This window comes from Serinus canaria, chromosome 20, assembly GCF_022539315.1.
Source record: "Serinus canaria isolate serCan28SL12 chromosome 20, serCan2020, whole genome shotgun sequence".
Lineage (NCBI taxonomy): Eukaryota > Metazoa > Chordata > Aves > Passeriformes > Fringillidae > Serinus > Serinus canaria.
The window spans coordinates 379,670-523,522 of record NC_066333.1 but is presented as its reverse complement, the minus strand read 5'-3'; the positions used below and the strand labels follow the sequence as shown (position 1 = coordinate 523,522).

General features: G+C 43.9%; 3 protein-coding genes across 8 annotated transcripts in view; 2 read left to right on the top strand and 1 right to left on the bottom strand.

Moving 5' to 3' along the window:
* RALGAPB (Ral GTPase activating protein non-catalytic subunit beta) overlaps positions 1 to 51,187 on the bottom strand; it is a 63,159-nt gene extending 11,972 nt beyond the window's left edge. Inside the window, exons 1-24 of one of the 4 annotated variants that reach the window (XM_050982047.1) lie at positions 51,022 to 51,187; positions 44,201 to 44,413; positions 43,318 to 43,520; positions 39,175 to 39,338; positions 38,360 to 38,546; positions 33,850 to 33,981; positions 32,500 to 32,678; positions 30,260 to 30,408; positions 29,933 to 30,149; positions 23,660 to 23,861; positions 22,096 to 22,263; positions 21,209 to 21,326; positions 20,828 to 20,975; positions 18,274 to 18,338; positions 17,979 to 18,111; positions 15,819 to 15,952; positions 13,787 to 13,969; positions 11,619 to 11,770; positions 9,811 to 9,998; positions 6,948 to 7,054; positions 5,213 to 5,365; positions 4,389 to 4,598; positions 3,286 to 3,444; positions 1,162 to 1,327 (exon numbers count right to left, since the gene is read on the bottom strand). In XM_050982047.1, the coding sequence (XP_050838004.1) occupies positions 1,162 to 1,327; positions 3,286 to 3,444; positions 4,389 to 4,598; positions 5,213 to 5,365; positions 6,948 to 7,054; positions 9,811 to 9,998; positions 11,619 to 11,770; positions 13,787 to 13,969; positions 15,819 to 15,952; positions 17,979 to 18,111; positions 18,274 to 18,338; positions 20,828 to 20,975; positions 21,209 to 21,326; positions 22,096 to 22,263; positions 23,660 to 23,861; positions 29,933 to 30,149; positions 30,260 to 30,408; positions 32,500 to 32,678; positions 33,850 to 33,981; positions 38,360 to 38,546; positions 39,175 to 39,338; positions 43,318 to 43,520; positions 44,201 to 44,383 (3,700 nt within the window). In that variant the 5' untranslated portion in view covers positions 44,384 to 44,413; positions 51,022 to 51,187. The remainder of the gene's footprint in view (positions 1 to 1,161; positions 1,328 to 3,285; positions 3,445 to 4,388; positions 4,599 to 5,212; positions 5,366 to 6,947; positions 7,055 to 9,810; positions 9,999 to 11,618; positions 11,771 to 13,786; positions 13,970 to 15,818; positions 15,953 to 17,978; positions 18,112 to 18,273; positions 18,339 to 20,827; positions 20,976 to 21,208; positions 21,327 to 22,095; positions 22,264 to 23,659; positions 23,862 to 29,932; positions 30,150 to 30,259; positions 30,409 to 32,499; positions 32,679 to 33,849; positions 33,982 to 38,359; positions 38,547 to 39,174; positions 39,339 to 43,317; positions 43,521 to 44,200; positions 44,414 to 51,021) is intronic. The other 3 variants (XM_050982048.1, XM_009098780.4, XM_009098781.4) reach the window with 3 other exon arrangements.
* A 21,825-nt stretch (positions 51,188 to 73,012) lies between these two features.
* On the top strand, positions 73,013 to 141,317 carry NDRG3 (NDRG family member 3). Of its 3 annotated transcripts, XM_009098782.4 has the most exons (16): positions 73,013 to 73,149; positions 106,432 to 106,536; positions 113,906 to 113,941; positions 128,887 to 128,992; positions 129,666 to 129,786; positions 130,271 to 130,333; positions 130,657 to 130,717; positions 132,304 to 132,390; positions 132,927 to 132,983; positions 134,154 to 134,257; positions 134,646 to 134,711; positions 135,172 to 135,223; positions 136,546 to 136,593; positions 137,247 to 137,282; positions 137,373 to 137,424; positions 139,785 to 141,317. In XM_009098782.4, the coding sequence occupies exons 2-16, from the start codon at positions 106,480 to 106,482 to the stop codon at positions 139,961 to 139,963; spliced, it is 1,125 nt and encodes a 374-aa protein (XP_009097030.1). In that variant the 5' UTR covers positions 73,013 to 73,149; positions 106,432 to 106,479; the 3' UTR covers positions 139,964 to 141,317. The 3 variants fall into 3 exon arrangements, with proteins under 3 accessions (XP_009097030.1, XP_009097031.1, XP_018779376.1); XM_009098783.4 differs by lacking the exon at positions 113,906 to 113,941; XM_018923831.3 differs by lacking the exon at positions 137,247 to 137,282.
* On the top strand, positions 141,216 to 143,003 carry SLA2 (Src like adaptor 2). Its single transcript, XM_050982290.1, is given in 5 exon segments — positions 141,216 to 141,240; positions 141,977 to 142,177; positions 142,344 to 142,391; positions 142,394 to 142,463; positions 142,558 to 143,003. Coding segments are annotated over 5 exon segments (489 nt in total). The 3' UTR covers positions 142,703 to 143,003.
* Positions 143,004 to 143,853: the final 850 nt, after the last annotated feature.

Below are 143,853 nucleotides of genomic sequence, written 5' to 3'. Positions count from 1 at the left end.
GCCTCTGCCTCTGAGAAAGTACAGCCCGACCCTGTCCTTAAAGCAAAATTAAATCCAGACCTGGCCATTCTGTAATCCATCCTGACTTGCTCAGAGAAAGCAATGCCTCTGTACTCTAAACTCTCCTGAACACTTCCAGCCTTCTGTGGTTTGTACTTTTATTCCATAACTTAAGGGAGAAGCCTCCAGCTGGCTGCAGATACAGATGAAGAGCACTCCTAAGACACAGTGAATGGACAGCAGAGCAAGTGCTACTTAAGCACCTGCAGCTGTAATAGTGTCACACCTGATGCCAACATCAGGTCAAGGATGATCAACAAACTACAGCAGTCTTGCCACTGCCTTTGGGTGGCCCACCAGATGCTGTGGCTCTGGAGATCACCCAGAACAGGTCTGGGCTTGGAGCAGTGACACTGAAACCAGCCCAGATACTACCAATTCCCAGAGGATGGTACCAAGGGAGAAGCTAACCCAAACCCCAATTTCCCATCCTGGGATAGCAGCTCACATTCCTGAAGATCATTTTGGGTGACAGAATGGGTAGAGGGTGGTACATGACAAGCTCAGGGTAGGAGTTGCTCTAGTGGAAAAAAGGAGAGCCAATGAAGGAAAACAGAGAGCCACGTGGGGGTTCCAACACCGCCAGGACCTATAAACAGCAGCTTGAGTCAATATTTCATTTTAATCTACCTAGAGAATACTAAAAAAAAAAAAAAAAAAAAAAACCCACACTGTATTTCAAGCCTATTTGTCAATACAAAGAACAATCTGCAACAGATTTCACCTGAATATTGGTTCGTAGTAATATATTAAAGACTCTTCAAATCTTAAAAAATATTGCCCAGAGGTATTTTTTTTGCGGAGGCTACTTCCTCCCAACAACATACAGATGTTAGTTTTGCTCACTCTGACTTGAAGCTTCATTTAATATTTACATGTTTCTTTCTAGCAAGCATCATTCATCAAAAAAACATACTAAACAAAAACTCCAAAAATCAAACAACAACAAAAATCACACCAAAAAAAACCCCACCAAAACCAAACAAACCACCAAAAATAAAGCACACCAGTGTTCAGAAAGGCAGACAGGAGCAAAAAAATTGTCTTCTTAAGGAGCCTAAACATTTTAATTTACTACAAAGGACATGTACTATGTCTTACCTTGTTCAGGTCCCTCTTCATCACTGCAGCTGTTGATTGACCAGCTTGTTGAGACATGACCAGTCCACCCAGGGTGCTTCCCAACATCAACAGACCAGCCAAGAGACAACAAGAACTCCAGGAAGTGAGGCTGAACGATTCTGGAAGACTCCATGTTCTTCAGGATCTGAAACACCAGCAGCACCATGTTGGTACAGACGAAGGAAACAAGTCTCTTCCTCCCCAGCTTTTTAATTAAATTTTTCTCACCAACTTGGTTTTGCCCAAGTATAGCTAGAGAACAAGCCTGGAACCCCAGACTTTCTACATGGACATTACTCGCTACTCCTCAGCATCCCCCTACTCTTCTTGGCCTTGTCCTGTTCAATCAACTTGGCTTTCTGCCAGCATTTTCAACGCCTGTAAACCAGTGAATTAAATGGCTGGATATGATAATTCTGAGACTCAAGCACCCATCAAAAAAAAAACACTGAGTACTCAGTGCAGAACCTGCATTTACACCAAAGGTAACACAAGGGTTTTCTAGACAGTCCTCAGTATTAGACCAAGTAAAAATTTGAGGAGAAAGATAGTTTCCTCAGTACTCACCTGTACATGACACAGAGTGCTTTAAAGGGCAAGTATCACAGCACACTGAAGTATGAAACAGATTTTCCAAAACACTTTTCAGTAGCATTGAGTGTGCACTTTAATCAAACATCATACTATACTTTAATCCAAACATCACACTCAAACTTGAATTCTACTTCTGATGGAGATCTGTGATGTTTCCACATGTTAAGGCAATTTTTATCTTATTATGACCATGTGAGAGTTGAGCCCTTCATCAAACAGCACACAAGGACATGTGTGATTTGGATACCAGAACCATTGGGGTTGGTGGAACAAACAATCCATCCATCCTTTCCAGGCCATGCAGGAATTTGTTTTGTAGCAGAGGCATCAATCGTTCTGGCTTGTGCAGGGACAAAACACTGGGACACAGGTTTCAACAAAGCAGAAATTACAGGGATGGGTGCTGAAAGGAAAGCTTTCAGGCTGGAGGCTTTGTGTAGCCACACAGTCCTGACACTCCATTCTAATGCTCCCATACAGTGTTCAGCAGTGACTAGACACACTGCATTGAAATATTATTAATCTTCATTACTGAGCACGTTGAAAACAGAGCTATGCTTCAGAAAAAGTCAGGGTAAATGTGGGCTGGAAGACATAAGAGCTCCATAAGAGCATATAAACATTCTGCTAATTCAGCAAGTGCATGTCTCCACTCAAAGGCAGATCTAGCATATCTTGTTTCATAGCTGACTTTGCAGATGAAAGGATTCTGCACTGGCTACTCTGAATGACAATTTGAATACTCACAGACAGATGATACTGGTTTCAAGAATTGTGTCCCACACCAAAGTAGAAGGTGCTGCAGTGTTCTGCCAACTGTACATTCACAGTGACACAAGGAATTGGCACAATGATTTATTACAGAGCCAATGCTTCTACTCTTTACTACAAGAGTTATGAATGGAATGAGAAGGTACTAGAGAAACATCCTTTCCTAATGAGCCCATAAACCCTCTTAGAATGTTTCTAGGTCACAAATAAGTCCCGATTTAGATTTGCACAAATTAACCTGATTAACCTAATCGCCTTTGAATCTAAATATTATAGCATAAAGACTTACAATGCAGTAATACTTCCTTACTTGTGGAAAGTTTTTAATTCCTTTAATATGTGTTTAGCATTAGAATGAAACCAAACTACCTTGACATTGCTCATTGCTGGAACAAACTGCAACCTTCCCTGCAAGCTGAGCCAACAAAGCTGAAATGCCTTTCTGATCTGAATCTTTGAACTCTACAAACAAGGACAATAAGGACAGAACAGATAATAAAAATACTATTAATATTATAATATATCTCTTATCTATATTTTAAAATACAGTAATTTGATACAATAATCCTAAGTGTGAGCAACGTACTTCAACCTACAGATAAAGGGAGTATGGAGCGACTTGTAGCTCCCACTGGTTCTGACACTCCACTCTAATCACCAGCCCTGATGCTTTACTCACTTGGAAACTACTAGAAATAAGACAATATAGGCTAGTTGGCACTCTATACTTTCACTTACCTCCTGGCTAGTTTTCTGGCCTGCCTTCATGTAGAAAATGAAAACAGTGTCAAAAGGACGACAAGGTAACAAATCCAAGTAGCCAAGGTCATCAAAGAACCCAGGTAGAGCAGAGTCAAGTGCAATCAGGTGAGGAGGTAGACGACTGTTAGTAGGTTCCTGCCCAATAGACAGAGTTCAACATCTCTCTTAATGAAAGGTCTTTATGGCTTCAGTGGCAATCCATTAAAATATAAAAAGACAGTTTCCCTTCTTGAAAAGCAAAATTATACAGGGACTTCTGATGCAATATAATCTTGTCACTGTAAATGAGTAACAGCAAGCATAACAGGTTGACAATTCACTGCATTCCACTCTCATTAAATAAAAGTGGTACTTTGCCAGTGAGAGACATAAAATTTTGCTCAAGAAGAGCACACAGCAAAAACAGCAGATGCTTTCAGAATATCACAGCTATGCACACAGTTGCATGTGCAATTTCAGATTAACTTAAATACAAGTGATATGTTATATACTGAGCACTTTCAGACATCATTTTTGCAAATGCTCTACAGTCTACTTTTCTTGACAGCTTTCTGTAAGGAAAAGCAACAAATATAAGGGAGACTCCATAGGTAAGAGGCAAAATTTCAAATTAAGAATATGGATCACCTCTAAAAACAATTATTTTAATTTAAAAAAGAAACCTCTACATCTACTATGTACCAAGTGTTTATGTTTGATTAAACCACCTCAGCACAACCACCTCTGAAGCAAGACTTCTATGACATCTATATTTCAGAGTCTTCAAGAACCACCCCAAAACCTAACTCAAGTTGTGGAATGATTTTAAGCGTGAACATTTGAGTGTGATGGCTTATGCACCCACTAAAAAGAGACAGACACCTATTTAGAGCATTTTCAACTTGAAGCCCAGCCTTTCACAACCTTGCTCTGAGTCCTGGAATACTGGAATCTATCACTTGATTTGATTAGACTGCAGCTGAACAGTAGTTAGAAGTACATAGATGATCTTCCACTAACAAAACTTTTTTCTCCATTTTGTCAAGCCAGACCACATGGGAACTGGAGGAACTGCACAACACCAAGAGGTATCAGATCACCTTCAATGCCTCTAACGAGAGGAACCCGAAGTGAGAGAGGAACAGACGTGCTGTCTGGAACTCCTGTGCTGGCGGCGGGGGCTTACACTCCGTGATGGGATCAGGAAAGCTCTTCTTCCGCCACTCCTCTTCACTTCTCTGGTCTATGGAAGTCTCAAAGACAATCTGCTGAGCCATGCCATTCCTCAGCTTCTCATGGCGCTCTTCAAGCTGGAAAACATTGTGTGAACTGCTGATGTCACCAAAATCACAAAGATCCACTAAGAAAACAATTCCATCACTTAGGGAAGCTCTACAGCAGCAGCTGCAGTCCACCATCAGAATGGTTAATAAAGCACTTTCAAAAAGACCTTGCAACACTGCAAAGCGAGCACCTAAACACCCTGTTGGCATAGGAGAGCTCTGTGAATATCCAGTATCAACTATGGCTTCTCCTATTCAAGAGGACAGAAACTAAAACAAATTAGATCCTGTGAAACTTTAAAATATGAGACATGCACTCTCTTCTTCCCCCAGAAAGGTCTCAAAAAAGGCCCTTCCATTTCCCCAGAAGAAGCAACAAAGGCAAGTCAGTTTCCTACAGAAACAGGATATTAAAATCAGTAATAAAACATGTTGAGCAGTGTCTCCCAAATAACACAACCAAAGCATTGGCATCTTCCAGGAGAAGTGCATAAATTTAACTAATTTTCATAGGTTATTATTCCATTAATATGATATTGGATAAGCCAAAGAGTTAAACTATTTAGACTAAGACATAAGTGCATGACTCATGAACAGACCAAAACCACAAGAACAAAATCAAGTCAGAGACAGTTACTTACTTCCTGATTCACAATTTCATGTAAATCTGGAATGCTCAAGTCAGCTTTCACAAATGGAATCTTGTCCACTTCTTCAGGAAAAGGGCGTTGTTTCACACTGTGTTTCAACCCAACATCATTTTTAGGAGCTGGTCTAGGTTCTGGTACAAATGTCTGACAAAAAAAGGTTGTTTTTACATTCAAGGTATTGCATCAATAAGTAGTATTGTAACAGATGAAAAACATTTTCCCTCCCCACCAAAACTATGATAATCTATTAGTGAGCGGCATTATTAAAAAACATTAAATACTTTAACAGTAATAGACTTGTATTGAAAATGTGACTGCAAATTTTAAAAAGACACAACTGTGCATTCTGAAATCTATGAACCCTGCTAAGTATCTAGCCTGTAAACAGATGCAAACTCCCCCCCCACAAAAGGCAAGCTTACATAGCAACATCTTATTTTCAGCCCATTCTAACTTATTCAGAGAAAGCTGGCCAATATTTGAGAAGCTCCATTTCAACCTTCCTGACTGTGATGATCACAACAAGCCAAGGCCTCAAACAGCAGCAATGCTGTGGGTCAGGAGATGCACTGCCAGAATAGCCAAAGGACTTGCCTCATGGATCATGATGCAATAATTCTGACATTGCTACTACATTATACTGTCATTACGTAATTCCAAACTTCAAGTTACCAAAGAAAGCAACAAATGATCTAGGCGCAGGTTTAGAGGTGCATCAGCTCCAAGCAAGCAAGACCTTTATGACTTCTTCAGTGTTGTTTTCTAAGTTTACTACCAATGACATTTCAAAAGGACAAAACCATTAACAATTATGTTACAGAATGCCTGCAAGTTGGAAAAGTTCCCTTAAAACTTTGAGGAGGTGAGCAGTCAGATCATGGCTTGCCCTTTAGTGAAGCAGGTAGCACATCTGGACTGAGATTATTTAGTCAAGGGTCTCAGATCCAGAGACTGCAGAGGTCCAAACACATCCTGGATGGTCTTCCCAAAGGCTGCTTTGCAGAGACCACATTCATCTAAATGTGAACATGCCAGCTGAGACTGACATGCCCTCATTTCAGCTACATCAGTGCATTTCTTTTACTGAGGGTCATGAAAGAGTTTAAAGATTTGGAGAAATTCACAGACAGAAATTCTCATGACAAGGGTACATACTCCATTAGAAAACTGCAGTAAGAAATTTTACTGTAAAATAAGTAAAATTCCACCATTCCTCTCCAGAGCTGCTCCAGAGCTCCTCTAGATAATTTTTTTCACAGCAGATTTACAGCCATATTTGCAACAACAGGCTTTGTAGCTTGAAGACATGTTCCCTCTACAGCACCACATTCTACACCTCCAGACTTCAGTCTCTCTGCTGCAAGGCCTTTGTCTGACATCTGAAAGCTAGCCCTGCCTACACACTAAATACACTGTACCTTATCCCATCGCTTCAGAAGATGCTTTCAGAAAAAAAAGAAAAGAAAAAAAAAAAAAAAAAAAAGAGAGCTCTCTCTCCCTTAAGCAAGTCTGCAAGTCAAGAAAGCTACAGCACTTTCACAGTCTGTAGTTAATATTAATCACAAGTGGTAAAGAGTCACCAGAGATGTGGCACATTACCTACAACTAAAGGCCCCGTGGCTCAGCCTTAATGCATAATCACCAGCTCTGGGGGGCTGTCTCACATTAGTGGAATTTCTGCTGAACATCTCTAATTAAAGATTTCTTTATGGGCTTTGATAGAGACCTTTTGATTTGCTTTAGCTCCTCTTGGTAAAAGACAGAGTTGCTGGGCCCACGCAAATCTTCCAGATGTCCCACGGATCAAAACCGTGACAGAGGGGAAAGAGTCATCTGCAAAGCACATGGGTAAAGAGAATAAGACATCATCATATACTGCAAACAGTTCACTGTGTAATCATTCAACAAGAAGAAAAAGCAGGCGTGACAGTAGAGGTTTTTCTTTCATGGTTAACTCCTCCCTGACCCTGAAAAAAAATTCCTGGTGAGAATCAAGCAAAACTCTCTGCAGCAGCTAGTGCTAGTCTATGTCAATTCAATACTTGCCAGCTCAGTTTCATCATTAAAAGCAACTTTCTTCCAAATTCATGCAGATCACAATTTCTCCAAATATCTCCAAAGAAATCAAAGAAGATTGTCTAGTCACTGCCTATTTAGGTAAAACAATGAGCATATGGAGACACCATTTCCATCATGCTTCCATGACCTTCTGCAAAAGTTCCTCACAAGTAGCAGCAGTAAGGACAGTGGAAGGACAAAAGATAAAATGGTCAAACAAAGACCCAGAAGATTCTGACTCCACATCACAGAAAATTTTTCCCCACAAGGAATAGGGACATAAAGAAGTTGTCCTCTCAGGTTTGCAAGACCCACTTGAGCAACACCAGGTTGTGTTATCCTGGTCCAAATGCCTTGTCTACAGTAGGAGGTCAGACTACAGAGTCCTGAGGTGCCTTTCTAATGGCACAATGATGGTTTTAACATTGCAGGTGTGGGGTTTGCTGTTGGTCTCTGCCCCAAACGCGTAGGATGGTTCTGTTGCAGGCCAAGCTTCTAAAGACGAGTCTGGACTCTTTAGCTTTTCGATCTACAAATTGTTTATTATTTCTTATCTACAAAATTTTCTTTCTGCCTAGCTGGGATCTGACCAGCAAGGCAGCCAAAGGCACTCTGAACACCCACAGAGCGGCCACGTCTTTTTATAGTAAATACTACATATAACATATTTACCTTTTATTCCCAATACCTACCACCCTTATTGTCAAGTGCACCTTCACCACAGACCAATCCACAAGTGCCAACGTCACACAGAAGATGGATGACAAGAAGAAGAAAGAAGAACCACAAGGCAGGCCCTGATTCCTCCATCTTGTCTCTACAACCCCCCTGTACTAAAACCCTAAAATCTATATTTCACCCTGTATATATATCATTCCTGCACCATTCAAACCCGAGTGATTCTCATGTCCTCATACACAGGTAGCACATCCCTAGAAAGGTCAAAGTCAAGCCACCAAGCGCTTTTGGCAACATTCCAAGACCTCTGAGCCCCCCCAGGGTTCTCTCAGTAGCTCTGGACATCCGGAGTGATGTGCTGAATTCCCACAGCAGAGATTTCAGTCTTCCTTCAAGATTTAAAAGGCTACAAATATTAGTCACCTTAGATGAGATCATCATACTTCATCATAAGCTCTTCTTCTTAAAGGTATTTGCATTTATCTTTTGTACACATAAACCACACACAGACACCATCAGGTAACTAGCAGAACTCTATTCCTTCCGCAATATTCCCTGGGAAGTCCAGGGTGCAGCACAGCCTATGTACACCCTGTACATAAGCACACACAGAGAGAACCCAAATCAGCTCCTCAGTCACTCATTCCAGGATCTGCCTCAGAACCGGCCTGATGTACTTGTGCATTATTGCAATTAATCTTGTAATTCAAAGGGGATTTGTAAGCAAGACATACGCAGCAAGAAAAGATAATCTAACTTTTGATTCCAACAGCTTTGCAGGATTCCACAGTAACAACATTTAGCAAAGGCAGAGCGTGGACGAGAAGTGCTTAGCACGCTCTAATCCTCTCCAGTCAGGAATTCACTTGCTCCAACACAGACTGGGGGTGGACACGTGGCAATGGCTCCCAGCATTGTCACTTCCTGCAAGATCTATTGGTCAGAGCACTATGGACAACAACTCAACTTCTCAGCACTAGTTCATGCAGTTCTGTGCAATATCTGCTTTCAAGATTAGTTTTTAGGCTCCATCCTGTCTACAGATGAGGAAAGTGTATTGGGGACAGTACATCAGCTCTAACATAAGTTAGTATTTAACTGAGGTAACATGTGAAAGAATTTTCATCTGTTCTATTAGGCAACACCATGACACGTGAAGACTTAAAGGGGATCAGTTATTCTGTTCATCATTCAATACCAGATTTTTGTAATAGAAGTTCCTGATGGTGAAAGTCTATGAGCCTGAAATGAATTAGGCTCAGCTGTGAAAGGCAACACCCTGTGACAAATCTCCTTTACAGGAGGTGTCATTGACAGAAGAGGATCAGACATAGGAAAGTGTTAGCTGCTCCTAAGCAACTAAAACCACCTGAGCTGAAAGCATCCACAGAAATATGCAGTAATAGGAGGCGTAAAGCAAGCAGAAGTAATGGTGCAAGCATAAAGGAGACATACTAACCATATGTTAAGCACTTATCTCTATCAAGTTTCCTATACTCCTTAGATTTTTATTCTTGTACGAGCAAGGACGTACATAAGCATTACGTTTCAAAGCGTAATGCTATTGCTTTTGTCTATCACCCATTATTTCAACAGCAGTCTATATGATCTAACTGGTTGAAAGACTTGGACAACTGCATAAACAATTTGGGTAGGCTTGTGCACATTTGATTATCACTGGCATTAAAGTTTTTCCCAGCACTTCACCCCAGAGCAACACTCTGCTCTGTGTGCCCACCCACAGACAGGAAAGCCCCTGAAATGTGAGAGAGACACTTGAAGTACCTTTGTTACGCAGCTCTGTACAGAAAGTTTTAGCCTGAAAAAGAAAGAAATGGGAAATCTGAACTTACTCTGTTCATTCCCTAGAGGCTGCTCCAACATGGCCAGGATGACACTGTTGTCCAAAACAAAGTAACGGAAACTGTGCTTGTTTATGGTAGGGAGACGGGAGTATTTAATTAATGTGGTTTCATTCACCAAGCTGCAAGGAGAAGCAGGACCACTGGGAGAAGGAAATGCTCCAAGTAACTGCATAATGCTGCAAGCAAGAAAAAAGTTGAGAGTTATGTCAGATTAAGTGAACTGTTACATCCAAGCACAAACTTTTACTCGCATTCTTCTTATGTATCTCGACCTAGCAGTTACATTATCAGGGCCCTCACCCATTGAAAAACATGCATGAAAACCTACAAACAAGGGTACTCTGCCTATAGAATGAGCTTCTTTATAACCTGGGTTATAAAGCTATTAAGACATTCTTTAAAGCATGAAAACCTGTACCATTCCATAGCTTTAGTTCATTTTTAAAACATTATTTTCCAGCCATCCATACTTTAGCCCTTTCATATCAACAAGCAGGACAGACATGACAGTGCACTAGTTAAAACTGACTTGCCTTCTTCAAGTCCAAATTATAGTAACTTAAAAACCCTTAAAGGGGTTTTGGCACCCTGAAAGGTCCAGGACCACACAAGCACAACAATCACAAATGGTAATCTTCCCTGGAAGAAAGCCTCCAGATGGGATCCAACAGTGCCCACCTCCTTGGAGCCACAGCCTTAGGAGGCCCCTAGAAGTATCGGTTTAAATCATTTGAAGTTGCACAGGGTCTCACTAACGCTACTAGAAACTGAAAATTTCTATGGCAGGAACCAGTAATGAGAGTTGTCCAGTGTCAGACTGAAGTTCACACAATCTACGTCAGGACCTTACCACCCTTAACACCAACACCCAGAGCAAAACCAAGTCTATTGATTGCCCTCTCCACACACTTTTTGACTTAACAGTGAAAACAGTTTCATCTCTCTAAATTAAATAAAGACTTTTAGGCAACAATATGGATTTGTCCACAAGTTCCAGTGAGTAGTTGCTTTCTCTTGGAAATTACACAGCTTTTTTTACTAACAGTAATGTTTATAACAGTTGGATTCTAAAGCAGAGCAAAAAAGAAACCAGCTATTGCCTTTTGCAAAACATATTTTTCCTCCCCATCCTCAATCTGTCCTGTCTGCCACTATGCTGTTCAGCTCATAACACAGTGCTTTCCAACTTCTCTGGAGTAAATCCAAATTTTCCTCTCTGTGCTTCCCTTCCCCAACCCACACATTATCTGTTACTGCATTTCCAACAGAACCTCTCAAATTTATTAATCAAGCCAAACACTGTGGGCAAGAAGCCATCCGATCCTGCTCCAGCATACATGTGCTGCATGTGCCATTCCCTGCTGTCACACAGTGTCTACCAGCTTCCTCACCAGAGTGGGGACAGCATATGCTGTCAGGCTGAGGAGAAGAGGAAATGGGAAGACAGGATCACTGGGGTAAGTGAAAGAGAGAAGGAACTGTTGTCTGCAGAGAAGCCTGGCCAGGAACAGAGCACCACGGCTGGAGGAGGGTCTGGGTTTTGCTGTACAAGCAAGAGAGGAGGCAGGAGGGGAGAACAGTGATCAGAGGGATCTGTTCTCTGTTACAGACCTGCAAAGGGAAGGGGAGAGATCTAAGGCAGAGCACAGCCCTGGCCAAAGGACAAAGATAGGGAACTTCTGCCTAACTTCTTAAAAACTCTTGTTACATCAGGAACCACCAGCTGCAAACTCCCTATTAAACACTCTCAGACAAGGCAATACTGAACATTAAAGGTGCTCTGACAAATTACATACCATGTCAGTGTAGCTTCAGCAGCATCCTTCACTCGCATGGATGCAGGATTTGGCTCCTTATCTCCTTTGTACTTGACCTCCTGTTCACTGTTTTTGGATTTACTCCCTGAAATGCCCAGTTCCACAATCTCCAGTACCTCTTTTAAACAATCCTAAAACAAAAGAACCACCTTGAAACAAAAGCACTTGGATAAATATATCCAAAACCTCAGGGAAACAGTGATATATCATTAAGTAAAAAAAACCACTGTTTGTAATATGAGCTCTTTATTTAAAGGCAGAAGATTACTCCTACACTGTTAAAATAAGATCATGTTTGCTATAGAACTGGTATTTTTTTCTGTTTACAGATGCGTACTTATCTATTTATATCCTAATGGTAAAAAGTTCTCTGAATGGATAAATACACACAATGTATTTCACTGCATGTATACCAAATTACCAAGAGGACTATTACGAATGCAACAGAAAAATGTAAAGATACTTTAAGAAATAATAAATATATTTCTAGGACACTCTGCAGAAGTTTTAAGTTCTATTACATTAAGAATGAACTCATCTGGAAAGCTGTAAGAAATCCTTTTTCAAATTTTTCAATGGCCAACATCATTAGTAAAACACATTAGTATAATACATCACCGTATCTAATTCACCAAGAGAAAAATAGGAATATGTAAAAGTACATTGTAAAAGCTTCAACAAATCTATTACAGGAGAAGCCAACACTCAGTAGAACTACAGATATGACACACCAGTGCTGTGAAGAACAAAATCAGCTGCTGAAAATACTCAGATTGCTACAACAAAGGTTTGGATATCATGGCTTGAGCTGCAGAATAATAAAGAAAGACTTCTCCTGAATAAATAAGTGATTAAAACTGAACACAGTTGGTCAGGTTGTACCACCAGAAACCAGACAGGTTTCTATGTCTTGGCCTTTGTCCTTCCTTATATTCGTTGTTGATATAGAATAAAAGGTGAAGAGAAAAATCAAAGTTCTCTAACAGAGTAAAATTAACCAGCATTGAGCTGAAAACCCTGGCCACAAAGAATTGCAGCAGGAGTTTACAGAGCAGCAATACAGCATGTGAAATTTAAAGCAAATGTCAGAGGAAGTACCTGGAAAGCTGCATTTTTAATACTTGCAAATGTAGGGAAAGGTTCTCATCTGACTATCATGACTCAGGAATGAGCTATTCAGTGTCCAGTACATATGTGTGCAGTATCTCCTTATAGTGGTATTGAAATAAAAAAGACCATAATGAAATGGAATAAAGCATTATGCAATTGTCTAAACACAACCTGTGCCACAATGAGGGAACTATCCCATCGCAGTCACCTACTGCCATGCCAGTACTCCAAAGCACGTGCAGAAAGCATCTTTAAATGAAGTTCTGCTAGTGGGTTTTCAATCTTCTTCTTTTTTTTAAATATATATTTTATATGTTACACAATAAACAAAATATAAAGATGTGCAATGCGCTATCTAAAAAGATAAAATATTACATAATACATATATATCGATTATCTATAAGAACACAGAAAGATCACTAAATTGGCTCTGAAAGAGACTAACAACAAAAACATGCATTCAATTTTTTTCATTTTTTATTAAACAGCAGGGCAGAAGGCAATTGAAAACATGTCTCATTTCCTGCTCTTCTCAAGCTTCCCAAGAAAATTCCACCATATATTGAGCTATGCTTTGCTCAGTTTCTAGAAAATTGGTGAAACAAACTCTGATTATCAAAATATTAGCATCAAAGGAATTCTGTTAAGCCTAGAAAATGCTTTAGTCAGGTAAGAGCTGAGAAATGAGGAGAGTCATGGCTACCTGCAGCAAGTAGCTATGGGATACCCTTTTCATTTCTATATTTCTCTTTTGGTTTTTTCCAGGTTTCTTTTCTTCTCTCTTTTTCCAGTTTCACAAAGCAAGAAGAAAGACTGAGACATTCCTATAACCATAAAGGTAATTTTAAAGCCAAAAACTGTACTGGCAAATAAAGATCAGGAATTAAAGTTCAGAAGTATTTTGCACAGAAACTATTTTTGAAACTCTTAAGAAAGCTAAGCAAACCATACTATTTTAAAGTATTGAGAACAGACAGGCTGGGTACAAAAGGCATTTCAGATGCAGCACTCCAAATCTATCCATGGGAGACTCTGACCTTCTCATCCAGCATGTCGGGGTGCTCCGTGAGCCAGACGCAGAGGCACTGGAAAGCTGCCACGATCATGGAGTGCAGGTCCCGCGAGTGCAGCGGGGCCGGGCGGCTGCACTGGTACACGATGTAGCTGCACACGGAGCTGATGGCGCGCTTCCGATCCGCAGGATCCACCGCCACCTTCACCTACGGCAACGAGGGCGACAGCGTGAGAATTCCTCCACAAACATCTTAGAGGAAAAACCAGTTCTTGAAAACATTTCTAAACACAGTTTCAAGAAACAGCAATAAACTGAGCTCTTTTTGATTACAGCCTAAAATTGCAGGTAAAATTTTTCAACAGTGACGGATATTGAAAATAAAAGTAAGGAAATGCTGCACTGAGGTGTGACCACATTGCATAGCTTGGTTTCAAAGAGCAGGAGTGGTACCAGTGTGGCTTGGTAAGAAACCAAATGTAAGCTGAATTTGCAGTATTGAAATTTTTTCCCCATAAATGCCTCTTCTTCGGCTCTAGTAACTCATTCTGTCTTTCCAAGAAACCACTCACTGCTAAGTCTCCCTTCCACAGGGCTTCATTCTGCTCAAGTAACTTTCTCCTAGACATATTCTCAGCACAATAACTTTCACCATTGGTAAAACGAACAAAAAAGCCATCCCTGGACAAGCAAACTGATAAAAACCCCATAACCTCTTCCCCAAAACTCACTGCAAACACCTCTCTCTGTTTCTTTCCCAGCTCAGGGCTGTAGAGAGCAAGGCTCCAGACGAGAAGGTCAGGAAACAGAACAATGAGCCATGAGGATCTGAACTGTAAGGCTAAATAACTTTCTCTTTTATTCATGGCTTGTGACTCAGCACAGGAACAGATGGATTTTTTTACTCTGTATCGCCTGACCATGCTTATCCAAGCAGGAAGGTGGATGGACTTGCTCGTGCCAGCACTGAAGCTAGGCAGCTGTACTCCACAAATGGGAGTGACAATTCAGAGCCCCACGATTTAGCTAGGACATCCTTCAGAAGCTCATGATCTACAACAGAGTCCCCTCAACATGAGCTTATGAAAGGCAGGTTTGTGAACCAACACTCCTGCAGGAAACAAGATTTTTGACTTTTCTGAGTCCCACTAATAACTGCTGAACAGACACAAGACAGGGGAACAGCCCCTACCTGAGAATGGAGGTGACATGTCCCAAAGCCTAAGACACATGCAGAACAAGCCCCCACAGTAGTTCCGTGGGAGGAAGTGATCTATCTTTTCTCACTTTGTTGTAAAGGGGAAATATATTCCAGGGCAAGAATTACTTCAGTTGCATGAGAATTATGCAATAATACAATATAATGTTAAATACAATATTTAACATTAACCTGGAGAAACATTTGAAAAGATAATATATTTCCACATCCCCATAATCCTGGAAGAAAAAAAAACCAAGAAGACCTTGGCTTAACCACACAAGCTGCAGAAAGCCCTGGTTCTGTATGGTGCTCTATAAGACCCAAAAATACATATTAATTAATTTTAGAACACTTTCAAATACATTCTTCAGTTCACACAACTGCAGTAGTGAATAAACACCCAGTCCAGTATGCCTCAGTGCTGACTTAATGCTCTAAAAACTGCCTGAGACACATTAAAAGAGATCTGTTGCGTTCCTGAGGGATTATGACAGGAAATGCTGAATTGTCACACCAGGTTATAATGGCAGCTCTAAGTACACTTCCTATTAGCAATACACTACGTTTTATCAAGCTCTGAAAACTAGTTCTAAGATGAGAGGGAACTGGAAAAATGGTACAACAGAAGTTTCAGCTAAAACGCATTCCCAGGCCATCTGTCTTTTGAGCCACAGTGTGTTTACACTGGGAGAAAATTACCTGCAACAGCAGAACTGCTCCTTTCAATTTCCAAACAGAATAGTTGCTAACAAACTAAGCCACAGAATCTGTTTTGTGGCATGACTTTCATCCAGAGCAGCAGGACAACAACCACCCTGTGAGAAGGGGCCAGAGCACACCAAGCTGCATGTCTCACCTTTGCCAGTCCAGAGAGCAGCTCCAGGGCAGCCAGAGAGATACTCATGTCCTGCCTCCACTGGGAGTTGAGCCTTTGGGTTACCAGATGAATGCTGCGGATCAGCAATCCAGCAGCTGTATCTGTATGAAGAGCTAGGATATAACCCCAAAACCACACACCACAGGGAAGGAAAATAACTAAGCATTAGTGACAAAAAGCAAAGCAGAGGCACAAGGCAAAGCAGACACAATACAGACATAAAATAAACCCTAACCATCTTGAAATTGGTTGATGCCTTTTGCACAGGCTAACTCCCTCATGTACTCTCCAGGCATTATACAAACCCATTTGGACCAGCTAGCTCAATTTAATTTTTTTAAAGACATTTTGAATAATCCCAGAGCTCTGCTGCATTTCAGTAGCAGAACACCCAGCTTCAGGTTTTGCTATTGTACTTAAATTGTCTGTCATGTTATGTCTTTTAGTCTCTGGAATGCTTTGGTGATGTGTATTAAACATTAGTAGCTGTACTGAGGAACTAAGGAGAACATGTCATTTCGGATATCTGTGTAAGAAGTTAACCATTCTATCCACACCTAATGTTTATCAAAAGTTGCACTAGTTCAATAGACACAGATAATGAAAGAATCGGTGCTATAGAAACAATTCTTTTTAACCTTCTGTTTCCTTGAACCTTTAACTAAAAATTAAAAATGGAAAATGTTTTAAGTATCAGTTGCTATCACTTCAAACTACTACAAAACATAAATACTATCCGTATTTGTTAAAATTGAAATATGCAAATTAATGTCAGAAATAAAAAACTGGTCAATGACTAGTTATAAAGAGACATGAGAACTATGACAGATAAAGCATGTCCTTCACAAAATTTAAATTACATTATTTAACACTCAAGAACTATGTCCAGTGTCACACCAGGAGCAGATTCAAGAGTTTACTATGGCTAAACAGTAACAATAGACCATCATGTTTTCAATTTTCTCTTGTTTGGCGCATCCACTGGAAACACCAATTCTTCACATAAGCTTGTTTCCTGGGCACAGGAAATTTTAAAAATCCAATAAAATGAATACACTATAAAAATATATTTCAAGTTATATGTCATGGTATGAAGACCATGAGCACAGGAAATTTAAAAAATCCAATAAAATGAATACACTACAAAAATATATTTCAAGTTATGTCATGGTATGAAGACTGTAATTCAAATATTTAGAAGATTTAAAAAATCTTACAAATTAGTCTTTTTCCAAGCACTCGTCAATGACAACTCACATAAATTAAACACACAAGTCAAATGGTTTGCAGAAAACTAGCACTTCAATAATTTCAAACAAGCAAATCCTTGGGAAAAGGGTAACATGTTTATACGAATCCCTAGAATATACTGAAGCCTTTACTGATAGTCTTCCTCCTCTGGCTATTTACAGAACTAAGTAAAAAAACCACCATCAACTGTTTTTGGTTGGTGATGACAGAATTGTCAGTCTAGGCTACAATATAATAAAGATGATTTGTTCTTACATTTAATTGGCCAACATCAGTTAAACTGAAGAATAAAGGAGCAAATGAAATTGCAGGATCTTGACAGTCAGCCAGCTTACCACACATATATTTAGAACATGGATTTTACTACAGAGAGTCAAAAAAGGACAGTACAAGACATAGCAAACTAAAGTTAATTACTAAATTCTATTGTTACAGCGTATGACATATCACAAGCCTTCTGCTTATTTGCTCTATAAAAGTCAGTTCCAGGAATGTTCTTTAAATGTGGTTTAAAAAAGGTGCTGCAGAGGTCAGGTGAGCATTTGGAATCCTATCAAAACTAATGAAGTGTTTTATTTACACTTGGAGTACATATATCCCATTCCTGTTGACAGAAATTAACTGTCCTGAAAACGCAAAGTAGAGTTTGCAAACACCTTTTCCATAAGCTTTTACATTCTGATTTTGAAAATGTTGAGTCCTTCAATATGGTTAAGACAACCACTGGAAGGGCACATGTGAATGCAGACTTGCAGCACACAGATGGGCTATTCCCCCTGGCTTCAAACACCTGGGTACATTAATCCTTTAGTCAGAACTGTTACAGAAAAACCTAGAAAACACCAAGCTGGCATACTGTGCCAGGGTTTTCCAAAGAGCTCTCCTTACCATAATCCCTCAGGAGGGCCTGTGCTGGCCGCTCACTGTCAGGTGTCGAGGGCTCTGTGCTGCCACCGCTTGCGGTGCTAATGCCACTGTTCGTGCGACTGTGGCTTTTGAAGAGGTTGTTTTCACCACCATTCTGCAGAGTGAAAGGCAGTTTAGAGAGATGAGAAAATTCCTGAGCTCCCCATGCTCTCACATACAAAAGACCAAACCTCAAGATGCTACCTGAGCCCCTTCCAGTAGCAAGTGAGGAATGCATTCTTTCTGAAGAAGCAACTTCATAAACAAAAATACTCACTGTTTCCATCTGACAGCCAATGGCTTCTAGCAGTGCTGAATCCTGAACAATATTTAACATTGCACCTGCAGAATCAGATAGAAGAAGGTAACTATGGACTACAGAAGAATTCACTACTAAAAGTTACCAAGCAGCATGGAAGGTCTAAAACGTAGAGGTTTGCAGTCCTGTCTTATAAAAATCTCTTATTAAAACACAGGACTTGCTTTAAGCTTAGCCATTGGAAGCAGATGAAAGTTGAGACAGAGTGCTTTCAGCTATGTTAAAAATGCTTTGAACAGAATCTAAAAAAGACTGAGAGAAGATCTCATCATTACATATCAATATCTCAAGGTGGGTGTCCAGAGGATGGTGTCAGACTGTTAAGTGGTACCCAGCAACAGGACAAGGAGTAATGCACAAACTAAAATACAAGAAGTTCTACCTCAACATGAGGAAAATGTTCCCTCCATGGAGGGTGGCAAAGCACTGGAAGAGGCTGTCCAGGGAGGTCATGGAGTCTCCCTCTCTGACAGGTTGTTGTGTCACCTGCTCCTGCTGACTCTGCCTTGGCAGGCAGTTAGACTGAATGATATCCAGAGCTCTCCTCCAGTCCCAACTGCTCTGTGATAGGTCTGTCAAATTCCTCAGTTTGGAAGGATTTTGGCTTCACAGAAGGGCTGGAGCAGTTCCTTGTCTCACATCAGACTGTGCTCATTTAAAAACTCAGGTTACCTGCTTGGCAGCATCACCTCCAGATAATGAGGGAAGCAATAAGGACATGGACCTGAAACTGGCTGACACTGGCAGGCACATTTTGCGGCTTTAGTTTAAATTTTCTGCCTCCTTCCCGTCTCATCCATCAATGAACATTTAGGAAAACCACAACTTATTCTATGAAGGGAAATGACAGGGCAAGGGGGAATGTTTTCACAGTGAGAGAGGGCAAGGTGAAGTGGGATGGTGGCAACAAATTCTTCCCTGTGTGTGTAGGAAGGCCCTGACACAGGCTGCCCAGAGAAGCTGTAGCTGCCCCATCCCTGGAATGGTCCAAGGCCAGGCTGAACAGGGATTGGAGAAATTTGGTCTAGTGGAAAATGTCCCTACTCAGGGAATGGGGGTGGAATGCATGGTGGAACAGCAGGGTAGAATGACATGAGCTTTAAGGTTTTCTTCCAACCCAAACCACTCTGATTCTATGAAATGCACCACTTGTTGCCAAACATTTATTGGCAGATGGAAACAAGCCCTGCTTTTTTTGAGAAGCTGGTGGCACATGTCAGAACTTCTGGCTAAAATGGAGATTCACTAATCCCCTCCAGCTAAATACGGCAGGGAATAACTCCACATATGGGAAAAGGAGCTTAAGAGAAGGATTACAGGGCAGGTGAACTGGCAGGGACTAGCATGGGAATAATAATTCCCAGTAGAAAAGCCATTCCAGGTAGAGCACCTACTCAGCTGGCTGCAGACCAACTCAGTGTGGAGGGGCATGGGACCACAGGGGTGGGATTTAACAAAGCATCACTTTGAGGTGTCAGACATAGTACTGGAGGTGGGACAACCTCAGGTGCACCAATGCTCTCAGAGTCTCACTTGGCAACCACAGATATTCTCACCCCTTCACCAGGACTGGGTGCAAATTATTCTTTCAAATTATTCTCCTCTAGTCTCCTGCGAGAAAAGAAACTGCTTAAACTATTGCAAGATAACCTTCCAGAAGCCTTTGCAGACTTGGATTTGTTTCCCTTCCTTTAACTATGCATCATTTTCTTGCCCTCCCCTGTTAAACAGGTAAACTATCTGCCTCCCAGAACAAGGCAGACACTCCTCTCACACCACAAGACTGTTGCTTTTTAAACAGACAAAAGGAAAGTGGTAAGGGCAAGAACACCATCATGTTGAAAAAAGCATTTCTAAAAAGAGAAGAATAAGGGGGGACAAGTAAGAATAATAGGCATGTACATTTGTACTTATCTGAAAACATAATTAACTTGACAGATTATGCACTATCCAAGTTTTCATCTTCTGCTTCCTTTCTGAATATTCAGCATAATGTTAATCCACTCACGACCTTGAAGCACAGCTTGCCAAATTGTGCATAGTGCAGCTCCACACTCTATTCCAAAACTTTTGGATTTTGTCTGAGGATTTCCACTCCACTAAAAAAATGTCATCTGTATTTTTCCAATGCTGGATGACCAGTCACCAATATGTCAATACATTTCTTAGGCTTAACCATGCCAAAACCTAAGGTTTTCTCTGAAATCCATTAGTCAGGAATCCTACCTAAAATTACGACATTTTTACCTACTTCCATTTCTACTTATGACTGACTTTACTCTTGCTTCTACTTTTCAAGTACTACTCCACATAAAAAGAGAGAGATTAACAAAAATGTGAGGCTTTTTAAGATGTTTTGATAGTTTGAGGGAGATTACACATATGACAATCTGCCAGGAATTTAAACCTTCTTCTTGCAAAGCAACACATCACTAATAACCCATAATATCCCAGGACAGATTAAGACAGACATTTCTATAATACAGTTAATAAATTAAAAAGCTGAAATAACCTAGTATCATTTGAGTGTTGTTGGGATCAGTTTCTGTTTGCAAAGCTCCTATAAGGATATTCACAAGCCTCAGCTTCAAGGACAGGAATGTTACTGGTTTATCATATGCTGAGCTTTCATCATTGCTGAATTTCCCTTCCAGGACAACCTGAAGAAAAAATACGCTTATTTCAGTATCAATTAAAGATCATGTCAGCAGGGTTTCAAAAGCCAATGTTCACAGCACACATTGCTACTGACACACTGTAATATGGTCTTACTGTTTCATGTTCACTGGAAGAGTTCCAGTGCTAAAGAAAACACCCAATACAACCCACAACCCATCCAAAACCCACTCCCAGGGAAAGAAAAATGGAACACAAAACATAGTGATAAACGTACTACCTCAGACTTTATTGTTCCAAAATGATGAGGGAGAGGCAACAGAGACAGCAAGATGTTAATAGAAGCTCTTCTTAGCTCTGTGGGGTTTACATAGATTTTAAACTTTGAGAGTTCCCTGCAAATCAAAGCATCAGACAGTTAATCAACTTTTTACAAGAATCTGGAGCCGAATGCAACTAAGTTGATATCAAATATATACCCACCCAATGGTCTTAAGTAATTTGCAGTATGCAATGTAGCTGTTTCTTTCTAAGACCTATCCAAAAGAAGCAGCAGCTCAGATTTAAGCCCAGGAGATAAAGAATGCTTTTTGTCTAAATGCCTAACATCAAAATGAAACATGGTACCAAGACATAACACACACATTGAAGAAGGCATGCAGAGACTACTATTAAGTGCCTAACTTAGCAAAACATTCAGCAATCTATAAAGCTCTGATAAGAACCTACTCCAACTTCAGTGTAAATTATCAACTCTTCCATTCAATGATGCATGAGATTACTTACTTATTGAATACACTGCAACAACAGCTACTAATGAATATCTTGTGAAATTTTACTTTAAACTCAATAGGCTTTCAATATATTTTTGACATATTTCAATATATTTTCCTATCCTTAAAGGCACAGCTTTGCATCAATGAATATGCAGCTAACAACTCACATATTTCATTTAAAATAAGCACTGTTATTGCTTTAAAGAAAACTGCATTAAATAAAACTGAACATTTGAGCTCACACAGTGTTGCTATTATTACCACTGAATACACACACATACTATGAGCCCTACATTGCAGAATTCCTTTGGTGAAATTATGCAGGAATGACAAAAGACAAATACCTCTCAACATCTCTGATAATGTTTATATGGAAATGGCAATTTACCTGTCAGGTAAAATAGTCTCCAGAGCCGAAATGAAGTAGGGAACCACAACATCAATGCCTTTCAGGTCACAGCAGAACAGAGGAGGGGAGTTAAGAATAACACTGGCAAGAACTGGGTGGCAAACGAAATCTGCTATCTGCAAACCCTGAATTAAAAGCATGTAAAATCTGACAAAGAAAGATAAGATTTCATTATTTGCACATAAAATCACCAGAATCCCACATGATTCTGCAGCCACTATTTGATCTTGTCTATATAAAATAGAGTAAGTTTCAAAAACACAGCTAGGAGATGTTGATATAAATCTTCCCCTACATTACTTAAGCATAGGCAAGCACACCTGCCCAACTTAATAAACCGTCACAAATGACAGGTATTTCATATGAAAAGCTAGTGCAGCACAGTTTTACTGAAGTCTTTGACTCGTTGCAACACCCAGACTGGGAGCAGAGTAAGCACAACCAGCTGGTTATTAACAGTGGATCACCTGCTCTCCACTACTCCCTTCCCATGTAAGGGTGGGAGCAAGACCTTGATTTTAACTCCCCAATACAAGAAAAATACTGTGAAATCTTGGGGGAGGCAGTGAACAGAGCAATGGACAGGGTGTCAGGACAAGACACACTGATCAGCAATTTGGAAAAACGAGACTAATCTTAACCACCATAACCACTTCAAATGAAAAAGCAGAAGGGCAGAAACCCAGCTACCCAGTTAGCTTCTTTTGTAGGTTCTGTTTAGAGAACATGTATGCCCTCTTAATTGTTCAAAGGTCTTGAACACACAGAGGAATCCCACTGACTGGCCAAGAGAAATATGACCTATCTATACAAAAAATACTGCAACATCCATGAAATAAAATTGTTCAGTCTTCTGGGAAGTTTTAATGCCATCTGGGACAAATGTACTTGAAAAGTTTGAGAGAATAATTATTTAAAACTGATTCTCTGCCTCTAGTATTTGCTATTTTTCATAATAAAAATTTGTGAAAAAGGTATACTATACTACAGGCAATACTGCTTCCTTTTCTCTGAAATAAAACTGAACACAGAGGTAGTTCAAACACAACTGTTTCAAATAATGGGATATTACTGCATTTCAATACTCAGAGGGTGAAAAAAAAGCAACTACAAAAAACCAAACCCAGTTATGTGGTATTTGACAACACAAGAACCTTTATGGTCTAATAAAGTGCACAAAGCCTTGTGTCTGCACACTTATTTTTTCCGTATGAACATTATTGAGTGACAAACTCAACAAAAATAAAAATACAGGAGGCAAGAAAGTGCCAAAGAAAATGTTCCTTCCAGCTTGAAGCACTTTAAGGTACTCTCCTTCAAGTGAAACTTGAAGAAAACTCAGTGAAAAGCAGCGTCATGAAAATGTGAGAAGAAAACAATGCTGGGCTTAGCCAGGAATCTCACCTCCAGCCTCTGAAGGCTAGCTAAGTGTTTTTAAACTGGCAACAACAGGATGTGTTCACAGCAAGCGAATGTTATTCACTGGGAATTAGTCTGCATCATAAAGTTACACCAATAAAGCAACTGGAAGATAGGTTAGTACCGGGATAGGTAAGCTGGTAATATTTCCTCCCCAGTCTTCTTGCTACAAAATATCCTACACAGTGTCCCGCACGCCTCTGCCCTTCCTGCTTCATAGTTGTCTGGGAATTCACTTGCATCAAACATGGGGTTGGAAGCCATAGTGTCAGTGGACATTTGGGATCCTTTCCGGCGGAACTCCACACTAGCTTGCGTTGCTAAAGCTGGGAAGAGAAAAAACAGTGTTTCACTGTGCGTGATAATGTACAGAATAGGCTCATGGGATCCTGGACACAAAGATCAAGTCCAATTTAGTTAACATGAAGCTATTAGTTCACTGCATTTGAGCCAGTGCCTCTGTTTAGGAAATATTTGTGGGTGTACCTAACTTGTTTACTTCATAAGAAGTAAACAATAACTGACCTTCACATCCTAGAGACTGTCCCAACTTTCTGCTGGGAAGAGAGCGCTTATATCCAATACCAGCTTCCTACCTTCTCTCAAAGGGCAAGGATCTGCCTCATGTGGTTCTGGTCCACACAAAAATGAAATGCCACCTTCCCCTGCTTCCTTAAAACACAAAATAATTTTTGATGGTGCCATTACTATTGACCTCCAAGAAAGTGCTTTGTTTCCAGCTGGCCAAGTCATCTCATGCTGCCCCGATACCAAGTGGCTTTCATCCAGTTTCGTTGTACAAACATAATTATTGAAAAAGAATAAAAAAATTTTAACGCACTGTATGACAAAGAGAAGGTTGTGGAATCCCATTCTCCTAATTTGGTCTCTCTTCTCACATGATCACTAAAACTGCCAAATAAATAAGAAAGCCTCCATAGAGCAGCTACTGTGGGCCAGCCATCTCCTGCTCCCTTTATCCTACAAGAAGCTCTATGACCCTCTCAGAGGGTTCTGACCTGGTTCTGCCCAGCTCTGTGCTCCCTCCTTGCCGGCCAGTTCTGCCTGTCCACACCACTCCAATCTCTCCAATGTCTTTCTGGAGAGATTTCTGGTCTCCTTTTCGCACATCAGCATTGTGTGGATATGAGACCACTTGCTCTGCTGGCTACATACTTTCTTCCAGGATAGCTACCAAAACAAAATATATACTGCACTCAATGTGATTTTTTTTTTCAATTGTTTTTCCTCTTCATTGGACAGCTTTCCCTAGGATTATTAACATCTTAAAGAGTGTGTTCTTGTTTTTAGCTAAGACTAGATGGATTTCCAAAACTTTTATAAACTACAAAAGCAAACAGCAGACGATGTGTACTCCTGACATAACAACACCTATGTGTGTCTGCCAGCAAAAGAGAACTTCTCAGCTCTGGGACACTGGGGAACAGCAGCGGGTTCACAGTCACCCTTGCAAACAAAGGCATGTTAACACTTTAGCAATTGGAATACCTTATAATTTAAAGATAGGGTGCTTTTTTGTTTTGTTTTAAAGGAAATGTCTTAATGACAAGTGCCTACTCCTAATTTTTTTTCTCAAATTTATCATTTAACCTTTGTTTGCTGCATAAATTTTCATTGGTGTTAAGTAGAAAATAAGTACAAATCTTTATGCATCTTCCCATGAGCCATTTTTTGTCCTAAATAAGCTATCCAGCAATATACTGTAGTTGGAAAAAAACACTACATGCACAATGCATACAAATCAAACACTAGGTCTGTAAAATAAGCTTTAAGTAAAAAAAAACATGGTTAGTGCAAAGTCCTGAAATTCATGACATGATCACAGACTAAAGTACAGAAAAGATGGGTCTGATTCAGGCAGATTAATTTGCTTTTGCCAACAATCCTCCCCATTCAAAAACACACACAAAAAAAATTACTTGTCTTTTTCAAGTTAAAGTGCAAAAGCTACAAGAGACAATGAGAATGAATTTACAAATAAAATATGGGATTATGGAAAAAGAAAAGCATGACCGCAATTAAGGAAAAGCTACTGGTTCCTACTTACAAGATTTATAAGAAAGAAGAATTTGGATAAAAGATGCTGCAAGATAATAGAAATAAAATGGAAACAAATCAAAGGACAGCAGTAGTTATAAAATACTTTTAAGATGGTGAAATTTTAATATAAGTTAAGAAGCTTTTAGCTTTCTAAAAAATACATTAAAAGCTTTATGATACAGCAAGCTTGTTAAACACAGGAAATTAGCATACAGGTCCAAAATTATGGTATTGAAAGTATCATGCAAAACAATGAACAAAAAGTTACAAAATACTACTAAAATTTAGAGCCGTTCATATCAACATACACAGCTCTTTAACAGAAGGTATTAACCCTTCTCAGCTCACAGACCTGTCCCCATGCTGCAGTGCACTTGGAGCACACACCAGGCTATCCTAAGGCTCCTCTGAAATTAAGTATGTATCGCAGAGGGAAAATTACTTACCTGTAATCTCCTCACAGCAGCACTCCTTCCAAACCAGGAGTTCTAAACGGTAGTAAAAGCTCCTATTTCCCAAAGCCAAGTTGCTAACAACCAGAATACCTGAGCATGCCTCCCCTGACCACCAGCTTCATTAACAATCTTCCAAAGCAGAAACAAAAGGTAGAACACTCCCAAAAACATTAACATCCCAAACAACACCCAGAGAAAGAAAAGAGTAAGAACTCCAGCAGCCAGGTACTACCCACCATCTGGGGAGAGCTACTTCTTTGAACAGGTAGGGTCAGACCTGTAACCAAGCCCCTCAGCAGCACTCACTATGATCCCAGACAGGTCTGCTTAGAATTTTCTTCTAGAGCCCCAGACACATTCTGTGCAACATTAATGACAGTACGGCCAGAAGAAGTGAGGGAAATTATGTACCCAAGGCTCTACAACTGTGAACTGCCCCAGAGCAATACCAGCAAGCCCTGAGGAGTGTCCTTCAGCTGCTATAAACTGCAGAGCTGACATTCTTTAGGTAAAAGGATTGAGAATGAGCCCATCAGATTGGAAGATTCAGTTGTTGAAATGCTGGCACAAAGTGCTGGTGAGCCTCTCCCCACTCTCAGAGGCTGAGGACAGTAGGTAGCAGTAGCATGCACTGTACAGTCAAGCTTGTCTGAAATATATCCTGCCACTGAACCTGCCCTGGCACAGATACACACACCAAGCTGTCATTCTTGGGTTAACGTCATAGAGGCTCTGTAGCCAATTTCTTGTGAAGGTGTTATCTATCATAGGGATCTTTTTATCCCACACTATCAGCTACATAAATGCCACACACCCATCTAACTCTAACAACTACACCAGCAGAACCCAGCTGCTTTCAAACCACCTGCATTTTTTCCAACCAGACAGTTTTACTCTCTCACCACAACACAGTGATGTTTATCAGCTGCCCACCAAAAAGCTTCACCATTAAAGTCTGCGTGCAGAAACTAAAACCTGACAAGGACACTTGTCAAAAGCACCATGCCAATATTGGCAAGACCATTGCCCTGCTTCAGAATCCAAACAACGACATAGGACTTGAAGGACAGGGCTCAAAGAGCACAACTGGTTTCCAGGTGATAACCTCCACCACCAGCCGACTGTATACAGATGACTTCCAGCTAATCTTGAGAGAGAACAAATTTCTCTTCCCAAAGACAGACAAAACCAGAACAACCACAAATATGGAATACCTACAGTTTTCCAATCAAGACTTGGTACAAGGAGCTCACCCATGAGATGACAGAAAATTTAAAATCCATGAAGCAGCAGTTAACCTGACAGAATAAGGAGAGTTGAGGCTGAAGGGGCCTCTGGAGACAGTCAGCCCTCCCCTGCAAAGCAGGGCCAAGTACAGCAAGTTCAGTTACCCTTCTACGCATCTAGACAGTTTTTCATCTCAAGACTTACAAAAAGCTTGACATTTTTTCAACCCATCATTTTTCAATACTTCCTTTCTGAAGGTTAAAGAGTTCCAGTGGGAAAAGGTTAAGATCCTGCGACAAGGAAAAAATGGAAGGGTAGAGGGGTAGTCATTTGCATCAGCAAATATTCCAGCTAGTAGTTGAAGTGTCATAGCTACAAAGGATAGCAGATGGACCAAAACATACAGGAATAGCCAAACTGCAGCTGTAAAGCATCAGATTTATTCTGGACACGTTTCCTAAGGGTAGGGACTGCGGCAGCTAACTGTCCCTTCTCTACTGGCCCTCCTCCTCCAAGCTGCATCTACATTGGGCAGCAGGAGAAGGTGGATGGGCACAATGTGTAGATCTGATTGCTACTGATGGGTCCCACTTCTGCAATGGGGAAGCCTTAATACAGACCCCTCCTAGCCCACCTCATCAGCCAGCATAGCACCTCCTGCCTTATGCTCTGCAGGGAGGAAAAGATTTCACTTGGAGGCATCAGGCATCACAGGTCAGATTCCCAAAATAAAAACTTTATGATGTGAATTTAAACCTCATTCAAAAGACACTGGTGCTTCAGGTCAGCAGAAACTCCAGGGGCCTGGCCTACACGTCTTGCTCATTTTTCCACCTTAAGCAGAGGCTGAGCAAAATAGTAAATCAGGCAATCAGAGTTTGGGGCCTCTCTACAGCATTTCAGAAATAGGGGTCCATACTTAGTTCTCTCTTCTTCAGACAGCCCATCTTGGCACTACTGTGACCAGTGACCTTACCTAGCAGTAACAACACCCTGCAAGGGCAGCAGACACTTGACTAAATTCCCGTAAGATAATTCTGTCTTCTGCATTGCTAAAAAAGCAGGACATGACACAGCTAGGTTCCTGGTAGTCCACCAACATCATTGTGTCAGAACCACTGCTGCTAATACAAAGGAGATCATGCGATTTGCAAAGACTGGTCTCACTACAGACAGCTTAGAAGAGCACAGAAGAGGAACAGAATTAACTCAGTTCCAAACAGCTGTCTCCAGTTTTCAGAAAGCTGGTAAATATCCCTGTAAGACTAGTAATACAACAGCCTTCTGATTGCTGCCAGGTGATTTAAGACATTGTATATATGAACAGAAGGGCCTCGTAACCCCTTCAAGGAAATTAAGCCTTTGGATTCCAGATGACTGTGTACTTCTGCCAGCATAACAACACCTCTGTTTACAGCTGACACTTTTGCATAAGCACCATCTAAAGCTGACATCCTTCTTTACAGGTTAAGCATTTCATTAAAATCACTCAAAAATCAGGTTATGTCAAATTTAAAACGCTCTAATCAATCTGAAAAGCACTTAAATGTAGTAATACATAAAATGCATCTGCAACCGAACACAGCCTCAAAGGATGCCTTGCTCCCTCCTAAGCTCAGCTGTTTCCCCAGTCATGAGTTATAGGCGTTTTACAAAGAGATTCTGAACTCCTACCACTGACACCCACAAAGAACACTTTCAAAAAATTATGTGCTAATACCTAAACACACCTTCAGAACATCCAAAATCCTAAGCTTTCACACAGGAATTTGACACAATAAACAAGAAAGACCACCAGTTTAACTGCTGCTGTCAAGTCCCACTATACATCCAACTTGCTATAGCAAATGTTTTTCCCTTATTTTCCTTAGGCCAGTGAGTTACTGACAGATTGATTAATAGATCTTTCGGAAAAGTTAGCAGACATTCAAAATACACAAGGAACAGGAAAACTGCAGGGAGTGAGAAAGATTATTCTTTTCTGAAAATTATCACCAAAAGTAAGATGAGAGCTAAAAAGTCTCTCTGAGCAGAGCACTAATTCTGTTATGATAGCTCAAAACACCTAACCTCTGCAGCTGAGCAAAGCACAGGAGACAAAATAAGTTTGTCAGTTAAGGGTTGAAGACAACAAAGATATGAAGTCATTAAGGGAAACACACAGCAATCACAACTGATAGGCAGCAAGTTCACTAGCTATTTTAAGGACTCCTGTTTCCATAACACTCTACAAAACCAAGAAGTACCGCTTTGTGCACTATGTGGAGCAATGTAGGACAATTTTTCCAATATTAAAGAGTTGATATAAATAGTTGCTATTAATCATAGATAGTCAAGCAGATTTCAAACTAAGAAGTGGACTCCTACCATACTATTTCCTTCACTTAATAGCATTTTCCCCAGCATCATAACTGGAAGTGCCATGCTTGTTAGAGCAAAGGAGTATTTAATCATAAAAGAGTGGACTGTTTTTAAACTTTGAAATCCCCAAACAGCTACTCAGCTAATAGCAGATGCTGGCTCAGCTCAAGGGATTAATTACAACAGAGCACTTCACATTTTACTTTTTTGGATTATGCATGTATTAATCTTGCAGGTAGGAAATGCCGAGAAAACAAGGAAAAAAGTGTACATATATTTTTGGTAATATTTACCAGTCATGCTGCTGTCTCTGTTTATTCCATTATGAAGTTTACAGTGAACAAATGCTGCATCAAATAACCATGATCCAAAGAGGTTCAAGATGCTGTTAACCTTTGGCCTGCGTGGAGCTGGAAGTGGCCGAGGCTCAGAGCTTGTCTGGTTTGGGCTAGAGAGTGGAGAAGTAGAAGAGGGTTGGTGCTGCACTTTTGAAGCATGTGCAGTAGTTACCTGTTTGAACAGAAGAACAGATCAGCTCACAGAATCAGGGAAATTAGTTCTGCTAACTGAGGAAACAAACCAAAGGGTCAGCTACTCCAACACAGAGTAGGAAATCTTACAGTGCTGGTTTTCATGGTCACTTTGTTCACAGTCACTGCCCGATGCCGCCGGTTGTGGGGTGGAGTGGTGTTGGTAGCAGTGCTCTGGGGCATGCTCAGCCTGTTCACCGGCGTGGGTGGTGCGCTGTCTGACCGGGGCCGGGAAATGCCTGCAAAACCAGGAATAAAGCAGGCTTTCACCAAGAATTCCATGGGCTCACAGAGAACAGGCCTTTAGTAGGCATAGGAGCCTTTGGTCAATAGCCGTGCCTCCCATGTTCCCCAAAATGGCAGTAGCAACAAAAACACCCCTCCCTGTTTTACTATTAGTAGAAATAAATGCATAAGCAAATGAAAACAGTAATTACATCAAATAAGCAATTGACTAAAAAACCACCAAAGGACTCCACACCTTAAGGCTGTGGGAAATGGCAAATGGGAAGAACCAGTCTAGAAGCAGGCAGAGGGAAAGGAGCAAGATTCACTTGCCAAAGACAATTTCACAGCTCACTTCTGCCAAAGTTCTGGTGCCTCTCACCTTTGCCTTTCTCTTTCCCAATCATAACTCCCACACCTTTTTCTGAAACGTCTCGAAGATGTCTGGCCCTTAAAGCCACCTTAGCTCCCTAAATTAAGATGAAACCCATCTTAATTTAGGGAGCTAAGGTGGCTTAGCTCCCTAAGCCACACAGCTTTCTGCTCGGTTTGAGCTGAATCAGCTGCTGAACAGTCAAATACAAAGGTAGTACACAAGACAGAGTAAGAAAGCAGAGCAAACTATCATTTTTCTGGCAGCAGCAGGACATGAGACCAGTTTTTAATCCAGCTTCAGGGAAATTCATGGTGTACAGAGCTCTTCCCCATCAGAATCAGAAGCAACTCAACGTCTGCAAACTTGAAATGACAAACACCATTTTTGCCCATTTTAATGAATTCCACCAACCTTGTGCCTCATTTGAAAAATGAAGTGGGGAACCACAGTGTGCTGTAGAATTTGACACCGATTTTTTTTTTACCTTGTTAATTAAAGCACCCAAGTACGTTTCATAACACATTACAGAACAATTTGTTCCTGCTAAATCATCAGTGTTACAGCCCTGGCAGAGTATGCACTGTGAAACCTATTGTTTTGGTACATTTGGGTGGAAAAGAGGATGTACTACTTTGCCAAACACATCATGTAGGTACCAGGGAGAGCAAGAAAAAACCCAATGTTTAAGCACTTGGGAGAGCAGGTAATGAGCTCTCCCCATCAGCCTTCACTGAAGATCTCTCTGCAGCTCTCAAGTCTGCCTGAGCACACTCTCCCAATCCATACCTACAGCCTGAATTTAATTTTTTTTAAGAAATCTCCTGTGTCTCAATGCATTGTAGTCTCCATCTCTACACTGCAGATAGGCTATTACCACTCTGGGTGCTTTATCTTGCTACAAGATCTTCAGAAGTTTAAAGTATCTGATTCATAAAACCACAGAATAGTTTGGGTTCAAAGGGACCTTAAAGACCCTCCATTCCATCCCCAGCCACAGGCAGGGACACCTCCCACTAGACCACATTCTTCCAAGTCCAGTCCAACCTGACCCTAGACACTTCCAGTGATCCAAGGGCAGCCACAGCTCCTCTGGGCAACTAGTGCCAGGGCCTCATGAACCCTCACAGGAAGAATTTCTTCCCAACATCCAGTCTAACCCTGCACTCTGTGCCCCTAGAGCCTGCTCTACTTAAAACTGACCAGCTAGAGCTACTCAGTTACCAGCAGACACAAAGAAACACAACTTTTCTACTCAGCAGTAGCGGTAATCCACTAACTATAAACTAAAGGGAACTTCACAAAGATCTGAAGATGACAGTCCAAATTCAACACTTTATAAAACAGGCACACAGCAGTTGCCACAAAGATTAGAAGCACGGTGGTGAGTGCTCACAACATGCTAAAGCATAGCACTTGCATTGGTGGTTAGATGGAAAGAGAAAAGAAGCCTTGTTTGGGAAAGAGATCCCTGGTTTTGTTTTATTTTATATTTCTGATTTGTTTTGCATTTGAAACTAAGGCTATCTACAACTCCATGCATTCATATGTTACTGTTGTGCATACAGATTTTTTTAGAAGTGATCTCAAGTCTCTTCCTCATCAATTCCAGGATATACTTGCAAAAGATTAATTGCCATTCATGTATTTACAGAGAGAATAGATTTAAAGATACTAAAATAATTATTAAATTAATATTTCTAGCTATCCACGGGCAAGACAAAAGCATTACCTAGGAATGCATCCACTAAACAGCTGATTCCACGCATGGCACGAAAGAATATTTGAGGCAGATGTTTAAGGCAGGGATACTGATTCAGTTCTTGAGTCATCCCACTCACATTCAGAAACTGCTCCTGAAATTTGGGGGTAGAGCTAATAATGGCTGGGTTACTCAAATCCACAGGATTACTGCACAGAAAAAGAGCAAAATATATGTTATTCAATTTAAGAACAGCTTTTAAGATTTAAAAACACTTGAAGATGAAGTAGTTTAAGGCATTCAAATAACACCACAAACCAGCATCCAATACCAATACATTTTAGCCTCCCATCATAGGAAGGCAATTTTCTTTTCCTGGGTTGGCAGTATAGAGCTGTCCTAATCTCAAACATTACCCAAATATATTGAAGAGTTACAGTAAATTAAATAAATCAGATCACACACTTGCTAGACTAATTATTGCAGAAATAATAATTACTTATGAGGTTAAAGTTATTCTTTAATTATTCTTTAATTAAAATTATTTAAAATTATTTAAATTATTTAAAATTATTATTTAATTGCTCTAACCTTTCTAGGTAAGCAATGAATTAACTACTGTTAACAGTGACAAGAAAGGAAGTAAATTGCAAGTTAGAGCAATTTTTGCTGACTGACTCAAATCCTGAAACAGCAAATTTGTAAACTCCAGATTTGAAGAATACAGTACTTGTGACATTTGTACTACAGATGAAGAAAGAGGGTTTTGTAGTTTGCTAAGAAGTAAATTTTAAACAGCCTAATGTCTATCTAGCTTTAGCTAATAAATAGTATTTTGTATCAATTTTTTAATATTCTGGCCATTGAGAGCATTAATGTAATGCCATGTCTGAAAGTCTTTAAAACAAAAGATAGCATTGGGTTCAGCTGTGCATTTAAGATTAACATGTATGGTAAAATTAAGTGCATAGATTTCTTCATAAAAATAAATATATAAAGACCCATTTTAAAAATAAATCGTAAGTTAATTTAACCTGGAGAATAAATGAAAGTCGTAAGCATCTCCCAGATCTATTGTTCAGCTTTTCCTGTTTGTTATCTCGAGAAACAAAATTCTCGAACGCTTGTTTTTCAGATCCTCCAAAATGCCAAACAGCTAAAATAGATTTTAATTAACGGAACCATTTTACATTTTAAAAGAGTCAGAATTCAAACCTGAACACCACTCACAGCCTGCCCTGAGCTGCTGCATGGCACTGGCACAAGTCTCTCTATTTAGGTGCTTAATCTTGGCGATCTTCAGAGAAATGTTTCATTTGTCATGCAAATGTATAGAGCTGATTCAAGAACAGGAACAATGGACGGCTGTAATTACAATACCTCAGCATATGTAAAAAGCGAAACCATGTTTGTGCAACGCACTCATTGTCCATTTCAAGAGGAATCAGACCAGCATCTTCATCGGGAATTTTGAATGGAGGAAATGAAGGTCCATATGTAAAACGTAGCAACCTAGAAAGCAAGTCAGACAGACCTGGCTCAAAAACCAAACATTGCCTTTGCGCCCCAAAGGTATCAGCAGCCCACAGGTGAGTCCACAGGCAACAATGCAACATCCCAAGTTTTCCTGGAGATCGCATTTTATACAATCTCTAAGCCTTGGATAGTGCACACCTGGAGCCTGCCTAAGCTCCAGCCAAACCCAAAAGCTATTAAGGTACACGACTCCTCAGCAGGTCTTCCATCACTTAGTGAGAGGGGTCCCAGTTATTACAGCCACATGCACACCTGACAGGATGTTAAATGTGAAGTAAGAAGGAAATTTTAGTTTTTTTTTAAAGAAGGAATTCAAGCCCTTATCCCCACAGCTCTTTAGCTCAAGCTTTCAATGACACCAGCAAGTCATATTATGTTGCAGCTCTAAATTCCAGCTCATGACTGATGACCTACACTGTACCTCAGCATCCTGAGCAGCACTCACTGTTGACCTACAAAGAGCACAGGACTTGCAAGCCACAGTTTAGTGAGTTCTTCAAAACAGATGCACTACACATGCCAGAGGCTAGGATCTACAGACCAGCAAAGAGCAAACCAGTGATCCAGTGTCATAAGAATAATGCTTAGAAGCACTATAACTACCTAAAGAATCACCACTGACTTTCACTGAGCTCCTGCTGTCTAATCTGACCCCTGCTTCATACCCAGCTTCACCAAATTACAGTTCAATTTCCCTGATCAACATAATCTTGATGTTTTCTAAAGGAATGGAAGAGATCTGCACTACACCTTTTCAATATCACAGCATTCCCAGATATCAGTTTGTCTTTCCCTAAGCTAACTTTCTTGCAATAGTCAGGAAATGTCCCACTCATCCTAACTCACTTAAGCCATATAGTTTTCTAAAGTCATTACAACTAGAAGAAGAGAAGGAGAAGAGTAGTCTATGGCTGACTCCTAAACCAAGAGTCAAACAGGCTGAATTTCCATCTGCCACTTCTCCCAGCAGTGGGTACAACAGTACCCTGCAGCCAATTAACACAAGTGTCTGAAATCAGAGCCTATTTACAGTACCTAACCTGGACAGAAAAGCAAAAGAGCTTTAGGACATGAGGCTTTCTCCAGATGCAAAGATGATAAGGAATCCATTCAGTGCCAGAGCTGCTGGTGCAGCTGCAGTGACAGCTGCAGACTGAGATCCCTGAAGGGGGCCGGAAAATGCCAACCCTGTGCATAACAAAGGGCACTGGACTTGTGCCCCAGCCAGGTGCTCAGACACTGCAAGAGCTGAGGACTAGGGAGGAAGAGCCAAGGAAGAGCCAAGACATGCACAAGCTTGGACTGTAAGGAAAAAAATAAAGATAAAAGCCCAGGAGTCCTTTGTTGGGCTGCTCCTTGGAGGCAGCAGCTCAAGCTGTTTCTGTGTTACTGTGCCAGGAATAAAAGGCTTTACGGAACAAGACATCTGAGACTCCCATGGGAAACCTGGGGCTGAACTGGTGAGGAAGTTGGTCTGCCTGTGAGAGTGGCGAGTGCAGGGAGTCAAGCAGGGCACTCCTCAGCTCACTGGAGCTGCTGCTGCAAAGGGGCTTCAGTCCCAGCTGTTAAAGTCACTGGTGGAAGAGTGAGAGAGAGAGAGACAGAGCCAGAGAGTCTTGGGAATGGTCAGTCTGGGAAGTTCCCTTAAAACCAGAAATACACACATCAATACCAGGCAGCAAATGCTCTCCAGCCCTGTGTCCACCTACATTTAGTGCCCAGAGGCATGACCCCATGGTATGTTTTTGCTGAGGAATTACCTGGCTCTAAAGGACCCAAAAGAGCTCAGCCCAACCCCAGGCACCATCATGCCCCACACCACACTGCCTGGCAACACAGTGCACTGCTTCATTTCTCCCTATGACTGCAAGAAACCAGTTTTTCAAAGAGCATGACCAAATCTTTAATGACATATGGGACATTTTCAACAATGATTGAAGACAGAAATAAATTTTAAGCCACACATCCAAGGCACTTAAAATATATTTAAGGCAATCTAGATGGGGTAAAAGTAGTATCTATTGGTTTGGCAAAACAATTAAGACTCCAGTTTCATCCTAACTCCTAAAAATCATAGCGAAGGACACAAATTAACACTGCATATGTGTAGAGATTTCCAAATATGATTTTCCATATGGTTTTAATTTGAAACATTTACTCTCAGCTTATTGCTAATAACCTGATTCACAGAACTATTTACTAAAACATTTTAACTGTTTGAAGCTGGAGCTTCATTGAAGTATTAAAAATGCAACTTAAAATACCACTGAACTTAAAGCAAGCCTCAGAGGAGCCTAATCTTCCATGTATCAGGCATAAACCAACGTTACTGAACACAGACTAAAACATTCCAGAAACCCTGCATACTCCTGTGCACCAAAAGAACCAAGACTGTTAGTCAACAGTGGGAGAGGAAGTGTAGGCACAGTGTATGGTGCAGAACACCAACACATGTTTTGAGACAGAGCTGTTCTTTTCAGATCAGTGAATTATAAAGTATTTTCCGTTATGTAATGCTACATCTAACAAGCTAAAAATAGCTGAAGAAATAGCGTGGGAAATACACAGAACTCGTATTGCAGCTTTATTTCCCAGGGGTTTAACAAATAGCTGCATAACCTGGAAAAATCTATCCACACTTCACATTTTGACAGGTAATTCAAAGGAAAAGTTTTCAAAGTTATAATAAACCCTTGCAGAAAAATACACTATTGACTATTTCACAATGCAGCAATTTTAACACATTTTTGAACTTTCACAGAAATAAGTTACTGATATTTCAGGAGAGCTGGAAGGAGACCCAGATGACAATCTTACAAGCAATTAATTCAGTTCTTTCCTCCAAGAGTCTGAGATTTGTCCCACAAAGACTTGACAGCAAAAAGACCTCAGTATTAAGGTCTGAAACTCTCCTCACTGTTCAGAACCTTCTATTACAGCCAAAACTCTCCTGCAACCCCCAGATGTGAGCATTCCTTCAGTCAGTTTGCAGGTGACACTGAGGTGGGCAGGAGCTGACCTACTGAAGGACAGGAAGGATCTCTAGAGGGATTTGGGCAGGCTGGATCAAGGGGCTGAAGCCACTCCATGACATTCAACAAGCCAAAGTGACAGGTCCTTGGGTCACAACAACCCCAAAGCTACAGGTTTCAAATGCCCAGCAGGAAAGGCCCTGGGGGTGCTATTCAAGAGCAGCTAAACAAGTGCCTGGTGTGCACAGGTGGGCAAGGAGCCAATGACACCTGGCCTGCACCAGCCATGAGGTGGCAGCAAGACCCAGGCACTGACTGTCACCTGTGCTGGGCACTGGTGAGGCACCTCCAATCCCGGGGACAGTTTTGGGCCCCTCATGGCAAGAAAGGCATTGAGCGACTGGAGTGTATCCAGAGAAGGGAACAGGGCTGGGGAAGGGGCTGGAGCACCAGGAGCAGGTAAGAGAGCTGGGAGAGCTCAGCCTGGAGAAAAGGAGACTCAGAGGGGACCTTCTCATTCTCTACAACTACATGAAAGGAGACTGGAACCACCAGAGGGTTGGCCTCTATTCCCAGGTAAAAACAGACAGGACATGGGGAAATGGCCTTAAGGTGTGTCAGGGGATGTTCATTTGGGATGGAAAAGGTTGTCAGGCACTGGCACAGGTTAGCCAGGGCAGTGGTGGAGTCACCAAAGTGTATTGAAAGATCTGTGGATATGGCAATTGGGAACACGGGTTAGTGGTGGGCTTAGCAGTGCTGGGGGCATGGTTGGATTTGGTGATCTTAGAGGTCTTTTCCAACCTAAACAATTCTATCATATATGATTCTCACTGTTCCCATACCCAGCAAGACTCAGTACAGCTTTTCTCCCCTACTCTCTAGAGGAGAGAGCCTGTGGTCTGCCTCTGGCCCATCACATCCCCACTGCCAAGGAACAAGTGCCAGGCAGCTGTAACAGAGTTTCAGCTCCACAAGGTCCAAACAGAGTCCAAGAGTCACCCCAAACCCAGCAGCATGAGCACTAACAAGCACCTAATAATTTTGATGGTCACACACACATAATGTTATACTAATATTCTTGTGTCACTCCTCAGGGGATATGATGAAGAGTCACAATCATGGAGACTAATACACACACACGCTGCAAAATGCCAAATATACAGAGGTGCTATGCTTACACAAAAACAGAGAATCCAACTCAAATCTCCCTTTGCAGAACAAAGGAATACCCACACAATCCAAGGATACAGCAAGATCTCTCACTTTGAGTTGCTTATTCACTTTTGGATTGCTGCACATTCCACAAATAAGCAACTCCAAAATATGTATAACCATGATTATCCCCATACATGCATTTATTTCCATGGGATTTCTCCTACCTGGAAGTAAGGGCACAAATGACCTTGCTCCACTGCTCCACTACTGCAGGATGATGTCGCCAGTTAGCCACCATCTCTTTGGCAGTTTTCCAGTAAGGAGGTGTTGGAAAGCACCGTGTACAAGCGAGTAACCATACCTCAAACAGCACGCCAATTAATTTTTCAGACAGATTCTCAGCAATTCCACCTTACAACAGAAACCAAGCACACCTTCAGTTAGTGTTTCACCTAAATAACTTCAAATATCTCCCCAAAGAGGTTTTGGTTAAAGTGCAGAAAGATTAAGCCCTTTTTTTTCCCATAACTTTTAAGAATGATTCTTGATTGCTTCCTACAGCCAATTAGCCCTTTTGCAAGAACAAGTACAATGGACAAAGCCCAGCCACATGTGTGTAATAAGGGACAGCAGGAATCCACCAAACAGGCAGTCTTCTCTTGCACTGTGTCTATACTGAAGTCTTTTTTTAAGTAGGTAAAACTAACACTATTATTTTGTACTGGGCTGAATAGCAAAACAAAGAGGTTTCAGTGAAACAAACAGGGAACAATGGTGTCTTAAACTGTTCATACCAAACTGTTCCTGTATAAAGTCATTGTCTTGCAAAAACACTTTTAGGAAAACTCGGCTCCAAATCATTCAGTCTTTTTTGGCAATGCTTTATTTTGGAGTAATGGGGCAGAACTAGGAGTGAGCTATTGTGCTTTGGTAGCTCCTAAGAGCTTTTAATGGGTTCCCCCATCCTGCTGGCAGCTGAATGTCAAGAAGAGACATAAGTTTTTTTAATAATAGAACCAAATGAAAGATGAACATGTACCTTGCACAGTTGGAGCTGCTAGAAGTGTGTCATTGATCTGAAGAAGAAATAATAACAAAACCTCCCAGGTTTCTCTTGCCATAATTGTTGACTCATGTGCCAGCTTCTGGACAGCTTTCAAAACCTGCAAGCACAGTCTGATCTGACTGGATCCCGGGTCTGGCCTGCAAGAGAAGAAAACAATGGTTGAGAAATAGAACTATTAAGTGATGTATAGAGTAACATGAACTTTCAGCATGTTCAATTAACAACAGGAAACAAATATTATTGAGTGAGACCCAAGAATATGAACCAATATGCTTCTGTGCACCTCATCTCTGTCTCTAGGCATCCTGACTCTGCCTTAATGAGCACAAGATGCACTGTAACACTCTTCTCCATCTGAGACTCAATACATAGAGCAAGCACAATCCATCATCTCAGATTTATCTTGGGCCAAACAATGACAATCCAGTTGAGACATCACAAATTATTACATACATAATTCAGAAGCGGCAAAACTAGGAGAACATATTGTTAGCAAAATAATTTAATTCTTCCTAGTTCTCCTCTTGTTTCTAAATCAACTCTTATCACTTCTACCTTTAGTCTGATGCTGCTATTTAATGACCCCCTTCTAGATCTTCTTCTGTAAGCAGTTAGAAGAAAGGAAACAGTTTCATATTTCCTAGGTTCTTCCTGTAGTAAAATCAGATCCAGACTGGCACTGCTGAGTCACTCAACACAAAGTTGATCAGAAGCAGCACAAAGCAGCACCACCTCTTCCCATCAGTTAGTCTGGACAAGGCAGAACAGGTACAAAACAGTAATGTGACACATTCTGGACAGTATCTGAGGACATTGGTTAAAAACCTTAGGAAGCCCAAATTTTAAAGGACCATAGAAGAGATTACAAATTAGAGTGTGCAGTATATGTAAGGCATATTTCAACCTGTGCATCATCTCATGATCCCTCCTACCACCACTGAAGAGATGACAAAAAAAAAAAGTCATAAAAGTATTACCTTCCACTGGACTAGTAAGTAGTATCACCAGATTCCTACCAAACATTTTCAATGTGATATAACCCACACCTCAAGAATGTGCTGGTCCACTAAATACTATCAGCTTTTATCTTGATAGCATAAATGTTGTATTACAGTACCGGGAAAAAAGATTACAGAGAGACAAGATAATGCCTAATGCAAAATTGCACACTACTAGCCACAGTTGAGGACCTCAGTGAGTTGTTTGATGTTACTGCTAGATCATAACCCAGAGTCTCTCTGTAGAATAATAAACTTTGGGATAAGTGAGCCCTGCCTTGCTTACAGCACTATTCCCTGCCTGAGCAACAATAGAGCAGATTGTTTCAGTTGAAAGGTATCCTTAAGTGAAATAGGCTTGAAGCTTCCAAGGCTGCTTCAAGACTTGTTTCCCTAATCATTTAGAGAAACTGTAAAAAACCAGGGCTTATATGCAAGCTAACAGGACACTTCTGCACTGATCTTGTAAAGGCAACTCGAACATTCTATGACTTCTCTTGTTTACAAAGTTGACCCAGTGGCAAGGTCTACTTGCACTATTTCTAGACTTCTAGATGTCTAGATTTCTATAGACTGTGGCCTTTTGGCCATACTCCTTCAGAAGCACTGTTCCCATGATTTCATATGAGAAGCATATGAAGTTATTACAAAAAAAAGTACTTTGGCAGTGACATGTTCCATGGTCTCTCAAGCAATTCCAGACATTCCTGTTGCAGAGGATCTGGATATCTGTACCTCACTCTCCTGGAGAGGCAATAGAGGGGGAGAGAGTTCTATTTCCTTCCAACAGTGTTTGTGGCACTGAAACTTTATCTGACAGCAGTAACAACCACTACTGCTTAAGTCTTCTTCAAGACCTCTTAGATATTCTAGCGTTGCCAGAAACTGAAAGCCTGGGGGTTGCCTGGTGACTACTCAAATATGTCCACAAAGTGTTTGCTTCTTCAGAGTGGACAGAAGGCCAGTGCAGGAGGGAAGGAGGCAAACATCCTCTCTCCCATCACTGCAGCAGATAGAGGAAAGCTAACTTGTCTCACCCAGCCTTCACAGTTTTCTTTTTCAGCACCACACTATTTCAAGGACTGTGCATGTAAATTTTTGATTCAGCTGAGTACTCAGACTAGAATAATCTATATGCACCTGCTCTATATTGGTGTACACAGGCTCCTGAGATGCCATTTACACTGAAGTGCCCACTTCAGACTGCTATGTTTCACACCTCACCTATACTTCACCATTTGAGTCTGATGTCTTCACAGCTCTGGGTCACCACTTTAAGCACAGCCAAACCATCAGCTACATCATTTCCAGAGAACCAGGATGAGGAAGGAAGCCATTTTAATCACAACCTTCCACAGGACATAGGCTTAACACAAGAACAGATTTTTCCAGGAGACAGTTCAATACAGATTGCTGTAACACCTCCTGGGTAAGTATTCTACATGAGTCCCTCATCATCAGAAACCTGCATCAATTGGGTAAACCCAGAAATCATTCTCCTCTTGCCCACCACAGGCACCTAAGTTTGAATCTTTGCTTTTATTCAAGGCAGGTGTGCACAACTCAGTTCTATATTCCATTTGCAGTATAGAATTTTTTCCTGTTGCTGGAGTGAATTCTGAACATAGCACCCTGGAGGGCAAAACTTAAAAAGAGAGGACGGACTTGAATATCAAGTGTTGACAGCAGCAGCCATGAAAAATCACAGTGTTTAGGATACATTTCAGAGGCTCTTGAAAGAAAAACTTATAGAACAGCTATACTACAGTATAGTTAATGATTTTTCAGTCCTCCCTCTCTCTAGGTGGTAATTATTTCATTCAACAACTATCACGTGTAGTCTACCAGCCTACATCAAGGTCCAACAATGATTTTGGGAGAGAAGGGTAAAGTGGAAGCTTGTGCCAACAGCATGCAAGAAACTGTACTGCTGAGCTGCCTACTACTAGGGCCCCAGTGTGAGAGCAAGCAAGGGATCAGAGTAACAACTATTTAATGGACTAGTGAAGAATTTCTTCTCTGCTGTGCCAAGGGAATAAACGATCCCAGACAGCAGACTGTAATCTGCACTTATTAAAGCTTAGAGACAACCTCCTGCCACAGTCTAATCCAGAAGCTTGCTTTCCTCACACTTGTTAAATTGCCTTGACCATCTTTTATTGGGAATTAAAATGCATTTTCACTACAAGTTAAGAGCAACAGCAGCTAAGAGTAGGTGGTAGATTTCAAAGCAAAGCAATCAATAAACAGTGGAGAACTCTGAATTCACACAAGTTATTATTCAAAGTCCTTTATAAACAAAGCCTTTAGCAAAGTGACCCAAGTGCAGCTGAGCACTTTAAAGGCAACCTGCAGTGACACATATTTAATACTGATAAAGCAGATGATCTGATATTTACGGACATATACTAAACATTGATCTGAAGTTAAGTACCTTTTCAGGGGATGCTATTATTTAATCTTACTTATCCACTACGTATGTCCAACAGCAGCAGGTAAACTTGCCATAAACTATAAATAAGGTAATTATTGTCGCACACTCTGACAACACAGCTGTGTATAAGACCTAGAAACATGTCCATCTCAACACCATCATTCAAGGATGTCAGGCAGCAAGCACTCTGGCACCAGGTTCTTTCAAAACTACCAATGAAGGACAGTCAGCATAACCATGCACACTTAAGAGGCAGCAAGATGCAGGCACAGAACAGTCACTTACTGCAAGATCCTTCAGTACATCACAAATGTAGTCAAATCTTGACTAACAAGGGCTGGGACTGCCATGATGTTCTCTTAGTTTATCTCAGTTTTACACAATGAAAAGCACATGGTCACACAGTGATGCACTTCTGCTTTTCCCCTTACCCTCGAGTCATCCAACAGAGATAAATCTTGAACCTCTTGGGACAGTAAACATTCAAGTATATGAACTACGTGTTATTCTAACTACAGCAGCAAAAACTCAATTTGCTACTGCAAAATTAAAAAGATATTTGGAGAAAAATCTTCCTCCTAAGCTTGCAGCTATAGCAGTCTTATTTGACTCAAGAGCATCCACACCTCATGAGTCCTCTTACAGGTTACCTGCTGACCATAGCTTGGAATCCCTAACACTCACCTTGGTACAAAGAGATTTTGGAGATGTTTGAGAATGCTTTGAACATAAAGGTTTGGTTCCTTAATAACAGGTAAAGGAATAGAGTCCTTAGGTAACACAAGAGCCATAATCCAATCTGTATACACATCCACACAGTATTTCACAGTATCGCCGTCCAAAGGGAGGGTCAGTCCATAACAAACCACCTCCATGGTCCATTTTACCTAACAAACACAAAGCAAAAGTTATTAAAAATAAATATTGCTAAGTAAATACTGGTCAGAGCACATTAGCTCTAACTCAAAAAAAAAAAAAAAAAGTAAAGCAACAGTAGTTATGTTGTATGGGCAATTCTGCTTAACATATTCTGCAAGAAAACATCAAACCGTTAACTCATATAAAATGATATTATGAAGAATATGAAAAATAAATGGCAAAACACTCTCTAAATTCTGAATCTCTTAAATCTAAACTGTAGAGAGAACTCTTTGGAACACACAAAAGCTGCCAGTGAAAGATTTTCAAATTCTAACAAATACTTGTACTATACAAAGACTTTTTTTTGAAGTCACATACTCTTGCTTTAAAAAGGTAAGTAGAAAGGTTTCGTGCTAAATGCTAAATTCCTTGGGTTTGTTTTGAGTTTTTTTTTTAGCCTGGTTTTCTTTAGCCTGAATTTTGTGGTATAGTAGCTCAGGCAAACACTTACTATTAAGTCATGAAGTACACTGTTGCTATGATCTAGTTGCTAATAAAAATCCTATGGAGATCACTACACTAAAAATGCAACACACTTCATAAAACTTGGGACAATAAAGAGAGAAAAATAAAAGAGGCCATAAAAAACTGTTAAACTGTCACTCCGGCATGAAGGAAACTATAATCTCCAAGGAAAGGCACTTACTTCTTTGTCTGTTTTTAGTAAACTCTCACTTCCAACAGATGATGTAATTAAAGCTTGTCCAAGAGGACGCACCACTGCATTTGCCACTTCTCTCCCCACATTCTCAGGATAGCTGTGAAGTACGCTAGTATTCCCCTGATCATTTTGAATGACAAGATGCAAGGATCTCCACTCTGAGTACATAGTGCCTCTATGCTACAATCCAAACAACACCTGGTGGGGGGCAAGGAAGGAAAAGAGACAATTAGTTTAAACGTCTATGACATGAGTTAGCAAAAGTGAGGCTGTGTATCACAATCCAGACCCTTGCAAATTCAAGATGCACACACACATTTCATACATTTGACAATCCAGAAGAGATTCTGACAGTTATTCTTCAATTTTAGTTTTTTTTTTTACACAGATGAGCTTTAACACAGGTTGATTATAAAGATTACAGCAAGTTTCAGTTCAGGACTATATGTCCATTTTAGACACTTATACCTGAGAAGTGACTTCACCTCACACTTCTGCTTGCACCGTCTTTGCAGGAAAGATGCTCCCATTTACACAACATCTTCAGGTAAGTAGAAGACCGTTCTACCAGTATTCTGCTCATGAAGCAATGGCTGCAATTCACCCCGTTCCCTTTTTCACCTCAACAGCAGTTAAAAAGAGACACTAGGAAACTTCCAGGAAAACCTTAGTCATCTAAGAAGACAAAAATTCAGCCTCTTTTATATTCATTAGGTATTTCTACAGCCGGTACTACTCAAAACTGGTAGCTGAAAAATGCAATTCAGTGATAATGAAGAGTGCCCTTTATTTGCAGTGAGTTCAGGACTGGCTGAGCCTTAGTGCATCACTAGCTTAAATCCAGCATCCCTTTACAGTTTCGTTACAGCACATACAGGTTCCAAATCTATGGCATTGAGAGGCATTTCAAATCCTTGTAAAGTCAATACACACAGAGAGTCACTTCATAAAAATCTACATTTGTCCCACAGATTCTAGACAGAAAAGCCACCAGGAAATTTCTCAGGCAGCGCTCTCAGAACTAGACACAGTTCTCCTTTCAGTAACAATCCCAGCACAACTGCAGTTATGTATTTCCCCTCATTGACATTTGAGATCAGGAAGCCAAGCTGACCATGAACTAACCAGATTTTTGCAGTGATAGGAGCTTGGGATGGGTATTTTGGCATTGTTGTGAAACCTCAACCAAGGGAGGCAATTAGAAGCAGCAGAAGTTAAGCTGGGCTCCTACAGTCCATCTCCAGGCAGCAGCACTCTTGTGTCCTGAGCAGCGGCTCATGCTGCACCAGCAGCACAACAAACACCTATGTGCTGTACGGAGCAGGGCTGGGAGCCAGGCCATAACCCCCTGCCCTGGGAACTGGTGGGGCAAGGCAGCACCAGTCATGGGACTGCACTGGGCAGCTCAGAGACATCCACCACACACAGCCAATTTTGATCCACACAAACACATCCAGAGATCTGATCCAACTCAGATGAAAAACATCTGTGCCAACACAGTTGTTTTGTGAGGAGAGCAGTGAGGACCCAGGGCCAGAGGGGTGGGAGGAACATCCCTCTGACAGCAGAGTGCTTTCTACAGGCTCACAATAACATTAAACTGCTGCTCAAGCAGGTGATACCACAGCAGTCTGAGCTACCAGAACTGCGACTGCACCGTCTCCTTTTCCTTCTCTCCCACCAGAACTGACAGCCTTTTTTTATCCATTATCTGAGTCAGGTGACCACATGAACAAGGAAAACAGTGCTGGCACAGGAGAAAAGCAAGGAGCGTTCAAGAGACACAGCTCAGAGCAGCTCAAGCTGTCATGGACGGCACTCCAAGATCCTTTTGCCAACTCCACTTACCTGGCACAATTTGGAAATCAGTTAGTTATACAGGGAATATTTTGAACACTTCCCTTAGACATTCGTTGGCCCAAAACCAAACAAGAAGCCAGGCCTGGAAATACACATTCCTAGGGAAAAGCCTATTTAAACAATCTGCCTATTTAGCTGACTCCCCAAATGTTTATACCCAAAATCTATGCAAAAAGCCTGATGATTCCCTTCAAGGGAGACAGAAAAGGGAGGCAGCAAGATCTTGTTTTCCAAACTACATCCTGTAGTTTGAGACAGCAATCACATGTGCTTATCTGCAAGTCAGTTAACCAGAGCAGCAGCAGCCTACAGGATGTACAATCCCTACATCCTTCAGGTACCTTCCCTCTTTCAGGGACTGAGGCAGGGAAAATGTTCATGTCACTGTGGTCAAAACCCTTAGGCTTAGGGGAAAATGGCAATTCCAAGACACAGAAAAGTCATGAGCACACACACACAAACCCCCCAAAATCAAACCAAACCAAAAACCCCAACAAAATAGCCTCAAAAACAAAATACCAAACAAAACCTACAAAATCCCAATCCTCAGTGGTGATGGCTTTGATCACTGCTTAACTCCACTATCTAGGTTTTCATACTGGTATATTTTCCTTTCAAATCCTATAGCCACAGACATGCTTCATCTTCCCTCTTCTCTTCTACCAGACCACCGTCTTAATCTCCAGTGTGTGTTTGGAGTCAAAGCAGAAGGGACAGAAGTGAGATATAATCCACTTTCCAAGACTTCCCCCTCCTGTCTCATCCCCACAGCACTTTGCCTCTATTCCCAGAGCAGAGTCCCTATTCCCTATCCCACAAGGGAAGAGGGGAAGCACTCCCCATTCCTCTCCTATGACACAAGTTCACTAAAAGCATATAACCCCGTAACAGTATTTGAGGAACATTGGTTTAAATAAGCTGATTTGAACTGATAAAACAGCATGTCCTTTCCATGCCCGCCCTCCGGCTGGCAGTAAACGGCTCATGGCAGGAGCTTATCAGTGTGTGATAAGCACAGTACACTCACTGTGGCCGCCCTCATCCCAGAGCAGGGTGCCCAGGTGTGTGAAGTGCTGTACAATACAAGCAAATGGCAGGCAATGCCTATGTGGGAGCTTTTTCATCTAGAAGAATCCTGCTGCAGTTTAGAAAACCTTAATTCCACTAAGGCAGGGGAACGCGAGAACACAATCATCCACCCTCATGCACCTCCCTGCCACAATGAAAAAAAACCTCAAAGCTCTTCTGGGTGACTCTTCCACACTTCTGAGGAGTAGCACTTTTAACAGATACAGGATGTATACAATATGCCATGCTGAAGAGGTTTAGCAACAGGACAACCAAAACTTCTCATACCACATACTCCCAGCCTGCTGCCTGACATTCATACATAAATTTGATCATCATCTTGTATCTTGTTAATATTTGAGACTTCCTTTCATCTTGCTGTAAAAGAAACCTGTTAATTTTAGCAATACTCAGGGAATACTGAAAGAAGTAATTGATTCAGATGCAAAATCCTTATGAGGGAGATTTATCAGGGTATTGATCTATTCATCCCCCTATATTTAGCAGTTAAAAGTTTTTATTTGGATGGACTAGAAGTTACTTTTTATTTAAGATTCCAGTTCAACTGCCACTTGAATTGCAAACGGTTGCAATCTGTTAGGATTGAAATATCTCTAAATCTATCTAGTATGCAGCTGCTTCTAACTGGACAGGAATTTAAAAAGGCTGGAAAGTCTCCACACAATGATATCCGAAACAACGTTCCGACAGATTCCACACACTGACAGCTTCCTAACTTGCCTCAGACAAAGAGCACCTAATGCTGTGCAGCAGCAGGACTCCCTCCCTTCCAAGACACTGTATTTATCAGTAACCACTGAAACACTGACAGCAAACGAAGACCAAGTAAGCAACTGTCAGATCACACCTGGTTTTCACTTCTGTTTTTGTAATACTTCAGAAGCACCCTCACTGAAGCACCCTCACTTGCCCAGCTAACATCTCCCAGTAAGATTTGAGCCCCAGTAAGACATACGTGTATGCGAAGTGCGAATATTCAGCTTCATGAAACTAAACATACAGGTATGTCTTACTGGGGCTCAAATCACTAAGGACTTTCCGAAAGCTGATTAAGAGAAGGGGTGAGTAGAATAAATAAATAAACCTCTGTTGTTCACCAAGCAGTTTTACACACTCTTGTATGCTATATGTTCATTGTATGTTCCTGGAGGCTGCGCTAAATAAAACATCCTCATACTCTCATAGACAAACCTGGAAAGAAATCACCAGCATTAAAACCAGCAAAAGCAATGAGACATTCATTTATTATGAAACTGAGCACTAATTCCAATATTCCCTAGTGTGGTAATTAATCTGGATTTCAATGTATTTCCTCCCAATCTGTTCCATCTTAGGAACTTCAGTCATTATCACCATATAAACCACAGAAACTGAATGTCTCAGCATTGAGGATCCAAGATCCTCAGTTCTCAAACACTGCAGATGCCAGTGAGCACAAAAGAATAACGAGTCCATAAAACTCAAACAATGAAGTTCTATTTCCAGTTTCCAAAGACTTAATATGAACACTTGCAGCCGAAATATTTAAAGTCCTGGGTCACTAAAGTGAGACAGCGAGAACTAAATAGAGCCACATTCTGTAGTTACTGTGAAGGAATGCGCAGAAGGTCCAAGCCTGAAGTTGAGGTGTTCGAAGCACATTCAGGGGAGAGTCAGGGAATCAACACTCATGTACAGAACAATTCCTCAGAAAACGTGCACTGAAAGAGGGAAATGCTGGGGGCAAACGAGAACATTTGGTGTTTTTGGTGAACATGTGTTGGTGAACATTGTGTTCAGCAGCTTCAGATGTCAAATGAAGTATTTTCCTATGATGCAAAAGAACTTCAAGCACAAAGACAAGCTGTCCCAAAAGTGGATCCTTCTTGACTTTTATTAGAACTAAAAAAAGCAGAGAAGACACAAGGGACAGTAGTACAAGAGATGCAAAGATCATTGGCAGAGAGATGTCAAGGAAGGCTGAAGGCCTAACTGAGCCTAAACCAGAGAAGCAGCCACAAAAAAAGTCTACATCAAAGTTCTGGGATATCAGATATGCTTTATAAGTATTACCTGGGAAAAAAGACAGGCCTCTCATTTAACAGCACCTCTGCTACCTAACACTACTAACATCTGTTCTCCAAAGGAAACAATTCTTGCCAGAAAGCCATCCTGCCACAACCCACCTTCCCCCAAAGCACAAACCAGACATTTATGAGCAATTTTTCTCAGCTGTGTGACATTCTGAGCATGAACAGCTACTATATGCCCACCTTGTCCCGCTACCCTATAAGTTCATGTTGGAGAAAGCGAGTCAGATCTAGCTGAGACTAAATGCATCTCTTGTATTAAGCCTACCAGGCCCGAGGAAGCACAGCCCTCCTAGCTCACCTCTGAAGCCACCTAACAGGTTACCTCCACCTAAGGGATGCACTGTGTGTGAAGGACAACAGCCAGAGCAAAGAGCAGGAAAAAAATAAAAATTTCAAGAACCAAATGGAAGACCTACCTGAGAGAAAGGCCAGCAGAAAGTTAGTATTTAAAGTATTTTGTTAAAGAATTAAAAAAATATGCATGTCAGGGTTACTATTAATTTTTTTAAAAGTCTATATTCAATGCAAGAAAAGAAAAGTCTAACAAAAAATAAACTCTTGTCATCCTTTCCCAAGCCATTCGGCCACAGCACTACCAAGGGTCAGAGAAGAGAATCACAGCTGCCCTTGCCCGGAAAAGACAAATTTGTCAGATTTTCTTGCATTACTGTAGCAGAAGTTTACACATGAATACACCACAGAGAAGGCTGGGTCTCAAAGGATCCCACAGGATTCCGGTCTCACTATCTCTAGCACTCCCAGTTCATGGACCCCATTGCCTCTAGTTCCTGAGAACACTGCTGGACACAGCCTGGCCAAAGCAGGAGGCAGGGCGCTTGCTATAGAGAAGGCCTACGAGTTACATACTGTTACATGTGGAGATTAGCAGAGCCAAAGGAAAGCAAAAACAGTTTTGTATGTTTTGTCTATTATTCTGCTTTCAAGCATCATGACATCAGTACTACTCTGCTTCTCACTATCACTCTCATTTTTAACAGTAGATTTGAGAAAATTATCTTCCAGGCATGTCACCTGAGAATTTAGTAAGTTTTCAAACCCCTCATTTATGCAAAAAACTATTTAATCAACTTGACCACAAAACAGTGCACTCGACTGAGAAAAACTTTTACTTAACAGTTTCTTTTATTCATTGGTCCAGTTTCTCATGAAGTCTCCAAACTGCTCAAGCAGGAAGGACTCTCTTGCAGGCATAGCCCCCTTACTCCGGGGAGAAGCCTCGCTGCTGAGTTTGCCAAATAAATAGGATCTACTATCCACTGGGCCCGGAGACCAAATGAGACAGGGAAAGCAGAATCCCTCAGACCCCGGGAGGCCTGAGCCGGGCACACTCAGCACCAGCGGGCTGTTGGTCGGACTCTGCGGGGAAACAGCGACACAAACTTTTTCCTCCCTCAGGTCCAGCTCCTGCTCCCAGGATCCACACGGGAGGAAGGGCGCGGGTTCCACCTCACGCTCCTCCCAGGGACCCGAAATGCGGCTCGACCCCCAGGCCGAAGAAGGGGCCGAGAGGGGCCCTGGGCCGCGGGGGGTCATCGAGAGTCGCTTCCGCCCGTCCTGCTGTGGCTCCGCGGCACCAACCCGGCGCGAGGCGCTGGAGGAGCCCCGGGGACAGGCTCGCCCATCGCCCGCCCCGCTCGGGCCCCGCCGCGGCAGCACAGAGGTCAGCGCGGTGGAGGCTCCGGGCGGCGCCCGCGTCACAGGCCCCGCGGCCGGCGAAGCGGCCCGAGCCCGACAGCGCCATGGCGGGAAGCCTGGCCGTCTTACCTGCGCCGAGAGCCCGGCAGACATGTCGGGGCGCGCCACTCCCTCAGGCCGCCGGCACCACGGGGCCGCGGCCACACGGGACCGGGAGCGCCGCTCGCTGCGCTGGGCCCGCACCCGTTTCCGGTAGCGCCACAAAGCGCACGGCGGGGTCGCGCCCTGCGCATGCGCGACCACGCGCGACCCCGCTACAACGCAACTTCCCACCCCTGCACGCTACTCCTATGCCGGCGGCACCGAATAAGTCGCAGGGGCAGGCTGTGCGCATGCGTAGAGCGGCCGCTGTCGCCCCTGTCGCCGCCGTGGTGTTCTCACTTAAAGGGGTCGCCCACGCCGGCCCCCCCGTACCCCGCGCTGCCCGCGCATCCCGGAGGCTCCACCATCTCACGGTTCCCCAGGCGCTGCACCTAGGCCTGGGGAGTGCCTGTGCGGCGTACCGGGACTGAGGGCCCTCGGGTGGGAGGAGCTTTTGCCGGGCCGCTCCAGCTCGAGCCCCGTGGGCAGCGGCCGGGAGCCGCCGGTGCCGTTCCGCTGGCCTGGCTCCGGCTCCTCTTCCACTGCACCGCGCGCTCTGCTGGTGTCCGGCCCGGCCTTGCCCTGCCCTCAGGCCCCGCTGCTGCTGCGCCCAGCAGCCGCAGCTCAGCCTGGCGGTGGCTGGGAAGGGACAGTGACAGCACCAGCTCTCTTTCCCCAGACCGTGTCTCGCTCTTCCCACGATCTTTATGCCGCGTTCGTTTGCTGCTCCCCTGGCCCATATAGGTTAGCTCGGTTCAAGCAGTGTGGGCAGCATGTGAGTGGGGGATTCTGCCCCTCTGCCCACTCAGGTGAGACCCCACCTGCAGAGCTGCTTCCAGCCCTGGAGACCCAACGTCAGAAGGATGTGGAGCTGCTGCAGTGAGTCCAGAAATCGCCATGGAGATGGTCCCAGGGCTGGAGTCCCTCTGCTCTGGAGCCAGGCTGGGAGAACTGGGGGTATTCACCTAGGGGAGAGGGAGACCTTGGAGCCCCTTCCAGTGCCTAAAGGGACTGCAGGAAAGCTGAAGAGGGACTTTGGGACAAGGGATGGAGGAACAGGACAAGGGGGAATGGCTTCCCACTGCTGATGGGCAGGGTTAGAATAGATTTCTTAAGTATTTCTTTACTGTGAAGGTACTAAAACAATTTTCCCAGAGAAGCTGTGGGAGCCCACCTGTGGAAATGATCAAGACCAAATTGGACAGGGCTTGGAGCAATCTTGTCTAGTGGAAGGTGTTCCCTGTTTATTGCAGGGGCTTGGAATAGATGGCCTTTAAAAAGTCCAACAACTTTCTGATTCTGTGAAACACAGCCAGTGGAGAAGGCAGCACAGAGAGCAGTGCCTTGCTCCACAGCCCAGCGCTCTTCAGGGATGGTGCGAGGGCCTGGTGTCCCGAGAGCCCCTGGCAAGGGACCCCTTTACCTCATTCCCTGCTGCAGCTAGGAGTGGCACCATCTGCCTGCCTGTATCACCCCTGTGGGCACGCTGTGTTCACCTCTGTGCAGTGTTCTCTGCTTTCTGCCAGCAATCCAGCAGGTGCACTGCTGGTAAAGTCAGCCCAGTCTCACAGATTCCTTATGGGCTGTTCCACAGGGGCCAGGTTTCCAGGTCCTTTCTTCAGCACTTGCCTGCACTGTTTCTTCTTCAGTGCAGCACTAAGATGTTAACCTAAACAAACAGGAGCCTGCAAAGTGATTTTTAACCTCTTGTATTGCCATCCATTGAAGGAACATTTATATCACAGTGCAAACTATATTCCTGTTCCCCTTCCTAGCAGGAAGATTTCTAGTCTGCACATTCTCTGCATGGAGGCTGCTGACAGCAAGAGATATGAGTTTCATAATAAAGATTTGCTCAGTGCTTTTAATGTAAATATTTTCCTCCTCTTTGTTCTGCCCCCAAGGGGAGAGCAGGGCCTTACGGACACATCCCTTCACAATGCCATCAATCTTTGGTCCCTAATTAAAAAAAAAAAAGGAGAGATCTGGGTTAGTCAGGCTGCTGGGGGTGATGGAATACAGCACAGATGGAGAGGACTGAGTGGAAAGGGCATTTGTGTCTTGGTTCAAAAGACAGGTATCTGCCAAGGAAGCTGGAAACCTCCCTTGGAATGGAGAATATGACCCACTTCCCTCTGAATTATAACTTTGAAATGACAGGGCTTTCAGGCAAAGCTAGGAGGAAAGGAATAGCAGTTCCTTACTGGCGTGTGCGTGTATACCATGGCAAACAAACCCCAAGCCCAGCAGCAAAGACGAGCAGACGCAGAGCCCCAGGGCCGCCTTGTCCCGGCTGCAGGCACCTTCCCCTGCGGTGCAGTTCTGGGCACGGCCAGCAGGGGCGCTGCTGGCTCCTGGCCGGGCAGGGTGGGGCGATGATCCCCCCTGGGCCTGCAGGGGGCGCTGTGGCGCGAGCTCGGCCACCTCTCTGCACTCGGCAATGGCGGGCAGGCTGGCGGAAGGGATGGAGAAGGGGCTTCCTTGGAACCCTCAGGGACGGCTGGTCCTGCTGTGCCTCCGGCTGCTGAAATGGACTGCAGCAGGAACCTCGGAGGCAGCTGGAACAGCAGAGGCGAGCAGATCCCAGAGTAATAAATGAGATGTAGCAGAAATTCCACAGCTGTCGCAGGGACCATGGGACATCCAGCAGGCAGGGGTATGGGGCTACAGTGTAGCGAAAACTCAGAGCACTGTCAGAAAGCAGCCCTGGCTCCCAAACACAGCTGGGAGACCCTCCCCCAGAGAGGGAAGGGGCTTGAGGTCCCAGGGCTTCCCCTGAAGCACCAGAGCAGATGGTGAAGATCCTTTTTTAGTGAGGTAGGGTGTTAACAAGCTCCCAGTGCAACGGCCACTTCCACAAGCAGAGCTTCACTTGTGGTAGGAGAAGACAGCAGGAGACGGAGCCTCTCAGTGGTGGCAAATTCTTCCCACAGCAACCACAGCCTGTCTCCTCTCTGATGCTGAGAGAGAAAGAGAGAGCCAGGAGCTATGTCCAGCCCCTTCCCCCTGCCCAAATTTCCAGTATATCTACCCCCCCAAGAGAAACACCTCAGCTGAGACAGTAGCCAGCCCTACCCTTCCCCTTCACCGTGGCAACTTCTTTTTCCTCTCTTAAGTACCAGTCAGTTTAGTCTCCTAGCAACATATGGGGGAAAATTCCCAGAGAGAAAGCAAACAAAAGGAGCAATCCTAACCTCCAACAATTTGTTACACAAGAGAGTCTCAGAGCCAACAGCCACATGTGTGGAGGTGAAACTGCAAAGCTGGCTCATGGACCCGTTCCCCAAATCACAGTCTGCTTGCTGTGCCCATCTTCCTCTTGTAATATATGTTATAAAATAATTCATGTTTAAGGGGAGAATGTATGCAATAAAAATTGTAAAATCCAATGAGCCTCTGACCACGAGCAGTCCAGAGACAGATAACTACAGTGGAATTACAAAACTCCTGGAGGCAGCAGGAGAACAATGCTTTGTTTACTAATAAAAGAACGTGGGCAGCACGGAGATGGGTTTCCTCCGGAGCCATCAGGGAACACCCAAGGGTGATCATTGCGGGGTAGATACCATCAATCACAAAGTTGAAGTCGCCAAGGAACATACATCTGAATATGCGACTTCTCCTGACATGATCAGTGCCTGCCACCACCCAAGAAACAGCAATTGTTTAGCCCTGCACAGTAAAAAGAAACTTCATACATATGCGGGGTGACAAAAGAAATCAGGGCACCTCTGCCTCAGGCAGAAAATACTGTATAAAACAGCCCCTCTGGAAATGGCATTCTTCGTGAGCAGAGGGAGATCCCATGTGATAGAGGTCGGATCAGGGTTCACCCAGAGCCGATCCCGGGCTCGACGTTGTCTCTTTGACTGTGGCTTTTTGAGGACCGTGTTTTGGGTCACAAAAATAAAATCTTTCTAATTTATTGATTTGGCTTTCTCGTTGATAATATATAAAAATTCTGGTGACCCTGATGTGATCTGAATTTGGGGACCAGGGACCCCCTGTCTGGTCAGGAGGCACCGCGCTGATTTCAGCAGCCTGACAGGATTGGGAACCATTGGAACCAATCAGATCTTGAACCAAAGCCAGAACCACAGTCAAAGAGGGGATAAAAACGGGCCCCAAGCTCTCGGGAAACTCGGAGCGATCCAGAGAGGGATCTCTGGCGCCACAGTGCTTTTCACTCTGAAAAATCTACGTGCACACGGGAAAAGGAACTGTGAGTATCACGTGGTGGAGTGGGGTGTGATCGAGCGTGCGTGTGAAATGTGATTCTATCACAAAGCGAGTGTGGACTCCAAGATCACAGTTCCACTCTCCCACAAGGAAAGTGGTCGGTCGTGGGGGAAGAGGACTCCTTGGCTACACACATGAAGCCTGAAACTCAGGGGGAGTTCAGGGGTACGATCATGGAATTGGATCAGGAGGGAAGGGACGTTCCCAAAGGATTTGGGATCTGGCAAACTTTCTGGTCCAGAAGTTAAGTAAAGAGAACTCATTACCAGTTGAAACACTCACGGAATGGTTCTCTGTGAGGCTAAGTAAGCTGGTAGATTTAAACAGATGTCAAGCAAAAAACCGGTACCAGATAAAAGACCCGGAATTCTTTCCAAGGATCCCAGCAGAAACTTAAGGTAAGAAAAGGTTGGGAACAGTAATTTTCCAGAGAAGTGGAACAGAAAAAGAATAAGGCTCAGGGAAAAACCCAGGAAAAGCCTTCAAAAGCACAAGGAAAAGTTCTGCCTGAAGTTCCAAGGGGTAATCCATTGGGATGGATGTTGGAACATTGGGAAGACAACCCTAGGAGAAGAGGGAGAAATCTAAGAAAATAACGGTTCATTTTTGCATCGAAAAATGGGGAGGCAGAGAGATCGGGAGGTACTTGGTCTGGCCCATTTTTGGCACTTTCGAGAGGTGGATTTGCCAAACTTTATACGATCATGTGGCCGGTAAGCACCGTCAGAATTTAGAGGAAATGGAATATGCCGGACTACGGGGGAATGCTAGCTCAGGGTTATTCCCGATAAGAACTCACAGGGGTGCTGCGACTCGGGGCAAAGAATGGGAACCTTTGGATAACGTCCCACCTCCCTATCTAATTCTTCCGCCCCAGCCCATGCAAGCTCAGGTGCCCGTGCCTGCAGCCACAGGACCTTCGCAAACCCAGGCACCTCCGGTGCCCGTACCACCTCCAGAAGCCTCACTCCTAGTGGAGCAGGCTTCAGTACCCCAGCTCCCACAGGAGCATTCCCAGCCCCCACCACCACCAAAGACAAAAGAGAAATGAACCCTCCCCAATGGGGGAATCAGCTCTCCCCCAGCTCACCGGACATGATGAAGAACAAAGAAGGTAAATACTGATGATACTGAGGATGAGGAAGAGAAGCCCAATCTCCTCCCTTTAAGGGAAGTGCTGGCTCTGGGAATTTCTGGCTTTGTAAATGTGCCAGTCAATACTGGAGGTGTGAGGGCTTTCAAGAAAAAAATGGGGAAGCTGATGGATGATCCATTGGGGGTAGTGGAAAGATTAGATGAATTTCTAGGAACCAGCATCTATACCTCTGATGACATGGGTGCCATATTAAGGTCGTTAGTCAATAATGATGAGAGGGAAATTATAAGACAAGCTTTGACCCGAGATTGGGAACATAGGAACCCCTAGGGAGAGCAAGGGGACCAGAGATGGCCTGACCAGAAACCATCATGGAGCATCCAGATGGAGGAAGGCAGGCAGAGGATGATAAACCTCAGAAATATGGTGACACAAGGTATACAGCAGGGAGTGCCAAAAGGGCAAAATATGAGTAAAGTGCTTGGGGAATGCCAGGGAAAGGATGAGATGAGATGCCCACCGAATGGCTGGAAAGGCTGAGAAAGAGCCTCTGAATATATTTGAGAATGGACCCTGAGTCCCCAGTCAGGGCTGTCCTGTTGAATATGCAATTTGTAGCGAAATCATGGGAAGATACAAGGAATTGGAAGAGGGAGAAAAATGGTTTGTGGATGGGTCAGCAAGGGTGATACAAGGGAAAAGAAAATCGGGATATACGATTGTAGATGGTAGGTCAGCAGAGGTAATAGAATCAGGTCCTCTGAATGCAGGATGGTCGGCTCAAGCGTGCAAACTGTATGCAGTCTTAGGAGCCTTGAAAAAGTTGAAAGGGAAAAAAGAGTCAATCTTTAGGGATTCAAAGTATGCTTTTGGGGTGGTCTACACATTTGGAAAAATTTGGGAAGAAAGAGGGCTAATCAACACTCAAGGACGGGGATTGGTGCACGGGGAATTAAAAAAACAAGTTGATTTCACAGAATCATCTAAGGTTGAGAGGTATAAATTCTTGTTGGTAACAGCAGATAAACTGATCCATTGGGTGGAGGCTTTCCTGAGCTCAAGGGCAACAGCTCAAACAGTATCCAAAATACTTTTAGAAGAAATTGTGCCCTGATATGACGTAGTGAATTGCATAGATTCAGACCACGGAACACACTTTACTTTGAAAATTATTAAGCAATTGGCAGATGCTTTAGGCATCCAATGGGAATACCATGCCCCGTGGCATCCCCAGAGCTCGGGACAGGTTGAAATGATGAATCAGACACTAAAAGCTCAGTTACCAAAATTAATATTAGCAACTCGGATGTCCTGGCTGAAGTGCCTCCCTCTAGCCTTGCTTAATATCAGGACTATGCCACACTCTGAGACAAGGCTCTCACCTTTTGAAATGCTATATGGAATGCCATATGCACATTTTATGCAGGTGGGACACCCCAGGTTAAAGGTCAGTCAAATTCAACCCTCCTTAATAACTATAAATAAGAATCTACAAGAACTAAGGAAACATGGGATAGTAACCCAGAGTGCTCCTCTAGGGTTTGCTATCCACAAAATACAACTGGGAGACACAGTACTTCTAAATGTTTGGAAAGAAGTTCCCCTCTCCCCTCAATGGGAAGGTCCCTTTCTTGTCCTTCTGACAACAGACATGGCCATTTGGACGGCAGAAAAAGGCTGGACATGCGTCGCGGGTTAAAAAGGTCGAGTGTTGGGAAGAGACTCCTGAGTGGAGACTTAAAACTACACTGACCAAGTAAATGACCGACGGAGGTCAGATAAGTTGCATACTGCCTGGCTGTGAATGCTATCCGGTTGCGTACTTTAAATGCGAATACTGTCTTCAAGTTTATGTTATACTTTGCAGAAGGGAACAGTGCCTGAGGGATTGTGTACCAGGTGTTTAGAGGACAAACTCGATCTGACTAACCACATCTTAATTCTTGCTACAAATTTGGGCATACTAGAATTGGACTCTCAAGAACATATATAAAAACGGTATAAGGGGGAAACTAGACTCTAAGGCTGAAATCTTAGAGATCAAGTGCCAGAAGTTGAACAAAGTACCTTGCGGTGCAGATGCAGTCAAGATATCAAGGTGGGGCGCCTTTAAGAGGAGGTATGTGGCTCGGTCCGGGAGTGGGACCCCTGAAGAATATTCTTGCTGCCGAGAAGATGGTCTTCCTCACCACTGGTGGCACCCCAGGGGGTGCAGGCAAAGGCAGAGTACGCCTATGGGGAATCCTGATGGGCCTGAGTCTAGTCATGTGCAGGACAGCCAGTCTGCACACTGAGATCCCGTCTCGCACAGAAGGGCAGAACCCTGTGGATGAGTGTGAGCAATGCACTCAGATTGTACAGGACGGACAAGGAGGAGGGGGAATCTCAGCATACCCGGACCTGGAAAACTTCATCACGGAGCAAAGCAGGTACTTTGAATGGTACCCAACTTAAATTATGCAAGCTGTGCGGGGAAACATTATGTTTTGATCTGAAAGCGTGAATTAAGGACAGGCTCTCAGAAGTGTTCAAACACAAAATGCACAAAAGGAACATGGGACAGATATCGGTTCCTGTCTGTAACCAATGTAATCGGACTGTGTGGGTCAGTGGGAAAGTGGAATTGATTTTAGTGGTGTACTACCAGATTAACCAATTGTGTTACGATAATACTTGGCTAGAAATGCGTGTGATGAATGGAAAGACATATTGGGTTGGAAAGAATTCAAAATATGAAAATAAGCTCTCCCTTGGTAACGAGCCTGTCATCCTGGACCTCCTTGAGGCAAGTGATGACAGGGTCTGTTTGCAATATGATAGGACTTTCTGTTTCTTGAAAAACAAGGAAGGGATGGATCCGAAAGTAAAATGAAGCAGGTAGCTCAGGAATTAAAGAGACAGGAGTTGGGAATGAGGAAAAGGAGGGTAGAGTAAGAAAGATTAAAAGTGAACAATAAGAGCAACTCAAGAGACAATATGCCAACTGGGGATTACGTGCCCCAAACCGAAATCTATTCATTGATCTTATCCAAGAAATTGCTACAGAGCTAGGACTGTGGAACTGCTGGATTTGTGGGGGACTGAAATCTGCCGAAAGGTGGCCTTGGAAAGGTGAGAGTTTAACTCCGGAGCAGCTTTCAAAATGGGATAACACTCAGGTCTCCAGGACAGTACAGAGACCTGGGGGCTTGGTTTTGGATCAGAGAGTAATTGGAACTATCTGTATCAGCTGAGAGGGAAAAAGAATATATCAAAGTGGTTGGATATACCCCGTGTATATCTACTTTAGTGATAAATTCAAGCAGTAGGTGCAGGGTCTGGCAACGAGAGCCTCCTACAGGATACTGGAGTCAGGAAAAAGAAACAAATTGTGAATGGAACAACAAAATTGGACTTTGTTGGGTTAAAAGCTCCAGAGCTAATCCTTACCAATCCTTGGGAGAATTGAGGGGATATTGGAAAGAAATGGGAAATACAAATATCAGGTGAAAAGCCCCAGATGGAATTTATTTGATTTGTGGAAAGAAAGCATACAGTTGTGAAAAACACCAATCACTTGTTTGGGTTTTTTTTAATTTTAAAGATTAAATAGTAATAAAATAGTTATAAAAATAATAATAAGACAATTAGAGTAATAATAATTTAGACAATTTGAATTAAGACAGTATGAGACAATAAAAACAAAGAGTTCCAGATGTCCAGGTACCTTTTTCTGGGCAGCACAAGCCTGAAAAAGGACACCCGTTAACAAAGGATTAACCCTTAAAAACAATAGCCTGTTGCATATTCATACACTTCATGCATGATGCATAAATTCCATTCAAACACAGGATTCGGCCTGGTCATCCTTAACTTCTTCCTCCTAATCCTAACAGCGCCCTTGAGGCAGGAAGAAGTTTGTTTCTTCTGATAAGAGGGCAATAAATTCTTCTTCTCTGAAAATTTTAGGTGTCCTGTGGCTGCTATCTTGCTGCAAGTCTTTTCTTTAAAAAACAAGTATCGTACATGGCCTAGTTTCTATTTTAACAATTTTTATAACCTAAAACTAAACTATATTTAACACACTACTGAAGAGAATTAATACAGTGTTACTTTCTAACACAACACATACAATATTCATTTTAATATTTGCGAAAAGCCAATCATAAAATATGCATTTTTCACACACTGAACTACCCCCAAACTGGTAAGGATCATGTGCTTTAGGAATGATTCAGTCTGTATTCTTCACTCTCCCCAGAACTAAAAGCAGCCTCTTAAGGGCTCCCCTGTATGAGACCCTGAATAGGGAAAAGATAAGCCTGAAAAAGAGACTCATAGGCAGCAGCCAAACATGGGGAGAGGAGGAATAGCTGGCCAAAAGAATAGTAGATTATGGCCCTGCCACATGGGCCCAAGGGAATTCCCCTATATTCCTGGGAATATAGGACGCTGATTTATCTACTGAACATGTAGATCAGGTTACACGCAGTTGTGGAAATAGTCTCAAACCACACCTCGGAGGCCCTTGAGTTGTTGAGCCCACAACATTCTCAAATGCAGGCTTTTGTATATCAGAACAGAATAGCATTTGACTATTTGTTGGCCAAAGAAGGGGGAGTTTGTGGGAAGTTTAATGAGTCCGAATGTTGTATTGAAATTGACTATGGGAAAACCATCAGGGGTCTGGCAGCAGAAATCAAGAAGGTGGCTCATGTCCCAGTTAGAAAATGGAACTCCATCCTACAGGCATCTTGGTGGGATCAACTGTTCGAAGGGGCCTGGTGGAAAAAGATGGTATTTTTTGTAAGGTGTTCAGTAGCAGGGGTCATATTCCTACCATGTCTAATACCATGCTTTATTAGGCTGATACACTCTGTGGTACAAGGCATGCAAATAGCAGCCATGCCTATGGACCCTGAACAGGCTTCCGAAAACAGCAAAATATCCAAAACAATAAGCTTGGGGGAGGATGAACAGGAAAGCAGAGCAGCAGAAGTCCTAGGAAAATTTGAAAAACAAATAAAGAGTGATGGAATCATTTACATGATATATCAAGAGGTACCACAAGGAGAACAGGACACTGAGGAGGTCTGATAGGTCCCTCTTTTCCTTGTAGAAAATTCTTAAGAGGTGAAGGGAGCTTTAGCACGACATAGGTAATAGAATGTGTAGAGGTTGTAGTGGGAAGCACGAATTAATGTCTTTATATAGAAGGGGAGGGACTGTAATATATAACGTAAAGTAATTCATGCTTAGGCGGAAAGTGTATAAAATAAAAATTGTAAAATAAAACTAAACATCCAACGAGCCTCTGACCACGGACAACCCAGAGACAGATTACCACACCGAAGACGTGGCTGGTGCGGAGATGGGCTTCCCCCCCCCCGCCCCCCAAACACCCAAAGACGATCAGCACTTGATAAGTATCATCGATCACGATAGATCACGATAACTGAAGTCGCCAAGGAACATATATCTGAATATGCGATTTCTCCTGACATGATCAGCGCCTGCCACCACCCAAGAAACAGCAATTGTTTAGCCCTGCACAGTAAAAAGAAACTTCATACATATGCGGGGTGACAAAAGAAATCAGGGCACCTCTGCCTCAGGCAGAAAATACTGTATAAAACAGCCCCTCTGGAAATGGCATTCTTCGTGAGCAGAGGGAGATCCCATGTGATAGAGGTCGGATCAGGGTTCACCCAGAGCCGATCCCGGGCTCGACGCTGTCTCTTTGACGCTGTCTCTTTGACTGTGGCTTTTTGAGGACCGTGTTTTGGGTCACAAAAATAAAATCTTTCTAATTTATTGATTTGGCTTTCTCGTTGATCATTTATGACACTTGGTATTCACTTCTGTCATTGGCAGAAGAAAAGGGAACTAGTAAAGCCCTCTCTCTTTAGAGAAAAGTACTCATTTTAGTGTGTTTTTCTCCTAGAATTTGTCTCTAAACACAAGCCTGACTGACAAGGTAGAAGGAAGCAGTGCTCAGCCATCTCTCTTCACGCAGGATTAGAACTACAGTTTAAAAAAAAAAAAAAGAACTGCAGGAATCCATAAAATCAGAGGGTTTTGGGAAAGCTACAAAAGGCAGGCCTCAGAGACAGTAGAACTGTGATTAGAGCTAAGCAGTAGCCATGAGATAGGTCAGCAGAAAAATTATTTAAAAAGTAGAAAAGCAAGGACGAGTAGAACAATGGTCCATGTATTAACACTTGTCTAGGATAACTTCCTAAGCTGCAGAAAAGTTTATCTAGCAAGATATTAGGAAGTTTGAAGCTTAATAATGAAGCTCTGTGCACTTTATTTTAAGGCTTAGAAACAAGCATTGTATTCGAAATAAGCAAGCATTGTTTTAACTAAAGGTACGTGTATTTATAGTGGTTGGATGCAACTACTGTCAGTATGCTATTGCTTTGTGTGATTGGTCAAAAAAGTTATAAAGTAAGTTGAAACATTAAGTTCTTGGTCTGCTGCTTGGGATGTGAGCTGCTGGCATCTTCCCATTGTCATAGCCATGTAATGAGGCTGATGCTGAAAAATAAAACAGCTCAAGGCACGTTCCACAGCAGTCCCATCTCGTTTGTGATTTGTACATAGCCCCTGGCCGGCAGCAAAGAACAACATCAGAGAGAAGACCATTAGCATTTAAAGAAGCAAAGGAAAAAATTTGTTTTGTTGTAAGGCCTTTTTGCAACCTAGAGACTGTTACACTAATCACATTATTAACACTGCTCTACTAGTTACACTCTCTGACAAGTCCTGTTGTGGTTTACACTGCTGGCAGCAGCATCTGGGACAAAAAATTGCATAAACCAAATGAAGAATGGGGAAGTAAAAGGAAGTTTCCAACTTTCTCTGGAAAGCTCCTTTCAAATTTCAGGGCTCATTTTCAAATCTCATTTGAGATGCTTTGGTCAGGAGTCACTGGTTTCTCCCTAGTGTGAGAAACAACTCTTCACTTTAAATTTTAAAAGGTTTATTAAACCTTTACAAATACAACAAAGGACTGAATAAGGAAAAGGGCATTGCTCTAGGAGGGTGTGAGCATCCACCACATACTTATCCACAAAATGGCTGTTCTGCTTTTTATACCCCTCGGGGTTGCCCCAGGCAACCCTGGCCCCTCCCAAAGTTTGTCAATTAACTATTCTTCACCGTCCATTGGTAGAAACTAATTTCTTGCAACTTGATTGGAGGTCAGGTGTTGTCATGCCAGTGCCACCCTAGTAACACACCTCCCCTATTCACAAATGCCCCAAGCAAGAGGCATGTGGACCTGCCCTCCCTCTACACCCTGATGACCTAGCCCCAAGCAAGAGGCATGTGTACCTGCCCTCCCTCTACACCCTGATGACCTAGGCTGATCAGTGGCAACAATACAGAGCGGGGAAAGGGGACTGTGGGGAGAACAGAGAACATCCAAAAAACAGATCACCATAACATAACCATACATAAAACTTCTCTTAACATACACACAGTATTCATCCCCTAAATGCGAGAGCCAATCATTGTATTACTCATCTATAACACTGGCCAGTGACTCAGTACTGACAACTGCAGGCAAGGGGGCATCACTCATGTCCCCACCTCTGCCCAGTCACAATTCTCCTGAGCAGCAGGTTGGGCACCCCAGGATGACACCACCCGTTGCTTTTGGGGAGTGGGAAGTGAGAACATCTGCCAGGGAGTAGCAGCCTGGGCTGGTGGAGGGGACAGGACACTGTGCCAGGCACTCTGCTGTCTCCTGGCACCCAGATGGAGGCCTCCAGTCTCTCCGCTTCAACACTGAAGCACTTCCCCCTCTATAAAATCATCATGACTCATCACTATTTCTCCCAGATTTTTTTTCCATCTTTCTATCAATCACATTCTCTGGAATAGCTTCCATACGTTTGCCTGATAGAGATGGTAAAATCAGTGATTCCTAAAATCCCTTTTGAAAAGTGGAATGGCATTTGCCATGTCTCTGTCGCCTCCTATCAAGGGCATTTTATCCTGTGGTTGCATAAGCATGTAGATGACTAATGGTTGTTTAGTCTACAACACAGGAGTATGATCTAGTGCAAGCAATTTCTTCTTATGAGCAATTTGTCCCAAGATTTCTTCTACTTACTTCAGTTTGAAACAGATTTTCTGGCTGACTCATTCCACATAAAGAAAAATTTCAGCCAATGAATAGCCTGAAGATGTTTTGGAGTAAACAGCACTGCAAAGGCTTCATCTGTCTTCTTGAAAACATTACCAATTTTTTTCTAGGCATGAACCTTAGTGCTATTGGATAATTAGGAGACAGAAATGCAGTTTATCTTGACTTTGCGCATCAGAGAAATTTTTCATCACATCCTTGTCCCGCTGCTCATCCTGGGGTGTGGCTCTCCCCCTGCCCACATTTGGCACCCAGCTAGGCAGAGGGCTGGAAGCTCCATCCCAGCCTTCCTGCCCAGAAAGACATCACTGCTCACAACTGCCTGCTTCAGAGTCTGCTCTGAACCCTACTAGAAACAGGATGTTTCCTGCCTAGCTGCATCAGGGACAAAATTTGTCACACAGGTCTGTGGTATTTTCCACAAGGGTCACAGGATGAAGGAAGAGACGAGAAAGTTGACTCCATGTTTCAGAAGGCTTGATTTATTATTATATGATAGATATTATATTAAAACTATACTAAAAGAATAGAAGAAAGGATTTCACTAGAAGGCTAAGCTAAGAATAGAAAAAGAATGAATAACAAAAGTCTTGTCTCAGACTGAGACGGCCAGACAGGTGATCTGTGATTGGCTCTTAATTAGAAACAGCCTGATGAGGCCAATCACAGATTCCCCCTGTTGCATTCCACAGCAGCAGATAAGAATTGTTTACAGTTTGTTCCTGAGGCCTCTCAGTTTCTCAAGAAGGGAAAAATCCTAAAGAAAGGATTTTTCATAAAACATGTCGGTGACACAGGTCTTCTGTAGAGAAGCAAGTACTCAGGTGTGACTGAGCTTCGGAAATTTATATCTAAAGTAGATCTCTTTTTAAAAAGCATTTAATCAGTTTTTTATTACACTGCACCACTCATAGAAGAGGATGTCTTTTATCATTCATGTTTTAATTGACTAATTATTTTACAAACATCGAGCATATTTCCAGTCTGAAGCTCCAGCCCAAACTACTCTGTTTCCAGACTATGCACTGAGTTAATTCTATATCCATTTACATCTGTTTGATATATATTTTACATATAACATATATGTCATATATCATTAACATATCATAGATACCATATGTATAATCTTAGCCATTCATTTACATACATATATATTTACATGTATATCTTTAATCTGGATATTTTGGCTGCTTCCTCAGCCTGCCCTTCTGAACCTGACAATACCACAGGTGTCTTGTGAAGATTTTCTTCCCCTTTACTGTAACCGTGGTGGCATTGTTCCACCTAGAGATTTTTCAGAAAAAGAGATGTGAAAAAATGTATTCCATCAGTCATATTCCCACATTTTCCATCACTTCCACTGCACATCTCTAACGTGGAGATGTGCTTTCAGGCATGCTGAGCTTTCACTGCTTTATTTTCCATTAATACTTACAAGGAAGTGAACACAGAAAGAAACCACTAAACAAGTAAAGGCTTACTGATGGAAAGGCACTGATTTGTAATGGAAAAAGGAATCTGATGTCTATTAGGAGGGAAAGACAGGGAGCTACTCCTATTTTCACACACAGAGCCAGTGTTCCCAGCTGCTGTGTCTGGAGCAGGGTCTAGCTTAGGCAGAAATGGAGTTTTGCTGAAAAAAAACAGAAGTATCTTTTGTGTTTGGCTGCTGGACAGGTGTATGGTTCCTTCAAAGATGGTCTGTGTCAACAAACCAGCCAGCCTACACAGAGTTCTCTGCCATGAGAGCACTGAGCAGCCGGCCTCAGCCTGGCCCTATTTACACCATGAGCTGCACTGCCCCTCAAGTGTCCTCAGTAAATGGTCAACATGACAGGTGTGCAGTGATGGTGTGGAGGTGTGGAAGGTGTTTTCAACATGCCAATGAAACAAGAAGAGTGCTTCTTTCAACTTTTCTGCTTCCATGAAAGCCCCAGAAAGACACAAGTGAACCACGGACTGTGATATAAAGCAATGAGGTTTGTGGAGAGCAGCATTGCCCCCTGCTCTCAGCGTAACAGTCTCTGTCTTATGGGAAGGAGCAGCCTTTTGCAGTAGTTCTTTGAGCAGCTGGTATGAGCCAAAGCCAGCATTCAGGGACCTTTCTGGATGGTGTAGCATGCTGCTCCATATCCTGGCTGTGACTGAAGGTGAGGAATCATCATTTGTGTAGCCTGGAGAGATGCTGGACAGATGGAGCCAGCAGGAGAGATCCATCCTGGCAAAGCAGAGCTGCAGGCAGCCCCTGCAGGAGTACAGGCTTCAGCCAGGAGCTGCCAGGGCCAGACAATCTTTGCTCTCTGCATGAAACTGGAAAGGCATGGAAAATCAATCTCTTTGGCCCAGTAGATCTGAACAAACCTGGTGAGGCCTGGGGATGCAGGGATCGCATAGCTATGTTTGTACCCCACTGTTCCAATGACTACTGAAACAGAAGGCAGAGGCGTCTTCTCAGAATCAGCCCCAGGTTCTTCATTGCCTGTCACCTGATCCCTATTGGCCTTTCCTGGTGCTCGGTGGCATCCATCAACTGGGAAAGCCCTCAACAATCAAACAAGTCTCCTGTGGGAAAATCAATGGAATAGGCTCCCTTCACCGTGCACTGAAGCAGCATATATGTGGCTGTGCATATATTCTTTCTGTACTGTCACAAGAACTGTAAGAGAGGAGAAGGTGAGATTTTAAACTCCTTGCAGAATCAGACCAATCCCAGCAGCCTTCCAGCCCTGTTAGGTGCTTTGATGGGGACTCAGTTTTGTCAAAGCTGTATCTCTGGCAGATACTCCCTCCTCAGAGAGGGCTGAAGGCAATTATGCAGAGATGTTCCAACATCTCTGATTGCAAGAAAAACCAATAGTGTTTTGGAAAATCTGACTTGTATTAGTTAGAAGAGAGGCTGGCAAAAACAGACTGAATTCTAGCTGCTATTTTCCAAATCCAGCTTTCCTCTGAATGTAAACACTCAATTTAGCTGCACTAAATGTGCACATTGTGCAAGTGATGGGTAAGGGTTATATTGGCTTAAGACAGTTTTATCACTTTGTAGTGACCAGTTAATTTTTCTACAAATTTTGAAAAATAATTAATTGAATTAAACTACAATATTGTTTCAGTATTGTCTTAGTATTTTTAACTACAAACCTGAATGGAGGGAGTAGTTGCCTCGTTGCTACTGATCTCATACATCAACTCATGTAAAATGTAGATTTTGAAATGAAAGGATATTCAGCCAAAGCTTTGTGAAGGATTTTGGCTGACATGAGAACTTTTACAAGCTATATCTTGCTTGTTCAGAAACGAACAGAAACTCGTGCTCTCCTGATGTTGATAAGGGCAATAGAACAGAACAGCATTTACTCTTATCAAGGACAGCTTTGGAGAAACAAATAAAGGATGTAAATCAGGCAAACAGAAGTCAAGCAGGCAACAAAGTGCAAGCAGGATGCCAGCTCAGCTCTGCAAGGCTGACAGAGTAGAAGCTATGCAAAACAGCGATACTGCGCTCACTCAAAAGCAGGGATCGAGGAACAGCCACATAAAGTGGACACCAGAAGTTGAAGATGGACCCCAAAGAACCATGTAAGGACTTCTGATAAGATGTGAGACTATGTAAAGTAAAGCCAAGGAAGTGGAGATAGCTGATTAATAAGTAATCAGCGTGCATGATAAAATCCCTGTTCACCCAACACTCATCCCACTGGAATGGAGGAAAGATTCCCCTGGGCAGCATGCTGCAATCAAGAATGTCTGCTTCTAATACTCAAAACTGTGTTACAGTGTGAAGTCAGCTGGCCCATTCGGGACCTCAGGAGTTCCATCCTCTTGGAGCCTTGGCCCAGAGCCACACTGAGGATACTTGGCTCCACTGAACAACTCCAAAAGCACTGAGGAACCCCAGACCTGACTGCTTGTACAGCCAGAGAGCCATCTGCTTCCCAGCCCTCACCTATGCCCACATGGTAGTTATTGCTACATTGGATGTTCAACATCTCAGTGTATAATTCTTCATGACACTGCCAACAGCACCACTTTTCTTCAGTGTCTTCCTGGAGAAAAATAGAAACTAACACTTTCTGGGAAAACTGCAGAAAAGGTCTGCACAGACCCACAGGTCAGTCAAAAACATGGGGAGGAGGTGGTGTTAGTTAGGGCAAATGCTGCTGCCTTTTATGGGATCCTGGGCTGCTGTTCTGCAGCACAGGCATAGATGAGATAATAATAGAAATATCACAGATGAGATAATAATAGAATTATCATAGAATCACTATGGTTTGAAAAGCCCTCTGACACCATCAAGTCCAGTCGTTAACTCGGCACTGCCTGGACCACCACTGAACCACATCCCCCTTCAAGGAATCCATTCCGTTCGAGAGCTGCTGGTACAGCTGCAGTGACAGCTGCAGATTGAGTTCAAATAGCTGACCCTGTGCATAACAAACGGCACTGGACTTGTGGCCCAGCCAGGTGCTCAGACACTGCAAGAGCTGAGGACTAGGGAGGAAGAGCCAAGACTTGCACAAGCTTGGTGTCACAGTTTGAGCTTGGCTCAATGCCAGTGCCCCCACGAGAATACCTCTTTCCCTGGCATCCACTGTGAGATGTGATCAGAGACAGAGCAGAGCAGGCTCCAACTTGAGGTTGAAAGGACAAAAAAACTTTATTAACCTAAAACTACAAAGAAAAAGACACAAAACACATAGAACACAAGATGAAAACCTTCCAAATTTCTTCCTCCTCCCCCCACCTAGATTTCCAATTCCATTACCACCAAATCCACCCTTTAGATAATCAGTTCTCAATTCCTCGAGAAGAGAGAAGTCCCTCTTGCACCACAGACTTCCCCAGGAAACAGTCGAAACTTCTCGTGCTTCCATGTCACGTGTGGCACCGCCCGGAGAACATTTTGCCATCGTGACTTCTTCCTTCCATGTCCAGTGCTCTCACCACTGCACATGGACCAGAGCTGCTTCTAGGGTTTTTTTCTTTAAGGATACTTTGTCCAGTTCCAAAAAGAGCACAGTCCCTCTCCTTTTGGGACACTTGTCCCCCCCAGATTTCACCCCCTGGGGCTGAGGGGTCTCTTGAACAGAGATCATCTTCCTCTTCCTCTTCTTCGAAGACGGAGGGCACCACCACCACCCTCCTCACCCGTTGTCTCTGTTCACACACCTCCACATCGCCGCACTCTCCTGGCTCTGAGCCATTGCCTCCCCCTAGAATGCAGTCTCTGTGTCACAGGAGCACAAGGGGTTCTGCTGTGGCTATACAAGCAAAGTCCAGCCAAAGGCCATTCCATCATCTCCTCCCATCTAGGATTCTTCTCAACATCCTCTCAATCTCATCAACTTCAGGAGGAATCAGCGTTTGCAAGGTTCTCATCTTCCTCAGAACGGTTAAAAGTCCCAGGCTCTGTCGGTTTACTTCATCAACTCCCACGCCTGGCTGCCCTGCTGGGCACCCCCCCCCCCCCCCTTCTCCTTCACGCTGGCTGCACTATCACAGGTGCCGGCTCTGGCTCTTTCCCTCTCTCCAGGCGGGGGGGAATGGAGGATGGCTGCCCGAAGCCCTTGCAATGTTCTCCTCCACCCTTGGGCCCAGGCCTGGCCTACCTCTCTCTGGCCACATGGCTCCCCTCCCCCACCGCCCAGCTCGGGCCGGGCAGGGAGGGTTGAGGGTCTGCTCAGTCCCAAGCCGAACTCAAAGAGGAAGTTCCCGTGGGAGATCACAGCTTTTAACCCCCTGTGTTCTCAGAGGCGTATCCATGCCCTCAGTGGAGAAACCAGGTGCCAATATTAAATCTGAACACTGATTGGCTTGCCCACACCATCACAAAAAACTTCATTTCCTCTCAAACCACGACACTTGGACTGTGAAGGAATAAAAGCCCAGGAGTCCTTTGTTGGGCTGCTCCTTGGAGGCAGCAGCTCAAGCTGTTTCTGTGTTACTGTGCCAGGAATAAAAGGCTTTATGGAACAAGACATCTGAGACTCCCATGGGAAACCTGGGGTTGAACTGGTGAGGAAGCTGGTCTGCCTGTGAGAGTGGCGAGTGCAGGGAGTCAAGCAGGGCACTCCTCAGCTCACTGGAGCTGCTGCTGCAAAGGGGCTTCAGTCCCAGCTGTTAAAGTCACTGGTGGTAGAAGAGTGACTGCCAGAGAGTCTTGGGAATGGTCAGACTGGGAAGTTCCCTTAACACCCAGCTGGCACATTGTTGTAAATGGTCAGATCAATAGCCAATTTTATAAAAAAAATTTATAAAAATTTATTAGATCGACAACAAAAATAGAATTGTGAAAAATCACCACAGCTAAGACAGCATCAACCTCAGGAGTCGGCTCTGGGTGAACCCTGGATTCATCTGACAGAGTGTCAGCGTCTCAGAGGCGGTTCACCCCGATTGCCTCTCACAGCTGGTATATATACCCTTTATTCTGCCTGAGGCAGAAGTAACAGCAGACTACTGTATGTCACTTCATATGTATAACTGGGACTATACAGATTCAAACATATACAAAAGTTAGTCCAGAAGGCCAAATGGCTCGTCTGAGCTTTCCGGGTTAGCCTTCTTTCACATGTAACAGGGATGTAGCTGGTTTTGATGCAATCTCTCCAGGTGCAGGCCCTCATGAGTGTCTGGCATTCCTGGGAAATTGGTACTCATTGCCCAGGAAGGTCTCATTCATATGATGTCCGGGAAATACTTGCATAGACTCCCAGCCAGAGCAGTAGAAAACCTGATTTTATCTGGACGATGTCGATGTCCGATGTCCAGGAACTGTTTGAATAGAAAAGAACTCTGCCTTCGGCTTATGGTTGTCAGAAGCATATGTTGGATCTTTATAATATTTTATACACCTATATAGCATGAATTATCTATATCATATACTACACACATCCACACATTTTTCTGAGCACTTCCAGGAGAGGTAACTCCAGCAGTGCCCTGGGCACCCTGTTTCAATGCCTGACTACCATTTTAGCGAAGAAATTTTCCCTGATATCCAATCTAGTCCTCGCTTGGAAGAAACTTGAGGCCATTTCCTTTTATCCTGTCACTTGTTGCTGGAGAAGAGAGCCTGGTTCCACCCTCCTGTCAGGGAGTTGCAGAGTCTCACTGGAGCCTCCTTTTCTCCAGGCTGACCCCCTCCAGCTCCCTCAGCCACTCCTCATGATCTTGAGCTGCAAACCCTTTTCCAGCTGTGTTGCCCTTCTCTGGATACACTCCAGCACCTAGCCCATGTTGACAACATCAAGGACTGTGGGGACCAGCCACACCAGAGAGCCTAAAAGCAGCTTCCTGGGTGGGAGAGCCAGCGCAGTGATTTACAGTCCTGTGGCAGGAAATTCCCCTCTTTCTACCTCTGTTCCAACTAGCTAATCTAGTTTACATAATCCCTAAAAATGGAAAAAGCAGTATTGATGTTTCTGCTTATAGTGCCTGCACGAGTCCACCTCTTCCTTCCTCTCTAGCTCCCGGTAGCCCAGGCAAGTTCAAAGGTATTACTAAGAGCTGGAATTATGCTTGGTATTGTGCAAGAAGGGGCAGACATTTCTTGGCATGGTACTATTTAATGGCTTTTAGATGAAAAATTGTCTATATGAAACAAAAGTTAAAAATATGTAATTAAAAAATTAGAATATGGTTGGTGGGGTGTAATACCAAGATTGTAGGAGTCTGCCCAAGGGACAAGCTACTTAAAAGCCAAGGTCCATTCCAAGCCAAGCTGAGAAGGTACAGCTGGGGACAGGCACCTTCTTGTAAGTGAGGCAGGGAGGAGGGCACTGGGCTGATCGGGAATGGGACTTCCCAAGGGCGTGGTGGGGATCCCAGGTGAGGCTGGACAGGGCCATCCAGGCTTCCGTGGGTACGCTCAGCTCCACCACGGGGCCATCTCAGCCGGCACGTTCAGGGGCTGGCTTGTACCCAGTGATCATTTAGTGCACGCTTCTTAAGAGGGATCTCAAAGAAAATCCCGATCCTCGTAGGGAGGCACAGTCAATACAGGTGGTGTAGTCTGCCTGAATTGCTGTTTACTCCATTTGTTCAAGGGCAAAGACCACAGGGTGGCACCAGAAACCGGGGCACAGACAAGGTTTGGGAAATACCACGATCTTAAAATGTTTAGGGTAAAGCCCTACGGAGGGTAAGGCGAGAGGCCCTGGGAATGCCACACTACTCTGGGAAGGGAGTGCTTCCTCTCGGAGACGTTCCTAGAAAGGGGGAAAGGCGGGAGGAGGTGGAGGATAGCAAGTGCCCTCCTCGGAGCGCTGTCATACTGGCAGCGGGCTTGCTATGGGACGGGTACGGCTGCGGCCCTTGAGCGGGGACGGAGGGACAGCCGTGCTCACAGGAGGCCACCCTATAAGCCACGACAGCACCGGCTTACTCCTAAGCCCCAACAGCACCGCTGCCTCTGCGGCGCCCTTACGGCCGGGGCGGGGCGGGACGGGGCCGGGGCCGGCGTGCGCGCCCAGCGAGGTGGCGCCGTCTGTCGGCGGGAGGGGGAGGCTGCGAGAGGCGCCGCCCGAGGGCGGTGGGGGGCGGCGCCATGTTGTTTGTAGTCCCGACCCCGCGCAGAGGCGGCTTCCGCGCAGGCGCAGAGGGCTCTGTGCCGCGGCGGGCGGAGTGCGGAGGTGCCGCGGTCCAGGTGAGTCCCAGGCCAGCGCCCCGCGGGATTGCCCCCCGCACCCGCGGAATCCCGCGGAACCGCTGCGGCTCCGGGACGCGCGGCTGCTCGTGGGCAGCAGGTGCCACGCGGCAACGGCGGGCGGGCCGGAGTAAATGGCAGCCGCGCCCGCGGGCGCTATGTGTCCCGCCGCGCCCCTGCGCCGGCGGGGGTGATTTCGCCGCGAGGGGGATCGGTGCCGCCGCCGAGACGCGCCGCTGAGGTGGGGCTGAGCGCAGCCCGGCTCCGTTCTGGGGCGCCGGCCGAGAGACCCGCTCCCCCCGCTGGAATGGGAAATGATCCTCGTCACACCGGGCTGCGCTGGGAGTGGGGGAAACGCCTCGGAAGTGCCCGAGGTTATTACGGAGGTGTTTTTTTCATGTAAATAACGGACGGGAGTGCGTCGGGCGTTCTGCTTTCTCTCATTTATAGCTTTTCTTTTTGCTATTCAGATGTCAGAATTCTCGTTTGTATTATTTAGTTCGGACAACGGAAACTGGGTGTTTATCTTTAATTCGGCCCAGCCTTGTAGGGATATGAATGGGAAGGGAATAGCTTTTGAAGATTTTCGTTGGCTTGTTACATCATGTCTCTTTTTTCTGTTTAATGAATATTTTGTTTTTAGTGTAAGTCACAAGGAGTAATTAAAAACGTTGTCTCGAAATCAGAGGCTTCTGCTACCTTAAGGAGCATCATTATCAAGGTCACTACAGAAGATGGGGTATTACAAAACGAGCGAGGCTGTGAGCCCTGTCCCGGCTGCCCGGCGGCTCGTGGCGCTGCCTCGGGGTGTTGCATTGCCGATTGGGAGCGTGGGGTCTGCACCGTTCTGTGGTGGCTCGCTAGGAGGTTGGAGCCGGTGTGCAACAGTGTCATGATAAAGCACAGTAACAGCATGAATTGCTGACTTGGTCACACGCGTGTTTGCTCCAGAGAACGGGAACCGTCTGGTAAGGATCCCGGGGGTTGTGTCTGGGAAATCCAGAAGAGTTTTTGTGTTTGAATAGCGAGGTGATGGGAAGATGGGGGTTACGAGTGGAGAAGAATGGAGTACAGGTACGTAAGGCTGGGTTGGACAGGGCTCAGCAGACTGGAGCAGACTGGTCTAGTGGAAGGTGTCCCTGCCCATGTCAGGTGGGTTGGTATTGGGTGAGCTTTAAGGTCCCTCCCAAGTCAGGCCATTCTATGAAGAATCCGGTTCTGCTGTGTGTGTCAGGCATGCCTGTGAGTCTCCCATGATCAGAGGACTTAAAGGCTCATTGCTTTAGCTTCTGCTTTGCCTTGTCTGTAGAAACAGCATTTGTCTTCCAAATGATGGATCCTGGCAAACCAGGTGTAACAGCAGCGCATCAGTCTGTGGGAAAAAGCAGAAAGGTGGTGTAGAGTGAGGGAGCTCAATTTAAAATTAACATGAAAGTTTTCTAGGACTATAATTTCCTTGGGCTAGGCGAGCAGAGCTTACCAGATGTCTTGCTTAGTGAGCTGGGGTGGAGTCCTGAAGAAGAAAAGTGATCAGTAGGATTCATCTGGATTATGGGCTGCTGGTCTGGGAATTGCTGAGGGGGCTTGAGATGGGCAATGACTGTTCCAATTTCAATTATTTGTTTGGGATTTTGAGCCTTATGTGGTGCACAAAGCGCCGTGTCTTAGGGCAGCAGCTTCATGTGCCTTATATTTGCCTTGTATCAAAATATTTGCAAAGGTAGAAGCTGGAAATATTACACAATGAAAATCAAACAATACTATACAATTAAAATTATACAACTGCTTGAAGCAGCATTATTGAACCTGTAACTATATTCCTAGCTACTCATTCTGCATCTGAGGTTAAAAATTAATTGAAATTAATAAATGGGTTTGATTTGGATTTTTCTGATCTCACCTTCAGAAACCCTCCAGTTCTCCCATTTGCAGCTCTTATTTCACATTGGTCATACACAGTCCTCAGTGTTCTCCATTGGAAACTGTAAGTGTAGTGGTACCTTTAGATTTCAGAAGTTTTATTACATACAACGTATTATGATTCCTTAAAGATATACTAGAAAATCTTTTTAGAGATACTTCTGTGACTTCTTTTTTAAACATTCCTCTGTTGTGTGCTCAAGGTAAGCATTACAGCAAAGTAGTAACATATAGGTATTTCAGTAAGAAGCATAAAAAAATATAATTGTAGTATAGTTTAAGGATGAAAATAAAAACAAAAAAGAAAGGAATTCAGCTTTAAATTTTGGAAGGATTGTTCTTCTATGTGTAAGAAGAGACTAGGGGTTTTAATTTTTAATTACTTCATTTTCATTCTCACAAACAGTATCTTGCTTTCTTCCTGGAAAATGGCGAAGCCAAACCCTCAGTTCTGTTTCCATAGGCAGTGCTAACACCATAACCCTCCCTGAGCAGAGCTTATTTTGTGCTCATTGTGTCAGCTGTGTCTTGGATGAAGGTAAATATGTCTGTGCTGCTCATGTTGGGCGCTGTGCGGTGCTGGGTCAGGCTATTTAAGTCTGTGAATATTATGGCCTGGTTTAACCTGTGATGATTCCAGGAGCAGAGGAGCAGTTTGGTAGCTTCCTTGTGTCATGGTGAAGACAGTGGTCCTGATAGGTGTCTCAGTACTCCTCAGTGGTTTCATGTTTATGTAAATGTGGTTTGGGAGGAATAATAAAATCCTGTATTGATTTTCTCTGGGGATTCTCAGTGTTCTGGCCAGTCCAGTCAATTATTAAGCAGAGCAGTTGTGATTTGGTCCTGCTGTGGAAAGGGCTGGGTGACTGTGCCTACTACTGTGCAAAGAATTGATGAGAGACTTAAATAACCTCACTTGGGTTTCAGTTCTGCTCTTGTAAATTCTGAATTATAAATGGAATTTGCTGGATTTTTAATGATCTTACTGATCACTCATCATTTTCTATCTGGTCATATCCCATTGTATTCTGTGACTGGTATAGCACCATTTATTATGGTAATCCAATGGGTGCTGTGGGAAGCATGGAAGGAGTAGCTCTGTGTTCATTCGGCTATTGTCCTTTCCAGACTTGGATGCATTTCTGTATTTACAATGGGCCTAGTTCCCCAAAGGGGTTTTCCTTATTTACTTTATATAAAACTAGGAGAGGTTATAAATGTAATGTTTAATTTTAGAGTAACCTTTACTATTTGGTCATGTATAAACCAGACTCTCTTTGTAGCTAGCAGATGGAATAAAGATGTGAAGCTGCACGGTTTTTTCCTCCACAAGAGCTGGGATTGTGGCTTTAACCTTTGTGTTTGAACAGGGAAGATAGGCAATCAGTTGTTTCCTTTTCATCTGTGCTTTGGTGATGTAGCTGTGTGTTACATCTTAAACTGATCAAAAGACCGGCTGCCATGCAAAAGGGGTGGTCACATACTCTTGCTCTCTCTTGTACCACCTTCAGCATTTACTGGAGGTTTTCCTGTCCAGTTCAGTTTGCTGCATAATCAGAGTACTAATCCAGCCCCCCTGTGTCCTCATCTCCCCAGAAGATCAGCTTTTGCCAGATAAGTAAGCTGAGTGAGTTTAAAAAAGGTCTGAGGAGTACCAGAGACATAATTGATTTTTGTCATGTAAGAACACTGTTCTTTTCTAACAGTGACCAAAAAGAGATGATCAAAAGATCAGGATGTGTAATATAAACCTTTGACTGATGGCCCTCCTGTCTCTTGTCATTTGTAGGACATCAAGAGGTAGATGTTGTTTGCTTTTATTTTGTTCATGATTAATGCATTTTTTTCTGTGAACTACCCCATGTCTCCCATCCACTTATATGTAAGGCCACATCCCAGGGGAGATTTTTCAGAGCACAGAATCACCTTGTAGGTGCTGACTATCTCTGTTTAGTTTTAAACTTGACAGCTGCTGGCTTCATTTCCTATCTCTTAGCTGTTGTATTGTTTGGACACAGTGAAGAACTGATCTCAATTTACCTTCTCCATTCAGTTGATGATTTTACAGATTTCTGTTGTATGTCACTGCAGCAATCTCTGTTTCCAGGCAGAAGAGCCCTAGCCTGATTGATTATTTCTCATTTGTATTTTCAAACCTTGTTTCCTTTTAAAAAATATTTTCCTTTCTGTTATGTTCTCGTGAAAGGAAGGAGCAGGTGCTTCATCCAGGATTTAAGATGTAGCCTTTCTATATTTTTATATGGTAGTTTTATTACTAATAATTTTCTAATGTTATTTTTTCGTGTGTTGAATGACTTTGAACTGATGCTTTAATCAATCTGTTGTGACTCCAGCAAGATTTTCTGAATGTTAATGGTCAGTTTGGAGCACGCCACTCTATATGTGAAATAAAGACAGTTTATCTTCAGACTGGAACTTTATTTGTGCTGAATTTAATCTGTTGTTTTATTTCTCCACTACTACTCTGAGGGTTTTTCTGCAGATCTTCAGCTGGCCCTTCTCTTTGTTCTCAGCATAGCTTGTATCCTCAGGAGACTTTCACTGCTCCTTGCCCCTCTTTTCGGACTTAATTAATGCAGTGTATGGTAGAGTGCTGCAAAAGGCTCCTTGCTGTCTCTCTCCCTGGGAAAACTGATCACTTATGCCCACCCTCTGTGGTCTGCTTTCAGCTGCGTGTTAGTCCAGGCAGGGCCTTTCCCACTCAGGGTTTACTGAAGTTGTCTGGATGTGTGGCAGTTCCGCCTGCTGGGAGCGCTCTGCCTGTGCTGTGCCCCTCTGGCACTCCTGCTGCCCCACAGCCTGCAAACAGCTTGGACTGAAAATGAGCCCAACAAATTACAAATTAGTGCTGACTTAGTAGTGTTGTACTGGCAAATACATATCATATGGCCCTCAGGAAAGCCAGGGAAGATTTTTCTCATTGTACAACACATTTGGGCTTTATCCATTGGCTGACCTAAAGAAAGGCACAGAGTTTGGTGAAAAACTTTACGTGGATTAGCTCAGCCACAGAATAAAACTATTCTTTCCTGACATGTTTTAAGTAGTTAATTGGAAGCATTCATTATTGGGGGAAAAAAATCAGTGAGAGATTTTATTATTACTTCTAGCATAGGTGGATGGAACACTCAGAAGGTATTCCTGCCAATTCATGTTTATTAAACAGTCTGAGGTCACTGATCAGTGAGTGACCTCTGTGCTCCATCCCCACACAGGTGAGCATGGTCACACTCCTGTGAGGTCACAGTGCCTGTGGGGGTCCAGAACTGCTTTGGAGTTGAGAGCAGAGCTGGGGGACCGCTGGGCTGCTGGTTGACAGTGGGGGCATTGCTTTAAGAGGAGGGATATTATTCAGCGTTTTAAACTGTGCAATGCCTATATCATGCAACCACTGTAGCTGCTGCTCTGGTGTTGTAAGAAACATAAGGAAGGAGTTGTTGCTTAGAAAATTGTCCGTCACGATGGGGTGAGTCCTTGGCTTGCCTGTGCTGTAGCCTGGGTTGTCTCCCTGACTATAATGTGACTTGGTAGGGTCAGGCACCACACTAATTCATGCTGCTGTGCTATAGAACTGAATTATTGTAACTGAAGAGTTGGGATAATCTAGGGCTTTCACCTGACATTTTTCAGTTACTAACCTGTCATTCTCAAGATTTCAGCTCAAATGTCTAAGTTGCAAAAGGGCTGGACTTTTCCAGCAGGTTGACTACAAAAGCACAGAGGGGTTTGTAGAAAAGAGCAAACGGAGTAGTTTGGGTCATCTCTGCTTAAGTGTGATTTTGTTTTTTTCCTGGTGCCCCACTGAAGAAAAAGGGAGCAGTGGTATGGGCTGTGTGCTGTAGAGATCCAGGTGTACCCCAGACCAGGAATGCTGCCATATGTGGGGAGGCCTTGACATAAGAGAGTAAAGGTTTAAAATATTTTTTTTGCCACACTGAGCAGAACCATTGTCCAGGTATTCAATACCTTTTGGACACTTAATTTCTGTATTTGTAACTGTTTTAAATAGACTTGGCGCTCATGGCTATCCTGGCCCTGGACTCATTTGTGGGGTTGACCGCATGAGGCAGGAGCCAGAGACAAATTCCCTGTAATTTCAATGGATCACAAAGTTTTTCTAAGCTTCTATTAAAATGCCCCAAACAACTCAAAGTATTTCCTGCTGCCAGCCAAGCTTCAGGAAGCACCTCCATGTGTGGGTGAGCTCTGTTGCTCTCCAAAAGCTCTTTCTCTGATCTCTTCAGCAGCAGTTCAAATCTTAGAAAATAGAAAACATGAGCATTTCTCCTGTTTCCAACATGCAAAAGAGTTATTGATGTGGAATTGCAAAGTGTGATGCTTGCAGTTGGAGAAGCTTTTGAAAAAAATTAAGGCTGGGTTGGGTTGATTTTTCTTGTCCTGGTGTTTGAATATGTGCTTGTCTGGATGTATTGCATGTGCTCAGAGGATCTGTGACCAGACTCTTTGGTCACAGTAATTGCTGACTGATTTCTTTGTGGCTGTGCTCTAAGGGAAGGAGCCATCTCAGGTCTGTGATGGTTACTCAGAGGTGTTACTTGCCTTAAAAGTAGTTGACTGTATTGCAGCATTCCCTGTCAGTCAGCCAGTGTTCCAGTTCTCACCCCAGACCTGCAAGGAAGTTAAAAACCTTTGCTGATCTGATTTCCTTGGGGACTATCCTGGTTCTTCTGAAATTCTGTGGTGGCATTCTGGGAAGCATAGAAGTGGACGTGCAGGGATAAAAAATGCTGTCATATTTGCTTCCCACTGCCCCTCAAATCTTACTTTCTGATATATCTGTATTTGTCTGGTAAATAGAAGACTTTTTATTTTTTTTTTTTTTTTGCTATTTAGTGTTTTAATTATTTGACTGAATGATCTTAGAGGTCTTTTCCAGTCTTAAGGACATGCCACCTTTCTGGTCCCTCTCTGGCCTGAGATAGTCATACCAAAGTAGTAACACAGACTTCTTGCGCCTTTCTTAACCAAATGTTTTTTACTGGTTTTGGGGTTTTTTTATTTGTTTGGTTTTGTCTTGATGTTGACTATGTCTTCATTAATTCTTTGTAAATGCATAGGAATGTTGGCAACAGTTTCCGAATTTTTGGTAGCCTGACAGTCCTGTATCCAGGTATTTGAGCAGTTCTTGAAATCTGGGAAACAACAGTGTCAACACCAAGGCTGCCTGGTCATGTGCACTTCAGAAGCTTCAAAAGAATAATGAACCCATCAAGCCCTTTGGATGGTGATTGAGCCTACACTGTGAGAAATGGCTTTTGATGTGACATTTGGTAGTAATCGCCTAAATGAAGTGTTTTCAAGGGGAATTCTATGCCACTGTAATGATATGTATGCTACACTCAGACGAGTTTAAAAATATCTTTAAAACTATTTGCAGAGCTTACCAGTTGGTTTCTCGGGAGGGGGGTCCTGTGCCTGTTCCATGTGAATGCATTCCTGGCAGTGGTTTTAGGTGTTACAAAATTATATTTCCTTACTGAACATTGTTTAAGAAGTCTGTCATTCTGCCTTTTTTTTTTAAATTTTATTTTATTTTTATTATTACTATTATTAACTCTGATATCCTGAAGGGAGCAGAATTTCTGCAGGGATTCCAGCATCAGCAGTGAAGAGCGGATGAAAATGTGCAGCACTGGGAGGCAGTGCAGAAGCAGCTTTTGGGAAGAGATTGTGAGCTGAGTGCTTGTGTCACTTGGGGCTGAGCTTCAGGAAATGTCCTCAAGAGCTGGTTTGATCCGGGGAAAAAAATTTCATCTTTTTTTTTTCCTTGTTTAAAAACATGTTTTGTTGAGGTTGCAATACAAGCCCAAGACAGCCTTCAAATGCCAGCTTTGGAAATTCTGCTGCATAGGATTTCTCAGACAGATGGAGGAGACATTCACTGAGCATTTTATCTTTTTTGTCTGTAGTAGAAGAGTAATGCAGGTTTTTCCTTGGGCCTTACAAAAGATGACTGCTTTTTCCCCTCTTGACTTCAACTGTTTTATTTTTCTTTAATAAAGACAGGAGTTTCTCAACAATAAAAGTAATAAAACAGCTAGAAAAGCCTGTGCTCCCTTTAAAAAAAGGAAGAAATAACAAATAGGATAAAGTCCCTTGTATGGCATAGTAAGCTTTGAAGAAATTCACAGTAAAATAGAAATGTGAATTTTAAACTGTGTATAAATGTAGGAGAAGTACAGTACTTCAGTACTGTATGTCAGTACTTCATTTTCATAAAATAAGAACTGTTTAGGCACATATTACTCAGCCATTTAGGGAGGTTTCCAGAATATTAATCTCTCTGCTTTCTCTCATTGGTAGATAGTAGTTCTTGAGGAAAAAAATTGAAATGGCTTTAAATACATTGCACCAGAAAGCTTAATTTGTTATCTGAGCATTAAATGTCTGAACTGAAAAATGTTGTAATGCAGATACCTTGCTTTCCAGTAGTTTTATCCACTGATGTGATATATTAATGTTTTCTCAGATCTCTAATCTTCAGCTGTTCTGGGCTATGGATTGATTATAAACATGGCACTTATGCTGCTATTTTTATCCTGTCTGCCGGTTAAAATGAACTGCTTATGCAGAAGCCATCATCAGTCACCTTGTTGGCCTAAAAATTACTTAAGCAAATACAGTCGTTGTATTGTCAAAGTATTCAGTAAGGAAAAGCCCTCAGAGTTTAAATAGTGATCTTTAAACATTTCATTTAGTGAAGTCTGAAGTATTTTTAGCCAATCCCCAGAATCAAATTTTCTTTTGTGTTTTTAAGGAAACACCAAGGTTTCTTCTGAGCAGCAGTGATTCCAGGGTCTGGGACCTCAGCTTTCAAGACTGGCACTTACCTTTCCATCCATCAAGGGACTTGTTCCATGCCCTTGGTCTCTGCTTCCCTGCAGAAATCTGTGTGGATCAGAGGTACAGGGAAAGGCAGGTTGTGGGGAGCAGAGGTGCCTGCCTCCTAGTGTCTTTTGGTGCCTCTGAACTTCTAGGTGTAGTTGCTGTAGGAGGGGGATTTCTTTCTCTTGTCTGGCCAAGCAGACAAGGCCTGCAGTGGTTTCTGAGGAGCTATGAGAAAGTTCTATCCTTATTTTAGTGGCATGCCTGTATCCTCCTATTTTTTAAAAGATGAACAATCACATCTTAACAATGATAACTACTGCCTCTTCCTCTTAGCACCTCTTAGCACACAGTCACCCCAACCTGGTAAGAAGCTTGGTTAAGCGGTGCTGTGCTGTCTCTCTCCTGCAGTGGCTAGATGAAGAGCCATGACATTTATTACTGCTGATTGCATAGCAGAAAGTAGAAAACAGCTTTCAGTCAGTGATGGTGAGGATTCTGTTTTTCTCCAAACTGTCTGCAGAGGGATTGCAGAAGGAGCCTTGGAGCTTTTACCTCTTTCTTGGTTTCTTCCCTGATTACGTCTTCATTTGGAGGAAAATCAAAACATTTAATCTCTGAGGTGAATATTTAACAGGAGTGTATCACGTGCCACTGTATTGAGCTGCTGTGGAAATTGTTGGTCCCTTCATTAAATGCAAAGTTATTTCACACTGACTCCAAAGATCCCAAGAGAAACAAGACTACTTAATCCCAATGTGTGGTTTGGTGAAGGAATTGTAGAAAAAAATATGTGTTCCTGTGCTAAACAGGAGGTTCAGGTAGATCGAGGAAACTGATCTCTGACTTCACTGTATTGAGTAATATTGACATAAGAAGCCTTGCCTGAAAGGTCCAGGAAGACCAATTGTACAGCCTAGAGAGAGATCATGATGAACTTACTCAACTAAAGCAGATAAAGCCATTGTTTTGAAAATAAATTAATGCCTGAGCCTGTGATGATTCCCTCTGTACCCTTTAATAAAAGCTCTAGGACAAGGAGAGGATGGATCCATATCCATCCTCTGCAGTGGATGGATATGGATACTTTTTCTATTTGCAGCTTCTAGTGTAGCTCATACACAAATGGAGCAAATGTACATAAAAGGGCTAATTAAAAAAAAAAAAAAGAGTTGTTGTCAACTTGAAGTCAAGAGAGAAGTATATGAGCATTAGATTTAAAATTATGTAGTAAAATATTTTTAATGAAATTCCCAACTCTGGGAGTGATGGGGGAAGCAGGGCGTTATGTCAAATGTTGCATAAACATTTATGAAGGTTTGGGGCAGCACACTTCCAAAGAGAAACTCTGATAGATCTCCCTGAGGAAGTCCTATAAAGCAGTAAAATCATATGAATAATCAACACTGGAGCCCATTATCAGCATAATCAGTGAACTCTTGAGTATAAGAGAACTAGAAAAGAGAGAGAGAGGTGATGAGAGTGCAGAGGCATGGAATTAGAAGAGAGAAGGAGACGTTAAATAGTTTAGAACTTTGCTTCTTGGAAGGAAGCCACTGGAAGGACAAAGGGAAGTAATAAAGCTTTATGAAAGGGTGACTGGTGTAGGAGGGGAGTGAAGAATAACTGGCATTTCTGAGACCATGAAGACTATTGGCACATCCAATAAAAATATAGCTATAAATCAGACAGATGGAAGATCTATTTTATACAGTGTTTTCACAGTATTAACCATTGCCAGAGAACAATGTAGAAGCCAAAAGAAACTGAAGACAAGTGGCATTTATTTGTATCATTAAGCATACATTATCATAGTTAGCTCTGAGGAAACATGAAAAAAAATCCTGTGGCACTAAGTGATAAAGCAGCATTTTAAATTCAGCAGTGAAGTAATGCAGCTGGACATCAGCCCCCACTGTATGTGTACAGTGATGAGCTCTGAATTGCTTTTCCAGTCAGAGGTAGAACTGGAGTTTATAATAGGCAGCTCTATCAAAATATTATCTCATTGTTAAGAAAAGCAAATTCAAGGTTAGATGCTTGTGGAAAACTAATAGTGATCAAACTAGGAAACGGTAGTGTGTATGCTTACAGTGCAGCTGTGTTGTGAGTGCTGCATGAGTTTTAGTCCCATCGCTCTCAAAGACCCAGTGAAACTGGGAGAGATTCTGAAAAGGCTGATGTGAATGATCAAAGGTGTGCAATGAATTCTTGTAAAGAATGATAAATAGATCAAAGCTCTTCAGTTTCAAAAAGATGTCTTTGAAGAGGATATGATGGAAGTACAGTCTTAGCAGCATGTCATGTATGTGAACCTATTATTCAGTCTCTTTTGATAAAAAAATTTAGACGACCAAATGGAAATAGTGGGTTGCAGGCTCAAAACAAAGTGAGATATTTCTGAAGTGGCAGCAGGACTTCCTCTTTTCTCTTTGGCATCAAGTCTTTAATCTGTTGGAACAATTCCCTGGATTTAAGCTGATTTGTTCTGCAGTTAACACTTCATCAGAATGCTGTTCATGGGGCTTTGTAAGCTTAGCTCTAGAGCTCTGTGCACAAGAGAAATCCTTTCTAACGGCGGTGTAGGTATATGCAGCCTGAAAGGCTAAAATCTGCCCTCTGATCAATTTTCATTGGGAAAATCAGTACAACTTCTCAACAAAATATTATAGTATAAATATCTAGTAAAGTCAAATACAGTTCCTGCAGCTCAGGACGTACAGCCTCACCTTGTGTCTGGTGTTTTCAGGTTGTGGTTGGAGTATTAAAATATCTGTGACAGCAAGACCTAATATACCCTCTTTGTCTGACCATTAACTGGGATGGTGGCACTTTCTTACGCTGTGGTCATAGTTCCAGCTCCCTCTACTACGGAAATAATACGACATTAAAATACCAACCAGTTGCAGTAGTGTTATTTTCACATTGCTCCACAGGAGTTAGAAAAGCAGGTGGTTTTGGATTAATGGAAACTGGATATGGCTTCAGTGTACAGGTACTATTTATTTGTGGTTTGTTACCTGTGCTTTGTTGTGTTTGCATATTTATTGGCAGAATTAATTTCTTGCAGTTTTAGGCTAATTCAACCCCTTGCTAAACATTTCTTTACTGTATTATAAAGACAGACTTCACTAACTTAAACTCATAAACTACTCAAGTGAACTGTGTTTTTGAGTTGTGTTTAATATATGCTCCTGACCGGCAGAAGTGCATCTAGTCACAGACGCATGTAATTATTTCCACTTCATTAAATAAAAGCTGTATAATCTGCAAATCCTTGAGATATTTGGGGTTTGAAAGAGTAGGGAGTGGAGTGGTGCAGTTTGTTGGTATTGTTGAGCTAACTCCTCATGGTCACTTGTGTTAGCATGTGGTCTCAAGAACCTTGTGTCTACTTGGGGACATCTTGCTCCTGAGCAGGGCATGGCTTTGCCCAAGACTGAATCTGACTCTTGAGGTGCTGAGGAAATGTTCAGTGGTAAGGTGGGTTACTATCATTTTACTTTTAAAGTGTTATTGTTATTATGATCCAGAGTAATTGAATTTCTAAGGTTTCACAGATAATTAAATGTTCTGTGCTCTGTGGGTGCTTTCAGACCTCTCCACTAGTCAGCTAAAGCTCGTTAGCTGAAATTGTTGTGGACGAGGCTCAAAAAAGTACCCACACTTTGGTTCCCTCATGGTGGCTTAAACAAATACGATACTCTTTACAGTTGGGTTTAGCACCTGATTGTACCACAACTCATCTGACTAATATGGTCTTTCTTACATCTTATGGTACGATTACCCTTCTTCAGAACATTTTAAATATTTTCTGAGGATTTTTTTAGATACCCCAACTATAACATTGCAATACTGGACATGGGGTATGTAATACAGCTGCCATCTTCCAAAAGGAGATGGCAATGAAACTTGGAAAGAGAGGAAAAAAAAGTAATGTTGGAGTGAATTAAATCAATACAGAAGTAACTAGGGCTTTCATTTTTTGTCTGAGATGCCTGCATCAGCTTCAATTCTGCTTAAAGTTTAATATGGGAGAAATATGCAAGTAATGTTACGGAAAGGAAATACTATACCAAGTAAAAGCATTTGAAAATTTCTCTCCAGGTGAGTGTTGGCAAGCCAGCCTGTCTCTAGAGAAGATTTTTCAGGCTTTTTTAGGGTTGAGGCTGGTCTTCTTATCCTTGCTGTTTGCCAAGGGCATTGGAAAGTTCCTTCTCTGGGCAGCATGTGTGGGCAGTGGGAGTTGTGACTGCTCAGAGCTGTTCAAATGGTCTGTCAGAGTTAGTTTTTGGTAAAATCTTCAGGGTGTCTTACTTTATATTGCATATTTTGGGGGATTTTTGTATTAGTGGGTGAAAGAATATTCTGTATATAATAGGTCAAGCTCTTGATATTTTTTGTGACTCAAGGAAGGGGTCTCAATATTTCATGGGTGATTTCATGGGTGAGGCTGTCTTGCTGTTTTTCTGCAGCACAAAGTGTGAGAATAAATAACTTTTGTGTTCACAAGGAACAGCAGTGTTTCAGTGCACTGAAAAGAAGAAGGGGAAGAAGCTTTTATGTCACCGACATGTTTTATGAAAAATCCTTTCTTTAGGATTTTTCCCCTCCTGAGAAACTGAGAGGCCTCAGTAAACAATTCTTATCTGTTGCTGTGGAATGCAACAGGGGGAATCTATGATTGGCCTCATCAGGCTGTTTCCAATTATGGGCCAATCACAGATCACCTGTCCGGCTGGTCTCGGTCTGAGAGAAGACCTTTGTTATTCATTCCTTTTCTATTCTTAGCTTAGCCTTCTAGTGAAATCCTTTCCTCTATTCTTTTAGTATAGTTTTAATATATTATCTATCATATAATAATAAATCAAGCCTTCTGAAACATGGAGTCAAATTTCTCGTCTCTTCCCTCATCCTGGAACCCCTGTGAACAAGACCACACTTCTACAGGACTCAGGAGAGACAGACACTGCCTGAAGTACAGATGGATGTACAAGCGAAGGGGAATTATTATCAGGTGCTCTTCTTCTGCTGTATCCTAGACATTTGCTCTTGAACTGAATCAGAGTAATGATGCACTACTCAGATCTTGCACAGTTCTTCACATGTTGTTTTTCTGGAAAGGGTTGAACATTTTTCAGAGTTGGCAATCAATTTAATATTAATCCTGTTATTTTGATAAATTAACATCTGCCCTGAAAAATTTACCAGGAAATTAATTTCTGCTCCAGCTATGCCTGTAATGTGAAGTATCTGAGCTGACTCCTTATTCATTATAAAACAGTCCTAGAAAGGGAATTTTAAATTCTTCTGATGTGTTCATTTTCATTTTTCTTTTTATTCTGGCCTGTGATATTTTCAGGTTAAAAATCTCATTCATTATACCACTTGCAGCAAAGGAAATTCCCGTTGGGTGAAAGGAAACCACTTTTACAGTGAGAATGGTATATAATGCTAGAATCTACATCCTTAGAGATTTTCAAATCTGTAAGGCCCTGAACAACTGGATCCAGCTTTCAAATTACTCTTGCTTGGAGAGTAATCGCTCCTTCAGAAATACCTTCCAGTCTCCATGGTTCTGCAATTGCATCCAAGTCCCATAAACATAAACCTTGTCATGTTCCTGTTGTGCTGTCCTTACCTGCAAAAGAGGCTGTGAGCAGGCTTCTGAGAAACTTCCTCTTAATTCTTAATTGATGAACTAGTTTTGGACTTGGGTGTAGTCAGCTGTTTCCTTCGCTGTTGCTTTGATGTGGTGCATCCTCACCTCATGCTGATTTCTACGGAATGAAATCAGGAATTGATCTGCTCTAACCAAGTCTTTCTAAACACGGAGGGGTTAAATATGAAACACTTGTGATAGTCCACCAGGGTTCAGGACTAGAGTATTAGAACTAAATAAATTGTGTTGAGATCTTCAGTTAGTTTTGAAAGAAGTAAAATCTTTGTGGTTTAACATCTTCAGGGGTCTGTTTACAATAACTGTGTGTCCTAGTTGGCAATTGCCCTTGGGATCATGGATTTCCATTGTAATATATGTGATGTGAAACTGTGTTAAGCTTGTGAATGTTTGCTATATCCCAAATGTACCAAACTGAATTGCACTTAATAGGAACCACCTTAACTAGCACTGTTACTTCTTAATGAAAACTAAACTCTGAGTTAATCTAACCCATGGACTTCTGTGTGGAGAAGTTTGGGTGAGAAAAAAAGAAGTTACTGCTTTTACCTGGTAGATACTGCAAGCAAAAGCTATACAGATTCAGCTTACCTTTCTAAAAACTGCTCTTTTTTAGTATAAGTTGTTTACCCAGTTCAGTTCACACAGTAGATAGCCTTGGTTTCTGATTTTGATCACTCAGATTTTAACAGGAATTGGTGTGGGGGTGAGTGAGGAAATGGGGGGGAAAGAAGGGTGGAGAAAAAGGGAAACAGAAGTTCTTTTAGCATTTTAGGAAGGCATGGGCTTGGATCTTAAAAGTATAAGAGGATATGCCTGCTGTACTTTTGCATATCTCAGGCAGTAATGGCCAAAGCTTTTGCAGAAAGAGCTTAACTCACAAGCAGCCAGAACCATCCACTGTAAGTCTGTAGAGAGCAATTTGGGTTTGGGTGAACATGGAACCTGGTGAGTAGGTCAGTTTCCTCCTTAGGCCTATCTGACAGAATTTGGGAAGGCATGTTTGGTACAGAGTGCCACCTGCCTTTGGCTTACAGCTGCTTGCACAAAAGCATTCCTAATTCTATGAAAAACATCACTTGCCTTCTAATGGTATTTTAGGTATTTGCTTTATATGCAGTTTTATAACTGACTTCAAACACAAGTCATTCTTATGAGTGATGTTTGGCTTAAGTAGCTGGTGTTTTCTGTCCTATGTCTCTATTATATTTTTGCATGTGTTTGCAAACTGCCCCTGTAATTTGCAAGGGAGGATGCTTACACTGGCTGAAGGAAAATGTGGTCCATTGCTGCATCACAGAATCACAGACTGCTTTAGGTTGGAAGGGACCTCAAATATCTAATTTCAACCCCTGTGCCATAGGCAGGGACACCTTCCACTAGACCAGGTTGCTCAGAGCCCCATCCAACCTGGCATTGAGCACTTCAAGGGGTGTTTCTACCCTCTGTGAAATAAGACATTATTACCTGGTTTATCAAAAGGCTTCTATCCATTTCAGAAACTTAAAACATGAATGTCCATGCTGATGTGTGCTCAGGTACTCATTTATAGCCCTAGTAACTTGTTCCACAGAGCACCATGAAGACTCTAGTGAATTTGTGAATATACTTCCCTACCCTTTTGTATGTGATCCTCAACTTAGACTGCAGGATTTGGAGGCAATTCCAGAGGTCACTACATGTCTGGTCCTCATTACATGAGTTGGTTCTAATGTTTATGTGACTGTCTGATAGGCTCTTTCAGCTCACTAAGCTAGCAGAAAGCTAGCCTGGCAAAAAGTCTGCATTACACCTGCTCATGTTGCAATCAAGCATGCCAGAACCCAAGGCAGGGTTTGGGTCTTGGCTGCAAGGGGATGGAGCAAAGGAGAGAGCTTAAGGGTCTGGGTTTTCTTTCAGAGGCTGTGCGGTGAAACTAATTCCTCTATATGTCCTGAAATAATACCCTACAATAAGGCAACTCAAATTAGCAAAATTAGAGTTCTGTCCTATGTTCTGTATACACTCTATCTGGATGGATTAGATTTATCATACCATGAAGCTAAGTGCAGGCCCCTGCATATCATCCAGCAGTGTCCCGAGCATGTGCATTGTCTGCTCCCTGACGCAGCTGAAGAGCTAATGCTGCCTAGACACGTGGTTTCTTACAATCCAACCTCAAATTGAAACACTTGACAGATTTAGGAAAAAAAGATGGCACACAAGGAGCCTTTTCATCAGTCAGTTCACTCATCCAAGTGAAAGGTAGCCTTAGAAAAAACACGAGGGAGAGAGTAAAGAGATCTGATTTGCCATGTTACAGCATAATCATCAGCCTGGTGCAAGGGAAGGAGAGGTAGGAAGTTCTATCTGGTGTAGGGAGGGAGGACAGGAGCATCCCTTTTGGCAGAAACTCACAATTGTTCTAAATGAGTAATGAAATTACCTCCTGAATTGGTCCTGAATTGTCTGTCCTGTATCCATTACTGTTTTTAACTGTGCTAAGTGAAGTTGCCTCTCCTGGCCAGCTGTCTCAGGAGGGACATGCAATTCAGTCTGACATAGGCAAGGATGTTTTCTGCTTGGAAGAAAAATCACAAGACTGGAAATTATGGAAGGGACAGCTGTGTGGCAGTCACAATGAGTCTGAAGTAATGGCACTGATACTTGAGAAGAGGTTGTCCTTCAATGACACAGGTTGGGCCAAAGAGGAAAGAGCTTGTTCTGAGAATCTCAAGGAGCAGTACTACATGCATAAGAGGATTATTTTATTAATGAAGAAGAAGGGAAAAAAAGCATGTAATAAAAATCTTATTTTAATAATTTGTTTTTTGTACAATGTGGTCTTAAAATTTGTATCCGTCCTGTGAATGCCCCTTTTGCAAGTAGCCTGCAGCTAGAGCAGATTAAGATAGTGAAACTGTATCCAAAGACTTATGTCTGTCTTCTATGTTTTTGATATTCTTATTAACCATCAGTATTTCATATTGAACAATATGTATTTGCTGTGATAAAACTTACGGACTCTCCCATGTCCACCATGGTAGATAACTTGAAATTGGAGCTCTTGAAGTGTTTGATCAGCTTTTGCCTGGAAGTATACTACTTTCTGATGACCAAAATTATTTTTTTCCAAGTTTGAAGAAGAAAAGCTGCAAGACCCTGGAAGTGATTCAGATGTATATAATACGTACAGCACAGTGAAAGGCTGTGAAGAAGCATTTGTGTCTTCTTAGCTGCCGAAGAGCAGAACTATTTGTTCTTCCTGAACTTGGCATGTGTCTGTAATGATTTTTAAGTTTGGTTTATCCAGACTGCACGTGTGTTTGTGTGTGTATGTATGTATGTGTGTGTATATATATATATAAAACACTGTTCGTGCCAAGAGATCACCTTCACCAGTGAATACGTTACTGCGTTGGGTTTAGGTTGTACAATTTATATATGTGAGTAAACATAAAGTTTAAATAAAAAGTTACTCTACAATTTTTTTCTTGTGCATTTAATTTCAATATTTTTCTTCTGTCCCAGTCTCACCCCACACAAATGAACTAAAAAATATCAATCAAAATTGCATTCAAAAATATGAAAACTGAAGTTCTAAATAATTCTTTGTTTAGCTATACAATAACGTAAATACTGGTTTCTCACAGACAGCAAGAAGGCTCAGTTTGGTGGAATGGTTATAATATGGAATGGTTTGTGTTGAAAGGGCCCTTTAAGTCCACCTTCCACTAGACCAAGTTGTTCCAAGCCCCATCTAACCTGGCCTTGAGTCACTGCAATTTAATGTTTAGTAACCGGTGAAAATGCGACTTTTTCAGTAAGATAAATAAAATGCAAAATCAGCATTAAATTTTAGTAAATTGAAATGTGGTATTTAATGATAAAAATAATTATTCAAATCTCATTTAAGCAGATTTCCAATCCACCTTGCTCTGAATGCTTTACTTTGCTCAATGCAATATGTATTCACATTTGATTAATTTTTTTTCACTTAAAGTGTGAAAACACCGGTTAGTAGGAAGCATGGCTGAAATGAAGCAGGAACAAGCCTGAAAGTAAAACTGCAGAGGAAGCTGAAGGATCTGGTGGAAAGCAGTCAGATTTCATCATAAGCTGCTTAAAAGCATGTTCCTGCTGAAGACAGCATTTTCCCCACTTGCCATTGGTGTGTGTGTGCTGGGGAGCAATTGAGTTCAGCTACACATAGTGAGTGCTGAAGGGTGGGGACACAGGACAGGAAGGAGATGTCAGGAGGAGAAAGTGTTGTGGATGCCTTGATGGTGACAGTGCTGATTGTTTTGATTTGGATAATCATCTAGCCAAAACCCTCAAGAGCCCTCACCGGTGCCTGGGTGGGACCTCCTGAACTACATGCTGACGGAAGTAGTTAACCCAGTAGATGTGAAAGCATCTTGGAACAGATCCATTTGAACGTGTCCTTCAGCATGAAACTGGCAAGAAGAGCTCTGTGGTTTAGTCTGAACTGTGTGAGCTCTGACACTGGCTAACACTGGTGTTGCTTTAGTGTGATGCCACTGGGCAGGAAAGGACATAGAACATCATATGAGTAATGTAACTTGTCACAGCTACAGCTGGTCTGAAGCTGAGCAGATAAATTTGGCCATAACAGAAGCCCAATTTGGGTGGCCTAATTTGTTTTAGAGGTAAACAAGTCCCCGGGTAAGGCAATGATAGGTTGGATTGGAACTCGAGCTGGGGACCCATTCAGTCCTGAATGCAGACAAATCATTGGCCAGTGAGATCTTGACCAGTCAGGTGTTCAACTGCAGGAATTTTGAATCCCCTCTAAAAGGGCACGTCCATCAACAAATCTTGGCTGTTGTCTTGTGACCTTTGGTGTGCTCAGTCCTGTGCCTGTCTCTGAAACTGCAATCCTAACATGATAATGACTGGTCGAAGAGGTCTGTGTTTGGGGGGCAGAATTCTTGCCAAACTACGGTTGGTAAATTGGTTCCTCCTTTTCAGGAGGGTCAGTGTTTTCTACTGAAGCTTCTGTGTCATCCATTGGAGCACTAAGGGCTTCCAAATGATGCATTTCAGGAGGGGAAGATGAGCTTGGAATTAGCTTGTAAACCATTCGCTTGATTAGCCCAAAAACAATGCTAACAACTACAATAACAATAACTAAAATAAACAGTACTAAAAACACAGTTTCCAGAATAGATCCCAACCAGCCCGAGAGTCCTCAGCCCTTGAACAGTCCATTCAGCCAGTTGTCTGTTTCTCTCTTGATTTCCTTCACCATGGTTTTCATCTTGTCGATTGTGGCATGGACATTCTCTGCTTTCAATGACAAGTTGAGACAGCAGAGACCTTCAAATTCTTCACAGCGATGGTTGTACAGAAGGAGCAGATAGTCTATGGCTGCCCTATTCTGAATGGTGGCTTGCCTGGTAATTTCCTTATCTGATAAGAGGTCACTCAGGGCAGTAGAAGTGAGATTTGCCTGTTATGCAATCCAACATTCCAATCGGCCTAATTCTCCCATGCTTTTTGCTGCCGAGATCCATGGCAGAAGGACTGTAATTGCAGTGGCCTTAAGTCTGGACCAGTGAACAATTTCCCAATTACAGGCTGGGTCCAATTGCTTTAGGTCTCTCTTTTGGATAGCCAATTTTTGTGTATTGTTTTTTATTTGCCAGTGCATTAGATTTGTTTGATTTGGGGTAAACAGGCTCAGCTTGCCAAAGGTGCATGGACCTCTGAGCAGACAAGGGCAGAGACCTGGCCATGCTCTGTCTCCACATATTAAAAACACACCTTTTGGGAGTTCACGGGGCTTATAATCACCATTTGATGAGAGCATAACTAGGACTGAATTTTTGGACCAATTTTTGTCTGTGTAATGTAGATTGCTAGGGTGAGGATAGGTGTTTTGTTTAGCTTCATAATATGGTAACTGGAATTGAATTTAAAGTGAATGCAAAAGGTTGCATTCATGGAGCCTAAGAGATGGAACTCTTGTGGCTCCCTTTTTGGCACTGGTAACTTTCTCGCCCACTCCTGCCAAAACAGTAAGGGATTGTCAGCAGGGTAGTGATCAGGCAGAGGTGCGAGTGAGTTAACTTCATTTAAAGTGTGCCACATTTCATTTGGGAACTCTGCGGATTTAAAAGGAACTCCTACCAGGCAAGTTGACAGGGGGTCAGAGGCTGTTGCTGTGGAGAGATAGATACGTTTGCTTTGGGCTGAGGGACAATCCAGGAGATTGCTGGTAGAGTGACTGCAAGTAGGATGAGGAGCAGACTTGGTCTCATGGTGTCTCGAGTCTGCACACAAACAGCAGGATCTAAACCGGTAAATGGAAACTTAAGACAGAAATATATGACAAACTATTCCAGACAGGAGATGTACATGGGATTTCTTCCAGGGAATGTGTGGCGTTTCCTTCTCCAGGCAGTGTAAGCAACTTGGGGCACTTCTGTAGACTACCCTGAGACCTTCGGGACATAGGGCCTTACCTGTGGGGGGAAAAGTGCGGGATGAGGAAGTTCAGGGACATCACACCACAACCAATATGATCCAGTGAAGCCAAATTTATTATCCCTAAAAAGACTATATTTATAATAATTTTCTACTGTCCACACGTCTCTAGCTAATACATGATTGGCTAGGCCTAGCTGTTCATGCGTCTAAGATAGAATGCTGATTGGATCATCTAATTTTTCACGTGTCTGGCTGTGTCTTCTGTCCCAGCCATGAACTGTCTTTTTCCTTACTTTCCCAAGCTCACTGACAAACTTGCTGAGTCCAGATGACTCTTGTATCTTTTTCAAGGATATACCGACCCCGTTTTCTGAATGTGTCCATTATTGTTTGTGAACGTGTCCATTGTCCATTATCCCAAGCAGGCTGGATTGTGCATCAGCTGAATATGGCCATTGTCCTGAAAAAACTCCTCTATCTGCAAAAAATCCTCGACACGTACCCATTTGGAAGGAACCCACTTTAACCAGAGGAGGTGGACACGTAGGTGTATCCACATCCCCATGTAACCAATTTGTAAGGTCCCACTGTGTTCCAAGTCTCAGGGTCCTTTAGGACTGGAGGCTTTTCTTTCACTGACATCTGACTCCTCCCCCCAAAGTGGCGTACCATGGGTGGATTCAGGCTGCCAAAAGAACAGTTCAGAAAATTGATTGTGAACAGTGCTCTGAACAACTAGATGTGGGGAGGTTCCACTTTCAGGACGTGATGTTGCTGGTCCAGGACTCTTTTGATATCAGGGTGAGTCCTTTCTACTATGACTTGACCTGTAGGGGGGTAGGGGATGCCAGTCTTGTGCTCTACTCCCCATTGCTGCAGGAAGCTCCTGAATTCCCTGGATTTGTAAGTGGGCCCATTATCAGTTTTCAACTCCTTGGGCGTGCCCATGAAAGAAAAAGCTTGTAGGAGGTGCTTTACAGCATCAGAGGATGATTCTCTTGTGTGGGCAGAGGCATAGACCGCTCCAGAAAAGGTATCTACACTGACATGAACATATTTTTGCCGTCCAAATGACTGTATGTGTGTTACATCTGTTTGCCACAGCTCACAACTGTTCAGCCCCCTTGGGTTTGCTCCCGCCTCATCGTAGGGAGTGCATGTTGTTGGCAATTTGGGCATGTGTCCACAATCGCTTTGGCCTGTTCTCCAGTGATGTGAAACTGTCAAACCAGGCCAGGTGCATTTTGGTGGAAAAGCTGGTGGCTGATTTTTGCCTGTTCAAAAACATTTGGGAGAGTGGCCATCTCTGCAGGTGGAGCAAGGGCATCTGCCCTTCTGTTGCCTTCAGTGATAGACCCTGGCAAGTCGGTGTGTGACCTGACGTGCATCACATAAAATGGTTGCTCTCGGTGGGAAACTAACTTAACAAGTTTTGAGAGCGATGTTAGAGCAATTCGAAAAGTGCGATGTTAGACACTTCTTGAAGTATTGCTTGATCTGCTCTGGATACAACTCCTGCCACATATGCAGAGTCTGTAATCAGATTGAATGGTTCTGAGAACCTTTCAAAGACCCTAACAACTGCAGCCAACTCAGCAACCTGAGGTGAACCTTCCACCTCAGCAATGTCCGTCTCCCTCTGCTGGGTTTGAGGATCTTTCCATGTCATAACGGACTTGTGGGATCTCCCGGACACATCTGTAAAGACGGTCAGAGCCTTTTTTAAAGGTCTCTTACTTTGAACACTTCCCAATTTCAGAATAAATTGAACTTTTCATTAGAAAACTTTGTGGGCAGGCCAACGGATAGAAATTTCTCCAGAGCAAACTGCACTGCCTCATTTTCCTGAAGCAAATGATCCAACATTGCCTTGGTAATTTGGCCTGATTTTAACCCGATTGGAATGTGAATGCACTCAAAGTCACATCCTGCTAGCTCCCTGATCCGTGTCCTGGCTTTCCGGATCAGTTCTGCTACCAGCTCTTGGGGCTTTGTCATTCTCATGGACTTTTGGGGACTGAGGAAAATCCACTCTATCATCAAGAGAGTGTCCCTCTGGTCCTGGCCCTTTTTAGGTGTTTCTTTTGCCTTAGGTGTTTGTTTCTGCTTCTACTGGAAAATTATTCCATGGAGGTGTGGCAATTTACCTGAGATGATAAATTTGAGTGGCAGGTCAGGCCATTGGTTGGCCTGTCTTGTGGACATGGTTGTCAGAACTTTTTCTAGAGCTTTCTGAGCCTCTGGGGTAATAGCCCTAGGAGAACTTGGGTCCTCTCCCCCTTTCAGTAAATCGAAAAGAGGGGCAAGGACTTCATTGATCAGACCTAGCCAGGGCCTTACCCAATTTAAAGACCTACGCAACTTGTGGATATCCACAAGGGTCTCGATATTTGTTTTGATTTCTAATTTTTGAGGAACAATGGTCCTATTTCCAATTTCTAAGCCCAAATACTTCCGAGGTGGCATCTTTTGAATTTTCTTTTCCTGTAGCTCAAACCCTGCAACAATCAATTGTTGATTGTCTGTTAGCATTGATTGTTAGGTCAAGCACGTGGGTGAGTAAATCATCATTGGGGGCACACACAAAGATATCATCTATATAATGATAGATGATGGCCTTTTCTGCGGCTGCACGCACTGGGGAGAGTAAGGAAGAGACATACCACTGGCAGATCAATGGTGGATAATCTAACACAAATGGATGTTTATTTGCCAGTTGTCCATTTGGCCCCTGGATTTGGACAACGCTCTTGGATTGTCTCACCAATTGCATGCCCCCTAGACCTCGAACGTGACCAGCCACGTTTTGCAAAGGCCAATGTGCTGGCCAGTCCTGTGCTGGGATCACTATGCAGTCTGTGCCCGTGTCTATGAGCATCTCAATGTGTTTTGACTCCCCAACCCCACTGACATTACACCAGATTTTGGGTTTCCTTCCCAATAGCTTGGACCTGGGCAACTGTAGGCCCTTGTTTTTTGGTGCCTTCAGGCAAACTCGGCACTGAGATAGCTTGTGCAACGATTTGTCTTTTGAGAAGAAACAGGGGTGGGTGGAAACAGTGCAGCCCGAGACTGAATTGCTCAGGATCTGATGTTATCATTCCTGGAGCAATTTCTATCTCTTGTGGTGTGTGTTTGGTGTCCCCAGTGAGGATGTACTTACAGTGATTTTGGTACAAAGTACCCTGCTGTTGTGGGTTGATGGAGACAAAATGCCAGTCACTGTCTTTCAGGTGGAGTGGTTCTGTCAGCTGTAACCTGAAAGGCTCATTGACAGAAGTTTCGGTTAGAATAGGTTCACCTAAGTCAGAGCAAATGTTATTTGGTGTCACATCTGGTGGTGGACCAGCAGAAGTGGTCCTTGAAGCATCTGCTTCACTTAGAGAAATTGAGATGTTACCATGTGCTTGGTTTTTTTCGCTTCCTTCATTCCCTTGGCCTGCTCTTTTTGTGTCTGTGCTCCTGGCAGGCCGGCACTCCCCATTCAGTTTTTTTTGTTGTTGTTGACCCCCTGGGAGCACTTGTAGTTCTCCTCTCCTGTTATTTCTAAATTCATCAAATTGCTTTTTCAGGGGGCACTGGTTACTCCAGTGCCCAAGGTAGTTACAAAGCAGGCATGGCTTTGTGGGGTGAGGCATTGCTGGTCTTCACTGCTGCCCATTGTGCTGCTGGGCTGAAGGAATGGGTGCAGGGCTGGTAACCGCGATTTGCTGTGGTGGTCTTGGCAGCAGCTTTGGTCTGGTGTCCTGAGCCATACTTATCAGAGGCACTTTCCGGTTACAAACTAGAAACATATCTTTTAGTGTAGGGGGGTGTTTCTAAAGGTAAGCTTAAAATTGCCACTTGACACTGTTCATTTGCATTTGTAAATGCCATTTCCTCTAAAACTTCTTCCCTTGCATTCTCTTTTTTAACTTGGGTTTCTATAGCTCTAGTTAACCTTTCTACAATCTCAAAATAGACTCTGATGGTACCTGTTTGATCTTACTATATGGCTCAAATGGGCCTTCAGGTTGGAGGGTAAAGAAGGCTTTTTCAGCTGTGTCTTTGACTCTTTTAAGTGCCTCTATAACTGCAACTTGTACTGGGGTCCTCACTGGAGAGATGCTCAATGGTAATTGGCAAGCCATTGGCATCTTTTGCTGTGTTTGGATGAGCATGCAAGTCTGGGAGAACCTCTTTTAGCAGTTGTTTCCATGCTAATTCTCATAATTTTAATTCTGTAGAGGTCATGAGGCATGAAAAGAGCTGTTTTAAATTATGTGGGACTACTACCGTGTTACCCAGTTCGGCATTTTAAAGGCCACAGAAGTATGGGCTATATGGGCTATACTCTTTGTGTGCTTTGCAGAGCTCTTTTATTATTTGTTGTGAAAAAACTTTCCAATTAGCAGTTTGGGCTCCTCCCCATTGCTCTCCATGCTGATACATAACAGGGGCAAATGAGAAAGTGGGACCCTGTATTGGGTCTGCGGTTCCCTGCTCCCTATTCTTTGAATTGGAGGCATTGGGATCAGAGGTGGTACTATAAGGACAAGCAGTGGGCGTGCCCCCACTGTGGGAACAGTGGGCAGGGGATGGGGACTCCTGGTGACATCACATCAGCAGACGCTCCCTGGGAGGGGTAGAGGGGTGAAGCTGAGGGAGTGGCAGGTGAGGTGGGGGGAGGGAAGGTGTCACGAGTATCAGAGGGGGTGAAGGGTAAGGAAGGATTTTTGGGATGCTGAGTGAAATCATAGGAAATAGGAGACCAGGTAGGGCATGGTGCCACATGGCATCTTCCATTTTCTTGACTCCCTGTGGGTTGAGAGCCATTTTCGGGGTCACTGCTCTCTGAAAAGCTAACACTTGCTCTGGGTTTCTGAGCAGGGGACCCAGGGGTATGCGGAGGGTTCCACATGGTCTGGCCAGGACTTTGTGGATAGTTGAACTCAGGCATTTTAAGATGCTCTGGGAGCCAGCTTCCCTGGGTGTGAGCAGAGTCTGCTCTCTTTAAAATACCAAGTTTTGGGGTAGGGGATTCAGAGTTGGGGGGGAGAAATAGGAAGAGCAGAGGTACATTCATGTTATTTGGCTTTTCCTTCACTTCCCTTTGCTTGAGTAAGGCTGATCAAACTTGTAAACTCCAAAACACAAATTTAGCTGAGGACGTGTCCCCAGACTTTCCCAAGGTTATCAATTCATGCCCTACTTTGTCCCAGAATTGGATATTGTGGACTTGTTCAGGAGAGATTTGTGGGAAGTGTAGAAAAAGCCACCTTATAAACCGTTTCAATTTTCCCTTAGAAAACGTTTCATTTCTATCAACTAAAATTCCAACAATCTGATAATATACTCCTTTCTGTGCTGTGCTTAACTTAGAGCCCATTTTAGATGTAAAAGGCACAGCACAATCTCCCGCCAACCGAAAACAAAACCAAATCAGCTACCGATTTCCAAAAACCTCGGTTAAGAAGCGAAAACACACATATCTTTAGCTCTACACAGCACAGCTGTCCGTAGTGCTTTTAAAAGTGACGCCAGCAACAGCACGGAATTGGAACTTGCTGTGCTGCACTGGGGGATAGACAGAGTCCCCCAGCCTGCATCGCGCTGAAAACCCGATACCGGAAACCCGAGCACTGGTCCAGGTAATGTAAAACACTTTAAAGACTTTTACAGCATTCTTGCTTAAATCCGCCCTATAGTCAATGCCCGTTAATTCAGGCAATCGGCAGGAACAGTGTCCTGCTTGCTGAGCCTAGTTACACCCATAGCAGTATGACATTGCTTTTAATTAAAATTGGATTCATCCAGAATTAATGGAAAGCTAAGCACAGACCTTTTCCTTACAAAACCATTGTTAAATGTGGGTCTTGTTTAAACACCTTAGAAATTATATGCACCAGCTGACATTTCTGTCCTAGGTGTAGCTCAGATTCCAGGGATGTAAAATCATGGCTTAGGAAGCTACTGTTGCTTTGCTCAAATGCAGTGATGCTTTAAAGAGCTAGGAATAAAAACACTTTTGAGACAATATTAGTATAGGAGGTAATATACAGGCTGGTCTTTATTGGGGGCCTCCAGGGGCAGATATGGAAAAATGCCAACCCCCACATAGGGTGAATACAGCTTTGTAAGTTTAGCAAATTAGTATAATTGACAAGAATCCCCAATTAGAAGCAGAAGTGACGAGGTAATTCCTCCCTGGTTCTACCCTTTTCTGATTTCTCCTCTTCCTTAGATAAAAACTAAACTTTGTTGATGAAAATGTGTCTCGAAGAGCCGGTTTCTGTGGAGGCCCTGGTGGGGCTTCTCCTAAGTTACACCCCATTGGCTCCTTCCCCTATTTCTGTGCCTGAACATAGGTGTTCCTGAGCCACTCCCTACCTTTTCCCTGATTGGGCCTCACCTTGATACTGCCCGGAGACCAAGGTCAGCTGGGAGGCCCCAGGGGAGAGAGCTGGACTCTCTACGGGAGTTTGTGTCTGAGAGAGGAGCATCTCACCGTCCGGCTGAATTAACATCTATGGATATTATGCAAAAGCCTTTTTTGCTTCTTTACCCTGGACTTTACTAGCAGCAATTGGCTGCAACAGTTTCGACCTTGGCTCCCAGAGAGTCTGAACTTGGGCCCCAGGGCTTGGAGCCTTGGGAAGGTGTTTTGTCTTTCTGCCTATCAGGATAGGGAAGAGTACTGGAGTTAGCTAGGAACTATTTAACTGTACTACAATGATCTACAGAGTTATGAATACATATGAAGGAAATATAAAAGCAAAAATCATTTTGGCAACAGCAGAATCTGGGACTCCACTGGTGAAGCAGAACACAGTTTCTTTCTGTAAGCACACAATTTATCTTGGAGGTGGAGCACCATATGGCACAGTTCCAAAAATACATGATCTGGAATGCAAAGTAAGCAACCTTGAAAAATATCTTGAAACTGAATTTGGGCCCTTTGCCTGTTTCTCTGGAAGTTTACCATGTCAGACAGAATTTTGGTATAGAAAACAAAGTAGCCTGTGCAGGTTTTGGGAAGCACACTGCTGTCCAGAGGCTTGTGCAGGGCAGAGGAGCAACAGAACAGGAATGCCCAAGATGAGATGCCCATAAATGAAAATTTGCTGAGATCTATATGCCAAGACCGTGGTCTGCCTGGCCAGGCTGAGGAGCCCTGCTAGGCAGCTGGTTTTCCCCTCTGTGGGAGAGCAACACAGGAGGTACAGGAAGTGGGAATCGCCTTGTAAAGAAAGGGAGAAGTTGCAGTGATGAGCTACACAGCAAAATGGCTTAAGAAATAAATGCCTGAGCAGTAAGCCTGCAGACCATGGATAGTGTACTTTGGTTCTGGCATGGGTTGTAAATTGTGGGTTTGTTCCCATCTTCATTTGCATACCTGTGAGCAACATTTCTGCTTTCCATCTTAGAAGATGGAGCTGGCTTGTCAAGGAGTGGTTTTCTGGAACCTTACCCGGATTGTCATGGCTGTGAGTCCTGAGAGAGGAGCTTCTTCAGCTTGCCTCTGTTGTCTGCCAAATGAGGGGGCATATGTTTAGCTACATTTAATGCCATGTTTTGTAGCCTAGCTTGACAACTGATGGGTGTAACTTAGCCTCAGTGTGGTTAATATACAGAGTAAGAGTGTAAGTGGCGATAGAGGTGGCACATTATAAGCTATAATCAAATTGAGGTGAAAACTCAAGAATTTTTAGCCTCCGAATGCAAGGTTTTGTTGCACTGAGTTCATAAATAGTGTGGAGAGATTGTACCTCCATAAGAAAACAGATTTGAATTCAAGATGCAGCTCTGCAGCTCTTGCGGCTCCTAACCCTGCAGGAAGCAGTTGTGCTAGAGCTTCAATGACAAGAAAGCAGAGCCTCAGAACCTACGGATATTGCAGCTCAGGCTCAGTGGGTCCAGGCCTCCAGTACTTGTGGTCCTGACTACTGAACTTAACTCCAATTCCTTTCTTTGTATATTGAAATTACGTAAATTGAGAGCAGCCTTGTGTCAGAGTAAACATGCAAACATGTATTTAAGATATTATTTATTGGTAGATGGTTTCTTTCTGGGGTTTGCCTGCCTTGGTTTTTTGTAGCCTTCTACCCTGATTCTAGTCTCTGTGCTTAATAATTCACCACACCACATTTTTCCTGGAGTCTTGTCTTACTGGTTTTCAAAGAACATAGAAACTGCTTCAGCCTTTAGAACCCTTTGGAAAGGGAGTTTCAGTTGGGGGATTTAAGTGTATTTATAGTAATATATAAATAGAGGCAAGAGGAATACTTGCAAAGCAGGTGGTACTGAGCCATTTATAGAAAAAAATTTATGATTTATACATGGATTGTTTCAGGCAAACCTTTTGCTTTGCCTGTGGCCTGACTTCTAAAAAAATCTTTTAGTGTTATGAATACTTATCCTGCTTTGTTGTGGTATTTTAGACTTGCTTTCAGCTTATGAAATGACATATTTGTCTCTTTAAATAACAGGAGGAATGGAGGGAGAAAATTTGCTCCCAGGCAGACAAGTAAGTCTGTGGAGCTTTTACAAGGAGTCTTTAGCATGATTGGAAGGGAGGATAGCCCACCTCACCAATACCCCATCCTTTCCTTTGCCTCTGCACTTGGACATGTACTCTACAAAGGTCTCTCTACTATAAAGCATCCTCTTTTGAGAATTTTTTTTGAGGCCTTTTTTGCTCAAATGTGCCCATTTGCCATGTTTCAAACCAAAACACATGTTGATGTTGGCATTGCAGGGTGCTCAGGTGAAGTTGTGGCAAATAGTCATATAGAGCTAGTAAATTTTATGCTGTAATGACAAATCACCCAGATTTAATCTAGGGCAATCACACGGAGCTTGCCAAGATCTTGGGAAGAGAAAAGTACATGCATCTGCCAATGGAATACCCTCTGATCAGATTAAAATGAAGTCCTGAGGCTATGTCAATCATTTTCTGGAGAGCTCACCAGTGAGTGGATTGGGAAGAGCTGGTTCAGCAAGCTAAAAAAGCTGCTTGCAAGGAGTGATGGTGATCCCCTATGCCTTTTCCTTCAAAAAACTTTACAAGATAGGTGAATAGATATGAAATCTTAATGTTTAGAAAATCCACCATCTGAGGCTATGCAGGTTTAATCTTTCTGTATGATTTTGCTCTCATTTGAGCAGTTGTCAGTGACTTCCTGGCTCATCTCAGTATTTGGGCCCCACTGGAGGGACCTTTCATAGTTCTTACTTCTGAGTGAGAATGTCCTATGAGCTGAGGAGCTTCCCAGGCTGACTGTGCTGCAGATTCTCTGCAAAGCAAGTCTCTTACTCTTCTGCGAACTTCCCTACACAGGTTTTCACAGCTATTTGAACCCAGCTGGTGTTAAGGAAGGTTGTCTTTTATGTCTCAAGGAAGTTTCACATAAATCTCAGCATCTAAATCAGCAGCCCTTTTTTGTTGCTGTCCAGCTTGCTTTAAGGAAGGGGCAGCACATACTGCACTTTATGGCTAACATCAGCTTGCCCTAGAGAACCCCCTTTCCTTGAGACAGCATTTGGAGGATAGGAAGATAAACATCAGAATAATTTCAGAGTTGTTTCAATATTGCTTATTGAGTGCACTGTAGTTTTATCTAGAGACCAAGTATTAAATTGAAGTTGATGAGTGATGCATTGTTCACAGGGGTCTTAGGATGAGGGGAGAGACGAGAAAGTTGACTCCATGTTCAGAAGGCTTGGTTTATTATTTTATGATATATATTATGTTAAAAACTAAAGTAAAAGAATAGAAGAAAGGATTTCATCAGAAGGCTTAGCTAAGAATAGAAAAGGAATGAATAACAAAGGCTTGGACTGACCGAGACAGTCTGGACAGAGGACTGTGATTGGCCATTAATTAGAAACAACCAGATGAGACCAATCACAGATCCACCTGTTGCATTCCACAGCAGCGGATAAGAATTGTTTACAGTTTGTTCTTGAGGCCTCTCAGCTTCTCAGGAGGGAAAAATCCTAAGGAAAGAATTTTTCATAGAACATGTCGGTGACAGATGATATAAATGCATTTGATAATCGTTGCTTTGAACCCCTATTAGGTTTTTATTCTTCTCATATAGTAAATGATTAACAATGTAGTGCAAGGGTACAAAATGTGTGTCTCTCCTGCTCTAGACTTTGCACGTTTCATGGATGTGCTTGTATTGACAGCAAACAGTGTACTTGGGCAGATTTGTGTAGGATACCTCTCAGGCCTCTCTGGGACTTTGTATAGCTCAGGGGAAACTAGAAGAGATATCTGCAAGGCTGTAACAAAAATTTCTTTGAGCAATATGATGCAGAGCAATTGGTGCTCTGAGATGTTCTTGGTTAGCCACAGCTCAGTATAGAGGTAGAGAGGGGTTATTATATTGGTGTCCTCCTTCTCTTTAGACTCTGGTTTAGGCAAAAATGAAAGGTGTGAACCCAAGGTTCAGGAAAACTCCCACATATATAAAACACACAGAAAAAAGTGGCTGGTGTGTGCACAGTTTTTTCGTTCCTTTGGGTAGAGTGGATGACTTCTTTGTCTCTTGGGTTAACACAAGAATAAGTATGACCTTGTTGCCTGCCACCAGTAGGTGTCTTCAAAGGAGCATAAGAGAGCACTCTCCCACTAATGAGGTGAAGGTGGTCATTCTAGTACTGTGTCACCTGTCTGCACCTTATCTGCAGATAAGCTTTGTGATGCTTGTTTGAAATTCCTTTTGTGTCTGCAACCTCGTGTGTTGCTGTTCTGGAGAGAACCTGGTAGATGTTGAGCTATTGATCAGTCCCAGTATATATGGAAATTGTAATTCCTTAGTAGAATTTTTTTTTTTTAAATTCCATAATATCTCAGCAGTATGACAGTAAAGAGCTTTCCTCTGGGGCTTACAGTGCACTACATAATGTCTCTTACTCCTCTTCTGAATAAAAATTGTGGAGTAAGGGGGTTGTTGCCTGTAGATTGACTGATTTCTTTAAATTCTCACAGTTGGTATGTTTTACAGCAAAAGAAGTCCGAAAAAGAAAAATAATTGAGTTTCCCAAAGCAAAGGAGTTAAAAGAGACAGATGTTCCTATGGCTGATTTTCAGAAGGAAAGGCATTTTGTTTTTATTTGTTTTGTGACAGACTGGCTTCAGTCCCCACCCCCAGTGTTAGTCCTGGCACAAAAGGTGCCGCTTTGCCCATCATCTGGGGTGAGGGGGACCCCTCCTCCCCAGCACATGTTTGTGTTGAATTAACGTGGGTGACAAACACAAATGTTCTTTTCCCGCTCTTTTTCTTCTGTGGTTGTAGCCTGAAATATCTTAGACAAAGAATTTGATTTGTGACAGTATTCAAAAGTATTTTCCTGGCACACTCAGCTGATGCCCCAGGAAGTCCACCACATGCTTACCTCTGTTCCATCAAATGAAGTTGTTGACTTTGTTTATTTCATCTGCAGTAATAGGTACAATTTTCCTGAACAACCAGGTAGTCTGCACCATCAGGTGTGATCATCTCTTGCCAGAGCTCTTTTCATGTTGCTTGCAGGTGCTTGCACTAAAAATTTTTCTGTGTAGAAACACAGCTAGAGTGTCTAGAGTAAAAATTAAATGCCTTGTAAACTCAGCCATATTATTCCTCCATCTTCATTGCTGTATTTATGGTCGAAGATTTCTCCTCTGGCTCCGTGGCAGCAGAAATTTTCCACAGCCATATGGCAGCTTTTATACTGTTGATTACATTTTTTTTCTTTCCTTTGCTGACTCTGCACCATCTGATAGAGTGATGGTTTGGGCTGCCAAGCTAACAGTGTTGTCTGCACATGTTTCACTGGACCAGCACTATCTAGGGCGATTTTTATATCTCACCTTGTACAGCAAGGGCTGCCCTGAGTTCTGGACTCTCTTATGTTCTGCCAGCAAGGAGTGTGGATCTCCACACCTCTGTCTCCTGTGTGTGGAGGTGGTTTTGGCTGTATGTCTCAGGAATACAGCACAGCCTTGCCTTTGGTGGCAGGATGCTGGGGTTTGGGTATGTAGGGCATGGCAGGGGAAGTCAGTATTACCACATACTAAACAGTTTTTTACTCTGCTGATCAGGTAATTTCCAGTTCATTTCCAGAAAAGCTATGGCTGAAATACCAGCAATGCATGGAAGTAGATGCAGTTTCTCACTTGAAAGGCCTGAGCTTTCAGGGGCAGCTTTCAATGGGCAGGGCAAAGAGTAACCAGACTGACACAGAGCAGCACAGGGTTTGCCTTCTGCATTTAGAGGTGCTTTGTGTTGCATCAAGAGCCAGTTTCTTGCAGGCTTAATTTGAAGCACAGACAAGTGTAATGAAAAATCTCTCAGCGTTCTTTGATTAGCATATCTTGTAATACTGTTTGTAACAATATGCCTTTGTTTCAGAACCCCTGTTTGCTGCTTTGAGGATTAATTGACTCTACTTCCAGCACAATGGATGAATTGCAGGATGTTCAGCTGACAGAGATCAAGCCACTCCTGAATGACAAGGTAATGCTGGCTGCTGCTTTGTCCTCACAGGTGTCCTCAGGATAACTTTGTGTCTGGCAAGGAGCTCTAGCTCCCAGAATCTGTCCACAGATTGAAATACCTTAAGTACTGAAACCCAGTAAATTCTTCCTCACTCTGGTAATCTACCACCACCCACTCTTCCAAAGTCTCCAGGAAAGACAGACCACAATAATTCAGGTAATTTTGGAGTCCTGGCCAAACAGCACGTCTTGTCTGTACTGAGGATTTGCAAAGGCCGGACAGCAATTGGAAAGGTGATCCCATTCCTGACCTGGTGTAGCTGTAGAGCCTCTAATAAGTTTGTCCTTGTTAGAGAAGTGCTGTTTTGTATCCTGGCTTTTGTTTGGTTGGTTTGGGTTGTTGTTGTTTTATTTCTTGTTTGTTTTGGTATTTTTTACTTTTTTTTTTGGTTGAAAATATTCTGTCTTAAATGATCCTTTAGTGTTTTGAACCCTAAAATAGCCCTGTCTCCCTGGATTTAGTAATGGAGAGTAATTTCCTTTTAATGTCTGCATAACCCAGTTAGAACAGCCCAGATTTATGCAATACTGAGACTTTGGAAAATCATTGTATCGCAGTAGCTGTTTAAGTCTTTCACTCTGTCTTCTGTGGGCTGGGGAAGAGCCGTCTGGGCTCAGTGGATTCTGCCACAAACTGTTGTTGAGAGTGTCTAAGTTCATTACAGGCCACATCTAGCATCTTGCATCTGCAAACTGTGATCATGAGCAATGTGGTTTGGTCAATTTCCATAGCTTGCAGCCAAGTCTAATGGTGTGGGAATGAGTTCCTAAGGCTTTGCTGGTTGATGGCTGATGATCAGGACCTGGCTTGTGTTGCCAAAGGACTGCCTCTGGTGCTTTGTCCACTCACTGTGTGCTTGTAGAAGACTGCATTGTCCCCCACAAAATGGGTGACATATCTGGAATTCTGCTGTGTTTTAATCTGTACTGATTAGTTTTTGCTCATTTCTTTAGTGTTCTAGCATATCTGTTTTTAGTACCTGTGAAAGATAAAAACTCAGCTGAAATCTGCAGTCCAGCTGCCTGATCTGACAGACTATGCTGGCTACTGGGCTTTCACCATTTAAAAAAAAAATGTTTCCTGGAAAGGTGTCATGGTTTGATGCTGGCACAATGCCAGTGCCCCCATGAAAATATATTCTCCCTATTTTCTGCTGTGAGATGTGGCCAGAAATAGAGCAAAGCAGGCTCTAAGTTAGGAATTCAGGGAAAAAGACTTTATTAACTTACAATATGTAAAAGAAACACACACACAGAACTCAGAATGAAAACCTTCCAAAAACATTCCTCCTCCCCCCACCAAATCTCCCAACACAGCACAGTGAGACAAACCCTTGGATTCTCAATCAAGTTACCACCCCTCAGATAATCGACTCTCAGTCCATCACTACTCTTCAGATAATCAATTCTCAGTTCATCAAGAGAGGAGTCCCACTTGTGCCATAGGCTTCTCCAGGAAACACAGTTGAAACCTCTTGTGTTTCCATGTCACGTGTGGCACCGTCCGGAGATCATTTTGCCATCGGGACATCTTCCTTCCATGCCCAGTGCTCTCACCACTGCACCTGGACCAGAGCTGCTTCTAGGGTTTTCCTTTTTAAAGGGTGCTTTGCCCAGTTCCAAAAAAAGCAACAGTCTCTCACTTTGGGACACCTGTCCCACCCAGATTTCACCCCCTGGGGCCGAGGGGTATCGAGAACAGAGATTTTCTTCTCCACTGAAGATTGAGGGCACCACCACCCTCCTCACCCGTCGTCTCTGTTCACGCCACTCCTTCACATCACATCACTGCACTCTCTTGGTTCCAAGCCGTTGCCTCCCCGTAAATACAGTCTCTGTGTCACAGGAAAAATGGTTCTGTCCATGGCTATACAAGAAAGTCCAGCCAAAGACCACTCCATCACCTCCTCCCACCTAGGATTCTTTTCAACTTCTTCTGACATCTTTCACTTGCACAAACCTGCATCACACTTGCCCATTTCTTCCCATTTCATCTCTATCTCTCTCCTCATTTAGATCCAGGAGGATCAGTATTTGTAAGGTTTCCATCATCCAAGAAAAGGGTTAAAAATCTCAGGCTCTACCTGCCCAGAACTCTCCCAAGGCTGCTGGGCACCTTCTCCATACACCCACCCTTCTCCTTCTCAGCGTGCTGCCAGGCACAGGCGCTCTCTCTCTTTCTCTCTGTCTCCCTCCCTCTCTCTCTCTCTGTCTGTCTCTGGGGAGCTGCCCGATGTCTCTCAGGGTTCCTCCACCCTTCCATCCTGCAGGGGCCTTCATCTCCCTTCTCTGTCCAAGGCCCTGGCCTACCTCATCCCAGCCACTTGGCTTCCCCTCCCCGGCCCAGCCTGGAGCTGGGCAGGGCAGCTCTGATGTCTTTCACAGAGGGATGGAACCCAAGGGAGCTTCCCCCTGGGAGTTCTCTGCTTTTAACCCCCCTGTGTTCTCAGAGGCGCATCCATGTCCTCAGTGGCCACACCAGGTGCCAATACTCAAATCTCACCACTGATTGGTTTGACCACAAACTCCCAAAAAACTCACTTCCTTATCAAACCAGGACAAAGGGTGAGTCTTGGAAGTACAAAACCAGTGTAGATCAGCAAATAAAAATATGGAATACAGGCTTTGAGGGCAGTTTGTGATTTCAAAACAAGAGGTAAACATTTACAGAATACAAGCTTCCTAAAGGCAGTGGCCCAGATCTTGCTCATGATTCTCCTGGGATTTTCTGTGTTTGAAGTGGGTAGATTGCCCTTGCTTCAGTCAGCTGACCTAAGTCAGAGATATTGAGGCATGCCAGATCAAAGTGGTTTTCCCTTTTTAAGTTTCCATTCTTTCTCTCAAGTATTGCCTGGTCAGCCCCATCCATTTCTTCCTGTGGTGCCCATTGTGGTTCAAATGCAGAGTTCTCACCCAAACAGAACACCAGGTAGCATTAACCAGGGTGCAGAAGGGCACACAGAGAATGATTACTTCTTTGCTTGACTTATTGTTGAAGTTACAGGAAATATTTAGTATCTCAGTAGGGAGAAATATGAAGGGTAGCTCCAGAACCATCCTCAGTACTGCATAGGAAGAGAAGTATGCTGTGGCTCTCCTTTGCACACTTTTATCAAAATGAGGGCCTCAGGGAGCAGCCACCTCCAAGGTCCGGCCCTTATTAGGGCTTTCAAGCTTCACATAATACAAGTGTACTTTTTAGACATAGTTTATGGAGCATGAGGGTGTGGTGGAATAACCTGCTGTTCTGTGCATTATATCAGAGTCCAAAATCTATTGAGCTGGCAGTTCACTAAGGTTTTTACTGACAATCTACTTTAGATACAGGAGTTTGAGCCAGTATGGATTAATGGCCAGAAATAGTACAGTAACACTCTTAAGGTGCTAATGAGTGAGTGCTCATGAACTCAGACACAAAGGCTACTGTACACAGAGAAGAAGCTCTGGTGTCTCAGACTCTTAAGCCAGTGGAGTTACCTGTGGAAGTAGAAATTGGTTGTATCTTGTTCACTTGTCTGAACTATAGGTAATGCCACTGTGGACCACTGAGTCCTGGCTTTTTTCTGCCTCAAATCAGCAAAAAGTTACAAACTTGACTTTTAAAGAATATAAACACTATTTTGTTGTTGTGTAACCTAATGTTAGTTAGTGTGTAACTGATATCAAGTGCAGGAAAGTAAAATATATTATGTTTGTTCACCTCATTCAGGCTTACTGAAATGCAGTGACTTTTTACTGGGGAAGCAAAGGAATGTCAAATGTTCCCATTTAGTTGAAAGAAAGAGAAAAAGAGTATTGCCCAATCAGAAAAACTATTCCAGTGATACATTGTTATTCTGGCACCTTTGACTCCTGTTTATTCAGCCTCAGTAAAAAGTTATTGAAATGTCAGAGCCAGATCCAGGAAATTAAATGGGCAGTCCTTAGGCTGGGTTGAGTCAGCCAGGTCAGCTCTGTGCTTTAGGTGCAGCCATGGCATGTTCAGAGGCCTGAAAAACTTGCCTTGAAATTTCTCAAATTAAGACAATGAATAAATGGTTTAAAGTCAGATTTTCAGTGTGTTAAAATTAGGTATGTGAGAGTCAGGGCATATCAGCTTCTTTTGCTTCATGGTATGCCCAATTCAGAGCCTTATTCCTTGCTTTGTGTCATTTCCTCCCCACTCGCTTGGGGAATCTCAGACTTTTCTGAGTACAAATTCAGATCACCTTCTTTTTTACTTAGCATGCACCATCCAAATCCAGTGCCATATACAGATGTTTCTCATTTCTCCATGAAGAAATGGGTGACTGAACTGACCTGCTTCATGAGCTGGTGATGGTGTCAGAAGTCTCAATTAATTAGAGCATCTCAAACTGAAATAAGAGGAGACTGCTTTTTATTTTCTTTTCCCCAATACTCAGGATTTAGTGGTTTTTGCTATGTCCTGCTCAAAACATGGCCACAGTTCCATACTTAACACACAGGAGGAAAGAAGGGAATGTGTGGTATTCACATGCCCTCTGAACAGAGAGAAGCTCTGAGACAAGGAGAGAAGAAAGAAAACACAATTGTTATCTCGCTTGCTATGCCTGTGTTGTGCTAAAGTAGAATGCAATATAAAGATTGTTTACCCAAAGTGAAAATGTTTTGTTCCCTTCACCTCTCAGAACCAAGAAGTGTGTGTGTGTGGGACTGTCATGAGACAGTCACGAGAGAGTCAGAAATGAGTGCAGTTCTGTGCAGTTGTGAGCAAGAGTGAGTGCTTAACAGATTTAGTTTAGATAAAATGTACATAGTATAGTATAATAAAGTAATTAATTAACCTTCTGATGATAAAATCAGACACATCATTCTCTCTCCCCTTTGTCAGAGTCGTCATTAATTTACAATAGGGGGTGGATTCTTAGAACAGATTTGCAGATATTTCAAATGTCTCAAAGTACAGAATATAGGTAGCAACCCTTGTTCTTATTAAAAAGACAAGGCTTTGCAGCAAGGAAAACACAGCCATATGTTTACACATGGGGAAGAATGAGGGTGCTCAGCCAGAAGAAATGTTTGGAGTGTATCTGTTGTCCATATGTGATCCTGGTTTTCTCCTATTAATTTTAGTACTAAGGTGCTGTGCTGATTTGGCACAGCCTGGTTTTTGGTAGCGAGGGAGGGCCACAGGAGTAGTTTCTGTAAGAAGCTGCTAGAAACCTCCACCATGTCCAACAGAGCCAATCTCTGATGGCTCTGAAGATGGACATGCTGTTGGCCCAATTAGAGAGGTTGGTAATGCTTCTGTGATGACATAGTTAAGAAGAAAAATTGAAACAGCATGCGCGCAGTTTTCTCCAGGGGTGGTGCAGCGCCACAGCTGCTGCCATCCTGGTGCGGCACTTGGCAAGCCTCCACTGCCTGACCACACCCAGCCAGCCATGCAGTGGGAAGAAGGGCAGGGGCAGTGGCAGCAGCTTCTCCTTCCCAGAACCCTGCTGGAAGAGAAGTGTTAAATACCACCGGTGCCGTGGTGGCCGTCACTGCCCGCTTGGTGGTGGCGGGGCCACGTGGCCAGCAGCAGAAATATGGTGAGAGACTCTCTGGCACAGAACCTAGACGGGATCAACCTCTCTGAGCTGTGGGAGCTGCAGTAGGAATCTTTGGATTAGCAGAACTCGTTATCAAAAGTACCTATGAGCAGCAGTCTGACTTCTAGTCAGAGAAGAGGAGGAGGTGAGCACATGTGAGGGAGAAAAACAGGGCAGCACCAAGGTCAGTGGAAAAAGAGGGGGAAGAGGTGCTCTAAGTGTCAAAGCCAAGATTACTCTGCAAGCCATGATGAGCGCCAGGGTGAAGCAGCTGTGCCCCTGCAGCCCATGAGGTCCATGGGGGATGCAGAGATCCACATGCAGCCCTTGGGAGAAGTGCTCATGCCAGAGCAGGTGGATGCCAGAGAAAGCTGTGATCCAGTGGAAGACCCAAATGGAGAGAGAGCCCCTGCCTCCAGAGACAGAGCCTTTGCTTCCAAACTAGAGCAGCCCATCCTTAGAGGACTGCACCCCGTGGACAAGTGATCCACACCGCAGCAGTATTGGGAAGACGGTTTGCCTGTGGGAGTGATGCATGTCACAGCAGTTTTGGGCAGACTGCTGCTCATAAGATTAGAGCCACGCTGGAGAAGTTCATGGAGAACTGTCTCCTGTGGGACAGGCTCCATGGCGTAGCAGAGAAAAGACTCCTCTTCCTGAGGAAATGAGAGTGAACTGACCAAAACCCCCATGCCCTGTCGCCTTGCCCTGTCGCTGGGAAGGAGGAAGGGGTTGGGGGAAAAACAAGGTGTTTTAAAGGCTTCTTTTACATCTCATTATCCTCCTGTGACTCTGTTAATAATAAATTTACTTGACACCTTTAAATTTGAACCTGTTTTGCCCTTAGAGTGTTTTCCATTCCTCGTGAGTTGAGACTCATGAGCCCTTTGGTAATTTTTTTTCCCTCTCCTCTGCCCAGATGAGAACAAGAGAGGGTGAATGAATAGCTTTCATGGGTGCCTGGCATTTGGCCAGTATCAAATCACAATGGGTGCTATGCCTAAAACACATCCCTAAGCTGGGATGCCATCTCAAGTGGTTTGCTCAGCCTTCTGCTGATAGCTGTCAGTTATGTATCTTACTGTATGGTTAGAGACAGTGTTTCACAAAGCATGTGGGCACATGGACAGGTTCCTGCAGATCTTCCAACCTGCAGGATGCCAAGTGGGTGCTGTACTGACTGTGTTCACCTGCATGCAAGGGATCACCCTCTGGGAGGAGTCAGTGGTGAGCTACTGCGTGCAGTTCCCATGGACTCAGGTTTCAGGAGCTTTTAGGTCCCTGTGTCTGTTATGGAACAATCCCATACCTGCAGCAGTGGCTGCACAGCTGACTGCATGGCTTGTTTTCCTGCACTCAGTATGTGAGATCCCAGGAGCAGTCCTTAAGGAGTTTTGCATCCAAATTGTTAATGGACACCAGGAGTAGACAAAACCCAGTCCCATATGCAGCCCAGCTGTGGCCAGTGTCCTTCCTATGTGCATCTGTCCCCTTTTGAACTCTCTCAGCTATGCACACAGGTACTCACTTCCCTTGGCTGGTAGCCTCTGTACAGACCTATGACCTTATTGTATAGGAATGGGCAGGTCTTGCGTGGAGTTTGCTTGTGCAGTTCTTGCATTTCACTGCTTACCTGACTGCAACCAGTCTTAACTGTGCTGTAAAAGAGTTCTCTATGGGAAGCTTTCATGCTGTTATTGGGGATGTTCTGGAGCATTGTGCTGATCTCCTCTTTTCTTTTTTTTTTCTTTTTTTCCTGTTTTTCATTAACAGAATGCAGCTCGCAATTTCCAGGACTTCGACTGTCAGGTAAGATCATGTGTAGGAGACAAGGATCATTTGGTAACTCCACATAGCTCAGCAGTAATATTGAGAGAGGTGATTTTAATTTTAGCTCCTGTTAAGGTTTGTTCAATAAGAACTGAAATATATCCAGTGACAGAAATTGCCCTTCACCCTTACATGCCAAACAGCATGAAGGTTCTGAGTTCTGAGGTGCTGACTGCTCTGCAAGGCTGCACAACATCTTGCAGGATGGCTGGTCTCCTGAATTACAGTTCCTTGGAAAATTGCAGTGTGCCGAAAAACTGCAGTTCTTTCATGTCCCATCTGGTTCACTGTCTGGGAAAGGAGGAGCTTGCATGCTCTACCTACTTTTCTTGAGAGGAGATGGAAGTGAGAGAGCTGCGCCAGGTACAGCACACTGCTTTGCTGGGCCTGTTTTGACACAGCCATTGTTGTTTCCCAGGAGTTTATTGATGGTACAGAGGCGAGCCCAATGGCCCTGGTAGCCATAGGAATAATCCTTTTGTGGAAGTGATTGCTCCACCAGCATTTAAGACAGAGGACATGCTCTGTGATAGGCAGAAAAGAGCACTGAGATTCTGTGGGGCATTTTGTGGAGCACAGGCTCATTTCCCATACCAGATTATCTTGCTGCCTTCTCACTGAGCACATGGCTATCCATCTGTGGATAAGTGCTCTGTGCTCAGCCATGTGCTCAGCCATAGTGGCTGTTGTTTCTCTCTAGCTGCTGTGTCTGTCGTCCTCTGCTCAGCACAGGGCAGATCATACAGCACTGCTGTAGCACACTAGGGGCTGGCAACATCATGATAAATTTACTAGAAGTCTGTTGATGTAGGTGGTTCCAGAAAACCATTTGCAAGCCTATGCACAGCAGGAACATAGTAAATACAGTCCTATGAAAGCAGTCCATATTTTTCCTTGTCCTGAAAGCAGCAGTAGTGTTAAGCAATGGTTTTTCCTTTGAAATAAAGTTAGATAATTGGTTTAAAACACTTCCCTGTACTGTCATGTCTCCATCTATCTATATCTTCTCTTATCTTTTGAGGTGAAGTTTGCTCCCATGTCATGGGTAAAAATAGATGCAATGCCTTTGAGTAAGTGTAAATAGCAGAGGCACTTTCTATTGTTGTCTACGTGCCAGGATTGGGAAGAATATGAATATATTGTGTATTGGCCTCTGCTGCCAGTTCTCTACTGACCCACTAAAGCTCTGGGTGTGCCCAGGCCTTGCCTGGATGTGAGCAGCATGGCTCGAGGGAGCCAGAGCAGAGTGGGAAGGTGTGAAAGAGGCCCTGGCACAGACCTGTGTGTAGCTGCTGCTTTTTGGCTCTACATTTTCCCTCAACAAGCAAAGCCTCTTTGCACTTTCCTTTAAACAGAGCCCCAGATCTGAAGCTGGGCAAACTGCACAGAAACCTGGCACTGCAGTCACCAACCTGCACTCTCAGCATGTCCCAGAGCTGTGGTTGTCCTCTCTGGGGCTGAGCTTTGGAAAAGCTGAGTGGTCTGCAGCCAGGGAGTGGTATTCTGGCGAGTGCTAGGCCAGGAAGGACAGGCTTGTCACTTCTGTGCTTTACTGTAGACCACCAGTGAGCTGGTGGCCATGGCAACACAGTTGGGCAGGAGGCAAGATGTTCTTTCTGGGAAACCATATAATTCATGTAGAATACCTTGTTGGTTTTTTTTAGCAAGATATTGACACAGTGTCTCTTGTGACTGTAAATATTGTCCCAGCCTCACCTTCCTTCAGCATCTCCCCCTGCAAGGTGTAGTTTCAGGGCACACCTGGCTTGACATTCCCCCACATCATAGCTGGAAAGTACTGCAAGGGCTGAAAGTATCTGAAATCTGCCAGAGAGGATGGATGCTGTGTTGGATCCTTGGGTTTTCTGTCTCAGTTGCTAGTACCAGGAACTGTGCTTACCCATGGAGACTGAGCTTGTGTCCTGTGAAAAATTTTACTGCTGCTTTTTAATTTAGCAAATCACATCTGGCTGCCACATCCAGGCCTCTGTGAAACTTGTGTGACTTTACCAGTGTCAGGGGAATTTGAAGTGAAGAAGGTTACCAGGGCTTTCAGAGGAAGCAACATCTTCTTGTGCCCTACCCACTTAAGTTGGGGCAGTGTTTTAATTTGTCCTGAGTTTCACAGGGAGGAAGAGCCTTGGGGAGGATCTCAGTTTGACTAGAATAGGCACAAACTGGCCACAGACTGATGAAGGCTGATACCAGGAAGATGGTTTCCAGTTACAGTGCAGTGAAGTTCTCAATCAGCTTCCAATAGAAGCAACATCTGCAAGAGCCGTGGTGGGTTTTAAGGCAAAACTTAAAGAATTTGTGAGATAGATTTTATTATCTTATACAGTGTAGTGTTTGCAATATGAGACCATGGCATCAGTGATATGAGACCTTATATGGAGTTAAAGCTGTACCTTTGGCTGAGACTGACCACATCCTGAGCTGTGCTTGCATGGTTGCAGGCAGTGCTGTGAGGGAAGGGGGTAGTGAGGGAAAGGTGAGCCTCTGTCAGCACTGTTGATAACCCTGTTGGCAGTGCAGATCCAACATGTTCCCTGTTGGAACATGTCCTGTTTTATTTTTCTGTATTATTCTGTGCCCTTGGCCACGAGGTCATTTGCTGTAAGTCTATGCTAGAATTTCACAGAGTATGCTGAGTTGGAAGGGACCCACAAGAATCACTGAGTCCAACTCTTAAGTGAATGGCCCATATTGAACCCACCGTCTCTGGTGTTATTAGCACCATGCTCTAAACAACTGAACTAACCTCAGGGTTCCAGCTCCCTCCAGGACTGACTGATGTCCTTGCCCTAGCTTCTCCTCGGATACAGCCAGAGTAACAGCCACCCTCAGTGTTAGTTGTGTGGTGCTTTCAGACCTCCCTCTGTCTGAAATCTGGAATTTCAAAATATTCTCTGCCTTAGGCCATGCTTATGACTGTGGGAAGTGTTTAGTTTAATCCCATCTCAGGAACATGTCATTAGCACTGTCACTGACTCTAGGAGGTGTGTAGGGCCAGGCACACAGTTTCCCCACACTGTTTTCTGTATATTTGACATGTGTTACTTTAGTAACTTTCCAGGATCGGATCTGAGCAAAGTCAACAGCACAAGTTTCTGCTGAAGTTTGTTACTCTGGTATGAACGTGTGTGAGGAAGCTTTTAGTTTTTCTGGTACAGCTGACTTCCAGCTGTCCTGGTTTTCTTAAACTGTTCATATGCAAGCAAGAAAAGCTAACCCTGATACATAACAGATTGCCTGGGTGTCAGTTAAACAACCCCACATAATCTGGTAACTGCAGAGGAGATGAAGTGGAGAGCTGGCATGGGGGTTTAGCAGTCTTTATCAATATGAATTTATGTTATTCTCAGAATGAAAAAGTATTAACCTAAATCTGAGACCTAAATCTGAGACATTTTACTTGACAGCAGTATGAACCGTAATTAAGTCTAGGCTTGGCTTTTCCCAATGTCCATAGGCAGATGGTCACATAAATGGTCTGGCATGCTGATGGACAGATGGTATGGTGATCTGTTAATTAATCTGCACAGTTAATAGAGCTGTGCCTGTGCTTTTATTATTATCTGCAGACCCTCTGCTGCTTTCAGAAGTAGATGTTCTGTCTCAGCCTGCATCTCTCTTTTATTTTCCAGATTATTTGCTTTAAATAGAAATGAAGAATAGACTGATATATTTGTAAAACTATCCAACTAAACCTGTGTTATGTTTCAGTCTGAAATAAGCTGGCATTTGATCTGATGAGTTGATTTGATCATTTGAACTGCCTCTGTTGCATCCCACCAATAGGAAGGCAGAGAAGTGTTTGGCTTTTCAGCACACACCATGCAGAAGGGGGCTTGGACTGTGGAGGTGGTCTGGGATTTGGCTGAGTATTTGCAGAAAGCTCTCGCGGAGGAGGTGTGAGTAAGTAAGTCCAGGGCATGGAGGGTTCATCTGAAACGGAAAGGACAAGGCATGCATAAACCCTTGGAGGAAAGAAATTGTCTGGTATTAAAGTGTGCTGTCTTGCTGGCATTAATAGAAAATGTAGAGTTACTCAGTTGCTTGTGCCCAGAGTAAACCACGGCACAATGTTTGCAGAGTTAATATCAGACCTTGATAAGGAATTTTTTACCACTTACTTTTACTGAAAGTGTCACTTTTCAATAAGCCCATGTTTGTACTGATTCAGTTTTGGAGAAGTTCTTTTTGCAAGAAGTTCCTTTGCAAACTTAAAAGTAGTTTGAAGCTTTTTGAATGTGCATTTTTAAAAGTTTGCTTATCCTTGCCTAGTCTCTTTGCTTTCTTTTTACCTGCTCTGCTGTTAAAAAGTGTGTGTGCTGCTGGGAGGTTATTGATATATTGTGTCGTGTGTGCATTTCCTGATGTTGGAGAGGTTGAATTGAAACTGCCCTCATTTTTTGAAACTGTGTTCATTTGTCATTTAAGACAGCTTGTGAATGCTACCCATGGCATTGAATACAAGATGTTTTAAGGCGTCTTCTGTTTACTGTGCTGAAATCAAATAGAATGTTAGCACTTTTGAAGAAGGGTTTGCTTTCTTTGTGTAAATAATGGGAACTGTTCTCACCCCTATTGAAATATTTTGTCTGGGATATTGAGGACCATTGTTCCTCTGATTTGTACAACGAGTTCTTTTGATTAATGTTCTAGAGTGAAATTAATTAGAACACATAAGATGTTTTGATCTAGAAAGCAAGTCTGTTTAGTACCTGCTAGATTAATGCTGCTCCTAATCTTATTAAAACTAGCATCACCACTAAAGTACTGGTTTTGACTTCTGACATCACAGCAAAAAACACTGTAAAGATAACAGATAAAAAACCACTGTAAAGATAATTACTAAAATAGAATTTTATTTTGGCCTCCTTTTTTTTGCATTATTTATGTTTCTTGGGAAGTTTTTCCTGTGATTCCTCCCATCTGGTTTTCTATCTAAAAGATCACTTTTTTTGTAAAGCTGCTGTGTTGAGTTCTGGAAAGTTTTGACTAGCTGGACTTGGACTGAAACATGACTCTTATTTCTAAATGTATGTGCACAGTCTTTCCCTGGGGTTTACATAAACATTAGTTTTGCTTTCTGTATTCTGTGACAAAAGTGTGTCAAAGGGGTGATTAGGCATTTGTAATACTTGAAGTTCCTGTACTTTTTATGTTCTTGTGAGTGAGTTTTTAGAACAAAGCAAATAAATGTGCTTTAGGTTGAGCCATTTTCATCCATTATGCAACATCCATTAATGGTATTTCACAGCAATTAATGAGTAACTGTACTACCAGGTTTAATTCAATGCAGTTCTAGTTCCCAGGGATGTGAAAAGTTTGGAGACACAGAACACAGCCCTGCATTCTGTTCTTCAAGAGATTTTAAGATGTTCACTGTCGAGCAAGGTACTGGAATGCAGATTGGGACATCATATTCGTAGAGGGACTGTCCTTGGCTAGAAACATGGCCCTTGGCTTACCTCCCAGGTTCCTTGAGGAGTTAAGGTGGTCTGGGGTCTAGCAGTCACACAAACTATTTCAGGCTCACCTGTGTATTAGCACATTCAGATCTCCATTGTGCAGGCTTCAGGTTTACAAAGGCTGTGTGTTTGCAGGTGGTGGCACTTTTAGTCCACTGCCCAGGGGATGGGAGAGAGCCAGAGGTTCTCTATTGTGTTTGCAGCCCATGGGGAAAGGCTGCAGTCTCACACTCTGCTGTCTCAAAACAACAGTGCAGAGTGTCCCACTGCAGAGCAGAGCTCAGCTGCCATGGTTTAATTCAACCTGAACTATATACAGATCTAGGCAGGTCCAGTTTCCTGCCTTAGGTGAGAAGGAGGGGATCTGCTCTCAGAGCAGGAGTAAGAAGCACCATGTATTCCTCAGTCTGTGCTGGGTGCCTTGCTCGTGACACTGGATACTTGACTGGAGTGCAAGAAAGTTGTGGTTTTAACTGCTTCTTGTAACACATGGGCAGGGCAGGAGATGAAGAAGTGCATCTTTTTACATCTCAGACTTGTTGTGAATTGCTTACTGGTCTCAGCCATTGCATGGTTGTAGGCATTCGTGATTTCTGCTTTGGGAACACAAACCCAACCTGTCAGCTGTGCTCGTGTTGTAACTCACTTGATTGAGTTCCTTTGACTGCAAAGCCAGTGTCTGTTCTCTGGCAGGATCTGTGTTTGGAAGTGACTTGCCAGTTCTTGCTGGCTGACACTGAGCATTAGCAAGGGTCACAGAGAGGCACTGGGTCCATCCTTCACCATCACCTGTCTTTGGAACAGGTGCTTGCAGCTCTGTCTCCTGATGCTTTTGAGTTTGTGTAAGCAGATTGAATATCTCATTCTTCTGCTGCTCTCAATTCTCACACAGAATTTCTCTTATTTAACACTTAATCCAATTACACAGAGTACCAGAAACTATTGCTTGCCTGCATAGATCATATTGTGTTTTCTGTTAATAAATTTCTGCTCATATGGAAGTAAATAATTTACTTCAAGATGTTGTTTTAAATCTGATTTTGATTTGCTTCCCATGCAGCCATCTCCTTCAACTCTACCATTTCCAAAATAATTTTGCACTGAGAAGGAGCTGGGAAGCACACAGCTGCCAGCTGCCTTAAGGTTGGCAGTATTATAACGGGAAGAGTTACCCCATAATGGGAAGAGTTTACAGTCTTACAATATTTTTTTCTTGTCTTACAGTCATGATTTATGGTATTGTTTTAGTAACATATAGAAATCTGAGGGCAGCACTTGGTGAGAGCAAGACAATGGAGTCTCTGCTTTAGTCTCTCCGTAGTCAGTAGCTGGGATAGGCTGCCCCAGGAGCATGATGTGGTTGTTTTTCACGTTTGCCAGGACTGGCAAAGATGATGTAAAGTAAATAGCTGTAGCCACAGAGTTGGAAAAGGGGAAAGCCTGCCCTGAGTAATCTGCATCTCTTCCACCTTATAGCAAAGCAGCAGAGGCAGTTCTCTTTGCCTTAGGTGAACCAGGAACTGAATGTCCTTAAGTTGAAAGACTTTTGGGGATGTTTCTAGCCCTGTGCTACTACAGACATTCAGCAAGCTTGAGCAGAGTGCAAGCAACAGATGCCCTGCTGCTCTGTGTTCTCCCAGGTTTTCATGTTAGAAAAAATTTTTGAAGGGATTTCACAATGTGTTCTTTATTGCCAGTCTCCAAATAAAATAAAATCCCAATTTTTTAAGGAACTAATTTTGAACTTTGAGAGCTTCATATCAGAAGTAAAACTCATACGGTAATGCCAAAAAAGAAGATTAATAAATTAGTCATGAAGAGCATTGGTAACATGAATTCTAGTCATTAATCATTCCCACTGTGAAACAAATGGTTTCTTCAGCCTTTAATAACCTTTAAAACTTAAATACTGGATCACACTGTGATCTGGGTTTGTAGGAGCATATCTGGAATTTGGACTGCTACCTCTGCTTCCTGTGAGTTTCTGGAAGCACTGAGCACCTCTGGAGCTGCCGTTGGATGCCTCACTTCTTCACTCAGAATGTTTTTTCTCAATATGGGAATTTTTTGGTGGTGTTAAGGAACCTTCCCTGTCCAGCCCTCCCAGAGCTACTCTGGCAGTCACTCAAACCACCTGAACTGGGACCAAGCCCCTGGCAGCTCACATCCCACACTCAGTCACAGCAGGTTTCTTACTGCTTCTACCCCAGGTTTTCCATAGCAGAGTCACAAATGTCCAGATCCCTAAGATAATCAAAGAGGAACCCCAAACAAAGGATCCCCTGGCACTTCATCATGAAGTCAGCCAATCAAAGTTGCATCCGTTAAATGGTAACAACACTGCATTTTAGCCACAAACTTCTGTGGAGCAGCAGGTTAAGGAGCTCCAGAGCATGAGAAGCCATCATTGACGTGATTCTGAGGGCAGAGAAATGTATTGTGACTTCCACGAGCTGCTCTGCGATGGGAACCATAAGGTATTCCATGTCAACATCCTTGGGGAAAAGGAAAAAACTAACCAGCGAACCATAGAAAACTTTACTAGTTTTGCACTCAAAGTTCAGAACAAAGCCTGCACAGAAATAGAGAAGATTGTTGAACACAAACTGAGCAGAGAGCAAATGCTCATCATCAATTGCAGCAGAGACAAGGAATGCTGCGAGAAAGCCAGCATGTCTAACAGAAGGAAGGAAGGTTATTGTAAATGAAGCGTTTTTAAAAAGCTAGAGAAAAATAAATAAACTCTAGCAGATTAAATATATGAACAGAGGGGTTTTTGAGAGATGATTTGCAAAGGGGAAAAACCCAACTTTCCTGTTTCAGATCAGTCAAAATGGAACCTGGAAGGGAGGCTTACAGCTAGTCAAAGCAGAAAAACTAAACATAATTTTTCTGCATGTGGGCTTGGCACAGAGCAACTCAGAGAGAGCACTGTGCTGGAATGCTCTTTGTGGGAAGTCAGCGCAGACCCTGCCTTACCCCACAGTGCCTGCTGCAGAGGCTCTACAAAAATAATATTTTTGTATTTGTAGCAGGTTGCTGTAGAAGGTAATCTTGTCCCCCAATGAGTTGCAGCTGGACCAGTTGTTGATTGGAGGCAGGCCTGATCTTGACAGGCCACACCTGCAACCAACAAGAAGTAGTGATATATAAGAGTAAGGAAAGAGGAGTGAGGGGAGTCAGATTACTACTGCAAGGACCTGGAACAGTCAGTGTGTAGAGGAGCTGCCTGTGAGGAACATCAAGAAGGTATGAAGCTCTGATAATAAGAAAATCTTGTGCTATGATGATGCTAGAACTTGTGATATCTAAGACAACAGGTTGCCAGAACTGGAAGTATCAACCCAGGAGTTTTAAATAAGTTTCAATAGTAGAAGCATTAAGTGAGAGGTTATGCTCCTCTGTTGAACCTGCCATGGTGCCCAATGATTCATCTGTCAGACGTTTTATAAGACAAATCAGAATTCAGAGGAATTCTGGAAATTGATTGACCAACTATACCAGACAGACTGATAAAATTAGCAGAGTACAGTGGATCAGTGATACTGATAAATATTGGGAAGGGGTAATGTAAGTTTTTAAATGGAAGAAGTCCTGCTCTGCAGAGCTGTTAGAATTCTTCATATGAATCAGTAGCAATATAAATAAAGATAATTCAGTCAAGGCAGCCTACTTGGATTTCTAAGAGACAGGACCAAAAAGAGTCTTAAGACATATCTCTTAAGAAACTTAGGAGACCATGCAGTCAGAAGAGAAGTCCACTGATGGATGAAATACATACTAAAAAAACCCAGCATCTGTATTCACAGTTGAGATCACTTGAGAAGCACTCTGGAGGTCTGTACTGGGACCTGTGCTGCTTAAATATACCCTTTAGAGGTATGGAAAAAGTGATGGAAGGTGCAGTGACAAAACTTATCTGCCTTTGGGTAAACAAAGTGTGCTGCACATTGAGTCAAACCATCCTAGAGTAGAAAATGAAAGCATGGGCTCCGGGCAGATGATAACCCAGAGGCGTAAGACCTTAACATTGCAGGGGATGAGTGACAATGTCAGCACAGGGCTTGTGGCTTTCAGCAAAGCAAATCAATTCTCGTTCATCAGGAACAGAGAACAAAGCAACTCCACTGTGCTTCTTCATGCATCCACAACATGTGCCTGCATGTGTTTGGCATCCTGCCAGGCCCTGTGGCTCAGCAAGGTCAGAGCTCCCTGGTGCAGTTTTGGAGGACCAGCAGTATGGTCAGGGTCAGCTGCTGTAGCAGTGTTGGCTGCGTAGTCACAAGCACATCAGCCCAGAAAGGACTCACGTGAGGGTCACAAGCTGTTAGGGTATTGCTTCTGGGGAGTATGGAAATGGAGTCACTTGCTCCCCAGCTTCCAAACCAAAGGCTAGGAGATCTCATGCAAAATCAGCAGATATGAGATGGGGAATTATGTGGTTCTTTACCCCACACATTAAGGTTCAGCTGCTCTGGTCACAGGGGGAGAGGGGTACCAAAGGCACAAGTGTTTGGCAGTTGCAGCCCCATCCTCAGAAAGTTGAAGACCACACCTCCAGTTAAGGAAGTCTTATTGGATTTACAGATGGCTGGAAGCTAGGAAAGTTACAAGATGGGAAACTGTTACAAGATGCAAATGTTTGAGAACTTGTATCACTTTATCCTTTTCCCTGAGCTGGGTCTCTGAAGTCATCCCAGCAGACTACAGCTGCAGCTGGTCTCCATGCCTTCTGTTCTTCCTCCATCATTGCTCCTCTCATTCCCAACCTCCAGGCACTGCTGGTGTTTGAAGCTGTGAATCCCAGGTGCTCTGGGTGGATTGATGGCAGCTGCCTGCCCAGCCTCAGCGCTGCGTCTCAGCAGCAAGTGTGGCGTGGGCAGTGCCCGCGGCTGCTGAGAGCTGGCTCTGGGAGTCACACTGCCTCTGCTACCCACCTCCTGTTTGCAGTAGGTGGGCTGCAGCTGCTGTTTATTTTTACCTACCATAAATAAAGGCAAAAGATAAAAATATCTTTTTTTGGAAGAAAGACTTCTAATAAAGTTTTCAGTGCCTAAGTGAAACTTGAATTTTATCCAGCTCTTCAAAACACAACCTGTGGATCATGAGCTTCTTTTGCCTTCATCTCCCTTATTTTAAAGACTGCAGGTTTGCAAAAGTCTGGCTGTCTCCTGGCCATGTGTTTTCCACCTGCCTTCTCACATCACTGCTTCCCTGCACTAGACCAGATAAGCATCCAGATGTTAGCTGGAATTAGACACCTGCAAAGTAACCAATCTTGAATCTCTTTTCAAACTACAGTGATATAGTGTGTCGTAGCTGGCCTGAGCAGAGAGCAGAAAAAAACCAAGTGTGCCAGAGTCTGGAAGTGTCTGTTACTTTCCAACACAACACTTCTACACAAGCAGAGGGCAAATATCAGGGGGAAACATGCCAAAATTGTGTTTTGGAACTGGGCGGCATGTACGGAAGCATCAATGCAGTGTGACACAGGCAAGACATCTCAGTAGGCAGCTGTGAAGGTTGTCCATAAGGAGGACATGAAGAAAGTGTGTTTGTCACAGGCAGAGGGTGCAGCCTGCAAAGTTTCTGTTCTCTCACTGAGTGCTCTGGTACCCACTGTAAATGGGTTATTCTGCTCCACATTTCAGCAAGTAATAAGCCACTAATAATGTAACTAAATAATAACTTTTGGGAGGCAGTTCAAGGTAGCAGTTGTATAAGTGTAGAAACTGTTGTTGTCATCTAAACCATAATACCTAAGCTTGGTTTAAGCTTCTATCTCATGCTGTCCTGTGGCTTTGATACATAGGAGAGCTGTTGTGGACACAAACAGGTGATGGGGAGTCACGTGTGCGCTAATTATGTGGCATCTGAAAATGATTTTGTCTCTTGCAATGAGAGATTGAGATAAAAACCCTAAAACTCCAGGGAAAGTTTCAGAGAAAATAAAGTTCACTGAAAAAACTGACATTGAATCACTGGTTGGGAAACTAGGGATAAAACTCAGTCTTATTTCTACAGATGATCTTGAAAAAGAGATCAGCATGATAGCTGATGTGCAGTTAAAAAAGTAAAGGTAGAAACCCTTATCTAGTTGTACTGTCTGCTGCTCCCTTTGTAGAAAGGAGAAACCCTTGGAAAAAAGCTGTAAAAAGTAAGACGCCTTATTCAGAGCAGAGAAGAATAGCTGCCTTCCAGAAGGAGAATTTCCACCTTGCCAGGGAACTAACAGGAGAAATAAGTAGCAGCCTTAAGAATTCCCATTCTGAGGCACTGGTGCTGTACAGGGCAGAGTGAGAAGTTTGGAGATTTAGCATTTTATATTTTTCAGGTGCTGCTTGCTGAGATTTGTTAAAGATGGAATTCCTTATGTTGCTGCTATGTTCAGTCCTGGTTTGAAGGACAGGTGTCTGCCAAGGAAGCTGGAAACCTCCCTTGGAGTGGAGAATATGACCCCCTTCCCTCTGAATTATAACTTTGAAATGACAGGGCTTTCAGGCAAAGCTAGGAGGAAAGGAATAGCAGTTCCTTACTGGCGTGTGCGTGTATACCATGGCAAACAAACCCCAAGCCCAGCAGCAAAGACGAGCAGACGCAGAGCCCCAGGGCCGCCTTGTCCCGGCTGCAGGCACCTTCCCCTGCGGTGCAGTTCTGGGCACGGCCAGCAGGGGCGCTGCTGGCTCCTGGCCGGGCAGGGCGGGGCGATGATCCCCCCTGGGCCTGCAGGGGGCACTGTGGCGCGAGCTCGGCCGCCTCTCTGCACTCGGCAATGGCGGGCAGGCTGGCGGAAGGGATGGAGAAGGGGCTTCCTTGGAACCCTCAGGGACGGCTGGTCCTGCTGTGCCTCCGGCTGCTGAAATGGACTGCAGCAGGAACCTCGGAAGCAGCTGGAACAGCAGAGGCAGGCGCATCCAGGGTGACAAATAAAATGTGAGAGAAAATTCTGCAGGCCCCAGCTAAGCTGGCTGCAGCCAGCTGCACCCCTTCCCCCCACCTTGGTCACTTCTTATGTCTCTCTTAATTACTGGTTATTATCATGTTTTAGGCAACATATGGGAGAAAATTCCCTGAGAGAAAGGAAAAAAAAATCCTAACCTCTAACAAGTGTACATTTCCTGAATTGAGTCACTAATGGGACTGAAAGAGTAGCAGGGTAGTCTGCTTTCCCCCAAATGGCAGTTTACACAGTCTGCAAAGTCAAAGTAAGCAGGAGACTAAAAATTGATTATTAGCTCAAGGAAACTTTTCCTTCACCACTTGAGAGCTGAGATCCAAGCTCAGCTTTGGGAAACAGAAATGCAGGGTGCTGCAGTGTGGAACACAGTCAGATGCTTGGATAGAGGCTCTGAAGTGGAGGTTTCTATTTCTAATAGCTTGTCCTGTAGCTTACCTAGTAAAGGTATGTGTGACCTTAGCAGTAAGTTCAAATGTAATTACAGAAAAGACTGTGTTGCAGACATATTTCAATATCATCAGCTCTTTTGTTGCTTTTTGTGCTTTTCTCATTATTTTCTCAGTCTAGTGTTTGTGCTTCTTTTTGATAGTTGACTTTTTGCTGCTACCTATAGACCCTCCCTCATCCCCTGCAGGTGTCCCCCCTTCATGAGCTGTCAGTTTAATTGATCTTGTGCTCAGGGCAAGGCTATTCCTTCTACCACCCCATGCACTCCCCTTGGGCTCTGAACCAAAACCAGCATTTGTCAGACCACTCTGTGAGCTTAACTCATTGACCTGGCAGTAGTCTAACAAAACAAGATTAGTTTTAAAAAAAACAAGGTAACTGGATAGCTGCCTATGGAAGAGCCTAGCAAGTGCCAGAGCTGGCAGAGAGACCTGCTCTTAGTAGTAGTCCTTAGTCCAGCCCTCAGGGTCGTAGGGAAGTGCAGGTCAGGGTGGCAGGCTCCGGCCACTTGGCACTTGCTGCGTTCTCCATTGAGTTCACTGTGTTTTGCCCTTCCAGCCTCCTGCACTGCCAGTTGCCTTCTGCAAAAGTGGCCACTTTATTTAAAGGACTCGTTAATACCTGCAGGCTTGGAGAGCACTAAACTGAATTGGAGTCCAGTGCTGTGGCTGCACAGCACATCCTTCAGAAGTACAGGACAGAGCTTTGTCCAGATCAGCAGAGCACCCCTGAGAGCTGAGGCATGGGCAAGGGGCAGAGCCTGGAGCTTTGCTGGAGGCTGAGGAAACAGGGACTGCACCCTGGGCTGCTTTGCGCAGCCTTGCTGTGAGGACAGGAATTCCTGCCATGTGGACACAATGCTCGCTTTGCACACACAGATGAGTCCTTTCCTACCCCCAATCTCCTCCTAAAGGAAAAGGGAGCCAGGTGAGCCTCAGATAAGGTAATGTAATGTGTTCTGCAGATGGGTCTCTGATGTGTTGTAGATAAGTACTCCAGCTTCTGCACGAGCACAGCACAACAGCTGCATGCAGGCAAAACCCAGCCCCATTCTGAGGGCAAGGACAGATGGGGGCGTCTTGTTATCCTTCAAGCACAAGCCTCGAGAAGGTTTCAGGCCACCTCATGTGATTTGGCTGGGCCAGCGTCCTCCTGTTGCCACACTCCTGGAGCAAGGGAAAAGAGAGGCTTTGGAGTCCTTGAAAAGAAGCACAGCTAGGTGAAGGAGGGTCTTGCACTGCAAGAACTAAATCAGTCTGCCCCACAACCAGCTCTCAAGAGTGTCCAGAAAGTGGGTGAGATAGGTTTCTGATGTGCTGCAAGGCAGGTGCTCTCACCAGTCCTGTATTTGATTTAATGACTTTCAGGTTGTTCAAAATTACTGTTTAAAGAAATATATTTCATATACTTTATGTAAACTAGTAAAACATATTTCTGAGGTTGTAATGTCCCATCTTCAAGCTGAACCACGTGTCTTTTTCCTAAGCAGATATTTTCTTAATATCAAGAATTTTCTTGATATTATTTAATTGGTGCTTTTCATACTTACTGTAAGAGTCATGTCTCTCCACTGACGTCTGTAGATGAGAGAAGGGATCTACAGGTGATATTGTGTATCCAGCTTTCCTGACATCTCCACAGCTTTTCCAAAGTACATTGTTATCCCAGAGATCTTGATCATGAGAAGATGCTGTCCCAGACCATTTGGATATCTGTACAAAAGCAAGCTGCTTTGGGCAGTTCTTGGACACTGAGATTGGATACAGAGGTTTGACAGGGTTGTGAACTGGCCAGGTTGGATGGGTCTTGGAGCAACCTGATATAGTGGAAAGTATCCCTGCATGTGGCCAGGAGGTGGAATGAGATGGTGTTTAAGGTCCCTTCCAACCCAAACCATTCTGTGATGTCAAGAGCTGTACCGTGGGTAGGAGAGCACTGTTAAAGTGGGAATGAGGCCCTTGCTGCTGGCCCTCAGTTAGGGAAGGCAGCAGTTAGTGAAGGCAGCACATGTAACATTGGGGCTCCTTTTTCTCTCTCTGCAGGAACATGACATTGAGACAGCTTTCGGAGTGGTTCATGTGACCATGCGGGGCACACCCAAGGGGAACAGACCTGTCATCCTCACATACCATGACATTGGCCTCAACCGTAAGCCCTTGCATTGCCAGGACCCTGAAAAAGTGATTATTTGTGGTATTTGCTTTTGAGCATGGGGAGTAGCAGACCTGGTATGGAGCTAGATGAGATCATTCCAAGGTGAAAAGATAAAGGTCTGCAGGAGAGAGAGCACATGGCGTGCCCCTGTCCATTCCAACAGCCCTTGAAAGGTAGGGCCAAGGTGGAAAGATGGAAATAGATGCACCCAACACACTGTAGTGCTCTAGCTGACTTGCTGCACTGTGTGATAGGGCATCAATTCCGTGGGTGCTGGGCCGGTGAACAAGTCCCTTCTACATGGCTGCAGCAGATGTTCTGGTGGGCGCAGTTGCTCCTTTGATGTCTTCCCACCCAAAATGTACTGTTACATTCACACAGGTACTACTTCTCTGTGAGTGCTTTTAAGTACCCAGGTGCTGTGAGGCCCTGCTTTCCGGGGCATTGCAGGCTGACTGTTGTTTGTCTGCCTGCCCTACAGTCACCGTAATTCCATTGCTGAGACTCACGGCTGCATTGCAGTTTTGAGGCACAGCACGTACACCATCCAGCACCCACTGCCCTATAGTCTCAGTGGGGGCTTGAGCTCCTGCAGGTGTGTGCCGTGGTGTTCGGAGGGTGGCTTGCAATTAAACTTAAAGAAGTGTCTAATTTCTTCTTGTTTCAGACAAGTCCTGTTTTAATGCATTCTTTAACTTTGAAGACATGCAAGAGATCACCCATCATTTTGCTGTGTGCCATGTGGATGCACCTGGCCAACAGGAAGGAGCCCCCCCATTTCCATCTGGGTAAGAGCTCTTCAGTGACCACTCGTTCGGTCTGGACTGAGGTAGCACCTGGTTTAAGCCATCTGGGACTGCCAGGCTGAGTGTAGTGGTAAGCAGGTGCCAGCAGCAGAGGAAATGGCAAGATGAGGAAACTTCCCAAGGATCATTCAGGGAACTCTCCAATTACTAAGACATGGGTAAAGCCCTCACTAGGGCTGAGTCTGGTACCATCTTTCTGACTTGAACATGAACCCAGCACACTGCAGTCAAGCTGGCATTTCATCTGTCCATCTTGCCACAGAAGTCTGACTGCCCAAAGGACCACAACTCTATATTAGTCTTGCTCTGAGGGATGGGATCCACACAGTCAGCTGAAACATGCAGTATTGTTGCACATTAATAACCTGTGCATGTCTGCCATATGTTCTTTGTCCCCCCTACCTTGAGGGGAACTGGAAGGTAACCTTTGTCAGGCTGTATTTGGAAGTGCTCCCTTGCTTTTCAGGTACCAGTATCCCAGTATGGATGAACTGGCTGAAATGTTACCTGCTGTTCTGACACACCTAAAGTAAGTCTCTGAAAGGAAAGGGGTGAGCCAGCTGGATACCTCTATTCCAGCACCTACTTCTGTCTCTGCTTGCCATGACTGATATGCTCACTGTGGTGTCCCAAGAGGCACAAGTATCTGCTAACCAGTGGGACACTGTCTAGTTTTATGCTGGGGACACCATCTGCTACATGAAGCAATTTATGGCTGCTGCATCATTGCTGCATTGTTTTGAAAACAAACCATAAGTGCACAGCTGGATGCAGATGGGAAGGCCTTTGCCTCTAGGGATGCTTCAGCTGAGCTAAGTTAGTTGTGCTGACTGTAAAATGCCTGTATTTCAGCCTGAAAAGCTTCATTGGGATTGGCCTAGGCGCTGGTGCTTATGTCCTCAGCAGGTGTGCAGTAAGTATCTCTTCACTGCCTGTGACTCGTGGGCTGTGGTCATCGTTGTGGGGCATGGGCAAAGTAACATTCAGTAATTACAGGAGGCTGCGGGGAGCCACGGGAGAGCTGCCTCCACCCAGATGGTTATATTGGAGCAGTCAGGGCTACTCGGAAGCTGTGCCAGGCATGGAAACATTGTAATGTGATGCCTTTGAGTCAGCAGAGCCCATCCTGAGTGCTAGGAATAGTCAGTCTTGAATCTTCACAGAGACCAGCTGCACTACTGTGTGCTGTGTCCACTGTTTGTGGCACCAAAAAATTGATGTGGTGATGTACTCTAAACTGGTGTTGATGTGGAATGTGTTTTGTCACTGGAAGGAAGCAGATTTTGCTCCACCCTTACACAAGAGAGCTGCTTATACATTTCAGTATCTGCTTATACATTTCTCTCTAGTGTAGTGTTCATGTGAAATCAGTGGGTATTGTTTAGTACAATACAGGAATTTATAAGGAATGTGCCAGAGTCTTTCAGAGTTAGTGTTAAAAAATCCCAGAAAATCTGACATTTTCAGTAAAATTTACTTCAGGTTGTTGCATGCAGAGAGTTGCTAGTTGTTTAGGCCACTATCATTTCTTCAAGCCACTGTGCTGGGCAGCTGCCCCTCCTTACACAAAGTTCTCTGTTTCCTATTCCTTACAGTCAGGGTTGAGCTGGGGCATTGTGAGGCATTAGTGTTTCACTGTTCCTTGCCTTCTGTATCTTGGATAGTTTTCAGCCTTGCTAAAAAGGAGTTTGTGTAAATCAGCCTTAGTCCTCAACGAAGTGCCACAAGTGTGCCCTTGACACACTCCCTGGGCTGCGGGCAGTTGGCTGCTGAGGACAGAGGTGTTTCCTTCTCCTTCAGATCAGTGCAGTAGAGCAGGAGAGCTGCCTTGGAGCGAGCCCAGAACTCAGCAGAGGCTGGTTGCCTCTGATTTCTGAGTTTGTATTTGCAAGCAGTTCTCATAAGTGCTTTGTATGTGTGCTGCCCAGGTGCAGCCCAAGGTACACTGGAGGGTTTTGGGTTGCTGGATGGAGCAGGGGAAGGCTTGTCTGCGGGGGGGGGGGGGGGCAGCAGCAGGGGTGATGCCTGGGAAGAGGGTGCCCCTGCAGCTCAAGCTTTCCATACTGGAGGGGCTTGGGGGCCTCAGCACTAAAACCCGTGCCGTTTGCCCCATTTCCACTGGGAGAACTGCCTCTTCCTTGAGGAGAATGAGGTGCTCTCCAGGCACAGTAGCTTGTCAAGGTTCTTCACAGAGGTGCTGAATTGGAGCAAAGAAGGTTGCTGATCCCTGTAACACACAGGGCCTGAGCAGGACCTGCAGCTGTGCCAGGCACACAGGTCACCAGAAGGCACTGCTGGGTCTATAGGTACTGTGGAGCACCTCAGTGCCACAACTGAGTTGAGCCTGGTCTTGCTGGGAGCTACTGGTGGCCCAGCACAGAGGAGCTCCCTAGTTTGTCTTGCACCTTTTGCAAGAAGCTTTCCAGCTGCTGCACCAGCTATTGACCACTGTGTAGACTGTATAATCCTTCTGAGTGTGCCTCTGCTCTCTCCCCACAGCTCAGCCACCCTGACCTGGTGGAAGGACTTGTTCTTATTAATGTTGATCCATGTGCAAAGGGGTGGATTGACTGGGCAGCATCCAAGGTGAGATTTTGCTTTCCCACACATGTGCTCTCCACAGCACCTAATGAACAGTGTGTAGATTTAAAAAAAATGGACAAAATACAGGACTTTTTTCCATTTCTGGTGAAAACTGTACAATTTCATTTCTTGTCCCTGCTGCATTCTAAGTCTGGGTATAGTATGGCCTCTGCCATAGGAGCATGTGTGGGTGTGATCATGTGAATGAGAAATGCAGATAAACTGCTTGGATCACTCAGCTTTCCTCTGATTCCTCTGCTTGCAGGCTTCATTTGATTTATATTGATTGGATCTCTTAATTATTCTCTTATTCTAGTCCCTTGAAGTTATTTGAGGTTTCAAGTTTTTTGGAGAGCTGGGCTGTGTATACACAGTTTCTTTGAAGCTTTGCATGTCCATCCCAAGCTTCAGGCATTTGCTTCTTATATAATAGGAATAGTTTCTTCATTGTTTCCTATACTCTTGAGTAGCTGTTTTCCTATGTGTGATGAAACTGCATCTTCCTGTTACTCTCCTCCTCATTCATGGTCACTCTTCAGTTTTCAGGCTGGACAACCAACATAGTGGATATTGTCTTGGCACATCATTTTGGCCATGTAAGTACCCAGCAGATGCTAATGTTGCCTGTGCTACTGTGCACGGAGCTATAACTTCTGTATGTGTCTGCTCCCAAATAGTTCTGGTCCATCAGATAAGGGTTGCCACAGATAGTACCATTTTCTCTGTCTGTCAAGATCACATTGGGGTTGGCCTGCTGGGGGGCACACACATCCTCACTCTTGCCCTCACTGTCTCCAGCCCATGCACTGGTGATAAAACTCCTTTGTGGTGCCTGGGACACTGTCCACAGAAACAAGTGGCAGCAAGTTCTCTGCAGCCAGCATGGAAACCTTTGGACTGTGGGTAGAGCACAGGCCAGTTGGGAGCTTGGCAGTGGGATCTTGTATCTGTCCAGATGTTGAACTGCTGCATTCTGCTCTTCATCTTACCCTTCAGTTTCAGCAGAGGCAAACCAGCCCCTCCTGAAAACCTTGAATACAGCAATGCCTTCTGTTTGGGATTAGCTGTCTCAGCCGGCAAGCTTACTGGGCAATGACAGGGATAGTGCCTTGTGCACACTGTATATGCCACACACACACCTGGAGTCTTCTTGCAACAACACATCAGCACTGAAAGGAATGCTTCCTTCTCCAGCACCACTTCCTCCTATGCACATCCTGTCTCTTCCCACTGTCAAGCCCTTTCACTGTATGGAGTGCTTCCTCACAGTCCCTGTTCTCTCTGGCTCTCTCAGAATGTAGTTTCTTCTTAGAACTGGGTGCTGGCATTGAACTTTCCCTTGGTCACAGTCTTACAACTTAAGTATTTTTTTTTACTTTATTACATTTATTAGTATTATTATGTACATTGCTTCTTAAACATTAAGCGTAAGTTAAGCCAAACGCAGAGTGGTTTGCATCTGTGTAAGCATTACTGAGTCTTGGGAGTTAACTTATCCCATCTCAGGATACTTGTATTCTGGCAGCAACTTGAGCACTGTCAGTTGTAGTGTAGTCACATTACCAAAGCATGGCATATACCAGCACATCACATGAACACCTCATGTCTCTGGAAACCTTATGCAGTGTGGAGTTGCTGCCCTCTGTGTCACTGTTCACAGGGAATGACGTGTATGGACATGCTTTAATGTTTTGGCATTTTTATGACTGTTGTTTTTTTCTTGTGTAAAGTGTTTCCTGTTCTTCAATTCTTCTGCTTTGGTACAGGAGGAACTGCAGGCAAATCTAGATTTGATCCAAACATACAGGCTTCATATTGCGCAGGACATTAACCAAGATAACCTTCAGCTGTTCCTCACCTCGTACAACAGGTATTGGATACCTTTTTGCCTGACAGACAGCTCCCAGAGTTTCCCCACTCAGTAGATTTGCTGCCATTTGTATTATCCTGTTGGGTATTGTATCAGGGGAACCTTTGTCCTAAGCCTAGTTTTCAGCTGTTACCCTGAGGCAAACTTAGCCCTTGTGTCTGCCCACAGGCCCTGTCACACCTCAGTAGCTCATCTCTGGGCACACAGCAATGCCATGAGAGGATGAATCCTGTTTTCTGGGGATGACTGCTGGGGCTCCTGATCCGGGCATGATGCACAGAGTTGCCTAGGTGCTGGAGCCAGCACTCATGGTTGGATTTTGTGTGCCCCTGTGATAATCAGTTTCCTCTGCAGATTTAATGAAGAATTGTTCTGTTTTGTCTTTCAGTCGTAAAGATCTAGAAATTGAGAGACCAGTTGTTGGTGTCAATGAAATGACTGCTAAAACACTCAAGTAAGTTGTCTGAATCAGCCTATCTCAGTTGCTGACTCTGCAGTCTCTTCAGCAGAAAAGATGTTGTTGCTTCTCAGCAAGAACTGCACCGAGCTCAAGCACTGGGAAGACTGTCCAAGACAGTCCCAGGCTGTGGTACAGGACTGTCAGCTGCAATGGGGCAGAGGTGTCTGGAAGTCCTTTCATTAAGAACACACTGAATTTCTCCAGAAGGCAGGGTCAAAGGCACATGTGTGCAACAGCAGTGCCAGCTGGTGTGCATGGAGAGGACAGTCTGGGTGCATCTGCAAGCCCTGGAGAATGATTTGGTACAACAAAATGCCAAGGTGATGGCAGGCAGGGGTTTTGCTGAGCCTTTTTTTGTTAACCTTTCATGATGGTGTTGATTCGCAGAGGTCAACCTTCTCAGAAACCCCTTTGTTGCACTTGGAGTAACACCTCTGTTTTGGCTTTTGACCAGGTGCCCTGCCTTGCTCGTTGTTGGTGACAACTCACCTGCTGTGGAAGCAGTGGTATGTATCCATGAACTCTTTCCTCTTGTGACATTAGCCCCACAAGTCACTTAGCAACCCTGCAGTGCTTTCACCTTGCTCAGAATTAATTACAGACAGTGGCTCTTTGTCCTAAGTTCTTTTTCAGTCCTCCAGCTGCTCATGGGAGAGCCAAGGCTCAGGGGCCCTGAATAGCTCTCAGGGCAACTCCAAAATGAGGATGGCCGAATCTGAATGAGCACCTAGCTCAACAGGTGATGCAAAGGCCCCTGTTTGGGATCGTGCATCCTTCCCTGAGCTCTGCTAGGCTGCTGCCTGCAGTTTGGTTCAAGTCTTGAATTGCTGTTGTTTTGCTGTTAGTCTGGGGCTACCTGGGGATTAAAAATAACTGAGTGTGACTCCAGTTCTTGTGGTGGAGATTCAGGTAGAGCTCTCTAGAGTAGTGCATCACCAGGAAGGCAGCACTTAGGAGCTCTGTCCTTTGCAGACACCATAACCCACTTCCCTCCCAGCACAGCTATAAGCAGGGCATGGCATAAGGTAGTGTGGTTGTGGTGGATGTTGCTCCTCCCTGTCAGCCAGGGATTGTGGGGCAACCAGAAGGATGTAAACAAAAGCAGCTGTCTAAAATTGTGGAAGACTATAGGAGTCTCCTGAAGCAGTAACTTGAACCTAGGAGCCATGCATGGAGAACATTTTCTGGCCAAGGCCTCTTGCCTTGGTCTGTTTGATCTGGAAGTCTGAAATTAAGTCTGCAAGTTTTGACTTTTCTAGAATACTATCCTTGAAGATTCCCATTGCTTACTGGCTACAGTACAGTACAGGACAGGGTCTACTAAGTGTGCCTGTCTGGCTGCCCACATTCACTGCCCAGAATGACCTCCCCTGCTGAAGTTGCTTTTCCTATAGAGTCCCTGCCTATTCTCTTTTTGCAGCAGTCTTAAAGAGAAGAGGTGGTTGTGGCCTCTTGTCTGGCCAGGGGACTGAGTGACCTCCTTTATGCTGCATTGTGCAGAAGTCTCCTTCCCTCCCAGCCTTGCTGTCAGAGCACAGAAGGTGCTCTAGGGTTTTATAGTACATCCCAAAACTAGGGGACGATTTCAGTTGAAGTCATGACCTGTCATCACAAAGTCCCTTAGATGGAACACGTGCCGTTCCTCCCTGGATCTTTTATTCATTGTTCACTTCTTACATGATCTCTGCTTTCTTGCTCGGTCCTTCCTGGCTCCAGAGAAGCTACCATTGCTGAAGACAGCCACTGCTTCTGGTGCAGCTACTCCACATTTTACGTCTGAGTCTTTGAGTTTCTGTGTGACACCATGTCCCTCTCTTCTTTTTTCTAGGTTGAATGCAATTCCCGTCTTGACCCAACCAAAACTACCCTTCTGAAGGCAAGTGCCACTCCAGAATCATTCTGGCCAGCATGAAGACACTATTTTTGCTCAGCTTCACTTAGGTTTTTGCTTTCCATACATTTGGCTTAGAAGTTTTTGGACAGTCATTCAGGGCTGTGCTCTCTCCTCCACAGAGCCAGGGCTTGAGAGGGAAGAGTTTGTCAGGGAGTCTCCCAATCCCTGCTTTATGGCCACCTTCAACTGGCAGGGAAGACGTGTGAGAGTTAGCAGAGATGCTCTGCCTCCACCCTGCTTTCTGCAGCAACAACATCCTTTTCCCCAGCTTGGTACTGGTCCTTTCCACCCTCACCTGTGGCCCTGCAATGTGCCCGACAGCAGCTGTCTGGGAGTGCAAAGTGACAGACTTGGGCAGAGTGGCTGGGGGAGAGGTGCCTGGGAAGTTGCTGGGCTTCTGGAGTGTGGTCTGAGATCACTTTGTGGCGTGGCCTCCAAGGTGCAGAGTTCCCTCAGCAGCAGGTCCCTGAAGGTGTATCACCTTGGCCTTGCTCTTGTAGAGCTTGTAGAGGTGAGGTGGTAGAAACTTCAGTGTGGTGCTCTCAGCCCTGGTGGGTGGGTGGTGCTGACTTGGTTTGGGGTTGCTGTCCTGGGCAGGAAGGACAGCTCAACCTGCCTTTTGTTTCCTGCTGCAGATGGCCGACTGCGGGGGCTTGCCCCAGGTGGTTCAGGTGAGACACACCTTGCCTCTCCCATGGCATCTGAGGGCAAAAGAGCCCTTTGTTCTGCTTGCACTAAAGCCACCTTCTCTGTTTCCACAGCCTGGCAAGCTGACTGAAGCCTTCAAGTACTTTGTGCAGGGAATGGGCTACAGTAAGTGGCAAACACAATTTTGTGGTTTGGAGCAGGGTTGTTGTGAAGGGAACTCAAGCTTTCTGGTCCGTCCCAACCCACTGGCATCTGTGTTCCTACCCCTGAGCTAGTGTGGTTGCCAGGAGATCCATCCATGCTGGAAAATCAACTAGTGTGCTGACATGCCTTAGCAAGCCAGTGTTGTTCCCTGACGTGTTGGTGACTCCTTTCTAGTTGCTGGTGTTGGTAAAATCTTTTAAGTCTGTCTTAGTGCCAATTCAGAAAAATGTGTTCCTGAGAACAGCAGATCTGTGCATACCTTCTCCAAAGGGGAAGGAGGTAGCAGTGCAGTCCCATGACTAGTCCAAGTATGAGAGCTCCCCCGTTTCTCCTCAGATGTTCCTGTTTCTCTCAGACTCACCAGGGTTAAGCAATACTCCACAACAAATCCCTCTAATGGCAGAACAGGTTCCTGGGTGACTTCTGAGGCCCAGAGAGAGCTGTGCTTTGCACCTGTGAATGTCCTGCCTTATAGCTTCCTCACCATGCTTGGAGGCAGAAGATACTGTCACCTGAGTGTGTCAGACTAGCAGCTGCTCAGCTCCCTGCCCTTGGTGTTCCTGAGGAATTGGAGGAGACTGGCTTCTTTACTTCTTTATCTCCAAGAAGGTCTTTACTACTCATGAACATCAGGAGAGGGGTTTCTTAGTGTATTACAGCAGCTTTCTTGCCTGCGGGGGTCAGGAGTTCCCTTTTGTGGATGATGAGCCTTCAAAAGCTGGACTTAGGGAATAGGTTTGTTTGTGTGACTGGCTGACCACTTAGCATGGCCACCATAAGAGCTGAGACACTTGCAGTGGTCTCCTCACAACTTTGCCAGATCATGGTCAGGGTTTAGCAGAACCTGTCCTTTTCCTGAGGGCTCTGCAGGTAACACACACATGTAGGACAGTCATGTTCTCCAGTGTTGGCCAAAGGAACCTGATCCTGCAGAGGAAGATGCTTGTGTGAGGAGGGTCCCTCAGCCTCACTGAGAGTGTTTAAATGTTCATGTCTCTTATATTCCTAGAGTTAGTAAAGTCAGCAAGTGCTGTTGTCAGAGCAAGAGGGAGCAGCACTTCAGCAGCACTTTAGGGGTCAGCTCTCTTGTCAATAGGACATGCAGCACTGGAGAAGGACAGGCCAATTTTCTCCTTCCAGAATTAGTACCTGGTCCCAAAATAGTTTTCCCAGCTTTCATGGGCAAGACTGTGGGACACTGTGAAGTGTGGTCAGTTCTATTGGGGAGAACAAGGTAGAAGCAAAACACAGCAGGGCACTGCTAGAAATATAGAAACCAGTTCTCCAACAGCTGTTCCTGTGCCTGCTGTACATGGGCTGAAGCAGCTGGATGTACTTCTGCTGACACTGCAGGTGGAAGGTACCAGCCTTGAAGGAGACTTGCAGCAGGAGTCTGATGTTGTCATCCTAAAGACATGAATTTCTGTCCCATATCTGGAGTCACAGAGTATACTCCGGGGAAACCATATTTCTGTTGATCAGGTGTGGGGTGTGCTTGCCACCAGTTGGGGAGTTATTGTCACCAGGTACAGTGTGATTTTCAGCTAAAGGCGCTGAAGAGACCTGGCCTTGATGGGTTTTTAGGTGGGCTTGACATCTCCCTGAGATGCTTATTAGCAGCTGTTCTTACAAATCCTGGGAGCTTTCAGTGCAGTGTATGAGCTGGGAATGGAAGGAAAGGTAGCTGGGGTTCCCAGGAGTAGTGCAGCCACTAGTCACACACCGCAACTAATGGGTTCTTTCCTGTATTCATCCCTTTCCTTGTCTCATGTTGTTTCCAGTCCCTTATGTGCAGCTCAGCCACCTAAGCACTGAGTCAGGTACCTCCAACCGTGCATCCACCTTGGCCCCGGTCTGTGTGCTGAGTAGAATTGTTCTCCAGATGCTTTGCTCTGTCTCAGCATGTCCTGCTGTGGGTGGGCTGATCATTGTACCGTGTGTGCTATGGGTTTCCACCTTTCATTTGTATTTTGTTGATTGTTGCATGACTTCAGCTCTGTGGTTTTCTAGAGTGATGAGACTAACTTTCAAAAGGTCATCCATGCCAGAGCTGCCTTGGTTTGCACAGACTCTGGCCGTGGCTGCACTTGCAGAGGATCAGTTACACTGCTGGCATTTTCTCACCTTGGACCTTTTGAAATTGGGCCTTAAACATCTTGCTTTAGACATGCAGAGACTTAATTTTGGCAGTAAAGAGTGTGTTTTCTTCCAAAGGGTACAGCTCTTTCTGTGCTTACCCAGTGACACATACCTGAGTGACTGTGGTCTTGGCTTCAGGAGCTGCCTCCTTGTCTGAGTCCCATGTTTGTTCTCTCTTGCAGTGCCAGCAGCCAGCATGACCCGGTTGATGCGTTCCCGTAGCCACTCCTCCTCCAGCGTGGGCTCTGGTGAGAGCAGCCGCAGCCGGTCTCATGCCAGCACCCACGGGGAAGGGAGTGCTGGAACCCCAGAAGGAATCGACCTCCAGGCTGCACCTCAAACCATGGAAGTATCCTGTTAGGCAGGAGCTCCTCTTCTGGATTCAGACAGCTCCACTCACCCCACTGAACCCACTCAGAATTTAGCATTTCATCCAACATGGCATTAACTGTTCTCTCTAACCTGTGCATGCCCATCTGAGCAGCCATCTCCTTGGTAGTCTCTACTTGACATTACTTTGATCTTTTCTGTATCCCCTTGGCATCAGTCTCTTTAAAACTCATTGACATTCCACAGTCTTAGTAAGTCCCATTACTGTAGATGCTGATGCCATCTCCTATCTGTGCTGTGTATCAATCCAGATGACAGCCATTGTCTTCCCTCTTCATTTAAATACAATTTCTGTGGCTTTGTGAGGTTTAGAATTGCTTTCTAGTTGTGCTTCTGCTAAAGGGCCCTTGTGATGCAGTTGGTATGTCATTGGTGGGATGTGGGAAAGTAAGACCACGAGGATGTGGCACTCCAGGCACTGGAGCAGGCAATGCAGTGTGGAGCTGTACCTTGGATGCAGAACCCCATTGGAAGATCTGTCCGTCCCCAGGGCTGTTTCTGTACTCCCATGCAGCCTGAGACTAACAAATGGTCAGGAATGCTGTTTTGGTCTTACCTTTGTATGTGTGTTAAGAAGGAGCAGAGTGAATGCTTACCTGAGCCTCCTTGTAAAGCAATTAACCAGTAAACTACACTAACAAGGTGCACTATTAACCCAGTACAAGGGATTAAACTCCAGCAGCCCTGGCTCTAGACCTCTTCTGCAACCCTCTGCTGACCCAGCAGAAGGACAGGATGCAGTGACACATGGTTGCTGTTCTCCCCTGGCACGGGTGAATATTTAATATTGAGCAGGTTGTAAAATTGGAAGCAGTGTCTCTTGCCAGGTGGGGATCCCAGAATCTCCTGCACTGCCATCTCTGTGTCCCACTGCTACTGCCCCAGGCAGGATCTGCACAGGGTGCAGTTACATGGGGGCAGGGAACACCAGTGAGGGTGGCAGCCAGAAATCACACATTCCTGTGAATCGTGTCAGAAGGGTGAGCAGTGAACAACTCTGTGCAGATAGCAGTTACTGTCTTTGTGGAATTCACAACTGTGCTACCATTTTACATCTAGCTGGGTCACCAAGGGTGGATAGCAGATCTACTGCCAGGGTCTGGTGTTAATGGGAGAAAAGGGATGAGTGGTCAGATTGCTGCAAGTCTCAACTGATAAGCAAAACCTCCTTTCCTCACTGCTGAGCAGCCTTGACCGAATGGGAGCCAACTTCTCCCAGGGTCATGCTCACGTTCTGCTCCATATCAGGTAGGGAATGGGACTGGGAGGCTCTGCCTGAGGGGGACTTTGTACCGGTTATTGAATAAAGCTATAACTGAGTTTCATTGTTATGCTATGTGCTCTTGGTGTTTCCCTTGGCATGACCTGCACCCCTGGGGGTTTGGCGGTTTGATTGTCTCCTGCTGCGTACAGCAAACTCATCCCCAAGGCAGGGAGAGGACTGGGCAGCTCTGCACCAGAATAATGTGGTTGGCAGCCCTGTGGCCCCTGGCAGAAGGCTGTCCAAGGGCATTGGAGAGCTGGCTTCTGTCAGAAGGCAACTAGAAACATCCAGAATGGAAACAACAACAGGTTTGCAGCAGCACAGGCTACAGGGCTGCTTCCGGCTGTTGCTGCTCCCCAGTCTGTGCTGAGCCCCTGCCGAGGGGCCTCAAAAGAGCAAACCACGATCAGGTTCCTGCAGCTTTGGGTCACCCAGAGAAGCAACAACACTTAGCCTGCAAAAAGAAACAGAGCCCCATCACACCCTGTGAGGAGATTCTGCCAGGTGCCACTGTGCAGGTAGCCGGTGGCAGCAATGCCACCCGATGTCCCAGCCATTCCCTATCACCTACATTGTTCTGAAGGTGCTCATGGCATGCAGCTTGCACAGGGGTGCTTGCAGCCACAAGGCCCATAGGGAGAAAGGTGATGCTTGCCATTTCTGTAGGATGGCTGAATCCCTGTAGTGCCTAGGAGTGCATCAGGCAGCGGGGCTGAGCAGGACAGGGTCCTGGGACAGCCCAGCCAAGGGCCCTTGCTCTGTGCCTGCCAGGCTGCTATTCCCTGTTGGTGCACTGTGGCAAATGCTCTGCCTGGGCCTCAGTGACTCACTACCACATCCACCGACTGGATAACAGATGGCATCACATCTCACCCTGGCTCACCTTCCCCAGTCTGCAGAACTTGGTGGACCACTACTCTGGTAATGCCCCACCACCCCCCAGCACCCTGAGCAGTGTGTGGGGAGATGTCCCATGCCCTGAAAGGAGGGAGGGGGAAACTGTGGCAGCTGGTCCCTCCCCTGCTCAGGTGCACCCAAGTTGGGGGGCAGGGCTGTACCCTGTTGATGCTGTTGGCTCCCTGCCCAGAGCTCAGTGAGGGGCTCTGCCACCCTGTCTCCAAGCCCTGCCCCATGGAATTGTGGCCCCAGCCCCCACAGCACTCACCATCCTCAGGAAGCCATCACTCCACTGGGACAAGATTGAGAGGTGAGGGTAGCTGGCACAGGCGCTGGGCCTCCTCCCACCTGACCCTCGAGGGGCTGTGGGCTGCCTGCTGACTGCCCTTTCTACTGTCAAGCAGCTGCCTCCTGTTCTTGGAGACCATATTCCCACTGGAGGACTCTCCCATCAGCCATGGCCTGAGGGAAGCCATCAGCTCTTACCTCTCAGAGACTGACATCCCCGAGCCAGACCCCACAGGAAAGGTGGTTGTTATGGATGAGTAAAGTAATAGCCAGCTCTCACAGTTAAGAGATAGATATTATGTGGATGTATAGTGATGTTACTGTAATATGTCCTCCCATAGACCTCTTTCCCCTCCCCCTTGTAATAGCCTCGGTAGTGAGGGCATTTGGGAGGGCCGGCTTGTTTCCAGGCGGCTCAACATGACAACACCTGGCCTCCAATCAAGATGCAAGAAAGTGATCACCAAAGGATTGCAGAGACGGACTTGACTGACAAAACTCTGGGGGGGACTAAGGGTATAAAAGGCAGAGCATCCATTTTGTAGATGAGCTAGTTAGGGAGACTCCGAGCACTGGAATCTTTCCTTATTCAGTCCTCTGTTGTAATTTTTGTTAAGGTTTAATAAACCTATTGAAATTTTTACGGTGAGGATCATTTCTCACATAGTGAAGAAAAGCTGAGGACAGAGTCCCCACTTGGCCACAGCGCTGTGGTGGACACCCATCCCCCAGCTCAGCCTTCTCCTACTTTCAGACACAATCTCTTGTTTGTGCTGGGGCCCATTGACTGGAACTTGGGACAGCCAAGACCAATGTGGAGCCAGGCAGGCAGCAATGCTGGAAGGAGGCCGCTACCTGAGGGCCTGTCTTTCCCTCACAGGATGCTTTGGGACAGGTGAGCACCAACAGGATGCATGAGCCTCACCCAACACCCCAGGGGGAGAGAGGCAGAGGCTGCACGGAGAAGGAGCCCTGGGTGTCCCACAGGCTGCAATGGGGACCCTGGCATCTGTACTCCCACAGCAGCAGAGAGAGGATAGAAATATTCAATAAACCAAATCATGGCCCAGGTGGAGGAAGCCTATCGGACCTCCCAAGTTCAAGCACAACTGTTTTAGGCATAGGTGTCTGTGCAGGCCTGTGAGCAGCAGTTGTGGATAATCAGAGTGCTTTCACCCCCATAACTCACCACTCTGCTTGATGGGACCAGCAGCTGGGGGGGCTGACTGTGCCCAAAGCAGCTGATTTTTAGACCTTTTAACGCATAGATTGTAAATACCATAAAACAGGATCCTGCTGGACATGCCGCAAGAACCATCTGTTATCAATTAAAAGGCACCTTGTTCACAGCTGAGATGAACCTATTGTGACTTGCCCATGGGGCCAATTCACTGCCACAACCTGGGGGGATT

Excerpts from the sequence above, each read along its gene's own strand:
- NDRG3 (XM_009098782.4), top strand. The coding sequence starts at position 106,480 with ATGGATGAATTGCAGGATGTTCAGCTGACAGAGATCAAGCCACTCCTG. Across the intron at positions 135,224-136,545 it reads CACCTGCTGTGGAAGCAGTG|GTTGAATGCAATTCCCGTCT; the intron begins GTATGTATCCAT and ends TCTTTTTTCTAG. Across the intron at positions 137,425-139,784 it reads TGTGCAGGGAATGGGCTACA|TGCCAGCAGCCAGCATGACC; the intron begins GTAAGTGGCAAA and ends TCTCTCTTGCAG.